At 41.9% G+C, this 142,102-nt stretch overlaps 12 protein-coding genes and 3 long non-coding RNA genes across 15 annotated transcripts in view; 8 read left to right on the top strand and 7 right to left on the bottom strand.

The window, feature by feature from the left end:
- The first annotated feature begins 7,328 nt into the window (after positions 1 to 7,328).
- On the top strand, positions 7,329 to 7,933 carry LOC136353831 (uncharacterized). Its single transcript, XR_010737268.1, has 2 exons — positions 7,329 to 7,478; positions 7,611 to 7,933. It is a non-coding gene; the product is annotated as an uncharacterized lncRNA (long non-coding RNA).
- A 4,957-nt stretch (positions 7,934 to 12,890) lies between these two features.
- LOC9271058 (uncharacterized) lies at positions 12,891 to 15,458 on the bottom strand. The gene is made up of 4 exons (XR_001541214.3): positions 15,176 to 15,458; positions 14,490 to 14,554; positions 13,963 to 14,036; positions 12,891 to 13,146 (listed from the first exon to the last, which is right to left on the bottom strand). It is a non-coding gene; the product is annotated as an uncharacterized lncRNA (long non-coding RNA).
- Positions 15,459 to 16,628: 1,170 nt separating this feature from the next.
- LOC136353839 (uncharacterized) lies at positions 16,629 to 17,394 on the top strand. The gene is made up of 2 exons (XR_010737295.1): positions 16,629 to 16,763; positions 16,810 to 17,394. It is a non-coding gene; the product is annotated as an uncharacterized lncRNA (long non-coding RNA).
- A 19,502-nt stretch (positions 17,395 to 36,896) lies between these two features.
- LOC4349966 (aldehyde dehydrogenase family 3 member H1) lies at positions 36,897 to 41,486 on the top strand. Its single transcript, XM_015761561.3, has 10 exons — positions 36,897 to 37,179; positions 38,415 to 38,483; positions 38,593 to 38,689; positions 39,376 to 39,582; positions 39,729 to 39,844; positions 39,942 to 40,046; positions 40,136 to 40,308; positions 40,401 to 40,491; positions 40,810 to 40,959; positions 41,056 to 41,486. The coding sequence occupies exons 1-10, from the start codon at positions 36,985 to 36,987 to the stop codon at positions 41,299 to 41,301; spliced, it is 1,449 nt and encodes a 482-aa protein (XP_015617047.1). The 5' UTR covers positions 36,897 to 36,984; the 3' UTR covers positions 41,302 to 41,486.
- An 803-nt stretch (positions 41,487 to 42,289) lies between these two features.
- On the top strand, positions 42,290 to 49,043 carry LOC4349967 (probable methyltransferase PMT26). Its single transcript, XM_015761559.3, has 6 exons — positions 42,290 to 42,415; positions 42,669 to 44,514; positions 44,601 to 44,775; positions 47,209 to 47,481; positions 47,610 to 47,804; positions 48,491 to 49,043. Exons 2-6 carry the CDS (start codon positions 42,768 to 42,770, stop codon positions 48,702 to 48,704), a joined length of 2,604 nt encoding a protein of 867 aa, XP_015617045.1. The 5' UTR covers positions 42,290 to 42,415; positions 42,669 to 42,767; the 3' UTR covers positions 48,705 to 49,043.
- Positions 49,035 to 59,334, bottom strand: LOC4349968 (DNA polymerase delta catalytic subunit-like). The gene is made up of 30 exons (NM_001423174.1): positions 58,978 to 59,334; positions 57,277 to 57,387; positions 57,078 to 57,184; positions 56,818 to 56,977; positions 56,380 to 56,575; positions 56,157 to 56,292; positions 55,913 to 56,050; positions 55,759 to 55,836; positions 55,583 to 55,674; positions 54,571 to 54,637; positions 54,404 to 54,475; positions 54,068 to 54,154; positions 53,236 to 53,355; positions 53,069 to 53,167; positions 52,587 to 52,694; positions 52,382 to 52,477; positions 52,239 to 52,304; positions 52,069 to 52,125; positions 51,883 to 51,970; positions 51,710 to 51,789; positions 51,402 to 51,515; positions 51,092 to 51,206; positions 50,847 to 51,019; positions 50,697 to 50,768; positions 50,534 to 50,608; positions 50,361 to 50,450; positions 50,128 to 50,288; positions 49,723 to 49,796; positions 49,555 to 49,642; positions 49,035 to 49,448 (listed from the first exon to the last, which is right to left on the bottom strand). The coding sequence occupies exons 1-30, from the start codon at positions 59,285 to 59,287 to the stop codon at positions 49,361 to 49,363; spliced, it is 3,318 nt and encodes a 1,105-aa protein (NP_001410103.1). The 5' UTR covers positions 59,288 to 59,334; the 3' UTR covers positions 49,035 to 49,360.
- A 3,642-nt stretch (positions 59,335 to 62,976) lies between these two features.
- LOC107275638 (probable indole-3-acetic acid-amido synthetase GH3.12) lies at positions 62,977 to 65,152 on the top strand. The gene is made up of 3 exons (XM_015762522.3): positions 62,977 to 63,322; positions 63,414 to 63,515; positions 63,614 to 65,152. Exons 1-3 carry the CDS (start codon positions 63,018 to 63,020, stop codon positions 65,046 to 65,048), a joined length of 1,842 nt encoding a protein of 613 aa, XP_015618008.2. The 5' UTR covers positions 62,977 to 63,017; the 3' UTR covers positions 65,049 to 65,152.
- A 9,745-nt stretch (positions 65,153 to 74,897) lies between these two features.
- Positions 74,898 to 77,525, top strand: PHT4;6 (probable anion transporter 6). The gene is made up of 2 exons (NM_001423175.1): positions 74,898 to 75,230; positions 75,766 to 77,525. The coding sequence occupies exon 2, from the start codon at positions 76,014 to 76,016 to the stop codon at positions 77,298 to 77,300; it is 1,287 nt and encodes a 428-aa protein (NP_001410104.1). The 5' UTR covers positions 74,898 to 75,230; positions 75,766 to 76,013; the 3' UTR covers positions 77,301 to 77,525.
- Positions 77,526 to 77,590: 65 nt separating this feature from the next.
- Positions 77,591 to 80,093, bottom strand: LOC4349970 (1-aminocyclopropane-1-carboxylate oxidase). The gene is made up of 4 exons (NM_001423176.1): positions 79,868 to 80,093; positions 79,526 to 79,764; positions 78,959 to 79,310; positions 77,591 to 78,246 (listed from the first exon to the last, which is right to left on the bottom strand). Exons 1-4 carry the CDS (start codon positions 79,967 to 79,969, stop codon positions 78,010 to 78,012), a joined length of 930 nt encoding a protein of 309 aa, NP_001410105.1. The 5' UTR covers positions 79,970 to 80,093; the 3' UTR covers positions 77,591 to 78,009.
- Positions 80,094 to 89,624: 9,531 nt separating this feature from the next.
- Positions 89,625 to 92,949, bottom strand: LOC9270524 (uncharacterized). Its single transcript, XM_026021387.2, has 6 exons — positions 91,263 to 92,949; positions 91,086 to 91,176; positions 90,830 to 90,987; positions 90,604 to 90,741; positions 90,437 to 90,530; positions 89,625 to 90,302 (listed from the first exon to the last, which is right to left on the bottom strand). The coding sequence occupies exons 1-6, from the start codon at positions 92,916 to 92,918 to the stop codon at positions 89,740 to 89,742; spliced, it is 2,700 nt and encodes an 899-aa protein (XP_025877172.2). The 5' UTR covers positions 92,919 to 92,949; the 3' UTR covers positions 89,625 to 89,739.
- A 1,484-nt stretch (positions 92,950 to 94,433) lies between these two features.
- On the bottom strand, positions 94,434 to 95,729 carry LOC136353972 (uncharacterized). Its single transcript, XM_066305420.1, has one exon. It carries the CDS (start codon positions 95,727 to 95,729, stop codon positions 94,434 to 94,436), a length of 1,296 nt encoding a protein of 431 aa, XP_066161517.1.
- A 9,092-nt stretch (positions 95,730 to 104,821) lies between these two features.
- LOC4349971 (heat shock cognate 70 kDa protein) lies at positions 104,822 to 107,905 on the top strand. Its single transcript, XM_015762463.2, has 3 exons — positions 104,822 to 105,106; positions 105,931 to 107,392; positions 107,662 to 107,905. Exons 1-3 carry the CDS (start codon positions 104,869 to 104,871, stop codon positions 107,693 to 107,695), a joined length of 1,734 nt encoding a protein of 577 aa, XP_015617949.1. The 5' UTR covers positions 104,822 to 104,868; the 3' UTR covers positions 107,696 to 107,905.
- Positions 107,906 to 110,371: 2,466 nt separating this feature from the next.
- On the top strand, positions 110,372 to 113,660 carry LOC107279546 (heat shock cognate 70 kDa protein-like). Its single transcript, XM_066305421.1, has 3 exons — positions 110,372 to 110,624; positions 111,815 to 113,312; positions 113,459 to 113,660. The coding sequence occupies exons 1-3, from the start codon at positions 110,372 to 110,374 to the stop codon at positions 113,490 to 113,492; spliced, it is 1,785 nt and encodes a 594-aa protein (XP_066161518.1). The 3' UTR covers positions 113,493 to 113,660.
- A 14,429-nt stretch (positions 113,661 to 128,089) lies between these two features.
- On the bottom strand, positions 128,090 to 131,014 carry LOC4349972 (heat shock cognate 70 kDa protein). Its single transcript, XM_026021101.2, has 2 exons — positions 130,725 to 131,014; positions 128,090 to 129,779 (listed from the first exon to the last, which is right to left on the bottom strand). The coding sequence occupies exons 1-2, from the start codon at positions 130,969 to 130,971 to the stop codon at positions 128,338 to 128,340; spliced, it is 1,689 nt and encodes a 562-aa protein (XP_025876886.2). The 5' UTR covers positions 130,972 to 131,014; the 3' UTR covers positions 128,090 to 128,337.
- Positions 131,015 to 138,041: 7,027 nt separating this feature from the next.
- LOC9271426 (heat shock cognate 70 kDa protein) overlaps positions 138,042 to 142,102 on the bottom strand; it is a 5,335-nt gene continuing 1,274 nt past the window's right edge. The window contains exons 2-3 of the mRNA XM_015760649.3: positions 138,435 to 139,935; positions 138,042 to 138,312 (exon numbers count right to left, since the gene is read on the bottom strand). Coding sequence (XP_015616135.2) covers positions 138,279 to 138,312; positions 138,435 to 139,935 — 1,535 coding nt within the window. The 3' untranslated portion in view covers positions 138,042 to 138,278. The remainder of the gene's footprint in view (positions 138,313 to 138,434; positions 139,936 to 142,102) is intronic.

The raw sequence follows: 142,102 nt of genomic DNA on the forward strand, positions 1-142,102 counted from the left end.
ACTCGTTGATACCCCATGTTTTGTTGCGGGATATATGGATGAATGCATGTTATACATTATAGAAATGATAGTGTATATACATTTAAATAATGTGGAGATAATGATCTGACATTTGCTTGCATATTGAGTTCTAAAAATATAACAAAACTATAAATGATATGTGCATGATATATAAATTAAAATACTCTAGATAATAATTGCTAGTGGATGATGATATGTCATATTTGTATGTTAAACTTTAGGAGTTAGGGGCATCAACTTTAGGGTAAGATAGGATTTGAGCACTTATCTATCCATCTATCTTCTATCTATCTATCTATTATCTATCTATCTATTATATACTAAAAGTCCATTAAACTTCCTACAAACACTCCTAAGCCGCCATATGGTGTTCCTACAAACGCTCTTAGATTGCCACGTGGCATTTTATAATCTCACCGTTGATTTTTATTTAAATTGGTGGACCCGTTATTTACACCGTTAGATTAGATCTATTTGCTCCTCTTAATATCATGGGTATACCAGTGAAATCGTTTATACCGGGAAATCCCAGTTAAGTACGTCCAATGGAAAAGGAAGGAAAATCTGACGTAAGTACTCACAGTTGCAAAAAAAAAAAAAAAAAAAAAAAAAAAAAAAAGAGGTACTGTTCATTTAAAAAACGTATCTACGATAGAAAACTATTAAAAGGCCCTGTTTACTTTAAAAAAAATACGGACGTATATATGCAAGTAAAAAGAAAAGCTATAATTAAGACTAAAAAAATATATGTACATGGGTAGAAAAAAATAGATGGTTTTTTAAAATAGTATTTTTTATTGTAGAAAAACAAAATTTATTAATCCACAAATATGGTAAAAAAATGTACAATAACATACATGATGTAAAAATATATGTTTTCAGCTGCGCTACAATAAAAAATATATGATGTAAAAATATATGTTTTCAGCTACGCGGGCATTCTTCTTATAGGTGAGGCTTTAAAAAGTCGATTGAACAATATATAGCACTTTCTATTTTATTTATGCATGCCAGTGAAATGGTACATGATGAAATAATATATAATCACTTTCTTTTTCATATATGTTTGAATAACATGCAAAGGATAGTAAATAGAACTTAGAAGAATATACATTTTACGAGTGAAGTAGAAAACATATGTCATAAATTCTAATTGTGATTTTTATCATAAATAACACAATGATCCAAATAGATAAAAGAAATGAACGTATGATTTAAAAGTTAAAAATTATGACGATAAAAAATATATTGTCACAAATAAATATACATAATTTAGAAGGATGTGGTTATTTAAAAATTATTGTTGTAAATATTTTCATAAAGAGAAAAAGGGAGAAAAAGTAATCAAGAGGATAAACTTCCTACAAACGCTTCTAATCCGCCACATAGTACCCTATAAACGCTTCTAAACCGCTATGTGGTGCTCTAATAAATCATAGAAATTGTAAGAAAAAACATCCGACCATCGGTTTTTATATGATCTGGTGGATCCTTTATTTTCAACCATTAGATCTATCTTAAAAATTACTCCCACATCGTAATGCCACTACCGGACAATATACATGCATTAGATACGTAGGTATTCCTCCTTAAGAAAAGTACATACCTATGTACACAGGTATTCCTGCTTAAGAAAAAATATGTACATATGTACGGTACATACACGCGCCAGGTCCCGCATGCTTATTTTTCCTTTTTTTTTCTTCTCATTTAGATTAGATGGAACCAAACTAATAACTAAAAAAAATATTAACTATGCTTTAAGTTAAAAATATATGCTATTTTGAATTGTATTCAAATTAGGCGCATGTCATCGAAACATCCATAAAAAATATAAATAAATTAAAAGTATAGATTATGTTATAATTAAATTAGACTTACAATTTCCAAAATAAAAACAACTTCAACTGTGTGTAGAATTTTCAAAAATTACTCACTCCCTATTGTAAAAAATACTGATATGGCAAAAGGATGTTACTAAATTTATCATAAATATATTTTCATGTATTATGTTTTTACTCTATTCATATATTATTAGAAAGCTGAAGATCAAATATATTCATTTGACACCATATCAACACCTAATCCAGGGCTTTGACTTCGTTCGATCTAGCTCATTGAATTAGTTTATCCAGGGCACGCAAAACGACATAAGTCATTAGCACAAGATTAATCGAGTATTTAATACTAAAAATTTGAAAATGGATTTATTTGTTTTTCAGAAAACTTATATAATAAAAATTATTTTTTAAAGTACACACCATTTAGCAATTCGGTAAGCGTGGTCACGACAAATAACGGAGTAGCCAATCCAATAAGCACTTTAGAACATAACCATAAATTTATTACTTATGTACTAAAAGTAAATATGTGGTACAAAATATACTTTTTGAATCAATAATATTATAACATATCAATCATATGTCCCCGCTAAATCCTACGTAATAAGTTCTATATACAAACCCGTGTCACTAATCATCAAGTTATATTGCTTATGATACATCAATGCACAATGCACCTAATAATTAGTTGACATCCAGTAAGCATGTGTGTCATCAAGCACCAAAGATAAATGATGATACTATGTGGGCAACCATTAATAAAAAATGATAGGTAAATAGAGGATGCCACAAAATCATAAGAAACGATAGTTGACTACAAGTAGATTGTGAGTATAAGTAATAGCGTTCCTATACTCCTACAAACACTTGTGAGATACCATGTGATGCTCTAATAAATAGGAGAAAATTTAAGAAAAAATATAAGGGAAAAAAACATCTAGCCATCGATTTGCACTTAAACCGGTGAATCCATTATTTTCAACCATTAAATTAGATATATTCACGTAAGCCCCCGCTCCTAAAAACCAGCTAATCCCTCTCTATGCATGCGCATACACCGGAGATATCAAAATCAAAAAAGAAGAGTGCATATATGGTCCACCCTGTCTGGTAGTTTTTTTTGTTTCTTTCTTTGTAGCCCTAAGGTTTTCCTCAAATTATGCATATATGTATCGACCGCTATTTGCAAGGTTGACGAATAAGTCACGCTGCCATGGCGCTGCTTCATGCCACCCTCACCAATTTTCTTGAAAATATTTTTTAACTAACAATTCAAAAGGCAATTATAGGCAGACATATAAACGTGTGCACACCCACCCTATGAATGCACATACGCACACCATACCTCATATGAGAGAAAAATATTTGTCAAAAAAACATAAAAAAGTACGTACATACAAGAGATTACCATTTGCAAAAAAAAAAAAACATACATACAATCGAAAATGTCATATGGAACCATATTTTATCTTTTTAATTATGTCGTTCTCATATAAATTGTGTTAACAATTAGTACAAATAATTTTGACAATATAGAGTATTCCTTTGTATATACCCATGAACATGTATAGGTGAATTAGATGTATAATAAAAGAAAAAAGATCAAAACTGATGTATAATAAAAGAAAAAAGATCAAAACTCATATTATGTTTGCAAAGGATGATGATAGGTAAGTTTACATATAACTGAAATAATATGATTTTTGTTTGAATATGATAGACATTATCATTTAGTATATCAAAATCTATGGCCTATTTCATGGTATAAATATTTCCTTCTTTTACGGTAAAGTTATGAGGTAATATGTGCTTCTTTATGATGATATATGACTTTTTTCGGTAGTTTTTATAAACAAAAAATAAATTGCCCGCGCATCTGCGCGGGCTTCCTTCCTAGTTACAATAATATTCATATCTAGTCTAGTGATTTGGTACCAAAAGTGTACCTATGAATAAAATGGTAGGAATTGATTAAGATATCATTCAGTTTCTGCTGGCTCTAGTCTATATAAGCAAAGCTTCCTTCCCTCATATCTATCCAAGGAGAAAATAACCCAGCCATTGGCAATAGTCTACATCTAATACAGAAGCTATAATATAGCCTATACGTGCGCACTCTCCATCAATCGATCGATTGATCATGGAGCTAAAGCACGCAGCGCACACAAGAAAGTCTTCAGTCTCAACCGCTCTGCCGCTGCTGCTGATGTTCCTCCTCCTCGCCACCGCAGCTGCGTCGGCGTCGGCATCGCCATCGGCGATCTCCCATCAGCCGAATGATCTTGAGGACTTCGCAACGTGCTTCAGAGCTAGCAGCTGCTATGACACGGGGTGCGCGATAAGGTGCCGTGACCTCGGCTTGAACCCTGCTGGCTCCCGCTGCAAGGTCTTGCCCGGTATAGGCCAGTGTTGCTGCTGCGGTCGACTACCTCCTCCTGCATCTTCGTCTTCTCCAGTTTTTCCATCCATTGTTGCTTGATCCATTATGTATGCTTGCGTAGTGATCGCGTGATGTCACTAATAAAGTGCTAAAATATGTATGTGTGCCTGTGAGGATAATGTATGAAAAATATATTATATATGGATGGCTCAAATTGATGAAACTCAACCGGTCTTGCATGTTGTGTGCTGCATACTATGTAGGATCCAACAGTAAGAACCAAGCCAACCAGACGGGGGTGAATAGTTCAAGTACCAAAAATACAAAAATTTTAACTGAATTAAAAGTTATGCTTGAATTGATGGCAATCGGTTTGACCGGAGTAGATGCGCCGGTCTGACCGCTCGATGACCTCCGGTCTAGCCGGTGTAGTTGCTCCGGTCTAACCGCTTGATGCGCTGTTGTCGCCTGTCACCGCCACTAGTCTGATTGTTGTATTCCCGCTGGACTGACTGTGCTGATACCGTTAGCCTGACCATCGTTTGGACCGTGAAACCCAACAAAACACAAATCGAAAATCTCTCAAAGTAAATTGAAACCTTATTACTTCTCTCTTTGATTAATGTGGTACTGTGATGCCTTATTTGGAGCTTTCTTAATATAGATAGATAGATAGATAGATAGATAGATAGATAGATAGATAGATAGATAGAACAAGACATTTGGGCCCTAAGAAGCAGGTGTTGACGCTTTTTCGTGGTCAACACAGAATCACCTAACGATTTGCGGTGTAAACAGTAGAATCGCCAAAATCATTAGATCAAAACTGGCTAGCAAAACCGATTTCAAAATTAATTCACTTCCACGAAATCAAGCGACTAATTTATGAGCAAATTAGCAAGGAACATAAATATCGTACTTACGTGATGATGAATGACTAGTTTCCAAGCAAACTAGCAAATGATAACCTTCTCACTTTCGTGGAGAAGCACGACCGTTTTTCAGAGAAAAACAGAAAAGATTAATTAAATTTTAGGGTTGCTAGAACTCAACCATGAAAAGAAAATAGAAAATAATAGGAACGTAACAAACAAGAATAGTACATTGATAATTGTTCGGGGGGGGTGTTTAACTGTACTCTAATACTATGATATTATATATATATATATATATATATATATATATATATATATATATATAGAACAAACCTAAACATTGGGATAGCAGCCTATGCATCAGGCACCCAATGGAAAGGGGAAAAAATCGGGTGCTGATGTCAGCATAACGCATGCGTGCAAAAACACTTCAAAACTATTTTTTTCTCTTACATTATTTATCCAAATCATGATCCGATTGCATTATTAAATTTATTGCAATTAAATCTTTAAAACAAGACCACACATGGATATATTCCGACGAAAATTTTTTTTAGCTTATTATTGAATTATTTTTAAATGTTACACGATTTTCCACCAAGTATATCAGAATTGTTTTGCTAAGTAGGTCGAAAATGTTTCAATCGTTTAAATCGGGCGTTGTTTCACTTTATATAAAAACAATGTTTCAGCAAATATGGAAAGAATGTTTCAATTCACTGGAACATTTAATCCATACATAGTGAAACATTATAAGTACACTAAGTGAAACATTTTTTGGTAGAACAAAAAAAATAAAACGAATTCTCTTAATAGAGGGTTTCCAAAATATATGGGTGATTTGTTATAAAAGAATGTTTCAATTCACTGTAACATTAGATCTATACTTAGTGAAACATTGTGAGTACACTAGGGAAAACATTTTTCGTGGAATAAAAAATGAAACGAATTCTCTTAATAGAGGGTTTCCAAAATATGTGGGTGATTTATTGCAAAAGAATGTTTTAATTCACTATAACATTAGATCTATACATATTGAAACATTGTGAGTTCGCTAGGGGAGCATGTGCGCACGTCGTGGGGGGGGGGAGCGCCCGATTTTCTCCCCCCTCCACCGGTCGCCCGAGCGGCAACATTATCGGATAGAAATCGACCTCTACGCTGATATCCGACGCAACTTCCTGGCCGAATATGACCCAATCAAAACAGATCAGCTACCAAAATTTATCTTCATCTTATACCATCATATGCGCTGACCTTCCATCCATCGTAGCCCAGATGAGTCCATACCTAGATGAAAAATATATTTGCAATGCTCAGCACTCGCATTCGCTTGCCTAAAGGTCTTATGGTACTCTTTCCATTTTATATTATAAGTCGTTTGAGTAAGTCCTTTGTTTTTTTTTAAGTCAATATTTCTAACTTTGGCCCAAGTTTATAGAAAAATATTGTAACATTTTCAATACAAAACAAACATTGAATTTCAGTGTTAAATTTAATGAAACTAATTTTGGTGGATAGATATTGTTTTTTTAATATAAATTTGGTTAAACCTAATAAATTTGGACTAAGAGAAAAGTCAAACTAAATGAAACGGAGAGAGTATCATTTATTTTCTATTGATGACTTGGTTTTAAATTCATTCCTAATGGTTTTAAATAGATCCTCAGATTTTCTTGTGATGATTTGGAGATTAAGGGGGTGGCCACAAGACTAATGTATTGGAATGGGGAGATTGAACTTGACGGTGGCTCAGCAAATGGCGGCGTGAACATGCTGTGCATGGCGATCAACAGCAAATACGAAGAACCAGAAACCACGAATCACGATTCGCCTTGGCCACTTGGTAGATCGATTGGCGCCTCGCAAAGATAAATTTAGTTCTTTTACCGGTCCAGAGGATATCTGGCACGTATATAGGCATTTAATTTGGTTTTAAATGCACTTCATCAGAAAAGATTTGGTTTTAAATTCATTAAATAAAACAGATTTAATTGGTTGGATCGATATGCTGTTGTTTCAGTATATCAAATGTAATAAATGAAATTTCTACAGGGTGCCTAATTAGTTCCATGTATTTAGATGATATCATTTAATGTTGGAGGAGGACAGAAAAACAACTATTTGATCCTCGAAGATTTTTTTTTTGTGTGTGTGTGTGCGCATTTATATAAATATCAGCAGAACAAGAGTCTGAAACAACACGGTGAAACAGAAGAACACACACAGAAATAGGGAATCATCCTCCATATATAATCCTAATGGCCGTCATCAAGAACAGTAGTACCATGCTGCTGAGTGTGATGGCTCTCATGGCCTTGTGTACCACTCTCCCATCCTGCCATGCAGTTAGAACACAAGGTATAGGCATGTTCATGATGAAAGCAATTTCTTTTTTTCTTTCTGTCTTTCTTTCTTTCCACTAGACAATTTTCCACTGATCAGAATTACATGTGTATAGAACAGAGTGCACTGATGAAAATTGTTCTGCAGATGGATGGAGCAAACAGATGTGTTTCAATTGGCAGGGCTGCACTTTGGATGTGTGTCGTCAGTACTGCTCGCACAGGGGCTTCGATTGGCAAGGAGCCTTCTGTAATGGTTCTTCTGACCAGTGTTGCTGCCAATACAATGGTCAGAGATGAACCAACCTTTGTACTCGTAAAAGAATTCATCCTGCAATTCTTGCCTGCAACAGATTATCCAGTAATAATGATAAACGTGATAGATTTTGATGTATATGATCCCATTAATCTTCCTGCAAGATTAATGGCCAACATATTCTTGCAAAATAAATAATTGACTCCTAGCCTGAATGTTTGTTGGCTTGTTGCTGCAACGAAGATACTATACTCCCTCCGTTTCTAAATATTTGACATCGTTGACGTTTTTAAATATGTTTGACCATTTGTCTTATTCAAAAAATTTAAGTAATTATTAATTTTTTTCCTATCATTTGATTCATTGTTAAATATACCACAAAAGTTTTTGAATAAGACGAACGGTTAAACATGTGCTAAAAAGTCAATAGTGTCAAATATTTAGAAACAGAGGGAGTGTAATGCCTGTGGTGACAATAGGGGCACCGTGATCGAGACTCATGGATTTTTACTCTATTAAAAGCTAGGAAAATAGTCCAATTCTTATAATCAAGGGTTTAGCATTGCTTGTGCCGCGCGTGCCGGCGAGCATGATGAGGGCGCGCGGGGGCGAGGCGAGCAACGACGCCGCCTTGTGGCCGACGCGCCCGGAGCAGCAACGGCGGAGACATGCTTGTACAACGACTGACGGCGATGGAGTCAGAGACGAAGTGGGGCGTGATTGGGGAGGCGGTGGCGTCGTTGTCGTGGCTCGTCGCAGCTCGCCGACCTTCCCCCTAGCACATCAGGAGGGGTGGATACTCGGCTCTGTTCGGTCTGGCTCGGTTCGGTCTGGCTCATTAGGATAACGAGCTAGTTATATTGATCAATCATAAAATAGAAATAAGAAAAGAATTTATATTTATTCCGATCAAACTTCTTCCCTATTAACTTGAAAGTTCTTCTGAAATACAACGAAATGGTTCAGTTCTAGAGCCAAAGATCGTAGTTCTCGAACAAGTACTCGAAAAGATTCTGGAGGATCCTCATGATTAGGTACTCGTTTTCCCCAGATCGTAGCGCTAAGTATTTCTTGGCGAGCTATAAGCAGCTCGGCTCGGCTCGATTGGAAGCTCGAGCCAGTTCATTTAGCTTGCGAGCTGGCACATCAACAAATGCATCTAAGACAGATTGCAACTTGAATCGAAGAACCAAATCAACCAAAAGTCCATAATCCATACATCCGAGCAAGCAATCACAGCAAATACATGACCCATCATCCATTCGTTCACCCGTACTGATGAACCAAAAGTCCATCATCAAAATTCCACACAAGAAAAATGTAGAAAAGCAACAACACTTCTGTCGACATTTAATGTCGCGATTCCGGTATTTGCATAGTATGGGATCATTGGTACTAGGGTATACGCGAGACTGAGGTAAAAGATACGGAGACGGGGATTTTTATACAAGTTCGGGCCCCTGAATTATTGGGTAATAACCCTACATCCTGTTGGCCGAAGCCGGTATTGCTCTTATTCATCTGGATCACACAAGTATAATATTTGGGGTAGCCTATCTAACTGTTGTCGACATGGCGGTCTGAAGGTCTGACTCGTAGTCGACAACAGGGTAGTCTTCCTCCTCGAATCCGTACCCGGCGAGATCAGAGATAACGCTTTCGTCTCTCCTGATAGTATCCAGAGACACCGTAGAGGACTAGCCATGCTTATCCCTGAAGTCGATATCCGGCGCCTTGTCTTGGCGTATGTTGGCTTGTATATTGTGGCTTCTGTTGTTCCGTGTATGTTGATTGTCTCTTCTATGGTGAGTGTGTGGATTATCCCCTCTCCTCCTAGGGGGCCTTGTATTTATACACATATGTGTTCCCTTGTCCAAGTAGAACTAGGGAAACCAATATGGATACAATTCGAGTAGTCCTTGTCGTTTCTATGTAGAACTCTGATTGTCTTTCTTTATCCGGAACTCCTCCTATATCCGCAGGTTATTTCCGTATAGGACATGGCATGTGGTAGGTCCTGCCAAGATTTAGTCAACTATTATTAGGTATGTGGTATCTATAACCCTGACAACTTCATTAGTGACTCAATGGTGAGACAGCGATTACTACTCCTCAAATCTTCGATTCAGAACTTCACGACGGCAGCGGTGTTTGTTCCATTTTCAAGCAGAGCGGCAACTGGATGAGGGGATGGCGAGGTAGAGGCGTCATGCGCGGAGTGGCGTGGCCGAATTGGCGACGACCGACGGGCTAGGGGTAACGGCGTAGCGCGGCCGGTGGTAGGCTGTGGTGGCGCTGCCCTGATGGCGTGAGAGAGAGACGATGAGACGAGGGAGGGAGACAAGGAATGGCCAAATGGGGATGACGGCATAGATAGGAAGAAGGGGAAAAAGGGATCGATTCATCTAGGGTTGTATTTGTCTTGTACGTACACACGTTCTTGGGCTTTTGGTTTGCTTCCTTCTTAGGGAAAATTGTAACCATGCCATTATAATTTTGTAAAATTTGAGATATGCCATCCTAACCCACATGTCATTGATTCATGTGGGTCCTACATGTCATTGAAATACTGATGGCATATCTTAAACTTTGAAAAATTATAATGGCATGGTTTCAAATTACCCTAGGCTTTGCACTTGGGCTTTTAAGATTAGTCTGTCAATTGTTGAGCCTGGCTCGTTTGGCTCGCGAGTTGGCTCGTTATAGCTAACGAGCTAAAACCGTGGCTCGGCTCGTTAACAAATCGAAACGAGCCAAGCCGAGCCGAGTCAGACACGAACCGAGCGAGCTAACGAGTCACGAGCTTTTCGTTCAGGCTTGAACTCGCCTCATCGTCCAGCAGCGGGTAGCAAGCCGTGCTGAGTCCCCGCCTAGATTTTGGAACTCTCGACACAAGCTGAGGGACCTTGGGTGAACGTTTTCCTTAGTCCTTTGCAACCCATTCAGCTCGCTAAGGCCCATTTGAGAAAACAGGGGTTTGCAACGGCCCATGTTTTCATTTTGTTGCAGTGTCGGTCCATAGAGTTTTAAAAGAGGCCCATTAGTAGCAAGTGCAGATCAACGGAGAGCCCACTGATAAGTGCAGTAACGGCCACTGTTAGGCATGCACTTAGGCCCATATAATCATTACGCATGTGGCATAATGCCATACTCGCAGAAATTACGAAGCGCAGTTACTATTGTTAGTATGTGTAGGAGTAAAATAAAAACAACGTAGGAGTATGATTTCAATAACTGTAAATTATAGAAGCCTCATTGACTTCAGTGTATGACCAATTGGTGTACTCAAACGTAAGTGCATCTGTTTGAATTTGTGATCAACCTCGTTGGATCGCAATTGCCCTGTTTAGTTCCAAAAAACTTTTTTTCCCAAAAACAACACATCGAATCTTTAGATATATGTATAGAGTATTAAATATAGATCTCTACTATTATAAAAATTAAAGATATTTTTGCCAGTGTTTTGGTACGTCATCCATATTAGAGTCGATTTTTTAATTTTATCTTTATCTTTTTATATGGCGGTCTCTTACGTGAAACTTGCCCCCTCACGTCAGGAAAATAAACATGCAACACAAGGTCCGATTCTGTTTCGTTTCTCCCCTGTATGCATGTGATCATATATTGTTTCCCGCGTATTCCCACGGAGGCTTCCAAATTTATGTTGCTTTGATTGACTCGGACACTGTTTCTTTGAAAAACAAATAACGCTATCACATCACACAAGTGTTGTTGAATCTCTATTTCTATCTCCATCTCTACTATTATAAAAATTAAAGATATTTTTGCCGGTACTTTGATACGTCGTCCGTGTATGAGTCGGTTTTTAAGTTCGTTCGCTTTTGGAAATACAAATATGTATTTGAGTCGGTTTTTAAGTTCATTCGCTTTTCACATACAAAAGGAGTCATATAAGAAAACTCGCATGCTAACTTTACGAACGGACTCCTAAGCTCATGATTTTCTAAAAATATATATATCCAAGTGAATTTTCACAATGAATTTGATTTTAACTAAACAATATAACAATAATATGATTAAAATAGTTTTCACCCGTTGCAAACGGGCTTTTTTCTAGTAAATTAAAAAAACTAATTGCACAGTTAGAGGGGAAATCGTGAGACGAATCTTTTGAGCCTAATTAGTCCATGATTAGCCATAAGTGCTACAATAACCAACTGTTAGGGTTACGGATAAGGTATACCCTCTACCCTTGGATGTATGTTGTATGCCGATACGGTATACCTGCGCGTATACTGGTAATTTCTGTATACGTTAAGGAAATCTATCACATGATAGAAACAGAATCCATACATGGGAGAAGTCCTACTCGGACAAGACTGGGTCGTTACCATATCGTGTGGGGTCCGATATCTTCGAGTCCTACTTGGAGATCAACTGACCCGCGGTATAAAAGGGACCCCAGGGCAGGACCTAAGGCATCGAATCTCACCGCCAACACATCCACCACAGCCTACGAAGTCGGAGCCTACAGGAGCCAAGTCGCCGGGTGATCTAGTCGAACCAACTCGACTACGGTCTCGTCGGTATCATCGAGTTCTGCTATTCCCTTTGTAATCTGTAGTTTCCATCATATAATCTCATACCAACTGGATTAGGGCTATTACCTATCAAGGGGCCTGAACCAGTATAATCTTTGTCTTCTGCTTGTTTGATGTCGTACTACGTAGATCCTCTTACCAACGTACCCCACACTACAAGAGAATGGATTTTTCGTGACTGGCCCTCACTCTCACGAAAAGTCAAAAGCCTGTCACAAAGATCTTTGGTGACCACATACTATCACAAAATGTCAGTCACGCTTGATTGGTCACGAAGTCTAATATTTGGTGAGGGGAAGCAGTCACAAGCTGTTCAGTGACTGTCAAGCAGTCACGAAAAAGCAATTCCCCCAATTTGCATGTTTTGACCATTTTTCTAACAGTTTTGCTTAACTGTTGGGAATACTTTTTCGTGAAGGTGGTAGCTGTCACAAAACATCAATTTCCTGACAGACTTTTGCCGTTAGGAAATACCTTTCGTGACTGGGTGGCTGTCACGAAACACGTCATGTGCACGTAATTAATATGAAAATTCATGTAAATCAACCTCATATGCTAGAAAGTGAGTTCAGATACAATACAACAAAATCACTTATTTTACCCGAGTCCAAATTCAAACTCACAAAAGCATATATTAGCAATGAACATCGTGAGTCCTTACATAATTCATAGAAAAACAGTATTTGATTATGCACTACAAATTTCTACACAAGTCTTGTATCAGTCTAATAATTCTTGAAGTGACAAGCCCAATATAATGCCATAGAATAGAGGGAAGCAGCCTTCGGTGGCCACTCATGAAGCAAGCTCCACTTGAAAAAAGGAAGTCTTCTGAGCTTTCCATAAAAGAACCATTCAACAATTATCTACAAATATGATACAATATATTAGGAAAGCTTCTGCAAAACAAATTAGTACATCAAAGTGAATCATCAAATTGAGTTGAACTGTATCACTGGACTTGAAATTGTTGCCTTAAATTTCAATGAATGTCACTTGAAGATTACAGCAAGCTACAATTTAGTTATTAGCTAATATAATTACTGAATAGCTCGAAATTCAAATGGAATCACTAGTCAACACTGTAAAAAAGCCTATAAAAAGCTTGAATCAGATTAATCGCATGAGGTAATCAAGTAGATGAATCATCGGTAAATTGCTCTTATCATGCATACCGATTAAAACACTGTACTGGAATGAAGTCATTAGAGCCATGCAAAATTACAATAGTTTTCTTGGACCTTTAGCAAATGCTCCAATATTTTTGCCATGTTTAGGTTCAATAATGAATCCAAGATAAAAAGAACACACGCTAGGCAGCTGTCAGATAACTGGATAAGCACATTTCTGTGCAGAGTTTCAGCATTTAAGATAAAACGAATATACATGTATACCATGTAGCTTCAGATATCTAGGAAAAATAATTTCTAGATCAAAGAACACAGGCATGCCATGTAGCTTCAGATAACAAGGGAGCACATTTGTATGTGTTAAGTTTCAGGACATCTTTAAGAAACAGAGATAATTTCCTTAAATCTTGCAAGCCATTAGGTACCTTCAGTATATTCTAGTTTCTTAAATACAAAGCTGGTCATTTTGGCATAAGATGACTAGTATCAAATCAATTATGACCAATTAATGGTAGCATATAAATGAGTATGATAAATATAAAAATGACTCACCAAAATTCTAGTTCTGATGCATCAAAAACAGCACTCTTCCTCTGTGTCCCATTCTTCAGATTGATTAGAGCAGTCTACATTAGATTTAAAAGCCATCTTTAGAAATGAAAGGAAAACATATTCAAGATATGGCACAACAAGTAATTAACCATAGTATTTTTGGAAAAGCGAAAACATATTACTTCCAAGGCATATTAAAGATGTCCTGTTCCACTATTTACTAGCAACAAATCATTAAAACCACATTATGCGTTGCACAGGCAGTAAACTATATAGAACTTAAGAATGGACTGCAGAAGTTCAGAAGCAATCTAATTCCCACAATGCATTACATCTAGTAGCTGTGTAGGCACAATGGTAACTGCATCTATTAGCTATCCAACTCCTCCTAAACATCTGCGTAGAGTTAGACAGTGACAACAACACTTGCATGATAGCAGGTAACAAGAAAAGAAAAGAAAATAATTCAGAAAACACTTGCTTGGTGACAGGTAAAATGAAAAGAACAAATGATTCTTCAGTTTTACCTTGTGGATGTCCAACAGATACTTCAGGTGATGTCATTGATCTGCAGTAAACTCGCTCTAGGATCCTATATAGTGTAAAATTAGAAGAATTTAGAATTCTAACAAACAATATACATTTTTAACTAAAAGTTAGCTGATTTTTTCAAAAGTACACAACACTGACAAGTGTACGAGAAAAATGAAGTATAATTTCAGTACACCTGCAAGTAGTAGAACAATATTTATGCATTATCTACATATACAGGAAAGGGAACACAAATGTTTATAATTGAGATGCACATTAAACAACTTGCCTTAATATTTTACTATGAATTAAGATCCAATTCAGAGGATGCAAACACATGAAAAATGTAGCTTGTAAAATATCTCACTGTTGTAAGGAACCAAAAAGCTAGTGTACAAAAACCAAGGTCAGTAAACTATCCATAATTGTTTATCATAAATTATCCTAATACCACTATCTAATGAAATCTGAGAATTTTTGCAACCATCTAATAAAAACATTGTGACAAATTACTGGTTTAAAAGCCTCAGACATAAATTTAACCAAAAATCGCTGCATTGGCATTTCATCGAACACCTATGGGTCACCCTATGGAAAAAACAGAGGGAACTATTTCTGGTGGAAGGATTAAGAGCACAGAGGAGAAGACAGGTCGCTGGAGTGCAGAGTAGCGATGGCACACCTCACGACGAGAAGAGCAATGGTGATGCGACCCATGGACAGGACACGGGGACGACGGCGAAGCCCACCGTGAGGAGAGCAGCGGCGGCACGCCCGTCAGAGAGGAGAGCAAGGGAGGCAAGACCAACGGTGAGGTGAGAATGTACGGGCTCCTTCGTCGGCATCACTACCAGCGACGAATAGACGTGCAGAGTTGCGGCGCCGAGGTGGAGGCGTGGAGCTCACTAGGGCCAAGAGCCATGGGGAACGAGAAGAACACTCTGTTTTTGGTGGTTCACAGTTTCAGACAGAGGCAGAGCAGCTTGGCCCATTTAAGTCCATCGCACAGTATGGTGAGGGCTTTATATTACTACACCGTCACCAACTCTATAACTCGGTGACTGGCTGCTCTTCCCAGTCACGAAACACCCAATTTCGTGATGGTGTTCTAATGCCTGTCACGATATGTCTTCTTGGTGACTGTGTTTACATCGCCATCATAAAATCTGTGGGGCAGTCACGAAAAAACGATTTTCCAGTAGTGCCAATACTCTCTATATCCGGTCTATGGGTATCCCCCGTCGACACCCACATGTGCTAATGATGGATTAATTAGGCTCAAAAAGATTCGTCTCGCGGTTTCCAGGCGAGTTATGAAATTAGTTTTTTCATTCATGTCCGAAAACCCCTTTCGACATCCGGTTAAACGTCCGATGTGACACCCATAAATTTTCTTTTCGCGAACTACACGGGTCTCGAGAGGTGTCTCTGTAACTTGCGAAACTATGAATTCGATCGAACAATTAATCATTTGATGAAACCGTACGTAATTAACCCTCGTAGTACTATCTCCTAATTATGCGATTAATGACTCCTTCAAACAATTCCTTTCCAAGTTTGAACTATGGAGATATGTAGCTAGACACAGTGCCAAGGTAGTGAACCGAAGGTGTGGTCTATCTTGCGAGTTGCACGGCCGGTGAGGGGCCGATCGATCGAGACGGAGCACCTACGCTGCACACACACACAGTCAATCGTCTTCTTCCATGGACCATGGCGACACACATGCAGGACACGTTACGGTGTCACCTTCACCAACCATGCACACGAGTACTTCGCCGGCGACAACTTCCATTGCTCAATTAGTGCTATACAGATTTTGGATTAGGCCGACCAAATGTTAATTACCCCCCTCTTAATTTCTCTCTCCGTCTCTAAAGTTAACATTTTGACTTCGATTTGTTTCGAAATATAACACTACTACATCATGACACATTATCCTCGACACCACCCCTTTTGTTTCCAAGCGGTTCGTAAGTGAAACCGCACAAAAAAAAAAAATAAGAGTACCGGCGTGGGACTATCGTGGTCCACTTAAATCAACCGCACGGGATAATCACGGAAAAATTGATTTTCCCGTGCGGGCTTTTAAAGTACTCATATTTTATTATCTCTCAACTACCCCCTCCCTCTCTCTCCCTAATCTCTTCCCCCTGTGGTTCCCTCCACACCTTCCACTCCTCCCCCTCCCCTCCTCCGCAGGCCAGCACGACGAGCTGGGCGCGGCGACAGCCGGGCAAGGCAGCTGATCGGCGTGGCGAGCGGGCGAGGCGGCGGCTGGTCGCGGCGGCGAGCCGGGCGCGGCGAGCGGGCGAGGCGGCGGCGAGCTGGGCGCGGCGACAGCCGGGCGAGGCGGCGGCTATTGGCGGAGGCGCGGCGGCCGCTCGCCCTCGCCGCTGCCTCGGGAGGCCCACCTTGACGATGACAACGACGGCCTTGACAACGACGACCTCGACGGCGGACCTCGGCGAGCTCGCGACAACGATGACGGGCTCGTGAGAGACGGATCCGTCGTCGGTGGGCGCGATAGAAGTGAATCCATCGCCGGCGAGCTCGGGGGAGGCGGGCGGGCTCGTCAGCTCGCGGTGGCAACGGCCGGATGCGGGCAGGTGGCGATTTTCGCTTTTTTTTATTTTTGGTTTTTTTTTCCGTGCGGGTGGCATTATTTGACCGCACGGGATAATCCATTTAACCCGACCGCACGGAAAAATGATTATCCCGTGTGGTCGGCCCGTCTGCACGCGAAAATAATGATTTTTACAGACGAGGAGCTGCAGGCGGGCCAGGCGACCGCACGGGATAATCATTCCAACCGCATGGAAAAATGGGTATTGTAGTAGTGTAATAACTTCTTCACCTGTATTTTTTTTCTCAATCAATTATAACCTTCTATATATACTATTCAAATTATCCACATACTACTTCTCCTCAACCAATCACAACTCTTCTCTATTTAAATCCACATATTTTCTTAGTACTCATATTCAACTGTAAAAATTCATATTTGGGACAGAAATATTATTAGAATTAGAAGGGTAGTTTATAGTTTGACAATCATCGACAAAAGGCTCGCGAAACAGCTAGCTTAACATTACGCGAGGAAAGAAAACACTATTACTCGCTCGTTTGAGCACGCCCAATGTAAAGGTAGGACCCACTTACATCTCACAGCAATTAGGTGAAAAGTTCAACAATCTGAGATGTAAGCTGCATAAAGTTCACACCGCGTTTGACGAGTGGGCTTGAGATACTCTCTCTCTCTCTCCTTTTCCCTTGTAACCCGATGTTTTTTTATTGATATAGAGAAGGGTAATATTTTATTTGGCTCTACATCCAATCAGATATATACATTATTTTAAATTGAAATTTTGATCGTTCATATGAAGATTTGAACTCAGAATCTTATGGTGCTACTCATGTCACTCTAATCGCCCTTTGCCTAATGCCGGTTTCTACTATATGATGCGGCTAGAAAAATCTTGCCATGTATGTGACCAACTTCATGTCTTCATCGTCTTATGCTCTTGGGACCTCTACTCCACCCCCCCCCCCTCATGGAAAACAGAGTAGTCCATTAGCACATGATTAATTGAGTATTAGTTTTTTTAAAAAAAATGGATCGATATGATTTTTTAAAGCAACTTTCATATAATTTTTTTAAAAAGGCGCACAATCTAGCAGTTTCAGAAACGTGTGCATGAAAAACGAGGGGAATGGATTGGGAACTAAAAATAAATGAATTCAGCCTTAAAATCCCACGCTAGATACCCGTGCTCTTAAGCCTGTGTTCTTTAGTCAGGTTCCCAACCCATATCCTCGTTTTCCGCGTGCACGCTTTTCAAACTGCTAAACATTGTGTTTTTTTTGCAAAAAGTTTCTATACAAAAGTTGCTTAACAATAATCATATTGATCCATTTTTAAAAAACAAAATAGCTACTTCCTCCATTTCATATTACACGACTTTCTAGAATTGTCCACATTCATATAAATGTATGTTAATGAATCTAAACACATATATATGTCTAGATTCATTAATATATATATATATATATATATGGACAATGCTAGAAAGTCTTATAATATAAATTAAAATGGATGAAGTAATACTTAATTAATCATGTGCTAATAGATTGTTATGTTTTCCGTGCGCGGGGCATTTGTTCCCAACTGGGGAAACGAACACAGCCTAAATGACATGACAATGCCTTCCTCCATCCATATCCTGATCTCCTCTCGGATTTCGCCAAGCAACTAGTATTACACTGATCGCGATTTCTGGTTAAAGCATTGCGTTCCTTCTGTAAAAACCATCATCACGAACGTCTTACTGTAGCTCGTCCGAAAACACAGCCTAGCTAGCCTGGAACCACCACTCTGCAAGATCAAGCCCCATTCGCCGACAGGTAGTTCAGTAGTTGGAAGGGAACAATATATTGATCCGCAATAATGTGCAAACATATATATGCTGACAGTTTAATCGTACATAGCCATATACGATGCATGCACCTATATTACTATATACGATGAATGTGGATAAGGCGCATAAAGCAGGAAATGATCCCTGGTTTGTATAAGTTAGCGTGACGTCGATATATATAATACCTCCTTTTTAAAATGTACGACGCCGTTGATTTTTCATACAATGTTTGACTATTCATCTTATTAAAAAATAGTATAAATATGTGAAAGTATAAGTTGAGATTTAATTTTGTTTGATGATAAAACAAGTCACAATAAAATAAATATTGTTTATATTTTTTTTGTGGTTAAATGTTATACAGAGAATGAGCAGTGTCGTATATTTTGAAATGAAAGAAGTATCATTCGTGTTCTTACACAGTAAAACGGACCAGATAAATAATCTGTGCTACTTCACTTGTTATTGAGCCCAGACAGCGAGAGCACACTGCAACAACAAGTTGCACAGGAAACACTATTACCACTGTCTTACTGTGATTGCAAATATCTAAAATCCAAATTAATTAATTAGAGATGATGGATTGATGGTGCAGATCGAGTACTGGCACAACACAAGGATCGTATCCGAGTCACCATTTTTTCCAAAAAGTTTTCAAGATAAGATTCTATAGATAATATTATTCAATAATGTATCTGAAGATCTGCTTAAACAGAGTGTGTGCCGTAAGGTCTACAAAGTCGTTTGCGTGGAAAGATGCACCACACATTCCGTTAGTCCTACAAGTATATACTACAGGTATACAGCTTGCACTGTTGCACAGCACTTTCATCAATCAATGATCTCAGTTATCCAAAAAAAAAATCAATGATCTGCAACGTGAGTTCAATTAGTTACAATTTGGTCAGCACTATATCAATTATATGAAATTTAGTACTACCTCCGGCATAGAAAGAGTGCAGTTATACATAGTTTATATCAAACGTTTGACCGTCCGTCTTATTTAAAAAATCTTTTATGATTAGTATTTTTATTGTTATTAGATGATAAAATATGAATAGTATTTTATGTGTGACTATCTTTTTATAAATTTTTCAAATAAGATAGACGGTCAAACGTTAGACACAAAACTCACAACTGTAGTTAAAATGGGACAAAGGTAGTACTCCCTCCGTTTCAGGTTATAAGACATTTTAACTTTGGTCAAAGCCAAACTTCTCTAAGTTTGATTAATTTTATAGAAATAGGTAGTAATATTTTTAACCCAAGATAAATATAGTATGAAAATGTATTCAATTATATATTTAATGAGACTATGTTGGTGTTATAAATATTACTACTTTTTTCTACAAAATTAGTCAAACTTAGAGCAGTTTGACTTTTACCAAAGTCAAAACATCTTATAACCTGAAATGAAGGGAGTAGTACATATTCCCTTCGTCTCGTAATATAGCAATTAATGTATGACATTCTCCGTCTCACAATACAAAAACATTGGACCCAATGAGACATTTCATAATACTATATTTAGAACCTGAGATATATGAGATTATCTTAAATTGTTGTACTATAAAATATTTTATCCGATTCTAAATTATTATATGATGGGACTGAGGAAGTACAATCAAGGACATCATAGCATTATAGAAAAAAGAAATGCACATATGTCGAGAAAAAAAATCAAGGGGCTCGACGAACGATACGATCTAAGATCACAGATGCACAGACATAACAAGGTGCGGGCTCCAACTTATATTATTTTCTCCATTCTAAAATATAAGATATTTTAATTAAATAAAATGTGTTGAGATTTATGCTATTAAGGTGTGTCTTATTGAATCAAAATGAAGTAAATGGATGAAGTAGAATAGAAGAAGTATGTACACTGTCACAGCATATGGACTTCTAGAGGAGGCACTAGTTTATGATTGGGCTCAGTTCCGCATGCACACAAATGGCAATTCACGTTACTGCACGTGATGCATGTCACATTAGTATTCTTACAGAAATACTTACATTAGTTACAAGTTGTGAATAGTCATAAAGAATACGGAGTATTACATATATAGAATCTCTCTGCGCATCTCCTGCATGTCCTTCCACCGCTCCCTCCTCATCTTCACCACTACGACTTCCCTGGTCTCCTCGTCTTTCTCAAGTCCAACTAGGTTTCCCACGGTTCCTCTCTCTTTTTCCTCGTCTCCTAACCTCTCTCGGGACGAGACGTTGACAATGCCACTGCTTCGTCGCACCTACTCATTCCGTTTCATAATATAAGTCATTCTAGCATTTCCCACATTCATATTGATATTAATTAATCTAGACATACATATCTATCTAGATTTATTAACACTAATATAAATATAAAAAATACTAGAATGACTTACATTATGAAACGGATGAAGTACCTTAGTCACGATGCGCGTCCTCGAGAAAATGCTGCCACCGGTGAGCTCTTTCGTGCACCACTGTAACTTTGCCTCTTCGCTTGATGGTTGGAGATTTAACATCACTCACCTGATCATTATAGAAAAGCTACAAAATAAAATATCATAATCTATGTCTCAATTCGGTTTGCATGATGTAAAATTCACAAAACATGGAATAAGTTGTGTGTTGAGAAACTTATTACAAACTAAAGTTTAACCACAATTCATTCCGAGAAAACTAATCCGCGCATACGCGCTGGCGGCGCGCACTTTCCGGCAAGCCACGCCCACGTGAGGCCCAGGCCCATGTCCAACGATCATCCGGCACGTGTGCTATCGTGTGAATGGATTAGGGTATATTTCTACTCGTATGTGTTAGTTTTTTCGTGTTTTTTCTTAATCAAGCACGGATGAATTTTTTCACGGTTTTTTAAGTAACAGGTTAAAAAATATATAAGTCAAGTCAAATTTTAAAAACTTTCACCCTAGATTTGAAAACTTTCAACGCATATTTAAAAACTTTCAACTCAAAATTTGAATTTTTGAAGTTAAATTTTGAAAACTTTCAATTTTTCATCTCAAATTTGAAAAACTTTCAACTCAAATTTAAAATTTTCAATCCAGATTTGAAAGATTTCAACTCAAATTTGAAAACTTTTAAGGTAAATTTAAAAACTTTCAACTCAAAATTTGAAAAATTTCAACACAAAATTTAAAAACTTTCAATTCAAGATTTGAAAACTTTCAAGTCAAAATTTAAAACTTTCAATTCTACATTTGTAAAGAAACGTGCGAAAGATTGAAAAAAAAATTGAGAAGAAAAAAAAAGAAAAATTCGTCAGAGGAACCAAAATCAAAAAAATGCAAAAAAAAAAAAGCGGCGTGAGGATAGGCGGTGGGCCTAGCTGACGCGCGTGCTAGCTAAATTGCTCGCGCGTACGCGCGCTAGAGCCCCCAATTCATTCACCTCTTTATGTGAGTTTCATGTGTCTCAACTCCCAAGCGCAACTTACATGGCATCATTGGCATGCGACGGCGGATATTGGGCATGAGGCATCGTACGTAGACGAAAGCACACGTAACAATTCTTCTAGATAATATGCAGCTTCTAGATAATACAGAAACGGTCGGTCAGCTCGAGCGGGCTGAATCTGTCTGTCATTCATGCTGATGGACAAATTGAACATTATGTCATACAGTACATGACAAAAAGTCATATTTCTAAATTCTGATTGACTAGGGCTCCCACCAAAATTGACAACTTATGTCTTATTGTGAATATTGAGCGCATGATTTAGGCCTTATTCTTAAGATGAATTTGGAAGAGAGGGTGTAGTTAGTACTCCAATACACAAGACAGAGAAGATAGCCACAACAAGACAGCAAACAAATTAACCCGTACGTAGAGTATTCCAGCAACCAATTCCACGGAGAAATCCACCCAAACACCCGCAAATAATCCCCCGCACGCCGAACGCGCGGGCGCGTATTGTAGGACGATAGCGTTTGTCACATCTCAGATCTGCTCGGCGTGGCTGTCTCGCGAGACGGCTGGGGCCCACCCTGAACAACCACACGGCCTGGCGGACCCACCACTCAGCCTCCCTCCCGCATCTAGTGATTATACTCCATGGATTAATTAGGCTTAAAAAATTCGTCTCGCGGATTAGCTCTCATTTATTAAATTATTTTTTTATTAGTCTATGTTTAATACTCTAAATTAACGTTAAACATTTTTAAACATCCGATGTGACAGGCACTAAAAAGTTCCCATCTAAACAGCCCAAAAACTTCTCGTTTTACGTGCTGAGAGTAGGTAGAATGATAGAAGTTAGTTTTTTTTATGAAAATTCAAACTCTAGAAGTTAAGTTAGAAAAGAATTTACGTAAAACAAGATAAGGTATTATAATTAATTAAATATTTATTATTTTAAATTTAAAAATAATAATATGGTTTTTAACAGATAATTTGATTTTTTATAGAAAGTTTTTTAAATAAAAACACACTTATTAATAGTTCAGGAAGAGAGTTTTTTTTTTTTCAATCCGCGGCTGCCATGGACTGCAGGATGCTCAACTGGGACTTCATTTACTGCAGCCGTACAGACAAGAAAACCTTGATATATCATAGCTAGGTTAAGTTGGAAGCTAAATGCCCTTCACTAATTATTTTACTGTTTAGTGTTCAGTTATTGTATTCTGAAGGATATCTACATATATAGAATGGCAATATATTTCTTTGGTGGCTTGGGATAAAGTATGTAAACCTAAGACAAAGGGTGGTCTTGGAGTTCTTAACCTCTCCATTCAAAATCAAGCTTTGATACTCAAATATTTGGATAAGGTCTATAATCACAAGGATCTGCCTTGGGTAAATCTTGTTTGGGGGACATATTATGCATAGGGTTCCACATCTGTGTAATTTGAAAGGCTCCTTTTGGTGGAAGGATGTTTGTAAGTTGATGGATGTTTTCAAAGGTTTTGCTAGATGCCAAATTGGGAATGGTCAATCTTGTTCCTTTTGGTTTGATGTTTGGAGTGATCAACCCCCCTGTCACATTCCATGCCAAGGCTGTTATCTTTTGCCCAAAGTCCAAATGTCTCAGCTCATGAATTTCTCTCTTCTGAGTCGGAAGAGCACTTTAATCTGCCACTTTCTGTTCAAGCTTTTCAGGAATTTCAAGAGCTCTCTTCCTTACTCTTAGATATTCAACTCACAGATGACAAAGATGTTTGGTCCTTTATTTGGGGAAATATGAAATAATCTTCTCAGAAATTCTATGCTTTGAACTTTAGAGCACTTAATTAAGCCTCCAGCTTACTTTCTCTGGCTCTGGAAATGTAAGGCAGTTTCCAAAGTAAAGTTTTTCGGCTGGTTACTATTGATGAATAGGCTGAACACCAAGTTCATGTTGGATCATAAAAATTGTGCCCCTCCAAATTGTGATCTTGCTTGCATGCTCTGTTCTTCATTCCCTATGGAGGATTTGTTGCATCTATTCTTTACATGTCCTTTTGCTTTGAGTTGCTAGAATCTCTTGGGTATAAATTGGGATGCTACTCTTACATGATAATTTCGGCTAAAAGGACTTATCAAGGGAATTGTTTTATGGAGAAGTTTCTTTATGGTGCTTGGAATATTTGGAGGCAAAGAAATAATTTCATCTTTGATCAGCAGCTTCCCTCTTTGACTTCCTGGAGAAAACTCTTGAAGGGTGATCACCTCCTTCTGGTGCATAGAATTAGTGCGAGAGATCACGATGTAATCATAAATTGGATTAGTGTTTTGTAGTTTGTTTTTTCTCTATTAATAAAGTTTTATTAACAGCGGGGTGCCTCCCCTGTTGTGTTCCTTTCAAAAAAAAAATAGATGTAATGTGGAAGAATGTCACTAGCCTCAATATGAATATGAAAAATGCCCGAATCGATTCAACCCCAAGATTTAGACTCATGAGAGCTAGCGAAGGGAATTTTGAGCTAGCCAAGGGAATCATTTTTACTTACGAATCTATTAGACAGCTGTACCTAGATTCATAGTAAAAAAAAAGACTAATATATTTTAGGACGAAGGTACTCCAAATAAGAGAGGACAATGGTTCGGTGAAATCAGTGAGAAAAAAAAATCAGCACACCCGTCATGAATAACGAGTCTTAACGCTACCCTGTACCTCGTCCAAAAAAAAAGCCCAGCTAGCATGCAACCATCACTCTGCGAGATCAAGCCCTGTTCGCCGACAGTAGTTGGAAGGGAACATTGACCGGCATTGTGCAAACTGATGCTGACAGTTTAATCGCATATGTGATATGCACCTATATATATATATGACGAAATGTGCATATATAAAGCTATAAAGCAATAACTGATCCCTGGTTTGTATAAGTAGCAGCAATTAAAACACTGTTACTACTGTTTTTTTGTGATCGCAAATATCTAAAAACCAAGTTAATTAATTAGAGAGATGGTGCACATCGAGTACTGGCACACCACAGGGATCGTATGAATCAACTTTTTTTTTCTTAATTTTCAAGATAAGATTATGTAGACGATATAGCTGCATTCAATATTCAATATGTATCATGAATATATGCTTAAACAGATAGATGCACCACACATTCCGCTGTAGTCCTACAAGCAGTATATCTATCTTGCATTGTTGCACAGCTCCTTCATCAATAATGAATGATCTGCAGTGTGTTAAGTTCAATTAGTTTACCTTGCTTGTTCAGCATTGAATGAACTCTATGCAAGTTAGTAGTACGTACGATCAAGGGATGTAGAGAGCATTGTCAAAAAAAATAAATAAATAAATAAATAAAAATCAAGAGGCTGGACCGCACGATGCGATCAAGCTAGGACCACTGACGCAGAGGCACGACGCACCAAGCCATATAGTACAATGTCACAACATGGGCTTCTAGAGGATGCACTAGTTTATGATTGAGCCCAGTTCCGCATGCACACAAATGACAAATCGATCTAACTTTATTGCATGTGATGAGCTTGGGGCATCAACATAAGTGGCCATTTGTTATTCCTATTTTTACCATGTATATATATAGCAATTGACATTAAGAGATGGGACCTACACTCTAAAAAAATTTGCATCCAAATGCTATAGTTCTCTCATGAAAGAAGCAAAAGGAGAGAGATATGTTATATTTTAATCTAGAATAAATTGCACTAGCGGTCCTTAAACTTGTAAGCAGGTTTCATCTAGGTCCACAAACTTGTAAAGTATGTATCGAGGTCCCTAAACTTGGTCTATTATATCATCCCGGTCTAAAATATCATTTGACTGTGGTCTTGCCTACGTGGCACGCCATTTAGACGCAATGTAGATGATGACATGGCACATTATTATTATTTTTTCTTTTTTTCTCCCTTCTTCTTCCTCTTTCATTTCTCTCTTCTTTGGCCTCTTCCTCGACAGCAGCGACGCTCGGCGACGGGGGAGCTCGAGGTGGCTCGGAGAGGAAGAAGATAAAAGAAAAGGGGGAAAAGGAAAAAAAATGCCATGTTATCGTCCATGTGGTGTGCATGTAGGCAAGACCACGGTCAAACAACGCTTTGGACCGGGACGATACAATAAACCAAGTTTAGGGACCTCGATGTGCGCTTTGCAAGTTCGTGGACCTAAGTGAAACCTCATGACAAGTTTAAGGACTGCTATGTGCATTTTACTCTTTAATCTATATGGGTGGTCCTTATAGCTATGGATTTCTAATGCCACCTCTCACAATGGTAAATGTACCCATATGAAGTTATAAGAACTGTTTTTTTTTTCACATTGTGGATGCCCTAATGTGGGTACGCCCATTATCATACAGGAGTAGTATATGGATTTTTTTATCTTTTGGTTCTTTTAAAAAAACTTATTTATAAATAGATCATAAAAAACTTATTCTAGAAATGATCATTTTTGCGGTACCAATATAACCGGCATCATGATCCAATATAATGGCGCCAATGACGTTAGTATTCTCCCCGGTGAAAGCTAAGTTACTAATGTGAAGAGGGACGGTGCCAATGTTATTGGCGCCAAGAACCTATTTGTAAAAAAAACCTATTTATAATAAAAATATTTACAAATAGGTCCTCAACGCTAATGATGCTAACTCTAAGGACCTATTTCTAAATATTTTTTATTACAAATAGGTATTTTAGTTACAAATAGATCCTTTTAAAACAAATTACAAATTAGTTGTCGACGCTAATGAAATTGGCACCATCGCCCTTCATATTAGTGATTTACCTTCCACCAATGGCTAGGGAGATGGCGCCAGCGTCATTAACACTGACCAATGATTTTGGCACCACGAAAAGGATTTTTCTAGAAGAAGTTTTATAAAAGAAACAAAATGAAAAATATGTTAAGAAATATTAGGATGGCTCCTATAGTAATACGATAAATTTTGAAACAGCTTGTATCCTTTCATGCTAAAATAATTTAATTTCTCACCAACTTATTTTTCCCAAAATAACCTTATCTTTTAACTTTGAAGTAATCATTGCATTAGATTCTACGAAAGTGGAGGACAAATGCATTAGGATGTAAAATTTCATGAGATATAACTCACCTAAAAATTAGCAAGGCTGATAAAATAAAGGGGCAATTGCTAATTTCATCATATTGCTAGTTTGCTTATTTAACCCTGTTTTTCAAAATCGGAGATGAAGGCTGACCCTATTCCGTTAAAACGAGTTAATGGTGTTAATTAAGAGACAAATAGTCCCTTCTGCCCTTACTTATTTGACCTTGCTATATTAAAACGTGCATACATTTTGACTTTCTCACATTTGTAACAAATTTGGTATACCTTTCACATTTGAGATAAGTTTGACATATTAGGCTTCAACTTTTAAATTTGAACATTTTGAATCAATTTAATCAATTTTACTTTAATTTGACAGATTTTTGACATAAGGCAAATAAAATTTGGTAAAAAATTTTACAAAATTTTGACAACATATTGTCTTATTTTGTGGATCCCAAATTGCATACATTCCAGCAGAAACACAAATTATATCAATCCAACCAAGATAATATCCACCAACAAATTGTCGGTGCCCCACGCATCGGCGCCAACGCCTCCCTCTTCACGCCGGCGCGTCGCCGCCCCCTCCCTCCACGCATCGGCGCCCCACCGCCTCCTTCTGCACGCCCCGTCCTCCCTCCACATGCCGGCGCCCCAACACTGTTCCTCCCTCCGTGAACCGATACCACAGCTGCTCCCTCCCTCCACGCGCCGGCACACCACTGTCCGCGCCGGCGCGCCGCCAACCCCTCCTCCCTCCACACGTCAGCTAGCTGCCCCCACCTCCCTCCGCGCGCCAGCCACATCGCTGCTCCTTGGGTTCCGCGCACCGGCGCCACCACCGCGCCCTCCCTTGACATGCCTCCACCGCTGCATTCGTCCACACGCCGACGCCACCACTGCGCCCTCTCTTTGCAAGCAGGCGTCGCTGCCGCCTCCCTTCACGCATCACCGTCTCCTCCCTCCCCGTGCTGCCGCCGCCGCTGGTTGCGCTGCAAGAGAGGCCAGAGAAGACGAGAAGGGAGGTCGGGAGATGAGTGAGAGGATAGTGTTGAAGATTTGAAGTGAAGTGTATTGAGGATCAGTTTGAATAGTAAATTGATTTTTTTTATCTTTTCTTTTTTGAAACCCTAACAATGTAGGCAAATAGGGTCGGATGGCATGTTTGATTTGAAAAGCGGAGTCAAATTAGCAAACTAGAAAAGGTAGTATCATATTAGTACTTAGGCTTTAAAATAGGGTCAATTATCCCTAAAATAAAATATCATAATCTATGTCAAATCGGTTTGGAGGATGTAAAAGTCACAAACCGTGGAATGAATGGTCTGTTGAAAAACTTACAAAAACTAAAGTTTTACCACATTTCGTTCTTCTCTTTCTGTGAGTTTCATGTGTCTCAAACAATTTACCTGGCAACGCGCCCACGAGAGTGTACACGTATGCATGCGTTTGCACGGCCGGATATTGGGCATGAGGCATCGAATGTAGACGAAAACACACGCAACAATGCTTCTAGATGATATAGACGATCAGCTTGAGTTTCTGTTGATGAACAAATTGAACATTGTGTCATACTATACATGACAAAAAGTCATATTTCTAAATTCTGACAATGACTCCCACCAAAATTGACAACTTGGGTATTGTCGTTAATATTGAGCGCGTGACTCCCTATTCATATCATTTGTACATCGGTGGATTACTGTTAAAGTTTGTTTGCTCTATGACTCTAAAATTATATTTTCTCAAAAAATACATTGCTTAGATAGGAGTATGCTTTAAACTATTTGTTAACTTTATTTATCATCAATATATTTAATTTATATTAATATATAATTGTATGTATAGTCCACTACAATAATCTGTTTTAGAATTCTAACTATGCCTTGGTGACTCTCTGCATGCTGAAGTTAATTTGCCGCACTTACGTTATACGATGTTACCACACACGCTATATATATATATATAGTACCGTAGCGTTTGGAGTTCTCCATGTAGAGTTATATAAATAAAAAAAATTTATCCATTTAACAATGGAGCATCTTTGGAGGGAAAGTATATGGAAAACTTAAAAATTATCGTTGGATTAAAAAATAGATGTACTATGAGATTTATCCACGTCACAGAAAGTACTAGATAGACAAATATTATGTGTCCATTTTTTAAATTTAATAGTAGTTTTCAAGAAAATAAATCTATTTTTTAAATTTATAATAGTTAATTTTAATTAATCATGTGCTGATGAGATTTCTCGTTTCGTGTGTGGTACAAAATTTTCTAAGTTGCAAGAATAGAAGGAAGCATAGTAGTAGCAGTAGTACGTACTCCCAGTACACACGCAAGGCAAGACAGCCTCAACAAAGGGCACAAGCCAACGACATAACTCGTCGAATTCGATGGAGAGGTGAGGTCCCAAACACCCGCAAAATAATCCCCGCACGCCGAACGCGCGATCGCGTAAGCTCACATCGTCCGCGCGTGGGCTCCTCGTCCTCTCGCTCTCCCGCCGCCGACCCCGCGCCCGAACGCAACCACAATCCGCTCGGCCGTCTCACCGTCTGCTCGATCGCTTCGTTGGCCTCTCGCCGATCCGATTCCCACACATGACTAAGACATGACTCACATGCTCCCTCCGTAAAAAAAAAGGCTAAAATGTGATCCCTCCTAGTATTACGAATCTGGACAAAGAGATGTTCCAATTCATTGTGATCCTTTCTAGGTTCTCACAGTCTCGAGCATCGTTTCCGCTGGCGCTCAGTGCTCGGGCTCTCTCCCGCACACCGATGCACTCACTCCGTGTTATAATATCTAGAAACACTCATCATTTGCTCAGACATAGGTACTACCTCCGTCCCAAATTAAGTGCAGCCGTGAATATCCGTGTCCAACGTTTGACCCTCCGCCTTATTTAAAAAAATTATGAAAAATGTGTAAAAAAACTAGTCAGACATAAAGTACTATTTATGTTTTATTATCTAATAACAATAAAAATACTAATCGTAAAAAAAATTTTAAATAAGATGAACAGTCAAACGTTAGATATAAATAGTGTAAAACTGTATTTATTTTAGAACGGATAGAATATATCTTAAGACGGATATAGTAATAAGAAAAGGTTTGAGAACATAGATAGATACATGTATATACGTGTCATTTCATAACATCTTAAAACTAAACTAAGCTCAAACATCAACAGATATATAGAGGATAAAATTCAACATATGAACATAACGGAACTTAAACCCGCATGAGTCCTTGACAAGTGGGACCTACCCCTCATAGATAGTACACTATTCATCCCAATTTTTTTTCTCAACGTACAAATTAAGTTTTCGAAGTTGATTTTTTTAGTGATAGATATTATTATACTTTATATTATTTATTTTAAGAATTTTTTCAAAATAAATTAAAAAGTTATACTCCATCCGTCCCCTAAAAATCAGCATAGTATCCTACTACTACGATTCGTTAAAAAATATCCTCTCAAGTAATTAGTACTCCCTCCTTCCAAAAATCTGAGACATATTTCATTCTTTGTTTTCTCCAAAAAAAAAATCTGAGTCCTATTTGTAGTCATCATGTGCTAAATTATATTATTGATCGAAAACCAAGAAGTCATTCTAGTACTTATTAGTTGCATGTTCATTGGTTTTGCCACATGGTGAGTTAGTTAATTACTTATTTGGTTTTGATGTAGAAAGAAATAGGTCTCGGATTTTTAAAATGAGGGAGTAGAATATAAGGGCATTCCCAACCCAATGACTAGGATGGTGTCCATAGCATTAAATAAGTTGCTACTTAGGACAAAAAATGATGTAGCAAGTAAATAAATGAGGAAAGAGAAGAAAACCATGTCTTGCATGAGACATGGTTTCTACACAACATCCAAGACATCATGTGAGATAAGTAGCATTAAATTGAAGTATGGAATAGTTGTGTTTACATTGAAAGAGTAGTGTCTAGTACTAGTTTCTTAATGATGTGGAGTTTATATAAAACATGTCTAGTGTTATGGGTTGGGACTGCCCTAATCCACTCTTCCAATTTACGGAGTACTGAGGATACACTATATTAAATGTGGAAAGCTGTTGGGCTCGCGTCGGCTACGTGGCGCGCCATGGACGGCATGAATCCCAACTGGGGGACTTCATTTATCGCCCTCGTTTGTAGCGGCCGGCACAGACAACAGACAAGAAAATTCTGTTTCCTTAATTTGGTTACGTACAGCCGTACAGGGGTGAGTAAATGTAAAAACCACTTCATTCAAATCGGCCTGGCTTTTCTAGAAACCATCCAGAATATGCTCAGATAACAAATTAAACCAACACACTTGCGTACGTACACCAGCTGGCTGGAACGCAACTAAAACGTGCCCTTCCGTTCGATCCATAACCGGTGTCCCAAACAGACGCACGAATTACAGAAGAATTCTACTAGTTAATACTCAGTTTTTAATTTTATTGAAAAAGCACTCACTACTACTCCATCCGTTCCATTTTAAGTACAGCCATGGTTTTTCCGCACCCAATTTTAATCGTCCGTCTTATTTAAAAAAATTTAAAAACATAAGTCACGAGTAAAGTACCATTCATGTTTTATCATCTCATAACAACAAAAATACTAATTATAACAAAATTAAAATAAGACCGGCAGATCAAAGTTGAGCGCGAAAACTTATGGTTGCACTTAAAATAGAACGGAGAGAGTAATGTATGTCTGACTAACTTCAGTACTGCTTCCATTTTTAATATATGATATCATTTAATTTTTGACAAATGTGTCGATGGGGGATACCCGTACACCGAATATAGAGGGTATTGGAGTCTGTTGGTACGAGGATCGACGTAGTAGCAACAGACTCCTCATCAGCGACAAAATCTGACGGATCGCTCCAGATGACAGTGTTTTTTTTCTTATTTATATTATTTTTATTTAAGTTTGTTTTTAATATATACTACTCCGTCATTGGCAGCTTCACTTTCACAGGGTGATTAGCGGGTCACGTTCGATTAGTTAACACGGCGCCTTAATTTATAGATGGCTTGTGTAAATTGTACGGAGTATATATATGCTCAGGTGGGTCACTGCAAATTAAAACGGTGACGTCGTCGTATGATTAGTTTGAAATAAGAGATATGTTAGTTTGGAAAGTGCGGTTTAAAATATTGAAATTAAGAATGATATGGGCATAGGGGTATAACCTGGTCTCATCAAATTATTTAGCAACACTAATGATTATTTTTAAGTCCAAGCTATATGTGCGTGCTCACCGTGCACTCGTGCTCATACGTGGTGCATTCCAGAACGTCTAACAGAGTTGTCGTAGAGGAATATAATGCAGTATGAATATGGTGGTGGCTGTTAAATCAAGGAGTCAAATCCAGCTTTGCCGATGCCACAGGAAATTGATGGAAAATTTTGGCACATGGTAGGCTTGACAATGTGCAATTTTCAGGTAATTAAAATTTTATAAATTCAGGAGCCTAAAATCTTGCAAATCTATTAAATATTCAATATTATAAATTAAAAATAGCTTAGAAAAAAGTTGGCTTAGTAATACTGACGTACAGAGTTCTTTTTTAAAAGAATCATGTACCTTTAAATACGTGACATGAATTTTTCAGGATTTAACGGCGTTGTGCTTTCAGTGGTAGGCGACGTACCCGTCGACAGCGAGGCGCCTATGGTGACTTCATCAATCTCTCCAGAATTTATCGGCCCAATCTTCGAAGATGCTCATAGAGATAGGGTTTGCGTGCGTGTGTTTATAGGGGTGAGTGCACGTGCATTGTGAGTGTCTGCGTTGTACTGCGTAAGTTTTTTTAAAAAAAGATGTGACATGAATAATCCATATCTTTACAATGATTTTGTTCGAGCTAATTATTGGCTGGGATTTTGAGTGGCTCATCAAACTAAATGAGCCATTAACGTATGATTAATTTATTAAGTACAAACTTAAAAATAGATTCATTTCATTTATTTAAGAAACTTCTATAGAAAAGTATTTGAAAAAAAAAGATACTCCCTCCATTCAAAAAACTCAATCTAGGGTGTGTTTACTTCACGTCAAAATTGAAAATTTGATTGAAATTGGAACGATGTGATGGAAAAGTTGGAAGTTTGCGTGTATAGGAAAGTTTTGATGTGATAGAAAAGTTAGAAGTTTAAAGAAAAAGTTAGGAACTAAACTCGGCCCTAAGAGGAGGTTGAGTTTTTTTTTGACAGAGGAAGTATCATTTAGTAGTTTAGGAATCGTGTTCATTATAAACGAGAAAATAGCCGATCCATATAGCACTATTTAGATTGCACTCTTAGGTTGAGTCTGAATCAACTACTCGATTCGGCTACTACATGTTTTGCTTTTTTTTTTCTTGGCGAAAACTTTCTATATATATAGAAGTTTTTCTATAGAAAATCAAATAAAACAGTTTTCCTATTTATAATAATTATAGTCAATCAATCATGAGCTAATGATTTTTCTCAGTTTTTACGTGCCGATGAAAATCCTTGCCTCTCTTGAGCTTTGAAAGAAGTCTTAGGTTTTGTTTGGAAATCTTAAGATTTTCAAGAAGCACATGATAAATCAGTACTATCTTAGAATCTGAAAAAAAAAAGGTTTTCCAGCTTTAGATTTCTAGTTTATTTTCTAAATTCTATAACTATATATCTCAAAAGAGTGTGAGAATCTTAGCTATTAATTTAGGAAGTTTAAGATTCTGATAAAGTCGTACTAAAAAAGTTTTCTCGAATAGAACCTTAGTCGGATGGGAATAGAGAAAAAGAGAAGAGATACACCGAGGAGAGCGAAAAGAAGATACGATATTTAGGGAATCTTTTTACAGTGGTGGTACAGTAAATCCCAATTATAAATGTTTAGTGCACAGATCTCAAAGTAAAACTACTACCTCGGTCCATTTTAAGTACAATCATAAGTTTTCGCTCTCAACTTTAATCGTTCGTCTTATTTAATTTTTTTTAAAAAAATTAGTGTTTTTATTATTATGAGATGATAAAATATGAATAGTACTTTATACGTAACTTATGGTTTTAATTTTTTTAAAAAAAATTTAAATAAAACGGACTATCAAGTTATCAAGTTATGTACGGAAAATCATAACTACACTTAGAATGGGACGGAGGGGTACTTCTTAATTAAACTCCCAAGTTGCACCCATAAACCCTCTTACACGCGTATTCATCACATGAATGCATCATAGTATGCGCCTATAAAAGATTGGAGGGCAAATTGATCTTAGAAGAATGTAATCATAAATCAATAAATCAATAGGAGTCAATATATATGTTTGTAACCAGACTTAATGTTTACATTATAAATATATCTAATCTAATATTTGTTTATCTACACAACTAGCTATTCCTTTCGGTCTAAAATTATGTTGTTTTATTAGACATATTTCCGGGGACACTTTGAAACTTTTGGCCATGCATCCATACTAGTATCTTTTAGGATATTTATGTTGCACTGTGAAAAACTATCATTTCCAAGAATGCTTTTATAATATTATGGTCTTATTATAGTAGGTTTATAAATATATTAAACAGCTAGAGAGTGGAACTTTCCCAACCTAGTCTGTGGACTAATTAACCGGCTGCAAAACTTTTACTACTGGTAGAGATGTGGAGCATCACTGCCTGTTCTCTTTTTAGGCGAGAAAATTCCTTCTAAGGCCTGGTTTAGGCCCCGTTTGGTAGGGCTCCAAACTCCAACTACTAACTCTAAACTCCAACTCCAGTGAGAGCTAGCTCCGATTAGAATTGAAAACTCGTTAAAAGTGTTTGGCTATACTTTCAGCTCTAGATCTGAAAAAAAAAATGAAAAAAAAAAGGAAACCAATCGGCCCCAGCCGCGCCGCCGGCCGCGCGCGCCGCCCGTCGTCGTCCCGGCCGCCGCGCCGCTCGTCGTACCGGCCGCCGCGCCACCCGTCTTCGTCCCGCCGCGCCGCCCGTCCTCGTCCCGCAGCCCCCCGCCGCCGACACTGCCGCAACCCGCCGTCGCCGACCTCCGCCCGCGCGTCGTCGTCACGCCCCGCCGCTGCTGCGGCCCCCCGCCGCTGACGCTGCCGCAGCCCGCCGCCGCCGGCCTCCGCCCGCTCGTCATCGTCACGCCGCGCCGCCTGTTGCCGCCGCCGTCGCCCGTCGCCCGGTCGGGATTGGGAGGGGAGGAGAGAGAACGGGAGGAAATAAGGATTGTAGGGGTAGTTGAGTGGCATTTTCATGTAAATACTCTAAAAAATTAGAGGGTAGTGGGTCTTTTGGGGTGGAGTGGAGCTGTGGAGCAGCAAAAACCCAGCTCCACCCCCGTAATTCATTTTCTAGGAGTAGCTCTGCCAACTCCACTCAAAAAAAGGTGGATCTAGACCGTTTGGCACAACTCCGGTTCCAGGTAAGTTGGAGTTGGGAGCTAGAGCTGTGCCAAACGGGGCCATAGTTCCTAACTTTTTCTTCAAACTTTCAACTTTTCCATTACATCAAAACTTTCCTACACACAAACTTCCAACTTTTCCCTCATATGATTCCAATTTCAATCAAACTTCTAATTTTAGTGTGAACTAAACACACCCTAACGTGAATCGGCCGTGCTTGGGAGTCCTTCTCGGCTCATGTTGAACCGTTAGTGAGCTAGGAACGAGACATGAAGTATTGTCCTTCCTACACTGATTAGTGGATGATGATATAGTATCTTTGTATGTTGAGCATTAGTATTCAGTGAGTTAAAACTTTATAGTTGTTAGTGGATGAGTTTGAGTTTTAGGATTTAGTGGGGTATTATAATTTCATGGTAAGATAGGATGAGTATATATAATTAGGGATTAAATTACAATATTTTAAGGATCATATCGATATTCAAAACAATATGTTTTTTTAAGATGGATGGAATCAATTTTCTGAGATATGTCCCGCTGGGGTGTCCACAATCTGCACGCCATATCTGACTACACATATACAACGCCCATCCTCTGTCGATCTCCTTGTGTAAACACAACCGTCCGTGACACGTACGTACATGGGGGATAGCTTGCCTCTCCGTTCAGTTGCGTGACAACTAATAAAATACTAACACAATGTCTTAATCCTCCAAAAAAAAACTCCTAAATAATTAATTAAAGATAAGGCAAGAAATTAATCCAAATAGTCCAAAACAATAGGATAAAGAGGAGAGCAAAACTCCAAATGGTCACACGTCTCTCGGTGTCATTTTCTCGTCGGCTTGCTTTGTTTGATTCCAGAGTTTCCCAAACTCTCTAGAGAGCAAGTCAAACAGATCTCATCGATCGCCCAAGAAGAAGACACATCCACAAATAATAATCTCATCTTATCGTACTAATTTATCTTAATACAGTGTAATAAACTATATCAGTTTGAGATATTTTTTTCCTGTCTAAATTATCTCCAAACCGTAGGAATTTTCGCACCCGACGATCTCTTTTCTTGATTTTTCAAACCAAACGGACCAATCTCTCTCGCGTGTATATATAGCGAGGTGGAGCTCGAGCTCCATGGCTGCTTCCTCCTGACTCCTCTCCTGCATTCTCTCGCTTCTGACGGCGGCAACTAAGCTTTTTGGGATTCGATTCGAGGAGGAGGTGATGGCGGAGGAGGAGGTGGCGGCGGTGGTGGGGGAGCTGAGGGGGAGCTTCAGGTCCGGGAGGACGAGGGCGGCGGAGTGGCGGGCGGCGCAGCTGCGGGGGATCGTGAGGATGGTGGAGGAGAGGGAGGGGGACATCTCCGACGCGCTCCACTCCGACCTCGCCAAGCCTCGCATGGAGTCCTACCTCCACGAGGTGAGCGCCGCCTTTGTTGTTCTTTCTCTCCATGGAGAATTCGATGATGAGATTGGGATAGGATAGGATAGGATTGAACTTTACTTTTTTCTGCTCTGTTTGAACTTTGTTTTTCGTGGCCAAGATTGTTGGGATTGGCAAGAACTGCAAACTTGGGGGTTGATTCTTTGATTCTGATTTCGTCTTGGCTGAAAGTAGAATCAGATATTTCATCTTGACTGGAAAGAAATTTAGTTCTGAAAGTAAAATTAGTTTTTGATGATTATATTCAGAGCCCAGATTGCTGCTGTGTAGATCGAGGTGATTTTGAGTTAAAATTAATTTTTCTTTGGCGTTTTGAGAGGTGATTGAAGTAAAATTAAATTTCTTTGGTGTTTTGAGGCGATGATTGGAGTAGAATTAAATTTCTTTTTTGGTGCTGGATAGATCGAGGTGATGTGTTGTTGAACACTCGCTGCTGCTGCTGCTGTTTTTTCTGGTGGTGTCCACTGCTTTTTGGGAAAGTAGCGATTCTCTCTAGTCGTATCTTTTCATGTGCGCTTGACGCATACAAATGTTGAAATCGTTGCGTGCTCCGCTAATTTAGTGGTGGTCAAACACTCCACACCGGCGTTGCTTCCACGAATTCCTCCCTCCGTTTGGTCCCAGATTGGTAGACGTTCTTGTCAGATTATTTTTATTATTATTGTCGTTCTTATCGGATTATTATTATTATTATTATTATTATTATTATTATTATTATTATTATTATTATTATTATTATTATTATTACTACTGTTTCTGCTATTGTTATTGGTTCGCCTGAAAATTGGTGTGTCTTTTTTTAATTTATTATTAAAAGGTGCAACTTTGTATGTATCGCTACATGCTGTGTTCTTCAATTCTGTTCCATTGTTTATCTGAGCTCTGTTTGTCCAATCCTGGAATTCCTTCATTGAGTGTTTCCTTGCGTTTTTGAGATGCATTCTTTAAGACGTCACTGTACAACTCAAGCTAGGAATATACTGATTTGAGTGTAATTAATCTGCCTCTCTATCAATAGAAGAGGAAAAAAATAATAATCTTTTGCTGCTATTTACTTCACAATTTATGCTCATATTTCTCAGAAAAAGGCAGTAGTAGTGGAATACAAGTTGAGATATTCTTCTCACCTGTCACTTCAAGATTGATTTTTTTTAACCTTCTAATTTAGCAGCTAGTAACGACTTCTTGCTTGACTGCCTTTTCATGACCAGATATCATTGGCAAAGGCAGCCTGCACATTTGCCTTGAAGGGGTTGAAGAATTGGATGAAACCTGAGAAGGTAGTACTACTATTTCTTTTGCATGTTCAGTCTCCAGTACTATCCATTAAAAGTTTATTCTTTTGTTGATCAGATGCTAATCATGCTAACCCTCATAAATGATGATCAGGTACCTGCCGCCCTCACTACATTCCCATCAACTGCACAAATTGTGTCAGAGCCTCTTGGTGTCGTCCTAGTCATCTCAGCATGGAACTACCCTTTCTGTAAGTTAAATGGTGCATTCATGTTTCATACTCGTAATTGCATAAACACCGTTATTCCATAGAGTAATGCTATTGAGTAGGGATTAATTGCAATTTTTGGTGAAGGTTGGAAGATATTGTTTCTATGGATTAGTTTGTTGCATGATGTCCAAAGTTTGTGTCATGCTTTTTATGTGCTTGAGGATTGGTTGCATTCATAGTTGGTATCTTTCCTTTTCATTGGTACTATTCTTTTTCAATATTACTCCTTTCCATTGCAATTAACTATATGAGTCCTTAAAAAAACCCCACTATCTGTAACAGTTCTCCAGTTCTTCAATATCTGAGCATTAGTTTCAGCACTACTTGAAAAATGGGGATCCTCTTATAAATATTCTCCTTTTTCTGTGCACCAAACACAAACTTGAGCTTTCTTTTTTGGTCCTTGAGAAAATGAGAAGGCACCTGCTTTTTTAAGTACTATTAATATGTGGTACTACCTATTGGCATCTCTACATTATGAAGGTTCTGTGCGGTACCGCAAATTAACACTAGAAAGGTATCTCCTGTCTTGGTGTAATGAATAACATTTTTGGCCTGCTTGCAGACCTTCGAAAATTTAAGACAAGTTCCCAACCCCCACACCACCACCAAAGGCGGTCCTCACTGGTTCGAATTTCTAATCACCTCACATTTTTCTTTTGTAGTGCTCTCCATCGACCCAGTCATAGGAGCAATTGCTGCTGGGAATGCCGTTGTGCTGAAGCCATCAGAAATTGCACCAGCCACCTCAGCATTGTTCGCCAAGCTGCTACCTGAATACGTTGATAGCTCTTGCATAAAAGTGGTGGAGGGAGGCGTTCCAGAAACAACCGCACTCTTAGAACAAAAGTGGGATAAGATCTTCTACACAGGTTAACTTCTTATCTTGCATAGTTTTCCAGTATGCTAATGATTTTTTTTTTTTTTTGCTTTAGCTGCTGGGTACTTCACTAAATTATTCATCCATTCTGTTTTGCTGTTAAGACGCTAAAGTGTAGATATTCCTTTGAAACTGCAGGTAGCGGAAATGTGGGCCGCATAGTGATGGCAGCAGCTGCAAAGCATCTTACCCCTGTGGCTCTAGAGCTTGGTGGAAAATGCCCTGCAATTGTTGATTCTAATACTGATCTTCATGTAAACATCTGCTCCTGAACTGTCAAGTCTTTAGATAGTTACATATAGAAACACTCTTGTTTCTCAAGATCTCCTAACATTTTTCTTCTCCATGTAGGTTACCATGAAGAGGCTAGCTGTTGGCAAGTGGGGATGTAACAACGGGCAGGCATGCATTGCTCCAGACTACGTTATAACAACAAAATCATTTGCTCCAGAGCTGGTAAAGAATACCATGCACATTAGACCTAAAGAAGTTATAGAGCTAATTAAAGTCCTATTTGCTTAGCCATGAAGCTTTCCTTTTTGTAGGTTGACTCTTTAAAAAGAGTTTTGAAAAGGTTCTATGGGGAGGATCCTTTGCAATCAGAAGACTTGTCCCGTATTGTGAATTCTAACCATTTCCGTAGATTGACAAATTTGATAGAGGATAAGAAAGTCGCCCAAAAGATTGTATATGGTGGCCAAACAGATGAGAAGCAACTGTAAGAATTTAATTTGAAATCTGACATTACTGTTGGGCTACTAGCAAAAGGAGTTTGATTGATCTTTAACACTTTGTTTCCATACATTGCAGAAAAATAGCTCCTACTGTGTTGTTAGATGTTCCTCTTGATACAACACTCATGGCAGAGGAAATTTTTGGTCCCTTACTTCCCATTGTAACAGTAAGTGGTTTTTCTCGGCCTTTGTCATGTTTCTCTTATAATTAATATCGCGTTACCTCTTAAAATTCTCTTAGAACCATATAAAACAGAAGGTTGAAACACATATACATGAACATAATTTCCCAAATTAAAGTGAGAAGTGGTACAATTCCATTAAAAAATGGTATTTTCCAGGTTGGTTCTAGTGGCAAAATTAGAGCTATACTTCTAAGATCTTTGTGTAGTTTCATCATGCCATAATTTTATCTCGCCAAGTCAACATATGTTGGCTTTGCTGGTACAATCTTAGTATCTGATTCTGTTTGGACTGGTTCCTAGGTTGACAAGATTGAAGATAGCATCCAGTTCATCAACTCAAGGACCAAGCCACTTGCAGCCTATCTTTTCACCAAGGACAAGAAACTGCAAGAGGAATTTGTGTCCAATGTCCCAGCAGGAGGAATGCTTGTAAATGATGTTGCCCTGCATGTAAGTAGTCCTCCTCCCTGAAACCCTGAACTGAAAGTAACAACATTTGCTCACAGCATGCTGATCTGATTGATTTTCATCTGCTTTCCACCACAGCTCGCCAATCCGCACCTGCCATTTGGCGGAGTCGGCGACAGCGGGATCGGCTCCTACCATGGCAAATTCAGCTTCGATTGTTTCACCCACAAGAAGGCCGTCCTGATCCGCGGCTTCGGAGGGGAGGCAACTGCTAGGTACCCACCTTACACGATTGAGAAGCAGAAGATCCTGAGAGGACTGATAAACGGCAGCTTCTTTGCACTGATTCTTGCCCTCCTGGGCTTCCCCAAAGAGAGGCGTTAGAAAACTTTCAGTAGTTTCAGTACAGTACTTGTGCATTTGAGTGAGTGCAGGCCATGCTGTCAATGGAAGCCATTTCCTGCATGTTGTTTTACACAGGTGTACATTATATTTGTCGGATTTTCTTGTGTAACTTATTGAAAATTCTACTACACAGGGTTACATAAATAAACATGATTTGTCAGTAATTCTGTGCCCAGAAGGGCAAGGATGCCTTGTATTGAGCATTCCTGAAGGAATGAATTTGTTCAATGCCATTGCACTTCACCCCTCTTCTCCCTCTGACTTGAATGCCATTCTTCTGAATGAATTTCCGCTTACCAAAAGGGATATGTGGACAACTTCTCCCTCAGAATCTTCTAGAATTTGCTCCATCTTTTGCTTTTCGGCTGATAAGCCGCAATCAAAATTTAAATTTTAAAACTTAACTTTATAGTTGATTTTTACTTTTTTATCGTAATTTATCTGTTACATTAGTCTTTAATAAGTCGTTTAAGAACACATGTATAAGTTTTACCCACAAATTATTATTTTTCGCTGATAAACGTTATGTCAATATTATAATCAGTTGTATACTTGTATTCCATCTCAACCCAATCCTCCGTATGATTTAAACGTCTCCACTCAAGTGTCAAAGTGCATTAATCTTCCATTTGAAAAAAAAACCCATTAATCTTAAACAAATATAGACTTTCAGTTCTCTTTTTTTTTACTTTTCTACACAAATTCTGAAATAGACTTGAAAAGAGACATGAAAGCATGAAGAAGACATTGAGAAAGTTCTCTCTCTTTTTTCCTTTCTTTCAACAATTCAACACAACACACTACCCTGTCTTTTTTTTTGTGCCTTTTCTTTCCCTCTGATTTGGCTGCATCTGCATGCTGCTGCAAGAGAAGCGGGGAGTGTCCTGTGTGCGGTCTCCTCCTCACTCCCCCGCTTAATCCTCTCTTCCTTCCATCCAAACTTGCCACCTATGGCGCCCTTAAAAAACACTCATCCAATTCACACCACACTTTCTTCTGAACAAACAAGATCAATCGATACCCAATGGAGATGGATGGCTGCTTGCTGTCACCAGAGGACACCCCTTGATTAACAACACTCCATCTCCCTCAGGTTTGCATCTTGGTCTCTGTTTAAATTTGATGCACATTTTGCAAAATGGATTGGCCACTGGAATTTGTATGGCTTCAGAACTTTTTATATTTATTTGGAATCGAGTGATTTTACAGTCCTTAAAGGATACCGGGAGTTACCATATTTTCTAGTGTACTAACAATTTTGGTGCACCATAAAATTTCTCTTTTTGGACTTAGTTTGAATGTAGTATTGATTTTTCCTTCTTTTTTTTTGTTATTTGAATCTGCAGAGAAGAAGAAATTCTGAATTTTGAACAAGCATATATATATATATATATTTGCAGAGAAAGAGAGAAGAGATAGCTGCATTGCATGAGCTGAAGGGAAGAATGGCGCTGTTTGATCGGAATCAGAAGCAGCGGTCGTCGCTGTGCTCGACGGCGACCGTCGTCGTGTTCGTGGCGCTCTGCCTCGTCGGCCTCTGGATGATCTCCTCGCCGGAGACCATCCCGGCGGCGGCGGCCAACGTCAGCAAGAAGCCCGACGTCGTCGCCGTCAAGGAGGAGGACAGCTCGCTCGACGCCACCAACAATGTCAAACAGAACAGCGCCAACGTCGTCGCCGAGACCGCCGCCGCCGACGAGGCCGCCGCCGCAGACGAGGACGACAACCCCGCGAAGCCGGCCGCCGGCGAGAAGGCGGCGGCGGCGGCGGCGTCGTCCAAGGACCAGACGTTCGACGACGAGAACGGCAGGACGGAGGGCGGCGCGCTCGTCAAGCCGGAGAGCGGCGGCGGCGACGAGGCGGCCTCCGACGTGAAGGAGATCGGCAGCCTCGAGCAGGCGGCGATCGACATGAAGGACACCACCGAGCACTCGGTGGGTGACACCACCAAGGAGCCAGGCGTCGTCCAGGACAAGAGCTCCGAGGAGATCACGATGGCGGCGAGCGACGCGAGGGAGAGCAGCGATGGCGGCGGCGGCGGCGGCGCGGCCAAGAACAAGCAGACGTTCGACGACGAGAACGGCAAGCTCGACGGCGTCAACCTGGTGAAGGACGTCGAGAACAAGACGATGTCGGAGGAGGGCGCCAAGCCATTGCCGGAGGAGACGACGACCGTGAGCAGCAAGAACTCGATCGTCGCGGCGGCCGCCATGTCCGACGAGAAGCTCACCGACAACAATGGCGAGCAAGCGCAGCCGGTGGAGGCGCTGCCGAACGGGCAGGCCGAGCTGCTGACGGAGCGCGCGGCGCAGAATGGGTCGTTCACGACGCAGGCGGCGGAGTCGATCAAGGAGAAGAAGAAGCGCGCCGAGAAGAAGAAAAAGAAGAAGAAGAAGGTGAAGGCGGCGTCGGTGGCGGCGGCGGCGGAGGAGGAGGGCGGCGGCGGCGGCGCGGCGTCGTTGGGCTGGAGGCTCTGCAACACGAGCGCCGGCGCCGACTACATCCCGTGCCTGGACAACGAGGCCGCCATCAAGAAGCTCAAGACGACCGCGCACTACGAGCACCGCGAGCGCCACTGCCCCGCCTCGCCGCCGACGTGCCTCGTCCCGTCGCCGGAGGGGTACCGGGACCCGATCCGGTGGCCGCGGAGCCGCGACAAGATCTGGTACCACAACGTGCCGCACTCGGAGCTCGCGGCGTACAAGGGGCACCAGAACTGGGTGAAGGTCTCCGGCGAGTACCTCACCTTCCCCGGCGGCGGCACGCAGTTCAAGCACGGCGCGCTCCACTACATCGAGCTGATCCAGTCGTCGTTCCCGGAGGTGGCGTGGGGGCGGCGCAGCCGCGTCGCGCTCGACGTGGGATGCGGCGTGGCGAGCTTCGGCGGTTACCTGTTCGACCACGACGTGCTGACCATGTCCCTGGCGCCCAAGGACGAGCACGAGGCGCAGGTGCAGTTCGCGCTGGAGCGCGGCATCCCGGCGATCTCCGCCGTCATGGGGACGCGGCGGCTGCCGTTCCCGAGCAACGTGTTCGACGCGGTGCACTGCGCGCGGTGCCGGGTGCCGTGGCACATCGAGGGCGGGATGCTGCTGCTGGAGCTCAACCGGCTGCTCCGGCCCGGCGGGTTCTTCGTCTGGTCGGCCACGCCGGTGTACCAGGAGCTGCCGGAGGACGTCGAGATCTGGGGAGGTGAGTTCGATCGATCGACGGTGTCGTGGTGGTGTTGTCGCGATGGATGGATAGAGGTCTGAGGAGGTGGAGGGATGATGGTGCAGAGATGGTGAAGCTGACGAAGGCGATGTGCTGGGAGATGGTGTCGAAGACGAGCGACACGGTGGACCAGGTGGGGCTCGTCACGTTCCGGAAGCCGGCGGACAACGCGTGCTATATGAAGCGCCGCCAGAAGGAGCCGCCGCTCTGCGAGCCCTCCGACGACCCCAATGCTGCTTGGTACCAACTCGCTCCGTTTCATAATATAAGAATATTATAAGTTGTTTTACTTTTTTTCCTAATCAAACTTCATTATTCCGTTTCATATTAGAAGTAGTTTCACTTTTTTTCCTAGTCAAATCTCGATAAGTTTGACTAAATTTATAGAAAAATTTAACAACATTTGAAATATCAAATTAGTTTCATTAAATCTAAAATTTAATATATTTTTTATAATATGTTTGCTCTATAAACTTGATTAAAGTTAAAGAAATTTGACTAAAAAAAGTCAAGCGATTTATAATATGAAATGGAGGGAGTAAGATATCATGGATGTTTGGTAGGGCTTGTTTTTGGGCGGGATAATGAACTATAAGTAGGAAACTGAGAAACCCAGTTTTTTCAGATTCTCGAAAGCTAGCTTTGTTCCTCATAATCTTAAGTTCTCTGAACCGGCCCTAAGATTCTAAGAAGTAACTTATTGGTAGCCAGCTTCTTAAAATCTAAAAAGCTAGGTTTATAGATTTTAGCTTCTACTTTATTTTGTGAATTCTACTGCTACAAATACTTAGAATCAGGATAAAAAGATGGATTGTTGGGGAGCTTTAGTTGTGAAAGAATCTGTATATGTCAGAAGCTCACAAAAACAGACCTGTAGTGATGTTGTTTGCTACTTTCTTCGACGACTTAAGCTTCTTTTTTAGCATACTCTCTAACATACCCCTTTCATCAGAAAATAAATAATAAATAATAAGTGATGTTTTATACTACCTCCATCGTAAATTAGTGGTCGTTTTGACTTTTTACTTGCAACGTTTGACCATTCGTCTTATTTGAAAATTCAGTTCAAATATATGAAAAAAAGGGAAAAGTCATACTTAAATATTTTAGATAACGAATCAAGTCACAAACAAAATAAATAATAATTCCATAATTCTTTCAATAAAACGAATGATCAAAAGTTATATATAAAAACTCAAAGTGACAAGTATTTTGGAACGGATATAGTATAATAACATGGTCACCAGTATATGTTTATTGATTATTGAGTATAAAACCTATTAAAAAGTCCCTTCAAACTATATTTTGAAGCTAAATTGACCATGTCACTTTCAAAAGTCAAATCGTGCATATAGTCAAATATAGTTTATTTGTGACTAGCAGGAGCATCATGCATGTAGTTAAATAGTATAGTTTTGAGAAAATCCATTGTATACCCCTACAATCTTAGTGCCTTTAAATTTTGCTTACTTCCTTACATGTCTCTAAAATTTGATTTTGATCACTTCCATATCCCTCCCATCAGTTGACCGTTAGTTGACCATCAAATTTCCATAAAAATGATCATTTTACTCTTTAGATGAACATAGTTATTTATGAATTATATTATTGAAAATGTAAAATTGTTGCAGGAAACTATTATAGTTATGTGTCTATTGTGCGATACATTATTTATGGCAAAATTATTTTTAGATAATAAAATAAAAATATGTATTTATTTCATTTTTATAGTCATAAAAAATGAGGAGTATTTATGCAAAGATAGGACTACCAATGCTCACGATATTTCTTTTTATAAATGCTCCCGGTAAAAAAAATCCACTATCCTATTAAAATTTCAAATAAAAAAATTAATTTATTACATTTGTTTTATTTTCAAAATTTATGTCAAAATTTTCTGCACTGATTATGTAGTCTCTTTAGTTTCATAAAATGCATGCACTCAAACAAATTTTCAATCGTTTTTCAACGTTATATTCAAACATAAATCATCAAGGGCATTAAAAGACATTTGCAACCAAAGTTAATAGCGGAATAAAGGAAAATGTAATGGCAGGGGCATGGAAGGAATCGAGTTGAAATTTCAAATGTATGAAAGGGATTGGGTGAGTTTTCAAGGGGATACAGGGAATTTACTCTTTAATGCTTAATGTGTTTTCATATATGTTGTCTTTCCACAAACAACTTTAAGTTTTATTTATTTACATTGTTTTCCTAAAATTAAGTACATTCGATGTGTCACCACTCACCATTAGTTTCGATGATTTGATGAGATCTTTCCACATTACCTTGGGCCACTTTGAATCGCAGGATTGAGAAAACAGATGAATAGGAAAAATGTAGGAATTGAATGCCACATTTATTGGATTCCTATGGGATTTTGAAACACAGAAAAGTCTTCAAACTGTCGTTTGATTAGTACACAGGAAAAACGCAGTAACCTTAGACACATGAAAAGGAAAACATGAGGTAAGACATCATGCTTATTTTCCTCCAAAATTGCTCTAATAAGGTTCATTCCATAAAATTTCAAAGGAATTGATAGGAAACAATCCTTTGTTTCAAAGGACTCTATAAGATTATTTTCCATAGAATAAAATCCTCTAGAATTCCTATGGTTTTTCTTTTGATTCAAATGGGGTCTAAAGCTTTTGGGTGTGCACGCTAACGCAGGAACATAACTTTGCGGGCGTGCATGCACTGGGTGCCTACGGACCCATCGGTGCGGGGGTCGTGGTGGCCGGAGCGGTGGCCGGAGAGGATGGAGAAGACGCCCTACTGGCTGAACAGCAGCCAGGTCGGGGTGTACGGCAAGCCGGCGCCGGAGGACTTCGTGGCGGACCAGGAGCACTGGCGGAAGGTGGTCCGGAACTCGTACCTCACCGGCATGGGCATCGACTGGAAGACGGTGAGGAACGTCATGGACATGAGAGCCGTCTACGGAGGGTAAGTAACATCATCTCGTCGCCGGCGATCATCGAGAGCTTGGTTTGATCGATCACTGGCGTGTCGTCGGCGGCAATGGCGATCTCGGTTAATTTTGATGTTGTGTCGTCGATTTCATCTCCGGCCAGGTTCGCGGCGGCGCTGCGGGACATGAGCGTGTGGGTGATGAACGTGGTGACGATCAACTCGCCGGACACGCTGCCGGTGATCTACGAGAGGGGGCTGTTCGGCATCTACCATGACTGGTGTGAGTCATTCAGCACCTACCCGAGATCCTACGACCTCCTCCATGCCGACCATCTCTTCTCCAAGCTCAAATCCAGGTAGGTACAACAAATTTCACAAACTCCATCTCACATCACTTCATTCTACTTCGCATTTCGTACAATAATGTCGACATTTTCTGTAATCAATTTTGTCAATTGCAGCAGGCTGAATATATATACATATTTCAATATGAGAAATTTTACCGAAATTTACACTATAAAATAAAATATGATAAAAATCGCTCTTTCGGTATTGGAGACTGGATTGATTTCCATTATCGAAGAACGTCAATTGCAGCCGAGGTAATAAATAGCGTTCGTAGCGCCCGCAATAGCAGCCACTATAGCACGTAACGGACTGAAGATAGCATGCTGTAACTTAGTGCCCGCTATAGCGCTTCTCTACCATTATAGCAACCCGTTATAGCGCTTCGCGATCGCTATAAAAACTTGTTATTGACTTTGTTGGACCATTACAACGCTTAAATGTTGTTCTTCACATATGGATTGTACAACTTGATGTTAATATTGAAACTTGATGTTAATATTGATATCAATCTAAGGTTACTTTCTCATATTTGCTATTGGGACTTAGCGGCCGCTATCCACAGTCCGCTACACAGACACTAATCCGCTAACAACCCACTGTACACTATTTATTACATTGATTGCAGCGTTGATATGAAAAGTTAAGGAATGACCTTTTTGTTACAACATTGAACGATTTTGGTGTTGAATTGAAGGTGCGAGGTGTTGCCGGTGATCGTGGAGGTGGACCGGATCCTCCGGCCGAACGGGAAGCTCATCGTGAGGGACGACAAGGAGACGGTGGACGAGATCAAGGGGGTGGTGAGGTCGCTGCAATGGGAGGTCAGGATGACCGTCTCCAAGAACAGGGAAGCGATGCTCTGCGCGAGGAAGACGACGTGGCGGCCCACGGAAGCCGAGGCAAGATGACCTCGCCGTCACCGGCCGGCGATCCATGTAGTAGAGTCTTTTGGTCGGTTGATCCGGTGGTAGCTGCAATACTTAGCACGTACAGGGTGATCTACACTACACTGGGTGCTGCAGCATTGCAATAACTGAGCTAGATATTACTGGAGCTTGTAGCTTTTTTTTTGGGGGGGTTTTGTTCTTCAGATTTTTTTTTATAGTTTTATACTGAAGAACCTGTGACTTGGGGGGGACTTGATAGTACATAGAGATTTGAATGACACAATAGCACACATCTGAGGAGATACATTATGTGAAAATAGCCTAGAAGTTAAAAAGATTCACATGGTGGGATTTCTTGAATGGGTGCTTCTCAGCCTCAATCACCTCATGAAGTTAAAAGATGATGAAAAAAAATTGTTTATCTACCTTACACATGGCTGCATCAATGCACCAAGGGAAGCAACTAGATTACCCTGTTAGCGGCTAGAGGTACAGATAACCTACCACCTAAAAATACAACAAACTGACCGTAGAACAAAGCTATTTCAGCCGATCCAACTAAACAAGCCAGAGCCATCATGCATGAAGATGCAATCACATGATCCCGCAATGGCGTGCCTCACAGTAATGGTTTCGCAATATTTGGGGAAAGTAGTACTCCGTCAGTATGAGAGGACTCAGAAGTCCCAACGTTGAAGCTGTACTCTAGCTTCAGCCATATCCTTCTGCGCCTTTCTTCGGCGGTAGAAAATAGGACAATCCCGGCTGCGATCATTGCACCAACATAAATTTAAAGCTTGTGGATCAAGAAGCTTATAGCTAACATGCAACTGAAATGTACAAATTGTTGAATGGGAGAAAAATGGCAAACCTTGTGCAGAGAACGTCCTGATGAAGGGAGCCTTGGCACTCCTGGCACTGCGTCCAGAGCCTCCCAAAGAGCATCTCCAGCTCAGAAACTGCAGACGTTAACATTAATTCAGCCAGTAATCAAACGCCAGGAGACCCAGTAAACCCTTATTGAGAGGATATATCGTACCGTTTCCTACAGTTTTGCAGTATAACTCTGCTTCTCTTCCCTTGCAATGAAAGCAAAGCGTTTGATTGGAACCACTGCAGGGTGACAATACAGTGATTAAAATATAAGGTTTTTACAAGAACGCAGTTGAAATAAGGTTTTACCACTTAGATAGGGGTACCCAAAATGAATGGTGCTCTTTACAGTAAGATGGTAATTTTAATTAAATCTTGTGATGAACAAGATCTAAAATCTAATATTGAAAATCTGTCAATAATTTATGGCGTTTTCCAGTAAAAAAACAACATGACGTTTTTTACACTAATCTTAGTGTAAAACGTCATATACTAACGACAGGAGGGAGCACAATAGGAAAAAAGAAAGGCATACTTCATAGTTTTTTGCATTTGCAAGTAGGAAATTCACCTTATAACTGCTTTGCATCCGAGGCATGTCAATTGTTTCTTTGCAAATTTCATTATTCCACTATTTGAAGGAGTTGAGATTGAAACAGCCCTGGTGTGACTTCCATGAAGCAGCTCTCTACTGGCATTCTTCAGAATCGGCTCAAAGATCCTCAAAAGTGGCTAGCAATTAAAAGTTTGTTAGAATTGGAGGAAGCGAATTTTCGAATATCAAGAAATGTGTTCTGGACATACTTTGCTGATTTGGTTCTCAAGGTAGTATTGGGGATCTATTGGTATGTTATTATCCAAAACATAAATAGGATCTTCTGACCTCTCATATGCCTACAAGAAGAAGGATTTCATCAAACTATCACCATCACAAGATAAATACATGACTCTGCAATTGAAAGTACATTCAAGTTTACCTTTGCCCCTTTTGCTGCTTTGATTATAACATAAGGAACCCGGTCACCAACAGTAGGAGCAGTAGCAGCGTCCCTCTAACCAAGGAAAAAACAGTCAGCAGCATCACTAAGTGTCTCCTATCTTGATCAGCAACATACAGAAAAAAGACACAATGGCTCATACCTTTCGCATTCTCTCAGCAAGCTCCACATGGGCAGCTTTGACAGCATAATCCTCTCCTGTTTTAGTCAAACCCTGTACAACAAACAGTTAAAGATTTACAACACAGACAACACAGAGGATTCAATCGTATTAAGTAGTGTGCGGATTCACCTTTGTTATAACTAGAAGAGATAAGTCTACACGGTTCATTAGTAGATCAGAAATGGTGTTCTTGACATATTGAACTGCACCAGGAACATCTCTGTCCACTAGTATTTTATGAAGGCACTCAGTAACCAGGTTCTTTACTAATAAACAGTTGTCCCTTCTCACTGTTTCAATACCTATAAGCAAAGTTAGAATCATGTTAAAGCAAGAAGGTAAGATGATATCTAAGACAAGACAAAAGAAAATACCTTTCGTGTCCATTTTGTCAAATTTCTCAGGATTTGTCCAGTACAAACCAGCATATCTCTTCTTGCTAATCAGTAGATAAGGGAAATAGATCTTCTCAAACTCAAGCTTGATGGGCTGCAGGAAAGGTATCAACATAAATATGAGTTGAACTCAAAGTAACAAAATTGGAAAAAAAATGGATACTGCAGATGCAAAATTAGAAAGGAAATGCAAAGGGCAAAATTATTACGACAAGTATCATTTCAGATGATTTTGAAACGGAGGGGCATTAATGTCAAATAACAGTTACCACAGTAGTTAATGAGTCACCTTAATAAATGTTCCACTAATGTAGTCTGCAGCTTCTCTTCCTAGCTTCATTGCGTCCTCAACAGTAGAAACACCGAACTGTACCATTACAGAATCAGTATCTCCATAGATGACCTGTAATGCAAAAAACAAAGCATGAAAAGATAGAACATAAGCGAGAGGGCAGGCTAACCAAACTCATATACCAATAACTAAAGAAACAAAAGATCATGCAGGCAGGGAAGAAAGTGATTATTGTGCTGATGTCTGGCCACCAACTGCACAGTTTTAGGTTTTGTCAAACAGGAATATGGCCACTCATCATTCACCTCTGCATTGTGCTCATAGCCTCCAAGTGTCGTGAATTTATCTTCAACAAGCTTTTTTGTATGTTCAATCATCTGTCGACCTGTTTGATAAATACATCAGTTTTATGCAATACAACATTTCTCTTGTTAGCTAACTGTACAATGAATTTATTGATTCCAGAATTGATGCTCACCATAGCTGGTCACACTTGAAGAAATTTCTAAACAAGGTAATTGACCAACAGTCGCTCCAGTAAAACCATAGACAGAGTTTGCGCTTATCTGAAACATAAACCATCCAACAATATCATGATTCAATGAGTGCACATTTGTGTATCACTGATTTGAGGGAATTGGAGATAAAAAAGCTATGTAAATACTTTTAGGGCAAGCTGACGACCATCAAGAACGGCCCTTTCAAATGGATCCTTTGCTTCCTGAACAAGTAATTGGTGAATTTAGCATAGGATGTAAATGTAGCCTAAAGTGCAGAGGATTTTTATGTGCAATTGGCTCACTACAACAGCAGGGGAGAAACAGAGAATGATACCTTCAAATCTGCTTTCGCCCTTTTCCGAGCAGCCAACAATTCTTCAAGGATTTCAGGAAGTATACCCTGATATTTGAGACGTCGTCTTGTTTAGGAAACAAGTGCTGTTAATAATACCTTTTACCATGTCTGGAAGAAATTACCTTTTGCACATCTGGTTTCACAAATGTTTCACCAGATGGGGTTTTGTTGACACTTTCTGGAGGCAGGTTGAGTTTGCGGGCATCCTCAGGGGGGACCTTCAAACAGTAAACATGAGCTTTGTGAATACCCAATAATATCAGAGAACAAATGTTTCTGCTGTATGTAGTAGGTATTATAATCAGAAATTAAGAAACTAATTTTTACCAAAGTACAGTAGCATAGGTTATATGCCATCATGATGGATGGATACAACGAAGCAAAGTCCAAAGTCGCAATGGGTTTCTCATAAAATCCAGCCCTTGCCTCCAAAACCTAAAAAAATGAAGGAAGGCATAAATTGATATAAGATAAATAATAACTGGACAACAGAAGGAATGTAGCTAGAATGCTCATTGCACGACCATTAGAAACATGACAAAGAAACAGAAAGTGAGCAGGTACGGAAATATATTTTTCTCAACAGAACCATCAAAGCATTCCTTTTTTGCCTTATTTTGGATAAAGAAAGCTTTATTGATCTCAGATCATTACACCAAGGTAATACAACTGATCTAAGACCACTCGCAGCCTAGTTTTTTTTTTTGCATGAATTCTGATTTCTTAGTAAATACAGTAGTTGTATCATTACATGCCAGCAAGCAACCAATGATGAACTAGAAACACACAAATCATGTCCATTGACTTACAGTTGCACCTTCAAAGGTATCCTGTCCAGACGCTTGACCCTTTATATTTGGTATAACAAGGTTTTTCTGTTTTGCTTTCCTGAGTAGCTGTGAGAGGACCTGAGGAACAGTTGTACTTATTAGAATGCAGTGCATTATTTTCATTAGCAGTTTGGTGTTACTGTCACCTTAATGCTCTGTCCCCTTGAAAGAAGAAATGAAATGGGAACTCCAGTGACTCTTGCCATTTCCACATAGTTGTAGATATACATCAACTTATCTAGCAGTCGTTGTGGAAGATAGGCATCCTGTGTTTACAGCAATTGTAAAAGTTAAGGAGGTAGTCATTTTTTAAAATAAAATAAAAAAACCAGAGCAGATCAGAGCTAGGCTTCCATTTGCCAGTAACCAACTGGCACATCAAAATCAACAAAGAATCAAATAGTCATTTGAATTACAAACAGCCATTTCAGTCACACTGGCAAATATCTAAGCCACTGGCAGTCTAGCAGACCTACCTGCAAATAGCAAATTAGAACACAATTGTTTCCACATGTTGAAGTATTATTAACAACCTTATGGTACTGCTTATTTGCTGTGACTAGCAAAATACTCATACATATTTATGGAATTAAAAAAATCACAATGGCACGTTGCTAAGAAGAAAACTATATATTTGGCTGCCAAATCGGTGATTCTTGCACAAGAAGCATCAGCACATGGTTAGCTTTTGTCTGTGCCTTTACCGTACATTTGATTTTAAGAGGGGATGGACAGTGGTCCCACATGTCAGAATTTTTGGGAGTTGGTGGTGGTGGCAGATTCACCACTCAACACCACCATTCCCTTCTTTTAAAGAATATAGAAAAATAACATCGTTATCTTGGAAAATAAAATATAACAATGTCGAGTAAAACTCGACAATTCAACCAACATACTTCATAGAAACTTCAGCTTAATATCAGATGACTTAAGGGAATTTGTTTTTTCAAACACAACTTAAGGGAGTTTTTAGCTGACCTTCAAACAATAAACCGCAAGCCGTCTTCGTGTCTCTGAATTCCCATTTTGAAGATCAGATATAATTGAGTGATGAACATCCTCTTTCTGCCCAAAAGAAGCCCAATAACAGAAAAATTAAAAAGAGAATATTTAATGCAACAAGGTAGTGCATTGCTAAAAAACTTAAGAGAATATAGACACCCATTATGCAGTTAGCTTTGCAACAGAAAATCAAGCCATAAAGTGACCAAACACAGAAGATTTGAGTGAAAAGCTGTGAACATGATTTAGAAGCACTTTGGGGTGTGCTGACAGCAATTTAGAGAACTTGAAATATCTTGAGTCTCGTCTTACTTGCTCCCCGAGGAAATGTGCAGATACAGAGTTTAATGAATAAGAACTAAGCTTGTAATCCCGTTGCATAGCCTGCATTATAAACAGAAAGTAAAGATTAGCAATAGATGAAACAATGTAATAATGTATAATAACTACCAATCTAACTATCATCAGTAGATCATAACCTGCAGAAGATCAAATTGTACTCTTCCTTCCACTGCTACATCTTTACTTTCACGCATACCATATTGCCTGGAAATGTACACAGAATAACAAATAGATCGTTAAGTTTATGTTACATAACGAACTGAGCCTAGCTCAGTTGGTCAAGGGCGTGGATGTATGTCCAGAGTCTAGACCACCCAAGTTAAACTCCGCGTTGAGACAAATTTGGATACCTATTTCTTCTTAATTAAAAAGCCACCTAGTTCCACCTAGGTTGGTCGAGTTATTTAAGTTCATGTTACATGGAGAGAAATACATTTTCTCTTCATTGCATTTCATCTTTGAGATTTTTAGACAGCAAGGTATTGCATCAATATCAATGTAGCTTGCAGGCCAGGAAATAATGTCATAGTAATACATGATTAATGCAGACTGAAAAATGGAAGGGATTGTGAAATACAATGCATGATATTGGCTCTCCAATTTTCTCCCATATGAATGAAAGGGATATGAACATTAAATATTTATCTTACTAAATGATGTGAATTGTGGAAATTCAAGCGATAACAAACAGTGTCCAAGTTCTGATGGATCAAATATCTAAACCAGGTTGTGCTAACAGGTAAAGAAATACAGTGTCTATCTAAGCAGGACAAAATTGCTTCCGCAAGAAAACATGTGGAGTGAAATGTCTTACAGTACCAAGGACACAACTCATTATTGGAAGTAATTTCTAAACAATAAGCAGCATCTTCTTTTTGACAAATGAGAAGGAATGGTGTTATCAGCTAAACCAGGCTATAAAAAAATGCATGCACAAATTCAATAGTATAACCAAATAAAATAGGAGAAATAACACGAAGAAAGCATGACCTGCACATGTAAGGGGGAAAAAGTACCAAACATAATTAGAAAGTATAACCATTTGACCATAAAGGCATTAGTGTAACGCATGGTGAATATTTAAATGGCTAAAATATACTATGGATGATAAATGAAAACTAATATAGACTAGAGTGACTAGGAAGTAACCTTGAAGAGAAAGTTGTGTCACGGACACGAACACGACTATTTCTGATTCGTCCAAGTATTGGAAACTCTACTATCTTAAGAACTTCAGCTCTCTGCAAATGTATGAAATCTAACTGTAACAAGATATCCCAAATTGCCAAATGTATTGCAGATATTGTATTTACAAAATCCTGTACCTCAATAAGATAGGGTAAGTCAAATTTGCAGATATTGTATCCAATAATAATATCAGGGTCCACTTCACGTATGAAATCCTGGAAAGAATCAGAATCAGCTTGGTTTTTAGTAAGTTCTGTGTACCTGTTGTAAACTCCAACCAGCATTACTTACCCTCCAAGCAAGTAGAACATCCCTCTCTGTGTCAAATGACATAACATCAACTCCAACAATGGGAGAACATGATTTAAGCGTCATAACATTGCGTACAAAAGGTTGTCCTTCTCCTTGAAGGGTGACCAAGTTAGCTATCTATTTTCATCCAGAGAAGCAAGTCAAGAAACTGTGTACATAGAGACATTTGGAATTGAAACTAAATGATATAAAGTATTAACTATATGTAGATAATGAAATCAACCTGAATAACGGGATCATGAGTTGGTTCTGGGAAGTGACCTTTGCGACCGGCACATTCAATATCAAAACTTAATATGCGAAATGGAGCCATCTTAGAATGTTCTCCTTCAGCAGCATGGCTTACCAAATCCGAATATCTGTTATTTGACTTAAGAATGCACATGAAAAGTAATATCATAGTTCAATAATAAATTTGAAGATATTCACTTAGTATAAAAGGATACAGGCAATCCAACTCTAGCTGACAATAGGACATGATACGAGCTGCCTTCATATACTTTCCGGCAGGAACTTCAATCCAATTACCACCAACAATATTGCAGTCAATCATGAAGCGAAGTGCAAAAAGAATGTTGCTTTCATATGTCAGAAAACTCTTCGAACCAAGGCCTTCAATTGTTATGCCCCTTTCCAGGATGCCTATAGGTGCAAAGTGCAAACCTATGTCAGTTGTGGTAAGCCAGCAAAAAAATGACAAAGTAACTTGTAGCAGCTTCTCAGTAGATCATAAAATATGGGCACAAAATAAAGATGATAAAATCACACAATAATATATTACTGCAGCTCAAAATGATATTTAAGCTATCCATTGCGTAAAAAGATTGTGACCTCAATATACAACAATGAATAGTAATCATCTTGTCTCTTAAACCAACACTGACCGCGACAACTAGCAACCATTGTTGGCAAAGCAACCACTATCTTGAGGAAAGGCTGAGATTGCTGTGGTTGGTAATGCATGATTGTCTGCTTCTGCACAAGTTCGATTCTCTTCACAAACCTTGGCACGTTGCTGTTCCTATTTGAATCCTTCATCCTCCCCTGTAATACAGTATGATAAAACATGTAAAGAAAACCCATACTGCCAATGTATCCCGTTTGTGAAAGTATCTTGGTTTAAGATACAATGGAGCACAGAAACCTCTAGTGTTTGGTGGAAGCGTGAAATATCATCAGGGCCCATCCCCATTGGACAACTGATGTAGAAATATGGCTCAAATCCATGCACTTGGCAGCATACACTGTGACCTAATGTTAACATGACAACATCATATATGAGCATTAGCCATATGATAAAAATAGGAAGAAAGATAGATAGGTTTTAAATAGACATATATAACCTTCTCTAGTTACGCCAAATATCCTGAGTATAGCTGCAGGACCAGATGAGTTGGGGAGCAGTACTTTGTGGCTCTCACCAATAACATAATCTATCTCCAGCTGCTGAAAAGCTAGAAATCCAACAATAGGAGCAGAGTGTCAAGAATAAGATAAAACCTGTAACTGAACCGTCAACATAGATCCTTGTTCAAAATAGACCTAACAAAAGAGCTAGCAAACTATCTATGCTATGACAAACAATCCTTACAAAACAAGACCATCACATGATTATTAGTCCCTCCAGTCATCAAACGATGATGTTTTGGGAATCTTCTCGCGTACCAAGATATAGTTAAGTAGTAGCATTTATTACATCCTACCATATTCACTCCTATGCATTGCAACACATCTAGCAACACAAACTTGAGTGCTGAAGTTGCAACCAAAAGCTTGTGACCGGCATTTGCTAGGTCAAGAACAGCACCTATTAAATTGAAATATATATACACATGCATGCTGATGTGTATTGATAGGGGTATAGGTGGCCAAACAAACACAAAACCATCCCATCCACATTCTTTGTTGGACTTGCCCATTAAGGTTAGAACATGTTTCTTTAACAACTGCACGGAGCAGCTTGTTCGTTGAAACATTCATACCATAGGGGGCCAAAGAAAGACAAAACCATCACATCATCATTCTTTGTTAGACTTGTCCATGAAGGTTAGAACTTGTTTATTTAACAATGCAGGGAGTAGCAAGATTGAAACATTCATACCAGAGGTGGCCAAACAAAGACAACACTATCCCATCATCATTCTTTGTTAGACTTGCCCGTGAAAGTTATAACTTGTTTCTTTAACAACTGCAGGGAGTATCTTGTTCATCGAAACATTCAGACAATAAACTACTATTCCATCTCTATACATCACGTGTAACTAGTGATGTTATAGAAATCTAGGCTGAACAGGACATGACCTCTGAGTTCACGAAGGTCAAACTAACTAGTCTATGTGCAAATGCAATCATTAATATTACACTTAAACATCAGTTTGTCAACAAAAAATTGGCAATGATTTCTAAAATAAAACAGCACAAAGTACAAGTATAAAGAAAATCAAGGTCTACCAATTTCAAAACCACCAATAGTTCAATTGAATATAACAGAATCAGCTTTCTCTTGATGACCAGAATGGATAATTTATGAAATTAAGGTTTAGATTCTCAGTAAAAAAAATTAAGGTTTACATTTGGTTACCCTCCATGCATGAATCAGGCACAATACCAATACCAAACATTGTCACAGTCTACGTCACACACTACATAGAAATTCATGTTCCAACCTAATGTACAAAACAAAAAAAAATTCACCAACCAATTGAGCGCATTAATTAATACCACAAAAGTCCATCATTCTGGCCCAAAACGGTAGGAATTAACCATGCTCTCAACTCTTATAGCTGAACCTGAAAAAACCCTGCTAGTTTGCACATAATTAGCTACAATACCCAAATCCTAGCACTGAATCTCACCATATCAATTCAATCGACCCTGCATTGTGGAGATGTGGACAACACAAAAAAATTATCCAGCGGCAGTCGCTCACCCCTGGATCCAACCCCAATTACGCCTCCCTCGGTAACCCAACTGCACATACCGGAGATAGCCAAGCACGCATAGGATGAGAGCGGGTGGGGGAGAAGGGAAGGAGAGGACCGTACCAACATTGCGCGAGCAGCCGGACGCTAGGTCGGCGGGGAGCGCGGGGCGCCTCCAGCGGGAGAGGCGTGAGGCGAGGGCCTCGTCCCGGTCGAGCAGCAGCAACGCCTCCTCGTCCTCCGCCAGGATGGTCTCGTCGAGGAAGACGTCCTCGTCCATCATGTCCTCCTCCTCCGCCACGGGCGCCGCCGCCGTCGCGGCGGGCGGAGGCGGCTGCGGGGTGCCACCGGGGTGGGCCCGCTTCGCCGCCGCCCCGGATGGCCCCGGGGGCGGCGCCCCTCGCCGCTTGCCGCCGCGTCCGCCTGAGCTCATCGCCGGAGAGGGGGGAGGGGGAGGGAGAGGGGAACGCGGGAAGAGAGGGGAGCGGAATTTGGGGTTCCCGCCATTGCTGCACGATGTAGGGTTTTATCGGAGAGGAGATACCGGAATACGCCAACGCTGTGTCGATTACGTAAAATTGATCGAAGTTTGTAGTCAAAGGGTTCAAGGCCCAGTCAAATATCGGCCCACGATTTTTATTTTTTTTAGATGACTCCCGGTCGGGCGCCCGATCCGGAGGGGGTAAAATCGGGCGCTGACGTTAGCATGACGTCAGCGCCCGATTTACATACAAAATTATTTTAAATTGATTTATCTCTTAAATTTATCCAAATCATGATCCGATTGAATTATTAAATTCGTTACAATTAAATCTTCAAAACAAGACCACACATGGATATATTTCGACGAAAAAAATTAGCTTATTATTGAATTATTTTTAAATGTTACATGATGTTCCACCAGGTATATCGAAATTGTTTCACTAAGTAGATCGAAAATATTTCACTCGTTTAAATCGGGTGTTGTTTCACCTTATATAAAAACAATGTTTCAGCAAATAGTGAAAGAATGTTTCAGTTCACTGCAACATTAGATCTATACATAGTGGAACATTGTGAGTACACTAGGTGAAATATTTTTCGGTGGAACAAAAAATAAACCAAATTCCCTTAATAGGGGTTTCAAAATATGTGGGTTTTTTTTGTTGCAATGGAATGTTTCGTTCAGTGCAACATTAGATCTATACATAGTGAAACATTGTGAATACACTATGTGAAACATTTTTGGTGGAACAAAAAATAAACCAAATTCCCTTAATAGAGAGTTTCCAAAATATGTGGGTTTTTTTATTGCAAAAGAGTATTTTAATTCACTACAACATTAGATCTATAAAATAGTGAAACATTCTAAATACACTAGGTGAAACATCTTTTGTAGAAAAAAGGAAGAGAGAAGTGGGTGGGTCCAAGTCCCCCCCCCCCCCCCCGCCCGCCCCGGTCGTTTTTTGTGTGAACATTTTTTTTCTAAAAAAAAAAGTCTACTTTCGTAAAACAGGTGTTGAGTGTCTCCCGAATCATGTCTCTCAACAGTATTAGAAGCAACTATGGGATGTGGCATCTTCTTTACTTAGATCTTTATTATCTCACGTGGAGCCTACGTGACACTAGAAACAAAATTAAAAAAAAAACACTAATGGAGCCCACACGTTGTGTGGATGTTTGCTAATAAAAATTAAAACAAATTATATGAACCCACATGTTAGTATGACCCACACTACTGCCTCTCTCCAAACTGTCTATCGTTGCCGTCGTTGATGGCCCAGCAGCCACAACAATCAGTCATTGGGTCGCGTGAGCTATTGAGTCATGAGTTTTTTATCCAGTCCTAACTCTAATCTATACTTCTATAAAGTTATATTATAAAGTTATAGCATACTAGATCTAAAACTCGTAACCATGCTATATCATCAACCATCAATAATTATTATATATTTAACCCATGCAAGTATATAACATCATCTACAATTTATTTAATTCTATAAATTAACATGTAAGCATATTCAATCATCATATCTCACATCATTTACACAATATTTTAATAAATATATATGTTATTTTTATAATATTTAATATATTCATATTAAAGCGTGAATATATCATTTGTTCATTTCATATAAGTACTGATAACCCAGACGTTTCATTATTTTTTTTCTTATTTATTGCTAGTTTGATTGTAAAAAATATATATTGATAATTAATTAGTAATTCCCGTATCAAAGCGCGGGAAATCATACATTGGAAAAGACTATACAATTGTATATTGTAGAGTGATATACCTGACGCAAGCGGTATCGCAAGTGTTAAAATATTGATTTAACAATTACTATCCAATAGACATTTCGATATAATCGATGACACACTTTGGTTGTGTTTAGTTCTTTGGTCAAAATTTTTTTAAAGTATACGGACAAATATTTGAAATATTAAACACAGGCTAATAGCACAACAAATTACATATTCCACCTGTAAACTGCGAGACGAATTTATTAAGCCTAATTAATCCGTCATTAGCAAATGTTTACTGTAGCATCACATTGTCGAGTCATGGCGTAATTAGGCTCAAAAGATTCATCTCGTAATTTTACATGTAAACTGTGCAATTGGTTTTTTCGTTCACATTTAATGCTTTATGTATATGTTTAAACATTTTTTGGAGATTTTTGGAGATTTGAAGGGAACTAAACACGGCCTTTTATAACGTGGTTTGATGTGAGCTCAACAGCAATTATTACAGGCCTTTTATAACGTGGTTTGATGTGAGCTCAACAGCAATTATTACAGTGAGTGGGGTTGCAAACTTGCAATAGAGGATATTGATGATTGATCGGTCAACAAGCAGATTGGCTTTAAGTTCTCAACGATTTCTCCTTCTTTCACTACCCTTTGTTAATTCCGTGCTCACTATATATAAAAGAACTGAATCAACCAGTATTAAATATTCTAATAACTTGAGCAAATGAAGAATCGCCATATAATTAGTCAGCTCAAATCAATGGTCAGACTAATTCGATAGAGAAAATCACTTGTATGTCTCTAAAATTTTAGCTAGTTTTTTTTATGTCTCTGTATTTTGTTTATTTCCTTGTATACTCCTAAAATTTTATTTTAACCCCTTCCATGTCCCTTCCATCAGTTGACCGTTAGTTAACCATCTAATTTATATAAAAATGACCATTTTACTCTTTGGATGAACATAGAAAATTATGAGTTATATTATTAAAAATATAAAAGTTTTTCACATAAGACTATTAATAATAATGACTATTAATAATAATGAGTTTGTTGTGCTATACATTATTTACGAAAAAATTATTTTAGATAATAAAATAAAATACTATGTATTTTTTAATGTTTTAAAAAGTTATAAAAACGAGGAGCACACATATAAAGATAGGACTACCAATGTTCACAACATTGTTCTTAAGAATGCTCCGGATAAATAAAATCTATTGCCATTTTAAATTTCAAATAGAAAATTTAATCTTACATTTGTTTTATTTTCAAAATTTATGTCAAAATTTATTTAGTCTCATTATTTACATAAAATGCACATACTGTGCACTCAAATAAAATTTTAAATCGTTTTTCAAGCTTATATTTAAACCTAAACCATCAAGAGTATTAAAGACATTTGCCACCAAAGTGTAATGAACGAAAATGTAACGGTATGGGCATGGAAGAAATCAATTTGAAATTTCAGTAGTATAGAAGGGATCGAATAAATTTTAAGGATATAAAAGGCATTGAGTTGTTATCAAGCGTGTACAGGAATTTACTCAATTCATTAACACTTCGTACAAGCAACCGACCATTGTATAACCTGCTTGATAAACCGTGCAAATCAACTAATTGTACTTTTTATTTAACGACCTGGTTAGGTAACCAAATGATCATGCTTGAGCTACTATTTGCTATATATCAACACCAATCACCTGCCATCATAGAGTGGCAAGCTGGCATTAGATAAACATTTTCATTGACTTGTCTCAAAACGTGCTTAATTATGTTAATTATAATTAACCATGTACATCACATGAACTATACTAAAATGTTTGATCCGATCTCTATCACACAATGCACAAATTATATTGATCCTCTTGCACATTGTTGCAGATATAAATGCACTCCATTTCGTCTTGTTGATTCTTGCAGATTGTCGCAAGATGTTGGAGAAGGAGGGCAAGCTGATCATGAGCCGCGAGGATGAGGAGATCATGGCCTGGTTCGAGCGGACGACGCGCGACGCGGCCGACGTGCAGCGGGAGACGCTGCGGCGCATCCTCGCCGAGAACGCCGGCGTCGAGTACCTCCGGGAGCTCGGCCTCGCCGGGCTCACCGACGCCGGCAGCTTCCGCGCCCGCGTCCCGGTCGTCACCCACGCCGACCTCGACCCCTACATCCAGCGCGTCGCCGACGGCGACGCCTCCCCCGTCCTCACCGCCAAGCCCGTCACCGCCATCTCCCTAAGGTAAAAGTCGTTGATCACGGCGTACGTCGGTCGAACAGCTTTTGGTCAAAGCTCAAGAACAAACGGCCATGGCGTTTTGCTTGCACTGCAGCTCCGGCACGACGCAGGGGAAGCGCAAGCGTCTCCTGTTCAATGACGACCTCCTCCGTTCGTCGATACGGTTCTTCCATGCCAGCTACGCGTTCACGAACAGGTAGGTATCGTATCGAACGCCCGTCTCGCCGTCGCCGGCGACGTGGACGCCGACGGCTAAATGATCGTCTCTCGTGTCTCCGGCCGCCGTGCGTGCAGGGCGTTCCCGGTGGAGGACGGCAGGGTGTTGCAGTTCATGTACGGCAGCCGGCATGAGACGACCAAGGGCGGGCTCACGGCGACGACGGTGATGACCAACCTGCTCCGCAGCGAGGAGTTCACGGCGTCCATGGCGGCCAGGTCGCGGCCGCGGCTGCCGAGCTGCAGCCCAAGCGAGGTGGTCTTCTCACCGGACTTCGACGAGTCGCTCTACTGCCACCTGCTCTGCGGCCTCCTCCTCGCTGGCGAGGTCAGGGCCGTGTCCGCCTCGTTCGCGCACAGCATCGTCGTCGCGCTCCAGGCGCTCGAGCGGGTGTGGCGGGAGCTGTGCGCGGACATCCGCCGCGGCGCCGCGTCGCCGGCGCGGGTCACCACGCCGGCCGTCCGGCGAGCCGTGGCGCCCATCCTCGCCGCCCCGAACCCCGCGCTCGCCGACGCGCTGGAGCGCCGGTGCGCCGCCCTGGGCGACTGGTCCGGGGTGATCCCGGCGCTGTGGCCGAACGCCAGGTACGTGCAGGCCACCATGACGGGGTCCATGGAGCACTACGTCAAGAAGCTGCGGCACTACGCCGGCGGCGTGCCGCTGGTCTCCGGCAACTATGCCTCGTCAGAGGGGGTCATCGGCATCAACGCGGAGCAGCACGCGCCGCCCGAGTCCGTCGTGTTCACCGTGCTGCCCGACGCCGCCTACTTCGAGTTCATCCCCCTCAAGCCGCCCTGCACCGACGCCGCCGCCGACGACGACAACCCGGCCGCCGCCGGCTCGTCGTGCTACGTCGACGCCGACGACGCCAACCCCGTCGGCCTGACGGACGTCGTCGTCGGCGAGCACTACGAGGTCGTCATGACCACGTTCACCGGCCTGTACCGCTACCGGCTGGGCGACGTGGTGAAGGTGGCCGGATTCCACCACGCGACGCCCAAGCTCAGGTTCGTGTGCCGGCGAAGCCTCATCCTGTCCATCAACGTCGACAAGAACAGCGAGCACGACCTCCAGCTCGCCGTCGACAGCGCCGCCAAGATCCTCGCCGGCGACGGCGAGAACCACAAGCAGCTCGAGATCGCCGACTACACCAGCCACGCCGACACGTCGTCGGACCCGGGCCACTACGTCGTCTTCTGGGAGCTGAACGGTGGCGGTGAGGAGGACGGCGGCGGCGTGCTGCAGCGGTGCTGCGACGAGATGGACCGGGCGTTCGGCGCCGACGCGGGGTACGCCCAGTCGAGGAAGACGTGCGCCATCGGGGCGCTCGAGCTGCGGGTGCTGCGGCGCGGGGCGTTCCAGGAGGTGCTCCGCCACTACGTCGCCGGCGGCAGCTCGGCGGGGCAGTTCAAGATGCCCCGGTGCGTCGCGCCGTCCAACGCCGGCGTGCTCCGGGTCCTTAAGGACAACACCATCAACATTTTCTTCAGCACTGCCTACGACTACGATTGATGTGCATTTCGTTCCCTGAAAGGGATGTCCTTCATTTGTTTTTTCATGTCACAAAATCTGTTCGCCGGTGTTTGAATGTGGTGTGTACGCACGCGCGTTTGCGGTGTAATTTGATATATATATATATATATATATATATATATATATATATATATATATATATATATATATATATATATATATATATATATATATATATATATATATATATATATATATATATATATATATATATATATATATATATATATATATATATATATATATATATATATATATGAGTAAATTGCATTGGTGGTACAAAACTTGTTATGTTAGTGCAATTTAGTACATGAACTTGCAAAATGCTCGTTTTGATATACGAACTTATCTAATCCGTGCGAACTAGGTCCAAAATAGCTTGACAAGGTTAATAGCTAGCTAGCTGATATTGATTAGGATATGGCGTGAATACGTATAGTGAGTATGCATAAAACATTCTATATTTATAAATATGTTCTCTACTTTATCTTGAATTTTGTATGTTTCTAACCCATGTATCATTGCTCGGTATTTTATATTTTTCTCTACAATCACTATATCTCATTCTATCTTTTTATTGAACAAGTGTATGTCTAACAGTATAAGTAGCAACATTTTCATATATATGTTTACGTAGTATCCTAATCAGCATCTAAATCAACAAAATTAGTCATGTAATATCCTTTTGGTCTTAGTTTGCACGTGCAAGATAAGTTCATGTACCAAAACGAGTATTTTTACAAGTTTATACACTAGATTGCACCCACCTGACAAGTTCGTGTACCGCCGATGCAATTTACTCTTTATATATATATACTCCCTCCGTTTTTTTAATAGATGACGCCGTTGACTTTTTCTCACATGTTTGACCTTTCGTCTTATCAAAAAATTTTATGCAAATGTATAAGATATAAATCACACTTAAAGTACTATGAGTGATAAAACAACTCATAACAAAATAAATTATAATTATGTAATTTTTTTAATAAGATAAATGGTCAAACATGTAAAAACATCAACGGTGTCATCTATTAAAAAACGGAGGTACTATGTTGCCAGGTTGTTGCCATCGGCAAAGTTTTTGCATTGGGTTCTAGCACGAACCATGTAGGCGGTATACTAGTATAAATATATCTATGCTAGTACATATCGAATAAACTCAATTGAAAGAGAAAAAAAAAAGGTGGATTAGATCAAATGCAGAGACAGAGCTTTAGTGGAAGCAAACCCTGTTGGGGAACCCATCTTTAATTTAGTCCTGGTTCACAACCCCTTTAATCCCGGTTATATAACCGGGATGTCTAATCCGGAACCGATTGAAATAACGGGACTGAAGATGGTAGCTTCACGTGGGGGTGGCGCTACATCTTTAGCGGGACTAAAGATAGTGGAGGACTTGACACGGCCTGGTGACGTTTTGAACCGGGATTAAAAATAATCGGGACTAAAGATTATAAAGTGTTGTGTCACTTTTAAACCAGAGCTGAAGATCTTCTTTAGTTCCGATTTCTATTAGAAATGGAACTAATGTGATTTTTGTAATCCCAACAAAATCACTTCTAGTAAAATGTGGGTCATGCATGAGTGTGACCTATATTTCAAACCGAAACTGCATCAATAATTGTCTGCTACGCGTACTTGCTTTAGTATTAGACTTTCCTACATCAACAAGTCTTCGAAGATGCTCATAGATATATGGTTTGTATACAGAGTGTGCGTGCGTTGTACTGTGTAATTAAACAAATATAATTTTCAACCTCCTAATTCTTTTGTATAAATCCAAATAGTTGCATAAGTATAATACTCCTTCTCCAGGTTTTAATGTTTAATGTCGTTGGCTTTTCAACATACGTTTGTCATTCATCTCATCAAAATTTATGCAACTAACTTATATTGTTGATTATTTGCATAAGTTAAATAAAAGAAATGATTAAACATATATAAAAATGTCAACAGTGCTTAAATATTGAAAAATGGAGGAAATATATTAAAAAGGCTTTCGCTATAAAAATTATAGCCATGCTCGAAACTTATATCTAAACAATATGATGATGTTGGCTATATAAATTCTTAAATCTTTACATCTATATCTACCTCATAGAAAACTAGAGTTGCTTCTTTGTGAAACTACACGCTTCGTCCGTAGTATTTTGCTAGTTTCGTTGTTTCCTGCCCAGTATGACATGTGTTGAAGCTACACGTACAACGGTAGAGGAGAGAGGGGAGGAGAACACATATTAACCCAATCTCGGCTTAAAGAATAATAAAGCAAAGCAAGTGAACAAGTGACACCTATCTCCGTTTTGTTCTAGTTCTATGTCGCGCCGGCACGGAGATCAGCTGCAGAGATCTCGCTTGCTCGTCGTTGCCACTAGCAAGGACTCTCTCCATTTCATATTATAAGTCATTATTTGACTTTTTTCTATTATAGGTTTACAGAAAAATATAGTAGTATTTTTAGCACAAAACAGACATATCTCTACTATTATGAAAATTAAAGATGTTTTGTAGGTACTTTGGTACGTTATCTGTGTTTGAATTGGTTTTTAAATTCACTCGCTTTTGAAAATACAAATCCGTGCTTGAGTCGGTTTTTAAGTTTGTTCTCTTTTAAAAATACAGAAAGAGTCGTATAAGAAATCTCTTTAAAAAAAACCCGCATGCTAACTTGAAACGATCAAACTCCTAATTGCAGCTCATGATTTTAATTTTATAAAAGAAATAAATCCAAGCGAATTCCCACGGTGAATTTTACCTTAACTAAACCGTATAATAATAAGATGATTAAAATAACCTTCCCATTGCAACGCACGGGTATTTTTTCTAGTTAAAAAATATATTCAAATAAAACTAATTTGATAGTTTATAGGTTACTAATTGTTTCTATAAATTTTATCAAACTTAATAAATTTTGAAAAAAAAGTTAATCGAGTTATAATATAAAATATAATATAAAATGGAGAGAGTAGGTTCTCGGACCCGGCGCCGGATCGTACTGTATGTAGCCGCTCTTATGCTCTTATCCAACCGCCGCCTGATCGATCGATGCCGTGGCAGCACGAGCTTAATCATTTGGCCGGCGAGGGTGTGCCTCCGCGCGTCGCGGTATAGCCGCGCACCTTCGTTCACCAACCACTCTTTTGCTTGCCGGCGCCGCGGATGATTTCGACCTCGACTTGGTGCATGCATGCCCGACTCCGTTTGCAGTGGTGCATGCCAAGGCGTACGTCGTCCTTGTCCGATTCTCACATCCTGATCGAATCGAGCATCATCCATATATCGATGGGTTAATCTCCCTGATCCGAGCCATATATAGCTAGCTCTAATTGAGTTGCACTTCTAATTAACCTAGCTAGCTAACGAACTCCTGGCATTGTTCACCGCTAGCTAGCTCGCCGTCGTCGTCGTAATGTCGCTCCAGGTCGCCGGCCCGCCACCTACGCCGCCACCGTCGTCGCCGCCGCCTATCCCATCGCACGTGCCGCCGTCGCTGACGCCAGAGTACATACCGGAGCTTCTGATCAGCGGCGAGTTCGTCGACGTGGAGCTGGGAGCTGGGGGATCGACCCAGCAGAACGACGGAGCAGCTGGGTTCTGCAGCAAATTGGGTCGGGCGATCATGCAGGTTCTTCTCAGTTGTGGTTGTGGCCTGTGATTGTGATATATACTCGTCTTTGTACGTCCTTGATCGGCATGATGATTTTTCTTCTCTCCTAATGTAAATAATCCTGGTATAAGCTCCACCAAGAAACCTGGCGGTGCTTGGCCTCGGTTGTTCCGGTGCTAGTTCGTGAGATGATTATATTATTATTATTATTATTATTATTATTATTATTATTATTATTATTATTATTATTATTATTATAGCCTATTAGGGCTGTAGTATTTTTGTCATGCTATATCTTAGTTTCAAAAATTGCTTACCACTACAGAGTATTAATGATTTTCTGTGTCTTTCATCATGTACCCTGTAAGTTATGTGTAGACCAAATTACATGTTAATTTTGGTGTTTTTGTGATTTCTTGTGTTGCATAATAGTATTCATATGCATTAAATTTAAGTTGGTTAAAGAAATTTTTATAATTAATTCATGTAGGAAAAAATCTTAAAAAATTCTTGAAATTAGTACGCATTTTAAATATCTCGCTGTATGTTCCTCTCAATTTTATCAATTGATTTGGTAACTGAGTTAAAACAGTCAATGTTTCTTAAATTTGGAATAAAACCATAATATTTACCCTACTTTGCAATTTCACCACAGAAAAACTACAATTCCTTAAAAAGACCTAACTTCACGAAGCCTTAGAATAGTTTCAGGTAGTCTTTGCCTCATCCTTGATCTTCTGTTTAGAATGTTCACCACATACCGCTCTACTCACGATAATTTTGTCATAATTTTCACCATAAAAATCATAAAAAAAGTTAAAATAAATAAAATTGACACATTGTTCATATTTAAGTTTATCCTTTTCTCTACTTGTATATGTCAATTTTGAATTTGCATATTTATAAAAGTAACATTTGACATATCTACCTTGTATATATTTAATTTTTATGATATTTTGAGCAACATGTATCAAATGAGTGGATGTCCCTCGAGGGACTAAAATCCATCACCGTAGCAATATATACTCGTTTTCCCCTAAAACTACATTTTTAGGCCAAACCCAAATCCTAGGCCACCAGGACCATGGCCCTGTGTGTCCATAACTCCCTATATTTCATATTATAAGTCATTTTAAGTTTTTTTTTCAAATTTTTTAAAGTTTAATCTAGTTTATAGAAAAATATAATAACATTTTTAATACAAAACAAACATATTATCAAAATATATTCAATGTTACATTTAATGAAATGCTTTAGATGTTGCTAGGATTTTCAATAAACTTATCAAATTTAATAAAGTTTGACTAGAAAAAAATCAAAGCGAAACAGATGTAATAGTTGATTGATGGGTCAAAATTACAATGGGCTGGTCCAGGACCTACCCAAATTTCCATTCCGCCCCTGTATGTATTCTCGGGGGACATAAGCAAGGTATTGCTTACAATAGAGTATAGTACTTGTTTTTACAAGTATGTTTCTTGATAGCGTTGTGCGGAAGACAATATTAAAACAGCACAAATTCCACACTTCGATTTTTTTATATGCAGTCGCGTCGTCGCATCATACGGTCTGGAGCCTCTCGTATCCACGCGGGCGACGAGACGGCATGACGGCACGGCAGCAGGAGCGGAGGCGGCCGGCGAGGGTGCGCCGCCGCAGCGCGTCGCGGTAGACGCGCACCTGGTCCACCAGCCACTCCTGCGCGGCGGCGTCCGAGCCGAAGGCGGCGAGGGCGCGGGCGAGCACGGCGAACGCGCGGCCCTCGTGGCCGAGCAGGAGCTCCAGCCTGGCGCACTTGGCGTGCACCGCGGGCTCGCCGGGGCACGCCGCCACGGCCGCCTCGGCCACGTCGCGCGCGCGGCGGGCGCCGCCGTGGCGCGCCTCGAACGCGATGTAGCGGCACCAGAAGCCGCCGTCCTCGTCCCCGCACAGCGCGCGCCAGTCGGCGAAGAGCGCCCTGGCGAAGTCGACGTTGCCGGCGTGGTCGGCCTCCATGGCGATCCAGCCCCGGTAGATGCTGCCGTAGTCGGCGTCGCGCTGCATCAGGCCGCCGCGGAGGAGGCCCCGCGCCTCCGCCATGTCGCCGTACTCCGCGTACAGGTTCAGCGCCATCTCGCAGCAGCGCACGGCGCGCCCCCGCGCGCGCGTCGGGTCGCCGTCGACCGTGTCGAGGAACTCGTACACCCGCCGCCGCGCGTCCACCTTCTCCATCAACACAAGATCGATCGATCGATCGAACCACGACGAAAGGCTCAGAGAAGAGATCGATGGAAGAGGTAGAGTTGATGCGGATGGATCGTTCGTTCATGGATGCGATTTATAGTTGCCTCGCATCTCTCGCACACGCGTATCCAACTCCGACTTCGACTTGACGTCGGACTCCGTTCGCTGTCGCATCCAAGATTTCGTTGTCCGATTCGGATTCTGAATCAGAGCGTCGATATGAATATATATGTTGGAGACGAAGCCATCTCCTGAATCCAAAGCCACAGCTGCAATAAGTAAGCAAGCTAGACCTCACCTGCTGGTTCATCATCGCTCGTTGCTGCGCACGCGCCACCGTCGTCGTCTCGGCTGCCGGTGATGTCGACCCAGGTCGTCGGGCCTCCACCAGTGCCGCCGCCGTCAGCGCCGCCTCTCCCACCAGAACGTCAGCTCAGCGGCGAGTTCGTCGACGTCGAGCTGGGAAACGTGAGCTCCACCGTTGTCGACGTCGATCGCTTGCGCCAGCTGGTCACGCCATCGGCGCCGCCTCTCCCTCCTGAGACGATGAACCCACCGCCAAGACGTCAGCTCACCGGCGAGTTCGTCGACGTCGAGCTGGGAAATGCGAGCTTGTACACCGTGCAGCGGCGGCAGCCGCAGACGACAGCGCAGACCGCCTACGACGACGAAGCTGGGTTGTGCTGCAGCGTGCTGTGCGCATTGGTGATCTTCCTCTCCATTGCGATTATGGTGCTGATCTTCATCGGCGTGATCGTCGTGTTGATTGATAAATATGTGTTCGGGATCTGAGTTTGGGACCTCACCTTCAGCGCACGCAAAATGGAACGACACATTTTCTTACGAAAAATTAAATATTTACGCAAATTAAGGGTTAATTGTATCCTGCCATTGCAAATTTAGCTATTCAGAAAAATGTCATCACAATTTGTCTATTCATAATTGTACCACTGAAATTTTACATAATTAGGACCGTGCCACTGCCGTCACGTTTTCCATCACTCTCCTTCATTTTCCGTCTTCTTTCTTTCTCCCATCTTCTTCCCCCCTTCGCCGCTGACCATGCCCTTCCTCACCGGCGGTTGCCGCCTCCCCTGTTGCCTGGACACAACGACAACGAGAGCTAGACCTAGTCTCGGCCCAACCATCCTTCTCGCCCACAGCAAATCGGGCGGAGAGGGCGTTCCGGCGTGGCGGATCCAGCCGTGTCCAGGCGACGGCGAGGGCGTTTCGGCACGGCGGATACTAACGCGTCCAAGCAAGGGGGCAAGGGGGTAGGCGACGCAGATTCGTCGCTGACGAAGGTCGTTCTTCTGGGTCAAGATTTTGGATTCTTGGAGAAGAGGAGAGCTCGGATGAAGAAACCGCTCCTGGGGAGCGAGGGGAGGATGATGATAGAGCTGAGGAGGAGCGACGGTTGAGGTTGGCTTTGTTCAGCGAACGCCGCTGCTGCTCGCGGTGGGGGAGGTCGCCGTCACCTCACGCGGTGGACAAGAGCGCCACCGACACTGCTGCTGGCGAGAAGAGAAGCAAGGAGAGAAGAAGAGAAAGAAGAAAGAAAACAAAAGAGAGATGTGGGTCCCACATCATTCTCTCACTTACATGTAGGCCCCATGTACTTATATTTCTTTTGCTGACTAGGATGCCATGTTAGCGAAACCACTCATATATACTGCCATAGGATCTTGAGTGTATGGTTTGTGTGAGTTTTAGGGTATACATTTCTATTTTGTGGTTAAGGGAGCTAAAAAAATCTTGCGGTTAAGTTGAGAGACCTCCTGTGAACTTGTTCCCTCCAAGTTTGTATTCATCACGCGCGTGCTTGAGCCTGCCTGGGCCAAAGCCCAGCAAGAGGAGCCCAACTTTGGTCCATGTGCTGTGCGTGCATGTGTACTAACGCAAATGAACTTTGGTATTTTTCGTGCTGGTTCATCTTGCGTGCTGCCGTGCTGGTCCATTCTAGCTGCCTACGAGAACCATGCTTGAGGGGGGCTAAAGCATAAACACAACCTTAGCATGCCATTGCTAGCACTCAGCAATATCGCCCGTGTTCGAAAGCTTTACCAACAAAATATTCTCACGAGCATGAAACCACAACTGTAATAAATAAACATGACCACAACTGTTCTCTCAATCAATAGTTACTGCAATGTAAGTTGATCATTGTGAGAACAATGGAATGCATCATGGACCGAGGTGTGTAGAAAGGAGTGGAACCACTGTGGCGACGATCTTCTCCACAATACTAAGATCAATTCGTGGCATTCTGTTCCATTTTATTGGATCCTTTTCATTTTAGGTTAATACTAGAAAAAATACAGGTGCGTTGCAACGGGTAAAGACATTTTTTCCAGTGATATAACAACTGTTGAGAGCTGAGTAATAAATTGAAACACCAATATCGCTATACATTATAATTGAAAAGGTGTTGTCTCCTACCTCCCTTCGCTCTGCCTGTCTCTCTTAACTTTCGGAAGACAATTCACAGCACAATGCCAAAGTAGATCAACCCCATCAAATCTAGTTGAATTTTTCTCAATCTCCCAAAATTGATTGATGGCTTTTGATCCATTTAATCTCTTCTTTTAATTTTTCCTAAAACTAGAGCAAATCTGCAAAACTCGGGATAAAAACGACTAGGGGAAGATCATCGGCCGGCCATCATCCACTACCGTTAAACAGAGATTAAATCTAGTGAATCAGAGCCAAATTGATTAGGGAAATCATGGGTGAAAGGATGAGGGAGGAGTGAAGAATCAATTTTTGCAATTAATTAGAGGAGAAAACGCATGGAGAGGTAGATCGATGTGGCGGCGGCGTTATGGTCTGGCCCGGGCGGCGGCTGGAGGCGCGCGGCAACATATTAGACATGTACGGACAATGTACGAAAGCAAATACACGGAATCCTTCCTTATTTTTTATTAGGTATAAAGATAGATTAGAGATAAAGATAAATATTAGAAAACCAACTCAAACATGGATGACGTAACAAAATTTTTGCGGAAACATCTTCAATTTTTATATTTTAGGTTAAGATCCAGGGTTATTCTTCATAATAATTTCTTTATTCATTTATTTGTATTAATCTACGTCAGCCCACAAATATATAATAACATATCCGTTTACAAGCCTAAAATTTTAAAATAATTAAACAACACACATGCTATAAATTGACACGCACACCGATCGACGTGCCTACTTTCTAGTACAATATAAAAACCGAAAAAAAACCGCCACGTGTCCCCTTCCCACGCCCTCCCATCGCGCGCCCTCTCCGTGCGCCACGTGGCTGCGCCACATGGGGGAGGGTGCGCAACCATCCACGCATTAGGTTTTTTTGGATCGAGGGGAAGGGAGCAGATGAGTATTGTATGTCAGTGCTGGCACTCCGGAGAAGAGGCAGGGAACAGATAAATCGATCCTTAGCAAGGGCAAACCATTCTAAGGCCTTGTTTAGTTCCTAAAACAAAAACTTTTCACCCATCACATCAAATGTTTGGACATATGTATGGAGTATTAAATATGGATGAAAAAAAATGAATTACACAGTTTGCGTGTAAATTGTGAGATGAGTTGACAATGTGGTGCTACAGTAAATATTTACTAATGATGGATTAATTATACTTAATAAATTCTTCTCGCAGTTTCCTAGTGGAATATGTAATTTGTTTTCTTATTAGATTACGTTTAATATTTTAAATGTGTATTGATATATCCGATGTGACAGCTAAATTTAAATTTTTTTCCTAACTAAATAAGGCCTAATTATTGCCTTAATTTTTCTCTTTGGTTTTCTCAATTGTCCTGTACCAACGGAAGACAGAGGTAAATTTGCAGTTTGCGTTTTTTTCAATGGCTATTTCGATTCTCCCCCTTCCTTTTCAGTGCAGTCCGTACTAATTTTTTTTCCCAAAGTCATTATTAATCCACGTGTCTCTCCATCGTACATGTTGACCACTGGCTTGTTGACTTCTCCTCCCTGGTTCGTCTAAACGGGTCCTTTTTAAGTTAAAATCCCCAAAATCCGACCCGGTAACAGGTCTAGCTCCATCCTCCTCCTCTCTCAGATCGATCCCACCACCGCCGGCTCGCCGCCGCCGCCGCCGCCGTTGGGGACGGCGATCGAGCAAGGGGCCGTTCAGTGCGGGCGCAGCAAGGAGTGCGCTCGCCCTGCTCGCGCTCACATACACCTCGAACTTCCGCGGGCTGCACCTCGTCGGGCCTCTCCCCGTCGGTCGCGCTCGCCGTCCCCAAGATCCGCTCGTCCTGTCCCGTCCCGGTGGCTCGCCGTCGTCGAGCCCCGCGCCTACTTCAACTCCATGAGCTTACCGGTACGGGTGCATTGGCCGATTCCCCTTTTGTTCTCGGTGAGAATACGGGTGGGCGAACGTGTTGTTTACGACCATCGTTTTAGGATCTTGAGGGTATTGCGCGAAATTGGTTCTGGGTTCTGTAAGATTCAGATTGTTTATCGACCGCGGTTGGGCGTTTTTATTTTCTTTTTCATAATTTGATTCGTTGAACCATTGAGGTGCGGTTCGTTGTTTGCGGTTCCAATTTGATTGGACTCATGTGCCTAACTAGCACTCAAATTTAGGAGTTGGCTTGAGATCGCAGGCTCGCTGCAATGTGGAAACTTCGTTAAAACACTTAAACTAGATAAAATTCATTCTGTATGTCATGTTAATTTTGCAAATCAGCTTAGGTTCCAGCACGCACTTTGAAGAGTTACTGAATTGTCATGTTATCTAGCAAATGCCAACAGTAAGGTAGCTAATAATATACAATTATTGTTTTATTCTAGAACAGGTTGAGAAATTGATATACTGTCGTTGTCGATACTTATATGTTGCATATTTTGATCAGGTCATGAACTGATAAGTGAGAGTTCTCTGTTCCTCGCTCGTACAATCAGGCGGATAGCAACGACATCATGCATAACTGAGAAGGCCCATGCCATTTGCAACTGGTGTTTGCGGATAAATGTACTGTTTCACATGCCTGTACACTAAGAGCTGGATGCAAGATACTCTGGGTTTTGGTGAATTTTGGTGAGCTCTTGTGGAACATCAGTAAGAATTTTGACCTGAAGATATCTGCCAGCAAGTATAACGATGAAGTTTCCAAAACGCTATGCCATAGTGTTACTGACATTTATGTGCACCAATGTGTGCTACATTGAGCGGGTGGGCTTCTCAATCGCTTACACTGTGGCAGCTGATGCTGTTGGCACAAACCAAGCAAACAAAGGCATGATACTATCTATGTTCTACTATGGGTATGTTCTATCACAGATTCCTGGTGGATGGGCAGCTCAGAGGCTGGGAGGTAGACTTGTCCTGCTACTGTCATTTGTGCTGTGGTCTTCGATCTGTGCTGTTGTTCCACTAGACCCAAACAGAGTAATTCTGCTTGTTCTTTCTCGCCTTCTGGTGGGTGTTGCACAAGGCTTAATATTCCCTTCCATTCACACTGTCCTGGCGCAATGGGTGCCACCCCAGGAGCGTTCTCGCTCGGTGTCCCTAACTACCTCAGGGATGTATCTTGGTGCAGCGTGTGGTATGCTTTTGCTTCCAAGTCTGGTGAAGAACATGGGACCCCAGTCAGTTTTCTCTGTTGAAGCAATGTTGGGTGTGGCATGGCTTTTAATATGGTTCAAATTTGCCAGTGACCCGCCTCGCACTGATCTTCCAAAGGTGGCCTCCAAAGATAAGATGAAGGTACAAACCGGTGGGATTATGGCTCCTCGCACTGTGAAGATTCCATGGGCAAGGATACTTTTTAGCTTGCCGATTTGGGCAATTGTTGTGAACAACTTCACCTTCCACTATGCACTGTATGTTCTGATGAACTGGCTGCCGACATACTTCAAATTAGGACTTCAACTAAGCCTCCAGGACATGGGGTTTTCAAAGATGCTTCCTTATTTGAATATGTTTTTATTCTCGAACATTGGTGGGGTCCTCGCTGATCACCTGATTACAAGAAAGATATTATCTGTTACCAAGACAAGGAAACTTCTGAACACAGTCGGGTTTGTCGTCTCAGCCATTGCACTCATGGCCCTTCCATTATTCAGAACACCTTCAGGGGCAATATTCTGCTCATCAGTATCTCTTGGTTTTCTGGCTCTAGGAAGGGCAGGATTTGCTGTAAACCACATGGATGTGGCTCCAAAATTTGCTGGGATTGTGATGGGGATCTCAAACACAGCTGGGACTTTGGCAGGAATAGTTGGTGTTGGTCTCACAGGAAGAATTCTGGAGGCAGCGAAGGCATCTAACATGGACCTGACAAGCTCGGAAAGTTGGAGGACAGTCTTCTTTGTTCCAGGATACCTTTGTATTTTCAGCTCCTTCATTTTCTTGATTTTCTCAACTGGGGAGAAGATCTTCGAATAGTCAGGTGATTATTTGTTGTTACTAACTTACGATGAGGGGAGGTGTCAATTCTTAGGTTTTTTCCAGAACTTTTGGACTACCTGCCAATAGATTTTAGGCAAAAAAGAAGGGGACAAATTTTGCCTGTCAGAACAGATAGCAGTGATGATGTTATAGGCACTAACTCATGTTACTTCATTTAAGCTGTACTCATTATCTATATAAATGAAATGTTATACTTGCATCATACTTGTTTGAAATTTAAACAGACTGTAGCTGTGTAATCCAAAGTGGAACTTGAAATTGTATATAGTCCAAAAATATATTTCATACACAGGACCTCCTCAAATATCTCAATAATTTACAAGTACACACCACCTGAGCAAACACACTGACATTCAAACAGAAACGAATAAAATTTAAAAAACCCCACGGATGCCATTAATTCTAGCTACAAACTACTCTGGCATCTGTTGACCACAGCACAAGACAACCTTACATGCCACCATACAAATTGGAATGATTACATGGTTGTGATAGCTGCAAAGACACTAGTAATTAACACATATGTATTGCAAAGCACATACTTAGACAACCTATCCATCTTACAAATCCGTATTGTAATCACACGCTTATTCGAACTGTATATGTAGCTTAAGGCTGAGAGAGCTTTGCAGCAGGTTCAGACTTCAGATTGCTGCAAAGCTCAATTTCATCCCATCAATTTGAATCACTTGTTCGCCAGGGCTGCGAACCTGGGCTCCTTGGCCTGGAACTTCTGCTTCACGTACACCTCCATGTAGTCGCCGAACTTGAAGCTCGGGTAGTCGGCGGCGGCGGCGGGGATCGCCGGAGCAATGTTGGCCATGCGCGCCGGGTTGTAGAAGGAGGCGATGCTCCGGCGATTGCCGTCCCGGGTGGCCAGGATTCTGTGCCATGCGCTCTTGAAGCGGCCATTGCTAAGCACCTGTTAAAATCATCATAGGAGCAAAGATTGATAGTATAATTTAGTTAAATTATTCAAGGTAACTTGCAAGACTAAAACAGCACAAAACAATCTCAGTTTTTTTTAAAGAGTAAATTTCACAAAACTACACGTTTTGTAGTCAAAGTTGCAGAAAACCACACACACTTTGACACTTGGCACTTGAGTACATATATTTTGGTTGTGTAGTTTCACAAAACTACATTATCGATGTATAGATTCACCCGCAAGATGATGTGGTTGTTTCACCTAGGACGAGGACATGACATCCTATTACCAGCCATCGCACGAAATTAATATGATGCCACGTCCTCATCCTAGATGGAACAACCACGTCATATCACGAGTGAATCCATTCATCGATAGTGTTGTTTTGTGAAACTAAACTACCAAAATATATTTACTTAAGTGCCAAGTATTAAAATGTATGTGGTTTTTAGCAATTTGAACCATAAAACATGTAGTTTTTGTGAAATTCAATTCGTATCAACTCTGCTGGTCACCGAATCTAGAGATGATTTTGTATACATAGCATCTCCTGATTAGAGCACTAAACACGCACTTAATCTGCTAAGCATCATAGTTTATATATACATAGGTTTGTGGTCTACTTGATTAAGTGTGATTTAATTAACTTTTTTTGCTGGACAAGTCCACCATTGTACATTACCAAAAGCTTATGGTTGACTCTCACCTCGATCTGGTCCCCGGTGTTGACGACGATGGCGTTCTCGACGGGCTGGACGTCGATCCACCGGCCGTCGCCGCCGCGGTTGGGGATCATCTGGAGGCCGCCGAAGCGGTCGTCCTGGAAGAGGAGGATGAGGCCGCCGGCGTCGGTGTGGGCGCGGAGGCCGTCGACGAGCTCCGGCCGCGGGCACGGCGGGTAGTGGCTCACCTTGGTGCCGTAGAAGGGCTCGAAGTCGCCGTCGTTGGTGAAGGCCTTCCTGATGTGCCCTTCCTCCAGACCAAGAAGCTCCTCCATCACTCCCAGCAGCTTCTCTGCCAGCTTCTTCAGCTCCCTCCTGTACTCCATCATCGTCTCCCTGCAATTGTCATCGATTAATCCGATGATGGTCGCGGAGATTTATACGAGTTTTTCCTTCCATCCTTGAAGAGGTACTATATTTTTCTACCTTTCGAGAAATTATTGGTGAATTTTTTCTTTCCATTATGATCTAATTACCGAAATGATATATGGTATATATTTCTCGGTACCTCGTAAAAAGATCGCGGAAAAAGGGTAGCTCGTCGTACTTACTTGAAGGATGGAGGGTTGGAGGGCCAGGGCAGGTCGTCCTGGAGGGTGAAGACGTCCTCCCAGTCCATGTCCTCGATTTTCTTCATTGCGAGGCCCTCGCCTTCCTGGTCTACCAGGCGGGCGAGAGCCTTCACTGCGGGGTTGGATTCTTTGAACCCATCCTCGCGCAGCTTGTAGATGTCACTGCACACCTTCTTCACCCTTTCCAGCAGATCATCAGGGATGCCAGTGTTCACCAGCTGCATCATAATTGATCCACATCATATATCTCTTCCTATCAGTGCTCTGATGGTGGAAGAAAATTTATGCATTGTTCAGCATGGTTTTCATGTGTTTGATTACCTGGAAGAACCCCCACTCCTCAAACCCCGCAGCGAGCTCCGCCAGGGTGGCCTCGCTCTCATCGCCGTCGAGCTTGGAGAAGTCGATGACCGGGATCGCCATTGCCGCAATTAAGAACCCTGGAATTACTTCTAGCTCCTTGGTGGATCAGCTATGAGAGCAATGGCTGGAAGTTGGGAGAAAGCTAGGAGAGAATGAAGAGGAGATGGCTTGAAGTTGTTGTTGCATAGGGGGCTGTGAGGCCTACCCCTTTTATAGTTGCACAAGTTAGGTGCTCAAATGGTTTTTTTAATTGATCAAATTCCCTGTGTGAAAGCTTGCTCCAATTTCAGGGAATGGCTTTTGGGGTTTGAAACTTTGAATTGGTTTACAAGGGAATGGCATCATTCTGGCCGGTGTTTACTTTGGTTCTTGTGATGCATTTTTCTATGTATGATTGATGGCTAGTTTTGGGTTATTTGGGATTAAAGAATGCGCGAAGGGTCAATGCAAGAGGGTGAGAAGAAATAGAAAATGCATTCAGAATTTCAGATTCAGCGTGTACAAGTGCTATTGTTCTTAATCTGCCTCAATTATAGGAAACTTGCTCGAGGTGTAGGACGGTTGGCTCGTGCATGCCAACTTCTATAAATTCTTTAGTCCAACATTTTCTATCAACAGCTAAATATATAGGTCTTTTAGAGGCTAATCATTAGGGAAAAAACATGGAAACCAGAAGAGAATATTGTGCCAAGAACTTAGACCAGTGTGGGAAAGCTGACGTGGAAGTGGAAGGCATATCAAAGAACAAACAACCGGGATAATTTCATATGCTTAATAATCATTAGTAGGAGGTACTCGTACAGTCGTACTCAGAGTTACCACCATTGTAGTGCAAACTTTAATTAGTATCTCTTGGTTTCTCACGTGTTGAGGTACCAAAAATTACAATAAAAAAAAGGTATTTCTGGAGGAATTATAGTTTGCTCTCCTTGAATAAAAGGCAGAGCTCTTGCTCTTGTGTAAAAAAATATAGTTTGCTCGTGTTTTGATTATGGAATGTATCACCAATGTTTACCGGTATTCAACTTAATTTGACCTTATACATGGCTATCTAAAGTGATTTGAGTTTTAGTACAAAGAAGTTTAATGGGTAATTGTAATTTAAAATAAAGTGGGTGGGATGACAGATTTACTACCACCATCACTATCTTATTTTAAAATAGTATAAATATTTAAGTAAGTTTTGTGCAATATCATGTAAGAGGATAAAGTCTAGATCAATTATATACTCTTCATTTGAGACTCCCAACATAGGTTGGAATTGTAAAACATATGGTCCTGTTTAATTACCAATAGGTTCTATAATTAGGTAAGCGCTGAGTCCATGTATATCAATCAGTTTATCCATAGACAAGGTAAACTCAAACTAGAATTATATATACCAATTCCACTCATACATCAACATAACAGCGATGAAGGATAATTTGGTAGCTGTATATAAGAGTTTTATGCTCTTCCTTCTTTCACTTTAGAAGGATAATTTGGTAGCTGCATATAAGATTTTTATATGGTTATTTTGGGTGAGGATTGCATAGGTACTACTCAAACAAGGGTGGTGTTCCGGTTGAACACTGATGATGTCCACCCCATGTGACGGCAGCTGCTAACTACCTTAAAACTGTAATCTTCTATCCCCTTATCTCTTGCCGCCCCCTAACCCCTCTTTAAGTTGACATTGCACTGCTGCAGACAGCTTTGGTTTCCAACTCCTTTGCCTCTGAGACCATTATTAAAGTTGTTGTCTTTTGGCTGTTCTAAGCTACACCCTCCACCCTATAAGAAAACTTTACTAAGCTACACCCTTAACCTTATAAGAAAACTTTAAATCAGAGGTAGTATTTTTTATGGGACAGAGAAAGTAATCTCTCCGTTCTAAAATATAAACACTTTTAAAAAAAATCACGAAATTTAAGGAGTGTGATGAGATTAAATGAGAAATAGTTATAATTGATTGAGATAATGATGTAGGTTAATTGTCTGCTAGAAGTTGCTGTATTTTGGGACTGATAGAGAGCTAGCTCCTATTAATGTGTTTCCACGCCAATTCTCCAATTATCCTGGACGCATTGACGCATGCAACGCAAGGTTAATTGTCTGCTGAGTCATGCTGGAGTAGTGGGGTTGATGCCTTGATGGAACAATCTACCGTATTTTTTAAATCTTTTTTCTAGCTTTGTTTCAACGACCATCCATATTTGAAGGAAAGCCAGTATCATTTTTAATATTTTTAGTAAGATAAACACTGAACCACGGTTAACTCTTAAGAGATATCGACTGAGTGCACAATATGATTAATTTGGATCGAGGACCTGTGGTTGATTAACTATTTTGTCTGGATTGAGCGTACAATTAACAAGAATAATGTCCTAGAAAATGACCACGGAGGTTTATAAAAGAAAACATTTATGTTTCGTTATTGGTAATAACTTCACATTTTAAGCCATAGCAACAAGATAGAAATTTACTAGAATTCATAGTGTACTACTCAACATCGTGGCAAATTATGTCCATACTATGATGTACTTCTAAAATTCAATTATAGCGAGACAAAATTTCGACGTTCTGTTTTATATATGATACTATTTTGAGATTAGTTTAGATATATTGCAATCGGTCTAAGGAACCGTGTACTGGATTACTCTTAATACAATTAGCAACAAACACACATATATTGTATAAACTCTCCATAATAACTAATGGACATTAAGAAATTTTATTGATTAGTCTATCATCAAAAACTGGCAGAGGCCCTGAAATTGATTAGCCATCGCTGGTTATCATTAACGTACGGATGATCAATCACGTACTCATGCTTGAACCTATTGTCCCCCCACTTGAACAAGTTGACTACCTCAATTTAGCATATTGTGCTTTACAGGCTGCTAATTATTTATTTTCCCTCCCATTTGTTAGAATGATTATTTTAATAAGTGGAACTGAAATATGAGGTTGAAAAAAATGATATGCCTAGCACTGTCTTTACTCTTCGATGCATGATTTGTGAAATTGGTATAAAGAATAAAATCCCATTATCTAATTAGGCCTGCCATAATTATTTTAATAAGGACATGGGATTCAACCCAACTTTGGGTAACAAACCAAGCCTGCCAACATATTGGAGTGTTGTATTATTTGCACAGAGCAGTGGGAAGAAACTAATGACATGTTGAATTTCACAATATGGTAATGTAAAATTTATGTTTGGAATTTTTTTTTTGAACGAATCGGCAAGCTGCCAATTTCATTGAATAGAGAAGGAGTAAACTTTACAAGTAAGAAAAACCAGGCCCAGGACCTTCGGTCCTACTGAGCTAAAAATAAAAAACAAGCCAGCTACCAAGATGCCTCGCCCCCGCCCGAGACCATGTTTTGGCCTCCTCTTTAATTTTGGCCAACAGACTTCCTGTAGAAAGCTCTTTGTGCTGGAAAATTCTACGATTTCTCTCGTTCCAGATTTCCCAGTTGACCAGAAGTGTTAACGTGCGGAGTGCTTTCTTTGGGACTTCCTTCAAGTTGGCGGTGGCCTCCCACCACTCTAACACCGATTGAGCTGGTTGCCATTGTCCGGGGTTCAGTTAACCACACCCAGTCCAATCAGATAACGCCGCCCAAATTTTCCTGGTGTATTTGCATTCTGCGAGGAGGTGGAGAGCAGTTTCTTGGGTGTGTCTGCATAAGGGGCAGAAAGAGTTGTTCTGCCAACCTCTGGTTGTCAGTCTGTCGGAGGTCCAAACTCTATTTTGGATGATCAACCAGGCAAAGGTCTTGCACTTGCGCGGTGCCCAAGGCTTCCATATTAGGATGTTGAAGTTGGTGGCAGTAGTACCTAGGAGCTGCGCTTTGTAGGCCGACGTCGCCGTATATTCACCGTGGCTAGTGAGCTTCCACACTATCTTGTCCTCCTCATTCTCTGTGAAATGTACGTTGTGCACCGCACTCCAGACATTGATTAGCTGGCTGACCAGCTCCATTGTCCAGCCTGAGGCTGGAGGAAGGTCCAGATCGAGCAGCCACTGGTCTGTGGCTGAGGCCTGTTGTAGCGTGCTGTTCTTTTTCTTGGAGGCCACGTAGATCAGGGGAGCTACATCCTTTAGTCTTCTCCCTTCCAGCCAAGCTGAATCCCAAAAGCTTGTTTTCGCTCCATCCCCTATAGTTATGGTTGTTGCTGCTGCAAAAAGTAACCTATCCGTGTCGTCACAGGGTGTTCCCGACCCCACCCATGCTTTTTCCGGTGATCTCCACTCGTTCCAAAGCCACCGCAGTCGTAAAGCTCTTGCAAATTCCTCCAGGTTCAGGATGCCCAATCCTCCTGAGGCTGTAGGGAGGCAGGTCCGTGTCCAATTTATTTTGCACTTGCCCCCCGTCAGAGCTTCACCGCCTGCCCATAGGAATTTCCTTCTCTGCTTGTCGATGACCTCTAGGGACTCATTTGAAGCTTTCAGGCCCGTCAGAAGAAAAACAGGTTGTGAAGTGAGCACCGATTTAACCAGCGTTGATCGCCCTGCCAGGCCAATATGTCTTCCTCGCCAGCTTGCTACTCTACTCATCGATTTGTCGTAGAGAGGTTGAAGGTCTACTTTGCGCAGATGGCCAGTGGACAGAGGCAACCCCAGATACTTCATCGGGAAGCTTGCCCTAGTTGCAGGCGTGTCATGCAGGATGTCGTCGAGGTCCAGATTATCACATCTGACCGGCGCCACTTGCGATTTTTGCAGGTTCGTGCATAATCCTGATACCTTCCCAAAACGATTTAGCAGATCGGCGAAGGCGCTCACGTCCTCTTTGGTCGGATTAATGAAGACGGCCGCATCATCCGCGTACATAGATGTGCGGAAGCGCACAGCTCTGCCTCGCAGCTTACTTAGAACTCCTATGTCGGTAGCCTTGTCTAACAGGCGCTGGAGGGGGTCTATAGCCAAGATGAAGAGGAGGGGGGATAGGGTGTCACCCTGCCGCAAACCCTTCCCGTGTCTGATTGTTTCGCCCGGGATTCCATTCAGGGTGATCTTTGAGGTGGAAGTGGACAGCAGCCCGGATATCCAGTCGCGCCATTTTTGCGGGAAAATGTTTGGAATTCTGCTCAGTAAAATATTATGACATTGGTTGTGTACATCCATGTAGGATATAAAGGCCGGAATTTTGTTCATATTGCTTAAACTGTTTAGTTTCACTGTCTTTGGCCCATCTTACCAATGTAGAATCACTAAGAGACATCTTATGATGCTTAAGGAAGTGCCAAACTTTATATTAGAAAATGTGGTATTTTTTTATGTCTATTTAAGAAAACTGTAAAATCACACTGTATCTTGTAATTGGTGGTATGTACGCACTGGATGATGTAGACGAGTACCAGAGAATTTTTGTTTACTCTGATCCTCTCATCCTTGCACAGATCATTGGAACTTTTCTATTCTCATTGTTGACTCCTGACCAAGTTCATCCAAACACGAGTACTCCCTCCGTCCCAAAAAAAGACAAACCCTGGATTTCCGTGTCCAACTTTGACCATCCGTCTTATATGAAATTTTTTTACAATTTGTATTTTCGTTGTTGTTAGATGATAAAACATGATTAATATTTTATGCGTGACTTGTCTTTTTAATTTTTTTCATATTTTTTTCAAATAAGACGGACGGTCAAACATCGAGCACGGAAATCAGTCTTTTTTTTTGGGACGGAGGGAGTAGCTGGCAACTGCCAGGCACGTCACGCCCATGATAGTGCCCAACAATCCTCTCCATGTCTGTCTCAAATTTTATAAACATTCATCCATGCATTTGTTTTTTTCATTCTCTGTAGGTTCTTATCTCATTTGATTTGTTGCCTTCATACCTCATCCTGTCATCCATGGGCCTTTCTCTATGGGAAATTCGCTGAACTACTTGTTTCCAGAGTTTAGAAAAGCAAACAAACTTAAAATAATTGTGAAAATAATTTTCAAGACAATATATACATACGATTTTCTTATATATAATATCTAGGTGTGTTTGAAAAGATTTGGCTGTGCATAGCCAGGTTTGAATCAATTTTATGAAAATATTTTATAAAGATAGCAATACTTGATATTTTTTAGAAAAGAACAAATATAATGTTCATAATGATAACTAGTCCATCCTTTCATATTATAAGTCGTACTAGTCAAATTTCTTCAAGTTTGACTAAGTCTATAAAAAAATATATTAGTATTTTAACACAAAGCAAACATATTATCAATATATATTCAATGTTAGATTTAATGAAGCTAATTTGATATTTTAGATGTTATTAAAATTTTTTATAACTTTGATCAAACTTAACAAAGTTGACTATAAAAAAATTAAATAACTTATAATATAAAACGGAGGGAGGAGTAGCATTTACGACTTGAATATTCCATTTTCACTGGGATAAACTAGGTGCCTTACCTGTTGGGGCACAACTGGTCGGCCATACTCCACGCTGGTATGTTCATAAAAAAAATGCCGGATTTTAACTTGACATGATGGCAAGCGTGTTGTTGCACTGTCACCTAAGCTTAATCTGAATCCATAATTCCATATATCATATTCCTTTCTGCTTTTCTAGTCACTCGGTAACTCTGAGACAAAGATACCTAATCTCGTGGTTTATGTCAAGGCCGGCAAAGATGCGTAACAACAAACCTCTCCATGATCGATCCAATGCCCATGTTACATGTTAGTAATCCCTACAATTTGTACACCTGATTTGTTTTATGATCCAAGAAAAGGATATGCTCTCTTTTTTTTCTCTCTCTTGAGAGAATAGCTAGTTAATCAACCTACATGATGGCTACCTTGAGGTAATTAATAATAGATGAGTAAGTGGACAAATGATCATTGTATTGGTAGCCTGAAATTGTGAAGGCCGGGATGGATTCCATTGCCAAAAAAAAAGGATGAAACTGGATATAGCATATTGAGTTATTTCAGCAGTTGATGTGTATATTCAGGAAATTATAAGCGTTCTGTTTTGAGTTCTTTCAGAAGTAAGCAGCTGAAGTACCCATATTGAGTTCTTTGAGCATTGATGTGTATATTCAGGAAATTATAAGCGCTCTGTGTTTGAGTTCTTTCGGCAGTAAGCAGCTGAAGTACCCATGGCAACTATATAATTGATTGATGACTACAAAAAATGCAAGAGTGTACAGTATCCCCTCAATTACTGTTTAATTATTTTGAGGCTATGTTCATATTGTTTGGACTCTCTTGTGTCAGGTTTTCTTTTTTCTGAAAGACCATGCTGTTATTTTATCAGTATGAACTAAAAGAGGACTATTGGGCTATGAATTCATATCATAGCTCTATTAGGAATACAAGTACATACAAAATTATGAATCATGCCATCAAGGTTAGGATTGTGGGACATGAGAATGGTCCTGGAGAAAGATGCTGTCTCCTAGACCAGAGTGTTCTATATTTTTTTCAGAGGTTGAGACTTTTGTGCCTAATCCTACCAAAATTCAGGAACCTGAACATTATAATATAGTCATTGAAAACCCAAGATATTGTTCTAGCTCTACATTGTTCTCCAACTTTCCTTTCATAACTTGACAAGCTTGACCATGGACTACTTAGAACTCCAAATATATGGAACCAATCATCCAACTACTGAATTTTCCATCTATTTCTCTTTGCAGATATAACGAATTAGTACTCATAACCATATATAGTGATACAGTCAGAGCCTGCACCAAATACAGAGATTACTCCGACTCTCCGATATGGTTAAATTATATACTGTATGCTCTTAAAGAAACATCCAAGCATGAACTGAACTTTCATTTTTGACTTCCGAATTAGACAAACATTATACAGGAAAACGACTATGTTCAATTAAAACGATGTGCATGCTCCATGCAGCCAAATAAAATTTCAGAAGATAAGAACAGTGTTATCTTAGGGGATTATTCAACCTTTCCAATTTTGTTGGCACAGAAACCAATTCGGTAGTCATGGTTGACTGCAAATTGAAAACTCAACAGATCATTTGATATATATGCTTGATCTGACAAGTGGTGCTAATCTGGTTCTGATATGCCGGTTGACAAGAAGGAAAGAATTCGATTGCAGGTTCAGATTTCAGATTGACATCATAAGCAAATAGTCAAAAGGGATTACCATCATATGGACAAGTTTAAATACATTTTTTGGGTTGACAACCATGCATCAAGTCATCAGCTTCAGAAGTATGCACTGCTCCTGACAAGATCTGTTCCCTGTCAAAATCTTAATGACCTTATTTAAGGTGTAGACTATTGTAACCATCTTCCTTATCTGAAAAAAAAATCACTAAGTCAACAACTGCCCCAGTTCAACCTTGTTTCTGTAACCATCATCTCCTCCAATATTTTCTGAATGTGACCATCATCATCTCCTCCTACATGCAAAGAATTCCTTCATTATAGTTTAAACAACGCATTTGGCAGTTCACAGTTCAGACTTCAGATCAGTAATCGGCTTGTAAAGTTAGCACTGGTTTTTCTTTCTTTTTTTTTAATTATTGTTTAGCGGGTACAAGTCGGATGCGCTCACGGACACACACCACACTCACGCCCACAAGATTGAGCATTGGATTTTCTTGAGCTATTTGGAGTGAAGTTGTTTAACAGAAAGATGGCAAGAAACTGATGACAAAGATGAAAAGTATGTGGCAGCCTACCAAAAGATACGAAAGTTCGATTTAAACATGGATTATTTTGAGAAATTGAATTATGGGCATAGTAGTTGAAGTGAAGCCAACAAGAGGAGAAAGGCAAGATGAGCCCATCTGAATCTCTGTGGTTGAAAGGACCCTCTTTAAGCACATTCAACAGCCCAAATTTGTTCAGCTGAGTATGCAAAGCCACCCTCATCAGCCCATGTATCACGAATTCAGCCCCGTCCAAAACTCCTACTGATCATCGATTATCATGGACACATTTCTCAAGCTCATGAACTATATGTAAGTATTGTTTTTTTTAAAAAAATACATATTATTAGTTTCTTAGAATATCTTTTAGATAAAATTTTCAACATTATAGTATTTTATTCGTTCGTTTGCTCTTAAATATTATCAGAAACTCATATAACATTCAGGACCTTTGAACTGGGCTCATGGATCATTCCTCAAATCCAGTTAGTCTCCTTTTCTTGTTTTAACTTCTTCGTCTTTGCCAAATGGCCCAAATCTTTTTTTAAAAAAGAACAGCCTTATTCTTGTACAAACACACACACACACACACACACACAATCTTATTCTTAAAAAGGTAGTACAAATCTAAACACCGTCTTGAACATAGAGAAAAAAAATCAGTGTTGAAAACTTTGCTCATAAACTGTGTGCCTTCTCATATTATAAACCGTTTGACTTTTTTCTAGTTAAATTTTTGTAAGTTTGGCAAAGTTTATAGAAAAGTATAGTAGTATTTGCAATACAAAAGAAACATATTATCAAAATATATTCAATTCTAGATTTAATGAAACTAATTTGATAAGTAATATGTTTCTTGTTTTAACTTAACAAAGTTTGCCTAGGAAAAAACTCAAACCACTTATAATATGAAACATGGGAGTACATACAAACATGTCCTACATTATATTCTTCATTTCTGCTTGTAGCAATCAACATGTACAATTTGCTCCTCCCAAATGGGGGGGAAAAAGGGAAACTCTTTCTACACCACCCAAAAAACCAAGAAAACATGAAAAATAACACAAGAAAAACGAACCCAGCCAAAAACAAAATCTAGAAGACTTTAATTTCTTTTGCTGCAAAATCTTTACATTTTACAACCAAACTCTTGAGAGTTGATTTCATCGCATGCAACAAAATATGAATATTTTGAAATCAATTTACGTTTTTCTGAACAAACTGAGGGGCATGCCGAAGTTTTGGTACACCCTGATCTCGCCGGCGAGGCTCGCCGTCACCACCACCATCCCCCACGCGTTGCCGCCCTCCGCGCCGCCGTGCCACCGCGACGACGGCTCCCTGGGCACGCCCAGCTGCTTCTCGCCGGAGTAGGTCATCGGCCCGGACTTGGGCCGGAGAGGCAAGCTGCCCAGTTGTCGCGCTGGGCTCCGCGACGCCGACGCGTCCCCACCGACGACGGCGCCGCGCACGCTCGACGAGGCGCGCTCGTCGTCGTCGCCGCCGCCGCCGCCGCCGCGCGTCGGTGGTAGGCACGGTGACAGCGGCCACGGCACGGCGGCCGACACGTCCTTGCAGAAGAAGCACTCGTAGGCGCGGCTGGTGCGCCACGTCTTGGCCTTGACGGCGACGCCGCCCCCCGCGGCGCCGCCCGGCGACGTGGCGCGCCGCCACACGTAGACGTTGGAGTCCTCGCTGGAGCACACGACGTAGCGGCCGTCGCCGGAGTACGACGCCGAGATCTGGCTGCTGGTGTTCTTGAACCCTGCAGGCAGGAAGAAACACAATTTCCCTTTGGGCGGTGAGGTTTGCGCGGTGTGCAACGGCGAGCTTTTGACACACGGCGACGCGACGCGACGCGACGCGGGCGCGGCGTGGCGCGTGCCGCCATTGCCGTACCTTTGAACTTCTGCAGCACGGTGATGCCGTTGAACACCCTGATCTGCGAGTCCGCCGTCGTCACCAGGATCTCCGACGGGTTCCCCGGCGCAAACTGCATACAACCACAATTTTTGCTCCATGAATTCTTCGATCGCGAGGAGAAAGCAGCAGAGCTAAGCGAGTACCTGGAATCCGGTGATCTTCTTCGCGTGCGACTTGCGTTTCTTGGATATGTTCATGTCGATCTGAGCCTCCTGGTTGAGCTTGCAATCTGCTGTCTTGTAGAATCGGCAGCTCCCCTTGTGTGACCCAACAATGGCGGCCTTTGCAACACGATCATCAAGCAAGCATCAATGGCGGACGGGGCTAATCGAATTTGACATGACATGAATACATGATCGGTGTTTGTACCTGGCCGTCCGGGGTGTAGCATGCGGCGGTGACCATGTCGTCGAGGTCGCTCCAGTCGACGACCTGCCGCTCGGCGACGCTCCAGATGCGCACCTTGCTGTCCAGCGAGCCGCTGATGAAGTAGCCGTCGTCCACCGGGTTGAACTGGACGCATGTCACTGCCACCACAGCGCACAGCACGATCAGATCAAGCTCATCATCATCATCGCCATTGCCGGCGCACGACGCGACGCGAGCACGGCGAGCGCTAGCTCACCGTAGTCGTTGTGCGGGAACAGCTTGAGGCACGCCTTCGCCTCCGTGTCCCAGAGCCGCACCGTCTTGTCCATCGACGACGACAGCAGCAGCTGCAGCTCGCGATGACATCGACAATGGCGGACACACGATTCAGTGGACAATAATGAAGAACGGAGTGCGGGGAGATTGTTACTACCTGGGAGTACATGGACCAGGCGAGGTCGAGCACGTCGTCGAGGTGGCCCTCGAGGGAGCACGCCGGCTCGTCGGCGAGCGCGAACGCGGTCTCCGGCACGACGACGTGCTCCGGGAGCACGTCCTTGCAGGTCTTCCACCGCCGCGCGCGGAGCTTCCTGGACAGCTGCGCCGCCAGCCCGCCGTCGCCGTGAGGCGCCAGAGGCGGGAGGCTCTGGGAGGACGAGAGCAGCTCCGGCGACATGGACGACGGCGGGGCGCCGTCGTCCACGACGTGCCACACGTGCACGACGCGGTCCTCGCCGCCGCTGGCGAGGAAGCGGCCGTCGGGGCTGAACTTGATGCTCCAGATCGACCCCTCGTGCGCGCGCACCTCCTGCCGGAAGTACATCCCCGTCAGCTCCCTCGCCGTCTTGCCGAAGCTGTGCACCTTGGGCCGCTCCAACGACGACGACGACGACGCCATGGTGGCGGCGTTGGTGGACGCCGACTTGGACATGGTCACCCCGGGCTGGTGCGCTTGCTCCGCCGATGACGACGACGACGACGACGACCTACCGCAGCCGCCTCCGCCGCAATTGCTTTCCTTGTACTTCTCTTGGATGAGGCCGGCGGCCGAGGCGACGAGCTTGATGTTCTTGAGCCACCGGGGTTTCTTCTTCCCCGGCTTCGCGTCGCCGTTCGCCGCCCCGGCTGCCACCGGCTGGCTCTGGCTGCGGCGCATCAGCTGCTTCACGAACGGCGTGTAGCCGATGAACCGCTCGAACTCGTCCAAGCTCAGCTGCACGCCGGTCTTGAGGTCGCTGAGCGCGCCGCGCGAGCCGCCCGCCGCCGGCTGGCCGCTCACCACGAACTCCTTGCCGTCGTCGAGTTTCCTGACGGTGTTTTCTCTCTCGTCCTTGGGGGCCGGCAATGGCAGCGGGCTGCGACTCCGAGCGGCCGCGCGGAGAGCCTTGTGCACCGGCGAGCCGTGCAGCGAGTGCGGCACCGAGTACACGCGCCGGAACGTCGGCGGCTTCCTCGCCGCGCCGCCGCCGCGGACGGCGAGGCGGCTGTCGGACCGGCACCGCGTCAGGACGGCGTTCCGCTGCCGTTTCACCGTCGCCGCCGTCGAGGTGCTCGGCGCGTCGTCGGCGGCGGCGGCGGGACACTGCGGCGGCGGCTGGCGCCTCGACGCGCAGCGCGGGATGTTGGGCGGAAGAATCGGCCTCATCCTCGCGCTGCGGCTGCGGAGGAGGTCCCGGCTGCTGGCGAGCCCCATCCCCTGGAGCAGCCGGCGGCGGCGCTCCTGGATGGACATCGGCTCGGCCTCCATCCACATGCCATAGTCGTACTCGTACCTCGACACGTCCTCCTCATCGTCGTCGTCAAGGTCCAGCTCGCCCTGCTCCTCGCGGAGGTGCTCGTCGCTGTCGCCGACGGCGGTGGCGAAGGAGACGCGCACGTCGTCGTCACCTCCCTCGTCGTCGTCGGAGGGGAACTCGGGCTCCTCGTCATCGCGATCGACGACGACATGCACCGCGTCGGAGAACTCCGACTTGTCGACGACGTTCCGGTCTCCGTCTTCCTCGGCGCCGGCATCACCATGGACGGCGGTGGCCACCTCCTCGCCGTCGCCGTCGTGCTCGCGGGTCATGGTTCTTGGGTGTTCTTGCATGGAGGTGGCAAAAATCGTCTGGCACGGCAGCGAGTTCCGGGGACAGAGACCCTTGCTCTCATGTTTGCTAATTTTAGTTGGATGTTTTGTAAGGTTGTAACGGTTTCTTCCCGTGTCCGTCGAGATCGATTCAAAAACATGCATATTTTCAAATCAAAAGGAAGACGAAAATTGTGAACGGTAATAAGTTTGGGTGTTTGATTATCTCCATCGAAAATGTTCAAAATTTCAAATGTGGTTCAGTTCATACCTGTCCTATAAATAGATTTTTTTTTTGCCTTTTTGAACTCGTAATCGAATCCAATGAAAATTTGATGTAATTATGGTGCACCGTTGCTTCTTCATTTTTTTTTCAATCTATAGAAGAAGCACAAGTAGACACACTTATACTACATGAGAGTGTGCCTCTAATACGTACTCAAAGACGGAAGAGGTGAAGAACGAGCAATAAATGGCTTTACCCTTAAAAAAGAGGGGGAAAACCCTCTTAAAACCGCATTATGAAGAGCGTCTAGCCGTCTATCGTACACCTTTCAAAATTGCCAAGATGTGTATAGGCGGATTTGTCCCTCCCTTTCCACGCCGCATGAATGCATATGAAGATACTAGTATTTTCGCGCCAAACACTTATTGTAGTTAGGTTTGCAAGGAATTCAAAATGTTTCAAAGATCTATCGGTAGATATGTGTACAAATAAACCCCATTTTTGTGACTACTGGTGACATTGTTCTTGTGAGAACATTTTCAGTTGCACAATGATTTCTCAATTCTAATGAAAACCCAATTTCGAATAAATCAATTAGTATTTTCAAAAAAATATATACTAATGTGGTCACCTTTTATTTGTTTTAAACAAGAGAGGTCAGTGAATTACATGAAAAAACTATGACTCTGCTTGGGGATTATAATTTCATTCCAGGGGCTAAAACGTTTTCAAAAAGAAACATATGCAAAGTCTATATGGCAAATGTAAAACAATTCTTGGCTAGACTTACCTTTCTACTTAATGATCCATTTCGGCTCAGAGGTAAGGTAACACCACTCCTCTGTGAAAAAGAAGAGTTAAAAGAAACAGAACGAACCGAATTCACTCATATTCCAAGAGGAAATTTGATAGATATATTGTTCCAGTATAACCAAACTTGTGGCAATCCAAACATTTTGTGGCCCAATAATTTAACTTGTATTACACTGCCACTCCACTTCTATATATATGATCCCTTCAATAATCTGTGAAGCTAATGAATAAATCAATTGAACAATCCAAGAACACACAAGAAAAGAATTCATCCATGAACTGACCTGATCACCTGATCACCTCTAAACTCTAAAGCTAAGTCCAGAAACCAAAAAAATATATCTGGTGGCCAGTGGCCTACACTTAAAATTATCGAGATATTGGCATCAATGCCATGCCATGGCTATGATCTAGATATATTCTACAAATATACACGGATGCATGCCGGAGTTCACCGGCGTTCGCCGCCGCCGCCGACGCCTCGATCGGCCGGCGAGCTAGTCGCGCCCCTTCTTCTCCCTGAGCTTCAACACCTTCCTGTGGCGGTTGGAGTGCTCGTCGCCGTTGAAGCTGGGGCTCGTCGACGGCCGGTACTCCGGCAGCAGCCTGTCCATCTTGCTCCTGATGCCGCACGCGTTGCAGAGCGTGCCGGGGCCGTCCGGGCCCATCCGCCATTGCGGCGTCTCCGAGGTGCCGCAGTGGCTGCACCTCCTGTCCTTCCTCACCTGCCGGTTGCGCTGGCGCCCCACCACGCGCCGGTGGTAGCTACCGCCGCCGCCGTCGTTGATGGAAGGGGTGCCGGCGTCGGTGGCGGCGGAGGCGGAGGCGTTGAGCTCGCTGATGCTCTTGCCGCGCGCGGCGTCGGCGGCGGCGGCGACTGGCACGAGGTGGAGCGGGCAGATCAACGACCAGTGCTGCCTGCGTAGGGTGCGCCGCCTCCTGGGCTTGGTCCGGGATGGGAACACCCGGGCGATCCTCGGGAACACGGATGACAAGGACGGCGGCGAGGAGAGGCTGGAGTCCGAGGGTGTCGTGGTCGCGCTGCTCGACGGCGCCGCCGCGTGATCCCACTCCAACCGGAAGGGTGTGGCCGGCGGCGCGGTGGGCGTGGCGGAACGGACACCCGGCAATGTCGGGAGTCCGTTCTTGGAGACTGAGTCAGGTATGGTCTTCCCGCGTTCGCCGCCGGGAGCCGCGCCTTCCGCGGTCAGCGCGTCAAAGCGGACATCCGGCAACGCGAGCAGACGGTTGTCCGGGGCAGCGCCCGGCGCGCTCGCGCCGGCGCCAACCGCGCACGGCCAGGGCACCAGCTGCTTGCTTTCGGGGAAAGCGCCGGGCGCGCCCACGCCGCCGGCGACGTGCGCGCCCATGGCGCCGCCGGCTCCAACCCCAACCACGGGCTTCACGTCGAGCGCCTCGGTTTCCATGTCCTCGCCGCGGCCGCCGCCGGCGCCACCAGGCACGCTCACCTCGCTACCCGCGCCGCCGCCGCCAACGCCGCCGAGCTCGCTCTCCACCGCGGCGCTGGAGCCAAACGCGACGCGCTCCACCGCGCCCTTGCTATCCTCCTCGCCGGCGCCGCGTGAGGGCCCACCACGCGGCAGGAACAACTCGACGTCGAGCGATTCGAAGAAGACATGGCCGAAATCGGAGGAGTCGAAGTTGAGGACCTGGTCGAGCGGGTCGTCGGGGCAGCACAGCCCCTCGAAGGGGCACGACGGGTCGTCGTCATCGCCGTCGACGCCGCCGGTGAAGTCGAGGAAGGAGGAGGAGGAGGGAGTCGGCTTCGGCATTCGCGCATATGGCCGGCCACCGTCGCCGTCGCCGCCGCCGCCGCCTTAATCAGCTAGGTTTAAGGTTAGGGTTTCCCTCAAGGGTAATAAGTATGAGAACGAAAAGGATTTGGGGGGGATTAACGGGTAGTCGTATTGGACGCTGACGTGCGTCAGCTTCAATCCTGACCGTTGAATCGCGGACGAACGGTTCGGATCTCTCGCTATCAGGCCACAAAAGGCCTCTTCCAGATGGTTCGTATCGTACCAAACCTGCGCCGTCGGCTGCCAGGGGCAAATCCGTAAAACAACTCACGCTGAGAACGCGAAGAAGGAATTCACACGGATTTTTTTATAAAAAGTTTTTTTTAGAAAATAAAGAATTTATCAGCTACTGAATTTATAATATATACTATGTTAGTTAATCAATTAATTCCACGGGAGCATAGCAGTACTGAGATAGAGCCAGAGAGTAGTTTTCACGAATTTGGTACACACTCTCTCTATATTTTTTAAAGATGGTTAGAAAAAAATGAACTAACCAGTATTATACATTTGGAAGAGGTAGTACACACCAGTACTCCATTCGTCTTGAAAAAAACTAATCTAAAACTGGATGTGACATATCCTAGTATAATGAATCTGAAAAAAGGTATGTCCGGATTCATAATACTATAGTATGTGTTACATTCAGTATTATGTTGGTTTTTATGGCATGGAGTGAGTACATCACAAAGCACAAATCAGAATTCAGCCTTCAGAAACCAAAAGAACTAGCCTGACAAGGAATAGAATATGGTTATCAGTGGCGTACCTATGTACTGCTTATCAGGGTCACAGGATACCGGGTAAATTTTCAATTGTAGCTAATCTATTCTATGCTAATTAATATATTAGTCAACAATATTAGGTAATTAGTATATATCGGAACCCCGGTAATTTTTGTTTTGGGTTTGCTACTGCGTGCAGCGGCCCACGCGCTACACCTCGATTGGATGCGATATGGCCTGTGGTACTAGAAGCACCTTCTTTTTAGGATTATTTTTAAAAATATATTATTTTTTGGTGATATCGTAGGAATACATTGGTTTCAAAAATGTACCTGATTGCTCGGTTAAAAGATGTGAGTGTTACCAATCCACCGGATGATACTTATAGTCTGAATGACATGTGGGTCCACATGTGTCTATGACATGTGGGTCCAGTGGCAAATAGTTAATTGCCACATCTAAAAGTGGCATATAGTTCAATGATACTTATAGTCTTGCCAAACGACTTATGATCCACGAACAAAGTCTGCAAGACAAACGGTGTCGTCAATCTTATAGGTGACTCAGTTTTAATTTTTCAAATATTTTCGAAACCGTTATATAATGGCATAGAAATAAGTATATTTTCAATTTTGATTTCATGCTCCCACAGCAGCTGGATGAGCTACTCCTCGAGATATTTTTGTGTATTATGACTTATTTTTCACTGTTAATTTTTACATCACAATATGTGCTTTAGTTTATTAGTTTGTATATAAATTGGATGGAAATGTCATGAGATATGTATTTGGTGAAACCAAAACTAGGAGCTCAGGTATATTGTGGCATCTCTTGATCGAAGTTTCATTTTGTGATGACCATGTTAAAAAGAAAATATGTTATCTATATAAAGAATTATGGATGATATATTACAATGATATATGCTTAGTAGTATGATGATCCTTTCAAGGGTCATAACCAAGTGCTTGTTTATCAAGTTACACCAATACTTTTTTTTTCACTCTTGGTCTTTTAGCCCAGCATGTTTGGAAAATAGGTTTGGAAACTATATAGAAAATATTAACCATTCATTCATCTATTGTCCAGACACCCCTTTTGTGTCTCTTCAACATGGGCCACTGGTGGTTCTAAGAAGGATCTCTAAAACACAAAATAAAGAGTGTCATTAAGAGATGATTGTGTTGTAGTCTTAATGCAAGGTTTGAATATATTCACTCTAATAGATTAATACATCCATTATCTTATTACAAGTGCAAGAACAAATAAGTGATTTCGACCAGCAGTCTAGATCATTACTACATGAATGAAAATCTTAGCCTCTTAGGTAATGCAAAGCCTGCTACAAAAAAGGTAATGAATACCTTGTTCTTTTCTCTTACAACTTGTAGATTATCACGTGTACGCTTCCGAAGCCCCTAAACCGTGCTTTTTTTTTGCAAAGTTTTTTACATATAAGTTTGTCTTGGACTAGTATTTTGAAACAACTTTTTAACTTTATGACAGTTAATTTATTTATTCATACCCTCAAAATATTATCGTAAAGATCAAATAATATGTCATATATCTCCGTACTTAGACAAAAAAAGAACTAGGCCTGCGAGACCTAGAGTTACCAAAATAATGATACTTGTTTTGAAACTATATCTGCAATTCTTGTATATATTTTTCACTCAGTCCTCTTGCATATTCAAGAAAAACACTATATCTGCAATTCCTTAGTTATGTTGTAATGTGGAGTAATTAATTAAGCAGTTTGGTAGAAATTGGTATTTTGAGAGAGGATCATCTATCTATCACATGATTTAGCTGTTCTCTGTCTAGAACTAGAATACCTTGGATATTTTTTAACGGAGTTGGTATTGTGGAAGGAAATTGAAGCTTTTATTGAAGTTTGTTCTCAAGGAGCCGCGTTTTAATTTCATATCAATCCACAGGTTTGTCCATTTACAGAAGAAACTAAATAAAGTGGAACTCTCTCTAACATAACTACATTTTATTTAAATTGTTTGAACTTCTTGAATATTGTCCTTCGGGAGATGGTGAATGTTTCTACAGAAGCTTCGTATTTCTTACTTGGAGAACATTCTTTTGCTACTCATCAAAGTTTGTTTTTCACGAAATAATTAATTTGGTTTCCGGAGGCTAGCTAATTTCTGCTGTTTTGCTTCCACTTCAACGTAGGAACCAGTACTTTTCCTGAGATGTAGAAGAAATACTCGAAAGGAATGGTACATTTGAAGAGGACCACATCCTTTGTGTGATGGAACACTGGTCTGCATATGAATGTTTTGAATGGAAATGTAACTTCTCTAAATACTATGAAGTTCTGATTCCGATAAAAAGATAGACTATGTATTTTCAATTGGTTTTGTGCAAGAACTAGCAATTCAGATATTTGCTGAAATGTTCTTTTGATGGTTCATTAATTTCTTAAATACTGGACCTTTTTTTGTCTTGCAGCCATTCAAAACACAGCTGGTAAACAAGTTGACAGACTGAAACTAGAGAATTAAGTAAGGTAGCATCATGAATTTTCATTGTATTTTTAGAAGTTTTGAACTAATCAGCAAATTTTGATTGTAGGAAAGATAATCTACTCAACTTTCTTTTTGGATATTACAAAGAGATCGGAAGATCGATAGTAAATATCTTCGTATACCCTATTATATATTTCCTCTAAATATTTCATCTGTACTTATACTCCCCCCGTTTTAATAGATGGCACTATCGACTTTTAGCTCGACGCTTGTCCATTTGTCTTATGACAAGTTTATGTAAATATTATTTATTTTGTTGTGACTTATTTTAAAATTTTAATTTTGACTTATAGTTTAACATATTTATACTAAATTGTTAAATAAAACGAATGATCAGATGCTATTTCAAAAGTCAATGATGTTATCTATTAAAAACATGTTTTTAATAGTATTCCTTTTCAGTATTCTCCTTTCTTAGGTTTTTTGCTGCTGCTTGGGTATGCACCCATGATGAAATCACTGCTTTCCACCCTACAGAAGATGGATTTGAAAATAGAAGTAATCGCCTGCTAAAAGCCTAAAAGTACATTTTGGATGCTGATAGCCGGCCTATATATTGATCTATTGTTGTAATGGCAATTTTGCAGGAAGGAAATCATTGCGAGGCACTCATATATTCGCAAATCATCTATATCAATCGCAGGGGATTGAGATCCTCTAACTTCTTCTAACTCATGTCACTTATATATGGACCCTCTACCCAGTGGGCCCACATGTCAGTGATTCAAAGTCAGAGAGAAGTAAGTCAGGGTCCTCTTCCAGTCGCAAGTTTTGACAGCAGCACTTGGTGTTCAGCTTAGAATATTCCCCGTCAGAGGCAAAATGAATCGAATAATCTGTTTGTTGCCAACTCTTTGTGAGGTCTCTGCACCAATTATAACCTTGTTGTATTCTCGGACACCACTATAAATTAGAAACAAATATTATTTTCTATACTTCTTTAAAAAAGAGAGTAGTGGTAGTAACGAGTGCATCTGTCACCAGTCCACCATCCTACCACCAATTCCCTAAAGTTCTGTCCATCCTCTCTCCAAATAGCTGCATATCGTTTGAACTCTGAATGATAGTAGCTACTAATTGAGTCCGCTTAAAAATTTTTAGGCAAAAAATATAAAAAGACAAAAAGAAACATCAAACTAATTCTGAAATTAAGCTATAATATTTGAAATATATTTTTTATGTGCAATATGATGATGTGATTATTTTATAAAATTCCGTAATAATGTTTGGGCATTCTGCTGGTAGAGTTTACAAAATATAGAAATGATTGTTGAGTTATATGCTGTAGATACAGAACCGATCTGTTGGTTTGACCGTTGTGGCTACGCTGTTTCAAGTCATGTATCTTAATTTTCAAACTGTTGAACGGTGTGTTTCATACATAATTTTTCTATGTAGGAAGTTCTAGAAAGACCATATTAATCTATTTTCAAGTCTAAAATATTAATGTTCAACTAATTATGTGCTAATGGCTTATCTCATTTTACTTGCCACTGAGAGTCTTGGCAAAACAATCAACCTGACATGCAACAGAACAAGATAAGCCTGTTTCTGTTTGGATCAGAGACTAAAAATTTAGTCCTGTCACATTGGATGTTTGGACACTAATTAGAAGTATTAAATGTAGACTAATAATAAAATCTATTCCATTACCCTAGACTAATTCGCGAGACGAAACTATTGAGTCTGATTAAACTATGATTAGCATCGCATAGGCTAATCATGGAATAATCAGACTCAATAGATTCGTAATTAGATTTCATACTACTTCTACAGTGAAAGATAGAATATTCTAAAAAAATACACCAAAATTGACATATTGGGTGGAAGTTCACTCTTTATTACCATCTCTGGTTTTTTTATGCCGTTGAACTTTTCATGTAGCATTGAACTATTTATTTTATTAAAAAATTAGTATAAATAAATATATAAAAGTATAAGTCAAGATTATAGTTTTTTTTATGTTGAAGCAAATCAGAACAAAATAAATAATATTTATATATTTTTTAATAAGATAAATGATCAAACATCACGTTAAAAGTCAAAGTCAAAGGTATCATAAAATACAACGTAGGGAGTAATTTGCTTCACACAAATTTATATTTTACAAAAGAAATGGACATGTTACATAGTGGAAGATACAACTGGCTGAGTTTTTTTCCCCCAACTTTTCCAACTCACTTCTCTTGTTTTTCACGCGCACACCATTTAAACTACTAAACCGAACGTTTTTCTTTTTGCAAAAATCATATTAATATATCTTTTTTAAATAAAATAGGAAATAATTAATTAATTAATTATAAGGAAATGTGTCTGCTCCATTTAGCGTGCGCGGGAGGTGAGTTACACATATTTATTAAGCAACATGACGATCGCGACCATGAAGATCAGCACGATCACCGCAGCGCACACCATGCTGCACAACCCATCTTCATCGTCGGCGCTCCGCGCCGTCGTCCGCTGCCGCCGCCGCCGCCGCACGGTGGACAAGCCCGCATTTCCCAGCTCGACGTCGACGAACTCGCCGGTGAGCTGACGTCTTGGCGGTGGGTTCATCGTCTCAGGAGGAACAGGCGGCGCCGATGGCGGCGGCACAGGTGGCGCGTGCGCGCGCAAGCGATCGACGTCGACGACGGTGGAGCTCACGTTTCCCAGCTCGACGTCGACGAACTCGCCGCTGAGCTGACGTTCTGGTGGGAGAGGCGGCGCCGTCGGCGGCGGCACTGGTGGAGGCCCGACGACCTGGCTCGACATCACCGGCAGCCGAGACGACGACGGTGGCGCGCGCGCAGCAACGACCGATGAACCAGCAGGTGAGGTCTAGCTTGCTTACTTATTGCAGCTGTGGCTTTGGATCAGGAGATGGCTTCGTCTCCAACATATAGGGTCTGTTTGGCACAGTTCCAGCTCCAGCTCCACCCCTCCTGGAGCTGGAGTTCAGCCAAACAGTTTCAGCTCCACCAAAACTGGGAGTGGAGCTGGGTGGAGTTCTATCACAAAATGAACTAGAGTTGTGGAGCTGGGTTTAGGCAGCTCCACAACTCCACTCCAGACCCAACTCCTGGAGCTAAATTTAGGAGTTAGAGCTGTACCAAACAGGCCCATATATTCAGATCGACGCTCTGATTCAGAATCCGAATCGGACAACGAGAAATCTTGGACGTGACAGCCAACGGAGTCCGACATCAAGTCGAAGTCGGAGTTGGATACGCGTGTGCGAGAGACGCGATGCAGCTACAAATCGCATCCATGAACGATCCATCCGCATCAACTCTCTCTTCCATCGATCTCTTCTCTGAGCCTTTCGTCGACGTTCGATCGATCCATCGATCGATCTTGTGTTGATGAAGAAGGTGGAGGCGCGGCGGCGGGTGTACGAGTTCCTCGACACGGTCGACGGCGACCCGACGCGCGCGCAGGGGCGCGCCGTGCGCTGCTGCGAGATGGCGCTGAACCTGTACGCGGAGTACGGCGACATGGCGGAGGCGCGGGGCCTCCTCCGCGGCGGCCTGATGCAGCGCGACGCCGACTACGGCAGCATCTACCGGGGCTGGATCGCCATGGAGGCCGACCACGCCGGCAACGTCGACTTCGCCAGGGCGCTCTTCGCCGAGTGGCGCGCGCTGTGCGGGGACAACAACGGCGGCTTCTGGTGCCGCTACATCGCGTTCGAGGCACGCCACGGCGGCGCCCGCCGCGCGCGCGACGTGGCCGAGGCGGCCGTGCAGGCGTGCCCCGGCGAGCCCGCGGTGCACGCCAAGTGCGCCAGGCTGGAGCTCCTGCTCGGCCACGAGGGCCGCGCGTTCGCCGTGCTCGCCCGCGGCCTCGCCGCCTTCGACTCGGACGCCGCCGCGCAGGAGTGGCTGGTGGACCAGGTGCGCGTCTACCGCGACGCGCTGCGGCGGCGCACCCTCGCCGGGCGCCTCCGCTCGTGCTGCCGTGCCGTCATGGCGTCTCGTCGTCCGCGTGGATACGAGAGGCTCCAGACCGTATGATGCGACGACGCGAGTGCGTGTGCGTGTACTCCCAGCATGCTAGTGAACGTATTTGATCTGTATTACTCCCTCCGTTTCGTTTTATCTGACACCGTTGACTTTTTAGCACATGTTTGACCGTTCGTTTTATTCAAAAACTTTTATAAAATATGTAAAACTATATGTATGCATAAAAATATATTTAACAATAAATCAAATGATAGGAAAAGAATTAATAATTATTTAAATTTTTTAAATAAGACGAACGGTTAAACATGTGCTAAAAAGTCAACGGTGTCAAATAAAACGAAACGGAGGGAGTAGTATTTTGCATGTTTGTTTCTTCCTGGAATTCTGATAAATTAGATTCTGCTTGGATGTAATTCTCTAAACTGTACTCCCTCTGTCCCAATAAAACAAGATTCCTAGCTTCCCAATGCATAATTAGCAGCAGCAACAAAGGTCAGAAATACCCTCAACAAGTACATCCATTAATAAAGTTTACTAGTTGAAAGAGGAGAGAGATTAAGCATTTCTAGTGTGAATGGGAGGCAAAAGTGGCAGCAACTTTCAATGTTTCTTGTTTTTTGCGCAGGAATCGATTTATACTGGGACAACTTCTCCTCTCCATAGATCGTCTTTTTTGGGGACGGAAGGAGTATCCTATTATCGAATGCTTGCTGCTCCCCCAGAGTTGTTCAAACAGAGAGAGTATGGACGCGGCTCCTCTAACTTATCACCGACATATGGGCCCACATGTCAGTGACAGTGTCCCTCTGTCTTAAAGTTAGAGGAGCTCCTTCCGAGAGAGTATGGGATATCGAAAAGGAGACGTGTGGTTCTCCATCTGGCAGGGTTGGGGGTGTTTGGATCCACGGACTAAATAATCCCTGTCACATTAGATATTTAGGCATTAATTTAAAGCATGAAACATAGACTACTTGCAAAACTCGAGACACATTTTTAAGTCTAATTATTTTATAATTAGCACAAGTTTACTGTAGCATCATATAGGGTAATCATGGATTAATTAGTCTCAATAGATTCGTGTCACGAATTAGTCCAGGGTTTATGGTATGTGTTTTGTTATTAGTTTACGTTTAATACTTCTAATCAGTTTCTAAACATCCGATGTGACAGGGACTAAAACTTTTTAGCCCATCCAAACAGGACCAGACTAATTGCGCCATGATTTGACAATGTGGTGCTATATTAAACATTTGCTAATGACAGATTAATTAGACTTAATAAATTCGTCTCGCAATTTCCTAGTGGAATCTATAATTTATTTTTTTATTAAACTATGTTTAATACTTTAAATGTGTGTCTGTATATCATATGTGTAGTTCCCAAAAACTTTTCGCAAAAACATCACATCGAATCTTTGTACACATGTATGGAGCATTAAATATAGATAAAAATAAAAACTAATTGCACAGTTTGCATGTAAATCGTAAGACGAATCTTTTGAGCCTAATAAATCTATGATTAGCCATAAGTGCTATAGTAACCCACATGTGCTAATGACGTCTTAATTAGGCTCAAAATATTCATCCCGTGGTTTCCAGACGAGTTATAAAACTAGTTTTTTTCATTCGTATCAAAAACAACTTTCAACATCCGATCAAACGTTCAATGTGACACCCAAAAATTTACATTTCACCATTTCACCGACTGCCTTCGTTGAGCCGTGAAAAGGGGACGCAGGCACGCACCTCCTCTGACAAGGGACGTGGAGCCTGACAGGTGGGGCCTACATCATGGGCTATGGCCCACGTCCCTCGGAAAGGAGCCTCATCCGTGAAGAGGACGGTTCGTTCCTCCTTCCATTTGACCTAAACCCCAAACGCCCTCTGATTGCGGTGCGGAGGGACATCAGATGGCGGCCTCCAACACCACCAAGAAGGGCGGCGGCGGCGGCGGCCCGGCGATCGGCATCGACCTCGGGACGACCTACTCGTGCGTGGCCGTGAGGCGGCGCTACCGCAGCGAGGCCATCACCAACGACCAGGGCAACCGCATCACCCCCTCCTGCGTCGCCTTCACCGCCGCCGACCGGTTCGTCGGCGACGCCGCCGAGAATCAGGCCGCGCTCAACCCCACCAACACCATCTTCGGTCAGAAAAACATTCACTCCTTTATACTGCTATGCTAGCTTCTTGTTATTTTTCTTCCATCTTCCAAGAACTAGCACGAACTAGTACTGCTATGTGCAGGGCCTCTGAATTTCTCTCGCTGCCTGTTCATGCTTCTGCGGTTTTTTTTTTACCTTTTGTTAATGGAATGCTCCGGCCAAGAAAAACCTTCCTTTTAAACTAAGGTTGTGTTTGGTTTGGTGGATGAGGTTGGATGTGAGATGCCCGTGCAGATTTTTCATATGTTCGATTAATTTGTGGGCTTGCAAAAGATATGGCGGCCGAAAAAGAATTACTACCTGAATATACCAGATGAATGGATCTGGCTGATTTTTTTTCCAAATTATTAGTATTGCTTATATTGTACACACATCTACTCGATCCACTTCAAAACCAGGCCTATTTTGATTTCGGTCATTTCGGTTCTTCCAAAATTCCTGAAATTTCGGTCTTTTCGGCACTTCTTTGGTCAGAAATTTTAAAAGAGGGTGTGTTTAGTTCACGCCGAAATTGGAAGTTTAGTTGAAATTGAAATGATACGATGGAAAAGTTGAAAGTTTGTGTGTGTACAAAAGTTTTGATGTGATGGAAAAATTGAAAGTTTGAAGAAAAAATTTGGATCTAAACTCGGCCAAAGTTTAACTGAATTTGACTAATTGACCAAAAATAGCTCCTATCTTTTCTATACTATAAACATTATAAATTACTGGAACTAGGCTATTTATGTTTCACTCAATTGCTTAACATGACTTAAATTATTGATTTATGTTTCACCCAAATTCTTAACATGACTTGAATTATTGCAGAAGTGAAGCGACTGATCGGCCGCCGGTTCAGCGATAAGTCTGTACAAGAGGACATCAAGCTTTGGCCTTTCAAAGTCATTGCTGGCCGTGACGACCGGCCAACGATCGTGGTCCGCCATGAGGGCAAGGAGAAGCAGTTCGTCCCCGAGGAGATCTCCGCCATGGTGCTCTCCAAGCTGAGGGACGCCGCCGTGGCCTACCTCGGCGAGCCGGTCACGGACGCCGTCATCACCGTCCCCGTCTACTTCAACAACGCCCAGCGCGAGGCCACCCTCGACGCCGCCACCATCGCTGGCCTCAACGTCATGCGCATCATCAACGAGCCCTCCGCCGCCGCCCTCGCCTATGGCCTCGACAAGATGCCGCCGGCCAGCGGCGGTGCAGGGAGGATGGTGCTCATCTTTGATCTTGGTGGCGGCACCCTGGATGTCTCCCTCCTTAACATTGGTCGTCCGGGCAACAACAACAGCAGCGACAGCGGCAGCTTCGAGTTCGAGGTGAAGGCCGTCGCCGGCGACACTCACCTCGGCGGCGCCGACTTCAACAACGCGATTGTGAAGCACTGCATCAACGAGTTCATCAGGAAGCACGGCGTGGCAGCAGAAGGCATCTGGAGCAACCAGAAGGCGATCAGGAGGCTGAGGACCGCGTGCGAGAGAGCCAAGAGGATGCTGTCTTTCACGACGCTTGCCAGCATCGAGGTCGACTCGCTTCACGACGGCATCGACTTCTGCGGCAAGATGAGCCGGTCCCGGTTCGAGGAGCTGAACAAGGAGCTCTTCGGCAAGTGCGTCAAGGCCGTGAAGAAGTGCCTCGAGGACGCCAAGATGGACAAGAACGCCGTGGACGACGTCGTGCTCGTGGGCGGCTCCAGCCGCATCCCCAAGCTGCAGAGCATGATCCACGACTTCTTCGACGAGAAAAAGCTCCGCAGGAACGTCAACCCCGACGAGGCCGTCGCGTACGGCGCCGCCATCCAGGCCTCCGTCCTCAACGGCGACGCCGACGAAGCCGACGACAAGAAGCAGGTGATGATCCTGCGCGACATCACGCCCCTCTCGCTGGGGATCGAGGTCGGTCTCGATCACACGATGAGCGTCGTGATCCCGAGGAACACCTTCATCCCGACCAAGAACGTGCGGCGTTACTCCACCATATTCGACAATCAGATCGCCGTGAGCATCAATGTGTTCGAAGGAGAGAGCGCGAGCATCCTCCGCAACAACCTGCTCGGCAAGTTTGTGCTGTCCGGCATCCTCCCGGCGCCCAGGGGAGTGCCCCAGATCGACGTCACGTTCGAGTTCGACGCCAATGGCGTCCTGCACGTGTCCGCGAAGGACATGGGCACTGGGAGCAAGAACAACATCGCCATTACCAACCACAGCGGCCGGCTGAAGAAGGAGGACGTCGAACGCATGGCGCGGGAGGCCAGGAGCTACAACAGGACCAGATCATCTCTAGCGTAAGTAAATCATACTCCCTCCGTTTCACAATGTAAGTCATTCTAACATTTTTTATATTCATATTGATGCTAATGAATCTAAACATATATATCTATCTAGATTCATTAATATTAATATGAATGTGGAAATTGCTAGAATGACTTATATTATGAAACGGAGGAAGTACATTATTATTGTTGTCTTGGTTTGGTTTTAATTTAAGCAAATCATACTAGTGCTGTCTGTGACTTTTTGGTTTGGCAAATCATCTCTATGTTTGTATCTGCAGGATAACTTCTGGGAACCTGGTGATCTTTCAATGATGTTCTGCTTCTGCACCTGCTTGCTGGATGTCTTACATCTGCCCATCGAACTGATTTCAATGACGGGGAAAAGTTTGTGCTACTAAATTTTTTTGCTAAAACTAATCTAGGTCTAGTGACTACTTATCTAAATGAGCTAATGCGGAAGATGATGGCATACTGACGTGTGTTTGATGGAGCCATAATTAATCTTAAGTCGCATTTGGCGTTTGTAGATTGTAGTCGTAGCAGAAATAGCCAGGAACTGGCATGCGCAAAATATATAGGCAGCTTCGCTGGTCGGGTAGGTGCAGGGCGCCGGTGATGCAGAACATCGGCAAGATTGAGGGCGCAGCAACTGAACACCGGCGATAAGATGATCAAACTCACCAACGCTATTAGTGTATTAGTGTTTTGAGGAGTGGAGGAAATATGTGTGTTTCTCAACCCACACGAGCCATGTTTTGTTTCTCCCGTTTTATAGTGCTAGGGAGTGATAGGCGGCGGCTCCATTATATTTCGTTGACAGTTTAGCCACATGTGATCTGATCACAAAGTAGGATCAAGTTTGAACTTTTATTCGTTTACTTAAATGATCTTTTATTCGTTTACTGAAATGAGTCAAATACAAGTCCACTGTTCATAGTCAAAGATAACAAAAGGTCGTAAATTAACTTACAGCACAACTTTGTGAGTAATGATATATATATATATATACCACGTCACAAGTCGAGCTAGCTCATTAACATTTTTTTGAGTCCAGCCGAGTCGAGTGAAGTTGGACAGTGTGGCGAGTCATTAACATTTTTATGAGTGGAGCCGAGTCGAGAGAGGTTGGACAGTGTGGCGAGGTCGTTCACTAGTGGTTGATTTCACACGAGCTGTTCCCTACTTAATTTTCCTCTCTCACTACAGATATATTCCTTGGTACTCCCTACGATCCAAAATGTAACAACTTTTGGCTATTAATATGGACACGTATGCCCAGATTCATAGTAAAAAATTGTTATATTTTGGAACGGATGTAGTATGTTCTTCCATCGTCTCTCGTGTGTCAATACAATCGAGGTAGCAATGATTGGTATGTTTCGACTTTCGACCGCCGCCATGGCCTCAATGCTACGCTGCCACTCACGGCCTCACTGCCTTGGTGCTCACCAAAACACCGCACCCCTCTAGAAGACGGCGCCGGTCAGCCCTGCTAGACTAGCCTCTCCATCCACTCCTCACTTCCCACTCCCGTCTGCACAAGCCTAGGATGTTGTGGCATTTCCCACCTCCCCTCATGTTCTCCATCTTCAGTAGCTCACTTCATTGGGTTTGTCGCTGCCGTCCGCACCTCCTAACCCGATGGTCTCATTTGCCCCCACCGCTGGCCCTACCCATCCCCGGTCTACATCCTCACAGCACCTACGGTGCCCCCCACTACCTTGCCACCCACCCATCGCTGCTGGGTTGACCGCCACCCACGGTCATCTCTCTAGTGCTAGGGACACCCTCCTCTTCCACCTCCAAAGCCCCTCTCCTATCCTGAAACCCTAAATTATAACCTCTTCATGTGATGCCAACGACGGAGAAGAGGACTTCACCGTTGCCAAAAAAAAGAGGACCTAGCCATTGCTGCAGCCACCGTCAGGAAGGTCACCGTCACCGGTGTGTTCATCCGCACTTTCTTCCTCCTTACCCAAAACTAGGATGGTAGGTTGAAGGTTCACCTGAAACCTAGCAAACATATAAGTCATGTTTAAAAATTCTGTAATTATAAAATAAGTTACAATGAAATAAATGGTAATTAGACAATATTTTAATAACATGAATGGTTAAACATAGGTTCAAAAGTCAATGGTGTCACATATGAAGAAACAAAAGAGAGCATTAGATCTTCACCATTGTAATTTGGTTCCATCATGATCTATCAATGAAAATATTTTTTTTTCTGCGATCAACATGGTGGAGTAATTTCAACTTGGCCTCTTTTCAATACACTTTTTTTAAAACATTGAACAAATGTAGATGCTCACAACACGCACAAGCTCACCCCGATAAACACGTGCACAGCCGCACACACTGCCCCTGTAAACACCTATGTAAGACATTTGCACTCGAATTCATTGTATTTATAAATTTTCTTAATTTCTACGTGAACTCACAGATTAACCACAACGGGTTTATACTTTTTTTATCCTATTAAATGAAATTTCAAAGACGGGAGAGTTCTCTATTAATAGACTGATGAAATATATACCCTCTCCATTTTATAATATAAGGGATTTTGCCTCTTATTATCCCACAATATATAGGATTTTGATGTACTACTTGTTATATCCATTAACTCCAATTCAAATTTCTACCTACTTTAACCTCGCAATTACCTACTCACCACAAGCAAATATCATTTAATAGAGGTATTATAGTATTTTGTTACTAACCTTAATCTCACCCAAAAGGGAATAATCCCTTATATTATGGGATGGAGGGAGTAATAAATAGAAAATTCAAGAGCAAAAGCCACCGAAATATATATTAATTGATAGATTTCTCAACTTCATTGAGCCGTGGAAAGGGGACGCAGCTCCTCTGACAAGGGACGTGGAGCCCTCACAGGTGGGGCCTACATCATGGACTATGGTCCTTGAAGAGGACGGTTCGTTCCTCGTCCCATTTGACCCAAACGCCTCTGATTGCGGAGATCAGACGATGGCGGCCTCCAACACCAGCAAGAAGGGCGGCGGCGGCGACGGCGGCGGTGGCGGAGGCCCGGCGATCGGCATCGACCTCGGGACGACCTACTCGTGCGCGGCGGTGAGGCGGCACAACCGCAGCGAGGTCATCACCAACGACCAGGGCAACCGCATCACCCCCTCCTGCGTCGCCTTCACCGCCGACGACAGGTTCGTCGGCGACGCCGCCGAGAATCAGGCCGCCCTCAACCCCACCAACACCATCTTCGGTCATAAAACACACTCACTCGTTTATACTGCTATGCTAGCTTCTTGTTATTTTTCTTCCATCTTCCAAGGACCAGCATGAACTTGTACTGCTATGTGCAAGGGCCTCTGAATTTCTCTCGCTGCCTGTTCATACTTCTTCGTGTGTGTTTTTTTCCTGTTAATGGTGTTCATATTTCCTGTTCATATATACTCCGGCCAAGAAAACCCTTCCCTATAAATTTAGGGGTTTATTTGGTTTGTTGGACTTGGATGTGAGATGTCCCTTCAGATTTTTGACATGTTCGATTAATTTGTGAACAAGCAAGGGATATGACGGCCAAATAAAAATATATATTACCTCAATACACTTGATGAGTGGATCTGGCTGATTTGGTTACCGCATTATTATTGCTTACTACTCCCTCTGTCCCAAAAAAAAGGCAAACCCTGGGTTTGCGTGTCCAACTTTGTCTTATAAGAAATTTTTTTATAATTCATATTTTTATTGTTGTTAGATGATAAAACATGATTAATATTTTATGCGTGACTTGTCTTTTTAATTTTTTTTTTAAAATTTTTTCAAATAAGACGTACGGTCAAACGTTGGGCACGGAAACCAGGGTTTGTCTTTTTTGGGACGGAGGGAGTACCTTGTAAGCACATCTGCTCCACTTCACATCTATAGGGCTGTGTTTAGTTGAGGGGGAAGTTTGGATTTTGGTTGAAATTGAAGATGATGTGACTAAAAAGTTGTGTGTATATGACAGGTTGATGTGATGGAAAATGACTGAAGTTTGGATCCAAATTTTGGATCTAAACACAGCCCTAGGGGATTTGTGTATACAAAGTCGTACTACATTTTCACATATGCAACTACATTTTGTACCATACAATAAATACTTCCTCCATATTTTAATGTATAACGCCGTTGACTTTTTAACAAACGTTTAACCTTTTATCTTATTTAAAAAAATTATTTGATTATCATTTATTTTATTGTGACTTGATTTATCATCAATGTTCTTTAAGCATGAAATAAGTATTTTTGTATTTGTATAAAAAATTTGAATAAGACGAATGGTCAAACGTTGGTTAAAAAGTCAACGGCGTCATACATTAAAATACGGAGGGAGTATTATACTTAAATTATTACTGGAACTAGGCTATTTTTGTTTCACCCAATTGCTTACATGACTTAAAATTATTGCAGAAGCGAAGCGACTGATTGGCCGCCGGTTCAGCAGCAAATCTGTACAAGAGGACATCAAGCTTTGGCCGTTCAAAGTCGTCGCTGGCCCTGACGACAGGCCGACGATCGTGGTGCAGCATGAGGGCAAGGAGATGCAGTTTGTGCCCGAGGAGATCTCCGCCATGGTGCTCTCCAAGTTGAGGGACGCCGCCGTGGCCTACCTCGGCGAGCCGGTCACGGACGCCGTCATCACCGTCCCCGTCTACTTCAACAACGCCCAGCGCGAGGCCACCCTCGACGCCGCCGCCATCGCCGGCCTCAATGTCATGCGCATCATCAACGAGCCCTCCGCCGCCGCCATCGCCTACGGCCTCGACAAGATGCCGCCACCGCCGGCCAGCGGCGGCGGTGCAGCTGTGAGGACGGTGCTCATCTTTGATCTCGGTGGCGGAACCCTCGACGTCTCCCTCCTTAACATTGGTCGTCCGGGCAACAACAGCAACAGCGGCGATAATGGCAGCAGCTTCGAGTTCGAGGTGAAGGCCGTCGCCGGCGACACTCACCTCGGCGGCGCCGACTTCGACAACGCGATGGTGAACCACTGCATCAACGAGTTCATCCGGAAGCACGACGTGGCGGAAGAAGGCATCAGGAGCAACCAGAAGGCGATCCGGAGGCTGAGGTCGGCGTGCGAGAGAGCCAAGAGGTTGCTGTCCTTCACGGCGCAGACCAGCATCGAGGTCGACTCGCTCCACGACGGCGTCGACTTCTGCGCCAAGATGAGCCGGTCCCGGTTCGAGGAGCTCAACAAGGAGCTCTTCGGCAGGTGCGTCAAGGCCGTGGAGAAGTGCCTCGAGGACGCCAAGATGGACAAGGGCGACGTGCACGACGTCGTGCTCGTGGGAGGCTCCAGCCGCATCCCCAAGCTGCAGAGCATGCTCCACGACTTCTTCCAGGAGAAGAAGCTCCGCCACAGCGTCAACCCCGACGAGGCCGTCGCGTACGGCGCCGCCATCCAGGCCTCCATCCTCAACGGCGACGCCGACGACGCCGACGACAAGAAGAAGGCGATGATCCTGCGCGACATCACGCCCTTCTCGCTAGGTGTCGAGATCTATGATGAAAATGATCATACAATGAGCGTCGTGATCCCGAGGAACACCTTCATTCCGGCCAAGAACACGCAGCGCTACACCACCCACCGCGACATGCAGACCAGCGTGAGCATCAAGGTGTTCGAGGGCGAGAGCGCGAGCACCAAGAACAACTACCTGCTCGGCGAGTTCGTTCTCTCCGGCATCACCCCGGCGCCCGCCGGCGTAGCCCGTATCGATGAAACCTTAGAGATTGATGCCAACGGCGTCCTGCACGTGTCCGCGGAGGACATGGGCACGGGGAGGAAGAACAGCATCACCATCACCAACCACAGTGGGCGGCTGAAGAAGGAGGACGTCGAGCGCATGTCGCGGGAGGCCAGGAGCTACAACCGGAAGCGCAAGCGCACCAGATCATCGCTCCAGTAAGTGTAGTAAAAAAATCATGTCATATGTACTACCGTCTTGGTTTAATTTTTGTTTGCAAAATGCATCCATCCATGCTTTGTGCTAATTCTGTCACGGTAACTTTTGGTTTGGCATGTATGTACGTATGCATGTATTTCTGCAGGATAAATTCTGGGAACCTGGTGATCTTGGAGTAATCTTCTGCACCCTGCTAGCTGGATGTCTTTGCATCTGGCAATCGAACTAATTAATTAATTCAAGTGTTGGGGAACAATTTGTGTTACTGTAGTAATTTTTTTTTGCTAAACTTAATCTTGTTCTATATACATGATTACCTAATTCAGCTTATGTGGAAGATGATGTTATACTGATGTGTGTTAATTTGATGGAGCCGTAAGAGCCGCTTTAGTTGCAATTGGCATTGTAGTTGTAGATGCTGCAGTTGCAGCAACAGCCTGCAACCGGCATGGAACTATTTTGGAGCCCGGCGGTGCTCGTGTTTGATCTCGGTGGCGGCACCTTCGATGTTTCCCTCCTTAACATCGATCCGGGGGTCAACACTGACATGGGCCGGCTCTTCGAGGTGAAGGCCACCGCCGGTGACACTCACCTCGGTGGAGCGGATTTCGACAACGATTTGGTGAATTACTCCCTGCGAGAGTTCAAGCGGAAACATGGGTCGATCGATGGACATTGAAAGCAACCAGAAGGCGTTAAGGAGATTGAGGACAGCCTGTGAGAGAGCGAAGAGGATGCTGTCAACAATCTGCTTGGCGAGTTCCGACTATTCGGCATCCCCCCGGCGCCTATGGGCGTACCCCATTTCGATGTCACCTTCGACATTGATGGCAATGGCGTCTTGAACGTTACTGCAGAGGACAAGGACACCGGGCGGAAGAACAACATCATCATCAGTAACCGCAGTGGCAGGCTGAACAAGGAGGAAATCGAGCGGATGGCTCTGGAGGCCGAGAGGTACAAGATGAAGCGGATCAAGCAACTGCAAATCGAAGCTGTCCAAGGGAACTAAACGTGGACTCTGCAACGTCCTAGCTGCCATGATCCAAGAATTATCATTGCCATTGCCATCCTAATGCAATGGGCGGCTACAGGGATTTGATTAATTATTGGGTATTTGCACTGGATGTGCTTTAATTAATGCTAGTATTGTTATGCAACTTCTGGGCTTCTGGCTTGGCACATGTACGGCCATAGCCTAGCTAATGCTTTTATTAATTGTTTCTGGAACACTGTTTTAATTCGTGATATTAGAGTAATCTTCTGTTCTATATCTGTTTTCTTGTATTGCATTTGCGGAACTTTGGGAGTAGTAGTTTCAGTTTAACTTCCACAGATGCAGTTGTCTGATGTCAAAATGGCTTAATTAAAGTGATTTTTAGTTCTTGTATCCCTAAAAGAAAGGATGCTGATTGCATGATAGAAAAACCCATATAGAAATTAACCAGAACTGGAACACGACTCAAACTAGAATTCATAGTGCAGACACATTACACGAATATGCCTTTTGTATCATGTGTAGAATTTTTTCTTTTTGAAATGACCCACAGAAGACAGTGCAAAGTTTCATATTGATATAGCAAGAATAAATGGGAAAATATGTAGTGCAAACCACATATGTAGTGGAAACTTGGAAACTACCGTTGGATCGAGAAATGGACGTCCGAGATTCGTCCATGTCACCATGAGTTAAAATTTAAGTCCCAGAAAAATTTTAACTCATGAGTGAATCTGCGAGTTAAATTTTAACTCATGTTGACGTGGACGAATCTCGGACGTCCATTTCTCGATCCAACGGTAGTTTCCAAGTTTCCACTACATATGTGGTTTGCACTACATATTTTCCCAGAATAAAATTACAAGATTACAATCTTGAAAGGCTGTAACTAGGAAAAAAACAAACACACCACACACCACCTCTGCATGGTAGGAGAGGCACTAGCACCAAGTTAACCACCGCTAAGCGTGAGTGCGTGAACAATCATTGCTAGACCTACTTGGGGTCGACGCAAACGCCCTGCCAAACACTGAAACCTCAAAGGAGATCAACAACAAGATCCTAATCATCCTCATATAGAAGGGTTAAGGTGGGAGAGGGCGCGAGAGAAGAAGATCTGGTCATCCCCCACATTAACATATGACAACCATAGAGAAACCGATGAGGACCAAACTAAGAGAAGGTGGCAAAGGCAGGAAGCAAAGACCTCATGTGAGAAGGTGGCAAAGGCAAGAAGAAAAGACCTCGTGGGCACTAAATCGATTGAGTCATCTGTTCCTTTACCCAAGAAAAAGTATTTCTATTTTCCATGTCCAATCACAGCTCCTGGAATTTCTATAATAAATTAGATAGGTAGCTAAGGTAATCTAGTTCCCTATACACAAATCTGTTGTCATTCTACTGCAACAGTTGTACTGGAATGATGAATACCTTGAGCAAGTAGAAATAGAAAAAAATAATTTTGCTAAGATGGAAAAAGGCTTTCTTTCTAAAGGAAAAATGATGCTAATATATCTATCTATCTATTAACTTATTAAAGTAATAGAAAAAGGAGCCTCCACGTTCGCTCTCATGGTTTAGAAATTACCACGTTAATCGAAGAAAATAAAAAAAATAAAAAAGACAAACGGAGAAGGATACGGTAATCAGATGAAAACAAAAATTAAAGAAAGCAAACGGACACGGCCGGATTCATGAAACTGTCAAACATTAATAAGAAACAGACTATGATCATAGTGTATTAGTGTGGAAACGGACAAGAGTTTAGAGTACATATAAAAAATGTTACAATTTAAAATATCTGAAATACAAAATTAAAAATTAAAAATTAAAAAAAGAGAGTCTAGATAGAAATACAATTTAGATTAATCTGAAGTTTTGATAAGAAAAATAAAAAGTGCTAATATTGAGACAAGAGTATAGAAAAACAATTTAGGAGAAAAAACTGAATTTTGAATTGAAATTAAAAATAGTTCATATTGAGAGAAGAGCTATGTAGAAATAAAATTTAGAAACATCTAAGATTTGGATTAAAGATAAATATTATGGAGAAAGAGTACAGTTTAGAAATACCTGAAACTCGGATTAAGAACAAACAGTATGAAGAGAAAAAGTTCAAGTAAAAATAAAATTTCAAATATCTTAAATTCAAGTTAAAAAATACTATTGAGAAAAGAGTTCACATACGACTACAATTAACAAAAAAAACTATGGTCTATTTATAAATAAATTATAAAATATCTATAATTAGGGAAAATAAATAAATTAGGGAAAATAAATAAAATTAGTAGAAATACATTTAAGAAAATTCTGAATTTAGGATTAAAAATTACAAAATAAATGATATTAGAGGTAGGAGTCCATGTAGAAATACAATTTAGAAACATCTAAAAATTCATATAGAAAATACATTATATGAAAAGAAAGAGTCCACATAGAAAAATCGGATTGAAGATAAATATTATAGAGAAGAGTTTGGGAGTAGTGCTGTTTAAAAATATTTTAAAATCGGATTAAAAATAAATAATATTGAGGGAAAGTGTCCCGGTACAAATACAATTTATAAATATCATAAATTCAGACTAAAATAAATATTATTGAGAAAACATTTTATCAAGAAGTCGATTTAGAACTATTTTAAATGTGGATTAAAATAAATAATATTGATAGAAGAGTCCACATTTTTACAATTGAAGGCTAGCTATTCTATTAGCCCCATATTAATACTACCAGATAAAAACTAGCTTAAAAAATCTCACGTTAATTGAAAATTTTTAGGATACACATGATAGCTAAAAATATAGAAAATAGCTTGATCATCCAATTTACATTAAAAAAACATAAAACTAGCAGATGAGATTGGATCTTAACCCAATACCAATGTGACGCACGAGTTTGTAAAGTTCAAACTGCGAGCAACATTAACAAAATAAAATATATAGAAACCCAGTTTCAGTAACGATAGACATTTTTTTTATTTAAAACAGGTTATGAACTTTTATGAATATACAATACAACATGCCATCTTTAGTAGGTGGAAAAATGTCATTTGAGGTAGTGGAAACAATATTTCTATATAAAAACAACTACCACCACTAAACTAAATAAAGATAAACAAGTACGCCATAGAATTTATATATCTTTGATTTATTGTATTATTACAAGAATACTAAAAAATTCATCGTGTTTTTTTTATGGACATGGGAATTACAATATTAATCGTTTGTTATTTTAAATATCTGTTCACAATAGAGTATGAAGTATATACGTTATTTTACGAGGATATTTTATAGCGATGCTAGCCGCGCAATCTGTGCGGGCCACTTTGCTAGTTATATTATTAAAGGAATAGAAAAAGGAGCCTCCACGTTCGCTCTCATGGCCTAGAAATTCTCACATTAATCGGAGAAAAAGAAAAATCAGGGTTCATAAAGAAATACAATTTAGAAATAGCTGAAATTCGGAATTAAAAAATAATGAATATTAGAAGAGGAGACTAGAGTCCATATAGAAATACAATTAGGAATAACTAAAATTTGGAATTAAAAATAAAGGAATATTATAAGTGGAGTATAGAGTCCATATAGAAATACAATTAGGAAATAGTTGAAATTTGGAATTAAAAAATAAGGATTATTAGAAGAGAAGACTAGAGTCCATATAGAAATACAATTTAAAAATAGTTGAAATTCGGAGTTAAAAAATAAGGAATATTAGAAGAGGAGACTAGAGTCCATATAGAAATATAATTAGGAAATAACTGAAATTAGAAATAAGGAATATTAGAAGTACAATATAGATTCCATATAGAAATACAATTAGGAAATAACTAAAATTCGGAATGAAAAATAAGGAATATTAGAAATAGAGTATAGAGTCCATATAGAAATACAATTAAAAAAAATAGAAATTCGGAATTAAAAAATAAGGAATATTAGAAGTAGAATATAGAGTCCATATAGAAATATAATTTAGAAATAGCTGAAATTCGGAATTAAAAAATAAGGAATATTAGAAGAGGAGACTAGAGTCCATATAGAAATACAATTTAGAAATAGCTGAAATTCGGAATTAAAAAATAAAGAATATTAGAATAGGAGACTAGAGTCCATATTGAAATCCAATCTAGAAATAGCTGAAATTCGAAATTAAAAATAAGGAATATTAGAAGTAGAGTATAGAATCCATATAGAAAAACAAATAGGAAATAACTGAAATTCGGAATTAAAAATAAGGAATATTAGAAGTAGGGTATAGATTCCATATAGAAATATAATTAGGAAATAACTGAAATTCGGAATTAAAAAATAAGGAATATTAGAAGAGGAGTATAGAGTCCATATAGAAATACAAATTAGAAATAGCTGAAATTCGGAATTAAATAATAAGGAATATTAGAAGAGGGGACTAGAGTCTATATAGAAATATAATTTAGAAATAGTTGAAATTCGAAATTAAAAAATATGAATTATTAGAAGAGGAGACTAGAGTCCATATAGAAATATAATTAGGAAATAATAGAAATTCGGAATTAAAAATAAGGAAGATTAGAAGTGGAGTATAGAGTCCATATAGAAATACAATTAAGAAAAAAAATAGAAATTCGGGATTAAAAAAAAGGAATATTAGAAGTAGAGTATAGAGTCCATATAGGAATTTTAAACTAACTAAAATTCGGAATAAACATAATAAAATTAAAAGTAGAGTTTAGAGTCCGTATAAAAATACAATTTACAAATAACTAAAATTTGAAATTAAGAAAAACATGGGAATAAGAGTTTAAAGTCAATATAGGAATACAATTTAAAAGTAACTTAAATTCGAAATTAAAAATTAAAGAATATTGAAAGATGAGTTTAGAGTCCACATAGAAATACAATTAGAAAAAATAAAAATTCAGAAGTAAAAATATATAATATTGGAAGAAGAGCCAAGAGTCTATATAGAAATACAATTTACAGAAAATTCGGAATTAAAAAAAGAGAAATATTAAAAGACGAGTCTAGAGTCCATATAGGAATATATATAATTTACAAATAACTAAAATTTGATATTAAAAATAATTAATAACTAACACGTATATAAAATACAATATGAATACTACACATTAGTAGTGTCGTAAAGTTATTGCAAAATTTAAAATTATGTTGTCATTTTAATATATTTAAATAATATAATGAGAAAACATATATGCTATTATATGAAAGAAAATATAATGATGCTAGCCGCGCAATATGCGCTGGCCACCATACTAGTTTTGATTAATATCAGGAGATAAAATAAGTTTATGCTGATCACTAATTGAATGATAAATGACTACAAGCGAAGGATATACGCAGTTCAAAAAAAAGGACCCAAAATTTCAAACATGTATCTAGAATCACAGGAAAACTACAAATAAAAGTAGAGAAAATTAGCTCGTTAGGAACACCTCCCGGAAGGTCGTGACACCATAGGTGCCACCGTTGGCCGTCCAATTGGACCGAGTTTTCACTCGGAAAGTCCTACCAAGAGAGGAAGGATATATATATAGCAGCTCGACAATGCCCTAGGGGATCACGGCGTCCAAAACGTCATCGTTTGTCGGCTCACGAAACCCCGAGTTAGGCTTCCGCCTGCAGCATCCTCGCCTTCACTTGTCGTCGTCATCCCCAAGCCCCGCCACCCCAAAATCCTTTGCCAGCATGCAGCTTCGCCATCGGTGCCCCCAACCGGTGAGTCCAAGCCCGCTTCTATCGGGTCTCCCGAGCCGCCCTCGACACCTCCCGCCAGATCCCGCATTAACGCTGCGTCATCAGAAAGTCCCCCTTCCGCAGCCGCAGCCACCACCGCTATATCGTATCGCTAGATGGAGCACCCCACGTGGAAGGGGAGGAGCTCCACAAAGAAGAAGCAGGTGCTAGCAAAGACATGCATGCTAACTCAGGAGTGGCAGCCAAGGCACAGACCATACCATTGAGGTAGACTCAGCTCACTAAATCAAGGCATCGATCTCCGTGTCAACGTACATCAATCGGTTCTGATTCAAGGACCTAAATAAGGATTTCTTCAGCAAGTGCATGGAGGCTATGGAGAATTATTGCCTCTGCGACGCCAAGGTACGTGGACAAGAACAGCATTCACGATGTCGTCCTTGTGGGCAATTCAACCCGCATACCCAAGGTGCAGAAGAAACTCAGTGAATCCTTCGATGGGAAGGAGCTCTGTCGGAGCCTCGATGATAAGCCGTCACGTATGGCGCCGCCATTTATGCCTCCATTATAAGCGGCTGAACCGACGATAGGCTATATTGGTGGATACTCCCTCCGTCTCACACATCCTAGGACAACAAATCTGGACAATATCTCAAAAAAACTCAACCTAGAAGGGGATATGATCCTAGGTTAAGATTTTCTTGAGACAGAGGGAGTATGCTTCTGCGCGACATCTATTGAGATTATAGACATATAATGATTTAATCTATTCTATAAATAAATCATGACATTACAGATGAAAACTAGCATGAACGCATCATTAGATCTACACATGTAAACTACACAGTATAACATGAACAGATCAAATATGCGCAACATATTGAACACGTACCGAGGTGACGGAAAGACCGGCTGCTTGGTCGAAACTTTTCGCAGGTGTCTACGAAGGCACGAAACACGCGAGCGAAGAGGAAGGCGAGCCGTCGCGAACGAACAGGGAGCAGTCGCGCGAAGCGCTTCCCAAAAACCTTATTGCCGCCTTCTCCCGGTGCAGGACGTCGAAGGCAGAGGTTCCGGAGACCTGCTCTCCCGATCGCCGGTGCACGCCGGCGAGCGGGATGGAGTAGTCTACGAGCGACGGCGCAGTACAGAGTAGGAGGCAAACCCTAGATTGATTTCGCGTATGTTGCGTGAAGACGGCAGGTCGGTTTATATAGAGAAGGGTCGCTTGATCAGGACGCCCGCACGATCTCTACTGCGCGTAACCGAACCGGATAAGTCGCGCGTAACTTATCCGGACTCCACGCCGTTTGCACGCACCGGATTTTTCGGAACTTTTCCAAAACAAAAACGAATCCGAATTTGCAGCAAAACAAAACTGCAAAAGGAGGCTGCATCTGCGCAAGGGTGAGGAGCCAATTTTTCGGACCATTCGACGCGTACGTCGTGCACGCGCGCCGCCTGCCGGCCCGGCCCGGCGAGGCGAGGCGAGCGAGCGCGCGCGTGTGTTTCCCCTCTTCTCTCCACCACACATGCTTCAAGTGACTAGGAGGGCATCCTCCCTTTTAAGGAGGTCCCCCTTCTCCTAGAATAAGCAAGGTGGTACTAAACTCCACATGCATGCCATCCCATGAGGTGGGCTTTTGTGATTTTCCAAAGAATTAATCTTCGAGTGGGCTAAGGCCCATTCATTAATTCCAACAATCCCCCACCAAATCTCAAAATCCCACTGAGATTTGCCTTTTCCAATGTACTGTTTATATACCAGCGGTTCGATGGAGACCAATTAAGGTTGAATATCCACCTAGAACTCCAAGCTACACTTACTCACAACTTGAACAATGGACTACGCCTTGAATTGCAAGTCTTGTGCAAGCAAGTTTCACTCAAAGTCTTATCTGGTACTAGACCGTCTGTAGACTACCCCTCGGGTGGAGCGTATAAGTCATACTCCTAGGTCTTTAGTAAGCTTCCTAGAAGATTCACCCAAAATCTTCATAGACTGCGACCAACAGTCAAGCTCACAAAGGTGAGTTCTTTCAAGAATGCTCTGCAGGACAACATCTTCGCTAATTAAAGCCAACATAACTCATTAAGGCATAGCCAACCTGCCTTGCAGCTCACGAGAGTATATGCATCTTCACTTGGAGAGGGTATATATATTGGTACTCTCCTCTAGTTTATTAATGGTTTGTTCTTCCCAGGATCTAATTCACGGGATCTCCGATCACATAGACTGGGTTACCACCATAGTATAACTCACATGGGTCTCAAACCCATCTCCTTCGATGCATTGTCTATCACATTTCGTGATAGTCCCTTCGTGAAGGGTTCTGCCAGATTTCTCGCTGTTTGGATGTAATCCAACGTTATAACTCCGGAGTTTCTTAATTTCCTGACAGACTTCAATCGTCTTTTCACATGTCTAGACGATTTCATATTATCCTTAGAACTATTCACTTTGACAATTACCGTTTGATTGTCACAGTTCATAAGGATAGCCGGCACCGGTTTTTCAACAACAGGCAGATCCATTAATAGATCACGCAGCCATTCTGCCTCAACAGTAGCAGTATCCAGTGCCGTTAGCTCTGCTTCCATGGTTGACCTCGTCAAAATGGTATGTTAGCAAGACCTCCATGAAACAGCACCACCACCCAGTGTGAAAACATATCCACTAGTGGCTTTGATCTCATCCACATCAGAGATCCAGTTAGAATCACTATAACCCTCCAGTACCGCAGGATACCCAGTATAGTGAAGCCCCAATTCCACAGTACCTTTCAGATAGCGCATTACTCGCTCAAGCGCACGCCAGTGATCATCTCCCGGATTAGAGATAAATCGGCTCAACTTGCTCACAGCAAAGGAGATATCAGGCCTAGTTGCACTAGCCAGGTACATCAACGAGCCAATGATTTGAGAGTATTCCAGTTGATTCCTAGCAATTCTCTTGTTCTTGCGAAGCAACAAGCTAGGATCATAAGGTGTTGGAGAAGGCTTACTATCAATGTAGCCAAAGCGATTCAAGATCTTCTCCACATAATGGGACTGCAAGAGTGTAATCCCATTCTCACCTCTAATTAGCTTAATGTTTAAGATAACATCAGCTACTCCCAAATCCTTCATATCAAAATTTTGAGACAAGAATGATTTAACCTCATTTATCACCTCAAGGTTTGTCCCAAATATCAGTATGTCGTCAACATACAAGCACAAAATAACTCCCTCACCCCCACCATGGCGATAGTACACACATTTATCTGCCTCATTGACTGCAAAGCCTGCAGATGTCAATGTTATGTCAAATTTCTCATGCCATTGCTTAGGAGCTTGTTTCAGACCATACAAAGACTTCAACAATTTGCACACTTTGCCTTCTTGACCTTCAACTACAAACCCATCAGGTTGATCCATATAGATCTCCTCATCCAGCTCTCCATTAAGAAAAGTTGTCTTAACGTCCATTTGATGAACGAGAAGACCATGTGAGGCTGCTAGGGAAAGTAGCACACGAATTGTGGTCAATCTAGCAACAGGTGAGTAAGTGTCAAAGAAATCTTCGCCTTCTTTCTGAGTATAGCCCTTAGCAACAAGCCGAGCCTTGTACTTTTCAATAGTACCGTCAGGCCTAAGCTTCTTCTTGAACACCCACTTGCACCCCACAGGTTTACACCCATAGGGTCGCTCTGTCACCTCCCAAGTCCCGTTAGCGATAATGGAATCCATTTCACTACGGACAGCCTCCTTCCAGTAGTCTGCATCAGGAGATGCATATGCTTCTGAAATTGACTTAGGAGTGTCATCCACGAGGTACACAGTGAAATCATCACCAAAAGACTTAGCCGTCCTTTGTCTCTTACTCCTTCGAGGAGCTTCACTGACATCCTCCTCAGAGACAAGTTCATGTGTATGTTCAGTTTGTTCTGGTGGTGTGATTGAACTGGGAATTATTTCAGAGGGTTGGTTCGAACCACTATGTGTATCCTTCATTGGGAAAAAGCTCTCAAAGAAGGTAGCATCACGAGACTCCATAATTGTACCAACATGCATGTCCGGTACCTCGGATTTAACTATTAAAAATCTATAGGCAATGCTATGATGAGCATATCCCAGAAAAACACAGTCCACAGTCAAATAAGAAAGTGATGGTTTTCTACCAATCCATATCTCATATGGTGTTTTGTCCTTATTTCTGTTAGGAACTCTGTTTAACACATGATTTGAGGTCAACAATGCCTCCCCCCACCATGCCTTAGGCAGTCCCGCGGTGTTCAACATGGCATTCACCAAGTCGAGGCGAGCGAGCGCGCGCGTGTGTTTCCCCTCTTCTCTCCACCACACATGCTTCAAGTGACTAGGAGGGCATCCTCCCTTTTAAGGAGGTCCCCCTTCTCCTAGAATAAGTAAGATGGTACTAAACTCCACATGCATGCCATCCCATGAGGTGGGCTTTTGTGATTTTCCAAAGAATTAATCTTCGAGTGGGCTAAGGCCCATTCATTAATTCCAACAACATCACCGTTGCAATGTGCGGACCAGACCTGAGAAGTCCTATCATCGATTGGCATCCTAATGCAATGTGCTGCTACAGGGATTTGATTATTGGATAGTTGCATCGATTTTGTAACATGAATAAAAAATTTTGATTTAGAAAAAAACCAACTGAATTTAAGAAAAAAGTTTCAGTTAATTAGCAAGCGCCTCACTGATAAAAAGAACCGTACGTGACGTGCAGGAAGTGTCCAATTGTCCACATAGCAAGGACAAACTTGATGAACAAATTAAGGCTAATTTTACTCGGGAGGAAAAACTTGGTACATTATCAGATATACTTCGAGTTACCAATAATATTTTAGAGTAAAGTTTTGGTACGATCGTACAATTTCTCACAATTAAAAGGCATTGACTATCTGTACGATAAAATTAGTCCAGCGTTAACTACTATACTTGTAGTTGTTGCATTGTTGCACAAGTTACATGTACATGCGTATTTTCTTGGAAACACATAGAAAATTGAACGAATTAACCGAGGTAGAATTAAGCGTTGTACGTTTTTAATTAATTTGTTTACGAATATTCAGAAAGTTAGCGGCAGGCAATCGAGTTATTAGGAAGTGGTCGAGTTGTTCTGTGAGAAATGTGAAAAATATTAATTTATTATCCATCGGCAGGCAATCATATTAATTTATTTTTTAAGAAAATAGCTAATATTTAAATAATTATGTGCTAATGAGTCGTTTCGTTTTGTGTGCGCGAGGGATGACTTCTCAACCGGGTCTAGATCAGCCGGAGTAGTTGAGTATTACTCTACCAGATGGAATTGGCCAAATCTATGCTATCCATAGTTTTCTACAGCTGAGATCATTCCTCATCAATTTCACCTAATAAATTAACTCAAATTAATGGTTATGGCTTCCGAGGAAACTTAATTTTTTTTTCATGCATTTCCTCTATAATAGCGATTTGATTAAGTTCTCACTAAAAAAAAAGTAACAGAACAGCGTTTTGTGTCGATCAACTCTAAAGCTGCAAGCCCAACATATATAGTACTTTCACATATATTCAAACAGTGAACCATATCAATATTAATGTATATGATTTTTATATAATATATGAAGCATGAAATTTATGTGCTAATTATACTGTAAAATGATCTCATGACAAGTTGTTGATGCTAGTTTATTTGTTGCATGGTCAATTGCTGGTTTTTAAGTACAAATTAATGTGGCTTAATCCCAGCCCTGGAAGCATACGGAATGGCACAGATTTATTATTTATTTTATGAATATTTAAATAATAAAATATTTAATAATAATAATAATAATAATTAAATGGAGATTATTTAATTTTGTACAAATTAAATGGAGGTTCTACCCATGTTACGGCTGACATCAATCTGGATCTGGACCCGTTCTCAACCTGAGGAACAAACTCAGCCTAAGCGACTACGTTGGCTGATCGATCTGGTGGTCGAGTTTTTTCAGTGTCGCGCACAAAAATGTGCATGAAGCCGTCTCCGTATGAGTCGGGGTTAGAGTTGAAGGTGGGCGGGTGCAGCGATATGGTCCGGCCAAAACTACGCGCCGCCAGCGCGCGATTCCGTAGATGAACGTAACTAACTCGATTAGTTTTGGATAATGATGATAATTAAGAAAATATTTTCCTTTTTTCCGGAATATTTTTTTACTAACAGATTAAAAAGAAATCTATACGTGAAAAAAACTTTCACGTAAAATTTAAAACTTTCAACTCAAAATTTGAAACTCTAAACTCAAATTTTTAATATTTTCAACTTAAAATTTGAACTTTCAAGTTAGATTTGAAACCTTTTGACTTAAGTTTTAAACTTTCAATTCAAATTTTGAAAACTTTAAACTCAGGTTTGAAAATTTTCAACTTGAGATTAGAAAACTTTGAACTCAGATTTGAAAATTCTCAACTCGAGATTTGAAAACTTTCAACTCTAGATTGAAAATTTTTAAGTCCATATTTGAAAACTTTCAAATTATAAAAAGGAAGAGAAAACACGTTGAGGGGAAGGAGGCCAAAAGAGGAGAAAAAAGTCGCGCGCAAAAAAAAGAGAAGGGAGGGCACGCGCGCCAATTAGCTGCCCCCATGCTGTCCATCTCGACGTCCTATTTGATGACATGCACCATAAGGTTTCAAATTAAACTTTGTACTTGAAAAAAAACGATGACTTGTATATCGAAAAAGTTTGTGCTATGCGATGCTGATATGTGGGCCCCATGAAGGGAGGAAAAAAGCACGAGAGAGAGGATGATACGTGGGTTCATTGCTATTTCTGAGAGTATGAGAGTCTTACATGTGGGTCCTGCCTATTTAATCTTTTTTTACTATAATGTTATTGAAGCATCACGTCATATAAAAGATCGTGTTAGAGTGTCATGTAGAATAAAGCCACCATCTAAACCGTCTAGTAAGATAAATTGATCCGATTTTAATAGTTGAAAGATACTACAAACCTGATTTTATACATTTGAAAGACACAAATCCAATAGTTGAGAGGCGAACATTTTTCTTTCTTTTTTCATTATTGTGACCTAGCCGCTGTGATGCTATATATATACAGCTGCTTCCAGGGTTTGCAATTTCGGAACTTGTGTTTTTGCCGGTGGGGACCGAAAGAACCGATATCACCGAAATTTCAGAATTTTTTGGCCGAATTGTTTTGAATTTTTTAACATATTTTGACTGAATTCGAACAAATTTTAACCAAATTTACAAATGTTTGATAAAACCGAAAATTTCAAGGCGATTTTGACCTTGCCGGTGGGTGCCGAAATTACCAAAATTTCAGAAATTTTGAACCAAAATTTCAAACCATAGCCTGCTTCTCGTTCAAAATGGAGGTTAACCACAGCACCCTCCTTACCGACGTCCACTGCTGTCAAAACCTCGCCGGCGCCACCCCAGCCGCCGCTCCTGGTAGGGCCCTGTTCTACTCTGTTTGGGCCGCTCCTGGCAGCTCACCTAGACACCGGAACTGGTCACCTCCAACGATATATTGACAAATTCGCCGCCTATTCCCGACTCCTTAATTATTCCAAATCATTCCATGCCAGTTTTGGCTAGGTATGAGTTAGAGACTCTTCCCCAGGTGTAATGTGATCATCTCTCTTTAATTTGCTTAAGCTTGAAAGTTGAAAAGGACCAGCGACCTCTGACTGTTTAGCGTAAACATTGGTCTGGTTCCCCAGGTCTAAATGTGATCATTGATCTCTCTTTGCTTAAGCTTGAAAGTTGAAACGGAGCAGCGACCTGACTGTTTAGCATAAACTTTGGTCTGGTGAGAAAATAACTATGTGCCAAACAGTATGGTATCAGTAGGACATCAATACGATTTCCTACTCATGATACAAAAGGCACATTCCTGCAAATATGTTTGCACTATGGTGACAGTTGCATATGTTCCAGTTCTGGTTTCTTGATGAGTCAAACAATCAGCATTTCCTTTCTTTTAGTGATACAAGAACTAACAATCACTTCAATTAGGCCATTTTGACATCAGACAACTGGGTGTATCGAAGGAAAACTGAAACTACTACTGCCAAAGATCAGCAAATGCAAGACACTAAACAGATACAGAAGATTACTCCAATATCAGCAATTAAAACATTGTCCCAGAAACAATTAATAAAAGCTTAAGCTAGGATTTGGCCATACATGTGCCAAGCCAGAAGTTGCATGACAATACTAGCGTTAAGCACCCAATAATCAAACCCCTGTAGCAGCTAGCCCATTGCATTAGGATGCCGATGATACTTCTTTGATCATGGTAGGTCGCAGAATCACTTTCAATGTTCAGTTCATTTAGACTACTTCGTTTTGCTTGATCCGCTTCATCTTGTGCCTCTCGGCCTCCAGAGCCATGCGATCGATTTCCTCCTTGTTCAGCCGTCCGCTGCGGTTAGTGATGGTGATGCTGTTCTTCTGTCCGGTGACCTTGTGCTCGGCAGAAACGTTCAAGACCCCGTTGGCATCAATGTCGAAAGTGACATCGATAGATGGCACTCTCTTGGGTGCCGGGGGGATGCCATATAGCGTGAACTCGCCGAGCAGGTTGTTGTCCTTGGTGTTTGCGCTCTCACCCTCGTACACCGGAAAGCTCACGTTGATCTGGTTGTCGTAGAGAGTAGTGAAGTTTTTCACCTTCTTGGTCGGGATTGCAGTGTTCCTTGGGATCACCACGCTCATTGTACAATTATCTTCAGTCTCAACACCTAGCGAGAGCGGCGTGACTTCGCGGAGAAGCATATCAACCAACCTCTTATCATCGGTTCCACCACATAAAATGGAGGCCTGGATGGCGGCGCCATACGCGACGGCTTCATCGGGGTTGATGCTGCGGCAGAGCTCCTTCCCGTCGAAGAACTCACTCAGCATCTTCTGCACCTTGGGTATGCGGGTGGAGCCACCCACGAGGACGACATCGTCAACACTCCACTTGTCCACCTTGGCGTCGCGGAGGCAATTCTCCATAGCCTCCATGCACTTGCTGAAGAGATCCTTGTTCAGCTCCTCAAATCGGGATCGGGTGAGGGTGACGCGGAAGTCGATGCCTTGATGGAGCGAGTCTACCTCAATGGTGGTCTGCATCGTGGATGACAGCATCCTCTTCGCTCTCTCGCAGGCGGTCCTCAATCTCCTTAACGCCTTCTGATTGCTTTCAATGTCCATCGACCCATGTTTCCGATTGAACTCTCGCAAGGAGTGCTTCACCAACTCGTTGTCGAAATCCGCTCCGCCAAGGTGAGTGTCACCGGCGGTGGCCTTCACCTCGAAGAGGCCCATATCGATGTTGACACCGGGATCGATGTTGAGAAGGGAGATGTCGAATGTGCCGCCACCGAGATCGAACACGAGCACCATCCTCCCCTTGTTGCTGACGGGCATCTTCTCGAGACCGTAGGCGAGGGCGGCGGCGGTGGGCTCGTTGATGATGCGCATCACGTTGAGGCCGGCGATGGCGCCGGCGTCCATGGTGGCCTGCCGCTGCGCGTTGTTGAAGTAGACCGGGACAGTGATGACGGCGTTCGTGACCGTCTTGCCGAGGTACACCTCGGCCGTCTCCCTCATCTTGGCGAGCACCATGGAGGAGATCTCCTCGGGCATGAACTGCCTTTCCTCGCCTTCATGCCGCACCACGATCATCGGCCTGTCCTCTTGACCTGCCACGACTTTGAAAGGCCAAAGCTTGATATCTTTTTGTACAGAATCATCGCTGAATCGGCGGCCAATCAGTCGCTTCACTTCTGCAGTAGTAATAATTAACTTTGAATCATACGGTAACAAGCAATCGGGTGAAATATAAATAGCCTAGCTAGTTGCGATAATTTTTTTATGAGACTCCTATACCATTTCTGTAAAAATATTGATCTTGCAGCTACGAATCTAATCCACCAGATTCTTTTCTTTTCCCTGAAATTTGAAGGCTACATTATCTTAATTTGCTCTAATTAATTGTCAAGTTTTGCTTTGGTGCTTGCAACAATTCAATGACTTGCGAAACATGCTTTGAAGAACGACAGGTTTATATGGCAGAAGTGTTTAATTACTAGAAGTGCATAGGGAAACTAAATAGTCGTATTGGGAACTAAAGAGTCTCGTATAATGAAAAGGTAGACCTATAGACGAGTAAAAACAAAGGTAAAAAAGAAAACCCCCAGAAATGTGAAAAGGCAGAAAGAGAAATTTTAAGAGGCTTGTATACCCTGCAACCGTACAAATATAATATATTATACTTGCTTGCTATACTCGTTCCTGCTAGTTCTTGGAATGGTTTCAATGGTATGATCGGTATTTTTTTTATGTGGTGTAGTAGACAAATCCACTTCACATCTAATAATCTAGTCTAAGAATATATCTATACACTCATAAGAGAGAAAAAAAATGTCTACATGAATACCTCAGAAAATCAGGATAAATTAATGACCAAATTTTGATTTGACTGACACACATACTATTCGTTGCCACTTTGATTATATTGAGACTATTGGTTGTTACTTGAATTGTATTGACACTCCTTGTGACGAAAGCAGAAGACACCAAAAGTGAGGAAGGAAACAAGCTGCTCCAACCGTTGAATAAAAAGTCAATCCAGTATTAGATGTGTAGTACCGTGTTATAATGTATCACATCATATTTTAGATTTGTTTTTTTTTGGATTGATTGAGTAGAAAACAGCTACTATTTCTCACCAAAGATGGTATTGGTTGGGTTGAGTGCGGACTGGTTGAAGGCAGCGTCGCCGACGAAGCTGTCGTCGTCGTCGGCGGTGAAGGCGACGCAGGAGGGCGTGAGGCGGTTGCCCTGGTCGTTGGCGATGACCTCGCCGCGGTCGTGCCGCCACACCGCCACGCACGAGTAGGTCGTTCCGAGGTCGATGCCCACCGCCGGCCCGCCGCCGCCGCCGCCCTGCTTGCCGTCGCCGGGGGCCGACGCCATCTCTCCACAATCTGAGGCGAGTATATCGGCCTCTCGGGAGAACGAACGCTAGCTTGCACGTCGTCCTTATATAAGGCAACCAACGAGAGCGTTTGGGCTGACGCTCTGAAATGGACCAAGGAATATTGAACGAGCCTCGAGGTCATGGCCCAACGGAATTGAGAAATGAGAAATCTTTTATGTAATTTGTCATTTATATATTTGGGATTTTGTTCATGAATTTATCATTCATATTTTCTCATATATATTATTTAATTTCTATTAATAATTTAACGATATATATATATATAAATATATATAATCCCTATGTTTTTCAATATATAACGTCATTGAGTCTTTAACAAACGTTTATCATTCGTCTTATTCAAAACTTCTATGTAATTATCATATAGTATTATGTTGTGACTTAATTTATCATTAAAGATTTTTTAAACATGACTTATATTTTGGTATGTTCGAAAACAAAATTTGAATAAGATAAATGATCAAAAGTTTGTTAAAATATCAAGGTGTCATATATTTAAAAAAATTAAAGATAATACATCCGTTTAGAAAATTGTAAAAATAATGTTCTCTAGCTCTTACCCACTTTACGATCGACCAGATTTATTTTGAGACCTCCGTGATCAGAATTTAATTAGCATGTAGGGGTAAATTTAAAGGTAATATATAGAGGCTTATAGTATTTGCCCTTATGGTTGTTCCTCTCTGATAGCGTGGCGTCGAGTGGCACATAGATAACAGACAAAAAGCTTGCCTCAAGCCCTCAGCCACCCACGACCGACCTCTCCGTGCTGCCCATTTCGACTTTACTCGACTCAACTTGACTTATGAAAACTTGTTAAGTTAATCAACTAGTTTATCCCGACTCGTTAACATAACAAGCTAAAAATGAAACTCGAGTTGACTCGTTAAGCTTGTTACAAATAATGCATGATGTAAAATCTGCATGTATATAGTGTCATTTTATGGGCCTGTGACCGAGGGCTATGGTTAACACGCTATGCATTATGACTCTTTAAGGTTTATACTAGCAAGTTTAATAGTATAATCCACTACCAGCTCCAAATCATCTATAGCCAATATAATAGCCAAATCATATAATAGTTGCTTGCTATATTATTAATACCTGGTCCCATCTGTCATACACATATTGCATCTTAGAGGCCGTGCTGCAGCTGGGTACAGATCTGTAGCCCGCTGCTCTCTCTATTCCTTTAGGGCACCCACAATGGTTATCTATAAGCTCTCTACAAGATATCCATGTCAGCATATTTTCCTACTTGGAAGAGATTAAATGAAGAGAGAGAGCAAAGCTATCTACTAACATGGAGATAGTCTATAGAGAAAAACGAGGCAATGGATTAGAGAGCTATAAATACCCATGTAGACATACCATTGAAGTGGTTTACTATTAATCTAATCTATTGCTGAGATGTACATGTTTTATAGATAGCATCTTATTTTACCATTGCGGGTGCTCTTATCTCTTTAAAATATGTTTATAGCTGGCTTATAGCCTGCTATTGTACCTGCTCTAAGGGGGTGTTTGGGAGAGAGGGACTCCTAAAATAGCCAGTTGTGAGTTTACGTCTTTTGTAGCTATTGATTATGCACAATGCACTTGTACTCTAATGCTTCATCAACTAAACAAGCTGTTGTGTTCGATACAATGGGTTAGGAACCCAACTCCTCCACATGGAAAACGGAGCGGTCCATTAGCACGTGATTAATTACTCCCTCCGGGCTAGGTTTATTAGTCGTTTCGGACAGGATTTCAAAAACCAAGAAGTCATTAAGTATGGTTCTTATTTCCTATTTTATCCCTATTAAAAACGGTTAGGTGTAGCATGCAAACAAGCAACAACTACTCTCTCAGTTGGTTTAGTGCATTCATATTGGTGTCTTGGGACCTGAGTTCGATTTCTGCTCTAGATACATACCTTTTTTTTTGTCTTGGCAATTTTGCATGGCACCATGCATGAGTGTAGCCCATGCAGCTTCAGTACAGATAGCGCGCGAGGGCATGCGAAAATTAAATGAGATGGAAACGAAGCGTTAAAAGGAGTAACAAGAAGGTTATCTGGGAACAATAACGCCATCAATGCACAAGGGCAATCTCGTCTCATGCGTGGGAAAAATGCTCCAACGACAAATTTTCTCATCCACAGCTAACCGAGCCAAAACGACTAATAAACCCATCCCTATTAGCTATTTTTTTCAAAAATGGATCAATATGGTTTCTGGTAAACAACTTTCGTATAGAAACTTTTTTTTAAAAAAAACACACTGTTTAGCAGTTTAAAAAACATGCACGCAGAATACGAGAGGGGTTGGGGAACCTCCCCATCCGAACTCAGCCTAAGTGAGTAACTTGCGAGCTGGCTCGAGCTCAAATATGAGCAAACCTATAGTTGAGTTAGCTCATGAGTTTCGAATTTTTCCCTACCTACTACTTGACACTTGTCCCTTGGTGTAATACTCCCCATGGTTTTCGCTTGTGTTTAAAACCTTTTTTGAATATAAAAAATATAATTTCAAAAGTTGGATCTTATTTGATTTTCAGTTAAATACGCCATAATGATCTCAATCTACTCAACCATGGGTTTGCCCTGGAAAAATAAAATCAAAAATCATCCTAAATCAAACAATCCCTGGAAATCGTGAGACCTCGCTCTGCCGCGCCGCACGAGGCAGCACGACCCCCTGTGGGCTGTGGCCGCCATCATCACCACCTCGTGCCTTTTCGCCGCCCCAAGTCCGCGCATTTACCCACGAATCCAGCCGGCCACGCCACACCACGCCGCGCCCCGTCGCATCCACCTGCTCTATCCCCCCCCGCCTACCCGCCAAACTGCCTCCCTCCCTGGCGCCATGTACGATTTGCTAGCAGAAAGAAACAAGCTTTGGAAACGGGAAGGGACTCGCGCGCGTAGATGTAGGCCTTGTTTACTTCCCAAAATAAAAACTATTCACCTATCACATTGAATGTTTCTACACATAACACATGCATGGAGTATTAAATGTGGAAACAAAAATCAATTATACAGTTTGTGTGTAAATTGTGAGACGAATCTTTTAAGCCTAATCGTGACATGATTTAATAATATGTTGCTACAGTAAATAATTACTAATAACGGATTAATTAGGTTTAATAAATTCGTCTCACAGTTTCTAGGCGGAATTCTGTAATTTGTTTGGTTATTAGACAACATTTAATACTTTAAATATGTTCCGTATATCCGATGTGGCAAAAAAAAATTCCATCTATACCAGCAGGCTGTGTTTATTGACGGGTCACATCAAACATACGGACACATATTTAAAATATTAAACATAGACTAATAACAAAATAAATTATATAATCTGCATGTATGAATTTATTAAGCATAATTAATCTGTTATTAGTAAATGTTTACTGTAGCACCGTATTGTCAGATCATGACACAATTAGGCTTAAAAGATTTGTTTCGCAATTTACACGCAAACTGTGTAATTGTTTATTTCAATATTTAATACTCCATACATATGTTAAAACATTCGATGTGACGAGGCAAAAAAATAATTGCCGGTGGATCTAAACACCCCCGTAGATGATGAGATGAGACATTGCATTTGCAACTCTTTGAAAATATAGGCTGTGTTTAGATCAGGGTGAAAATTTTTACCGTGTCACATAGGATATACGGACACACATTTGAAGTATTAAAAGTAGTATAATAACCAAACAAATTATATAATCCACCTGTAAACTGCCAGATGAATTTATTAAGCCTAATTAATTCATCATTAGCAAATGTTTACTGTAGCACTGCATTGTCAAATCATGGATCAATTAGATTCAAACGGTTCGTGTTGCAAATTAGTCATAATATATGCAAGTAGTTATTTTTTAGTCTACATTTAATATTTTATGTAGGTGTTTAAATGTTTGATGTGACATAATTTTTTTGTGTGGAACTAAACACACCCCATAGTTTTTATTTTTTATTGATTTTACATGAATATACACATTTAAAAGCGAACGAGAAGTGTACACATCTCGCGCATGAGGGACGCGACCTCGACCGCACGAAACTCGGCGCAGATTAATTAGCATCATTAGCAATTAATTAATTATTCTTATTTCTTGAATTAGGCTGTGTTTAGATTTAGTGGTGTAAAGTTTTAAAGAGTCACATCATATATACGGACACATATTTGAAGTATTAAAAATAGTCTAATAACAAAACAAATTACAGAATTCGCATGTAAACCGCGAGACGAATTTATTAAGCCTAATTAATTCGTTATTAGTAAATATTTATTGTAGCACCATATTATCAAATCACGACGCAATTAGGCTTAAAAGATTCGTCTCGCAATTAATTTACACACAATATGTGTAATTACTCATTTTTTTCGGTTTATATTTAATACTCCATGCATATGTCTGAACATTTGATTTGACAGGGTGTAAAATTTTACCAGTGAATCTAAACAAGCCCTTAGTATTATTAGTAATTAATTAATCACTGATCATGATGATTAATTGCGTCATTGGCGTCCATTCATGTTGCTTTGCCAACCAGAAAGACCGAAGCGACACAGAGCGTGTATAGCCAAATTCTAGGTCCAAATCATATATAGCTAATTTAATACTTCCTCCGTTTCACAATGTAAGTCATTCTAGCATTTTCCACATTTATATTGATGTTAATGAATGTAGATAAATATATATGTCTAGATTCATTAACATCAATATAAATGTGAGAAATGCTAGAATGACTTACATTGTGAAACGGAGGGAGTATCTTATTTATACAATAGTTAACTATAAAATTATACTACACCATTAATACCTGATTCCACCTCTCATACACATATAACGTCTTGAAATCCGTGTTACAGCTGAGTATAAATCTGCAACCTGCTTTCTTCTCTATTCTTTTTTCTTCTCGATACATAGTTATAGCTGGCTTAAAAGCCTGCTATTGTACCTGCTCTTATGATTCTCTTTCACAGTACCAAACCGCGATGATGGTGTTCAAATCTAGTACTCCCTCCGTTTTAAAATATAACAACTTCTTCACCAACGATCTCTTCCCAACCAATCACAATTCTCCACCATTCACTTTTCCTACCTACCTACACTACTCAACCAATCACAACCCTCCATCATTCACTTCTATCTACTTTCTTAGTAATCGTGTCCAACTCTAAAAATACTACCCTATAGTTTTATTTACAACGCTTCAGATCGGATGATAGCGGCGCATGCGGGGGTCACACAGCGGGGGTCAGATCGGATCCCCTGCACGCAGTCATCGGGTAGAAAATCGCACCCAGGGTCATCTGTCGGTTTCCTTCCTCTTTACCTCCGCACATCGCCGCACCACCATCCCTTCAACCGCACTACCATCGCGGAGGACGGGAGCCGCTTCAGCCGCTGATCGCCTCTGCCTGCGCATCCACCCCTCGCGCCCCTTCCCTCCCGCATCCATTCCTCCCGCTTCTCCCCCTCCCTCGTTCCCTCGCCGATGGCAGCACCTCCACACGCACCACCTTTGGATCGACGGGAGCCGTCGACCGTCTTCTTCCGCCAAACATGCACAGCGCCGCGCCCCCGCGATCTCCTCTCCCACCGCCCCTCCCCTCGGGCTATTTTGTGAATAGAGTAAAGTCCATCACTGGTCTCTAAACTTAGACTGCTGTATCATCCCGGTTCCTAAACTCGCAAATCGACCGTTCAGGTTCTCAAACTTGTTCGACTGTGTCATCCTACTTCCTAAACTTGCAGATCACTCGTTTAGGTCCTCCAACTTGTTCAGTTGTGTCACCCCTGTCCCTAAACAGGATGGTATAAAAACTTTATATCAAAAATAATTCATAACTTTTTCATGTGAACTCTAATGAAGACAAACTTTATATCAAAGTTGTAACCCTTGATGCGATCTACAACTTTGTAGTTGAATAGTTTTTGAATTAAAACTGTTTAGAGTCCCAAAATATTGTTGCATGTTTATAGATTTTGAAATTTTAATTTTTAAAATTACATTTTGGGACAAAAAATGACTTAAAATAAAAAAAATTCAATTACAAAGTTGTAGATCATGTCGAGGGTTACAAGTTTGATATAAAGTTTGTCTTCATTAGAATTTACATGAAAAAGTTATGAATTATTTTTAAATATAAAGTCTTACCATCCTATTTGACCCAGATGATATTCAAATCCAAGTTTAGAGACCGGGGTGATACAACTGAACAATTGGAGGACCTAAATTAATGATCTGCAAGTTTAGGGACCGGGATGACACAGTCGAACAAGTTTGAGAATCTGAACGGTCGATTTGCAAGTTTAGGGACCGGGATGACACAACGGTACAAATTTAGAGACTAGTGATGGACTTTACTCTTGTGAATACGTTCTCCGTATCATCTCGTGCCACAAGCATCAGTTTGGACCAGGCTGATAACAAGACTATATGTTAACATGTGTATCTCTATAAATATGTACTTTTGCGATCGGCAAATTTTAATATTTGTTCTACGTAGATCTTTAAATAAGAAGCTAACGAGATGACTAACAATTGTTATCTTGTTATACATAATGAAACTATTAATTTGACATCTGCTATTATCTTGCTATCTTGTTATACTTCTTATCAATCTATTATTTAGATTTATATTCACTGGCTCATGCTATGTACTCAAAGTGTAGCGGCCGGCGTGTATCTTGTGTGACGAATAGAAAAATCAAGATTTTAGAAGTTATTAAATACATATAATTGCACCGTAGCGTTTAGCACGAGCATATTATTGGTTTCTTAAAAAAAAACTTTTCATATTTTCCCTTGCTTGGCATGGTCCTCTTCACGATATAAGTCGCATCTCGGTGCTACGACGTGTTTGCGTTCATGAATCTCTTCGATGCAACTTATTTCGATGTCAAACGAAACAAACTCTACTTGTACTAAGGACTGCAAACCTCTAGGTTGATCAACGGCGACCTACGCCTCACCGATCAGCAATGTTCTTCACCGGCTTATTTTCCATGCCGGTCGTTCCTGGCAGTTGCTGCAACTACAACATCTATAAGACAAATTGCAACTAAAGCTGCTCTTACGGCTCCATCAAACACACATCAGTATATCATCATGCATCTTCCACAAAAGCTCGATTAATTAGGTACTGTACTAATCATGCATATAGAGCAAGATTAAGTTCAGTAACTAAATTTACTAACACAAACTGTTCCCCAACACTTAAATTAATTAATTAGTTCGATTGCCGGATGCAGAAACATCCAGCTAGCAGGGTGCAGAAGATTACTCCAAGATCACCAGGTTCCCAGAATTCATCCTGTAGACATACATGCCACACAAAAAGTTACCGTGACAGAATTAGCACAAAGCATGGATTGATGCATTGCAAAAAAAATTACACCAAGACGGTATATATATGACATGATTTACTATACTTACTGGAGCGATGATCTGGTGCGCTTGCGCTTCCGATTGTAGCTCCTGGCCTCCCGCGACATGCGCTCGACGTCCTCCTTCTTCAGCCGCCCACTGTGGTTGGTGATGGTGTTGTTGTTCTTGCTCCCCGTGCCCATGTCCTCCGCGAACACGTGCAGGACGCCATTGGTGTCGAAGTCGAACGTGACGTCGATCTGGGGAACACCCCTGGGCGCAGGGAGGACGCCGGACAGCACGAACTTGCCGAGCAGGTTGTTGTCGAGGGTGCTCGCGCTCTCGCCCTCGAACACCGGGAAGCTCACGCGGATCTGGTTGTCGTAGAGGGTGGTGTAGCGCCGCGTGTTCTTGGTCGGGATGAAGGTGTTCCTCGGGATCACGACGCTCATCGTGTGATCGAAATTGATCTCGACCCCTAGCGAGAGGGGCGTGATGTCGCGCAGGATCATCACCCGCTTCTTGTCGTCGGCGTCGGCGTCGGCGTTGTCGGAGTCGCCGTTGAGGATGGAGGCCTGGATGGCGGCGCCGTACGCGACGGCCTCGTCGGGGTTGACGCTGTGGCGGAGCTTCTTCTCCTGGAAGAAGTCGTGGAGCATGCTCTGAACCTTGGGGATGCGGCTGGAGCCGCCCACGAGCACGACGTCGTGCACGGCGCTCTTGTCCATCTTGGCGTCCTCGAGGCACTTCTCCACGGCCTTGACGCACTTGCCGAAGAGCTCCTTGTTCAGCTCCTCGAACCGGGACCGGCTCATCTTGGCGCAGAAGTCGACGCCGTCGTGGAGCGAGTCGACCTCGATGCTGGTCTGCGCCGTGAAGGACAGCAACCTCTTGGCTCTCTCGCACGCCGACCTCAGCCTCCGGATCGCCTTCTGGTTGCTCCAAACGCCATCTTCCGCCACGTCGTTCTTCCGGATGAACTCGTTGATGCAGTGCTTCACCATCGCGTTGTCGAAGTCGGCGCCGCCGAGGTGAGTGTCGCCGGCGACGGCCTTCACCTCGAACTCGAAGCTGCCATTGTCGCTGTTGCTGCTGCTGTTGTTCCCCGGACGAGCAATGTTAAGGAGGGAGACGTCCAGGGTTCCGCCACCAAGATCAAAGATGAGCACCGTCCTCCCAGCTGCATCGGCGCCGCTGGCCGGCGGCGGCATCTTGTCGAGGCCGTAGGCGATGGCGGCGGCGGAGGGCTCGTTGATGATGCGCATGACGTTGAGGCCGGCGATGGCGGCGGCGTCGAGGGTAGCCTCGCGCTGGGCGTTGTTGAAGTAGACGGGGACGGTGATGACGGCGTCCGTGACGGGCTCGCTGAGGTAGGCCACGGCGGCGTCCCTCAGCTTGGAGAGCACCATGGCGGAGACCTCCTCGGGCACAAACTGCATCTCCTTGCCCTCATGCTGCACCACGATCGTCGGCCGGTCGTCAGGTCCAGCAATGACTTTGAAAGGCCAAAGCTTGATGTCCTCTTGTACAGATTTATCGCTGAACCGGCGGCCTATCAGTCGCTTCGCTTCTGCAATAATTTAAGATATGTTAGGCAGTTGGGTGAAATAAATAGCCTAGTTCCAGCATGGACATGTTCAATGGTAGAGCTCAATGCGATCTCTCATATACTCAACGTAAGCAAAAGATGGTACACCTACAAGGATTGGGTGGTCTCTTAAGTGGATTGGGTGGTCTCTTAAGTTGACTCTGTATTAATGAATGCTAATTAAGTACTCATATTTGGCTGATGAATGAACCGGATCAAATGTACCCTTTTCGTATCTGCTTTGTGTTGCTTGTTTGAGAGAGAAAACTATACATATATACATGCTGCAAAGAAACATAGTATTGTCCAGCAACATATAGGCTGTGTTAAGATCTATAGTATTGTCCAGCAACATATAGGCTATGTTTAGATTCAAAGTTTAGATCCAAACTTCAGTCTTTTTCCATCACATCAACCTGTCATATACACACAACTTTTCAGTCACATCATCTTTAATTTCGACCAAAATTCAAACTTTGCGCTGAACTAAACACAGCCATAGTAGTTCAATTCTAGGAATAGAAATAAATAGCCATCTCGAAAAAATAAAAATATAAATAAATAGCCATCTAGGAATAAGCGTTGGATTCCTTCACTGAAAAAAAAAAAGGTAAGTTTGTTTCTCTCCGACAGATCGATAGTGCAACGCTGTCTTTCCTCTTGTCTCATCGTGCTTTTAGCGAACAGAGGCGATGTTGGTTCGATGTCATGCAAAACATCGATGTTTCTCCGCTTTCCTTTCTCTCCCAGCCATGTCAGTGAATTTTCCAATATAGCAACGAAGAGAGTCAGGTAATAGAGACCGTTGTACATGCCCTAATATTTATAGTATAGTACAAAATGTAATTGCGTGTACTTTATCAGTCTTATAAAAAATCAAGATACATTTATCCTCACATCCATCCTAATTCATTATTAATGGGACGGTGGGAGTACTTTGTATAGGCAAATCCCCAAGATATTGATGGGAAGTGGAGTAGATAGTATGTGTACAACGTAAGCAATATAATAGAGGGACCCAAAGTGAACTTATTCCAACCAGGAATGAGCCGTGCCCTCTTCACGGCCCAACTGAATTGGGAAATCAATGGAAAAAGTGCACCGGAGGTCCCTCAACTTGGCATCGAGTTACAAAATCGTCCCCCAACCGCAAAACCATATATATGTCGTCCCCCAACTTACAAAACCGTTCATTCTAGGTCCTTTGTTGGTTTTGACACCGGTTTTGTCCGATGTGGCGGCTGAGTCAGCGTGAGACCCACATGTCAGATGCTATGTTAGCACCCTCTCTCTCTCTTCCCCTCCTCTCTCTCACTCTTCTCTCAGCAGTATTGTGCCCGGTTTTGGATGACATGGCGCCTACGTGGCTCCCTTTGACTAGGTCCTCGTCCCACGTGGCATTGACGTGACGCTTACGTGGCAAATGGATCCTGAAAAATAATTAAAAAACGTGGGACCCACATGTCAGCTACACAAAAATAATAAGAAAAGGTGGGGCCCATGTGGTCCCACATGTCAGCCCCCTCTTCTCTCTAGCCCCCTCTCTCTCCCTTACAGAACGGCGAGCGGCGGCGCAGAGGGGGGCGATGGGCGGAGCAGCGCGCGACGGCCGGGCGAGGAGGGGTAGCTTGCGGCGGCGCAGAGGAGGGCATGAGGAGGGGCCGCTCGCGGCAGCCGGGCATGAGGAGGGGCCGCTCGCGGCGGCCGGGCGAGGAGGGAGGCGGCGCTTGGCGGTCGGGCGAGGAGGGAGACGGCGCGTGGCGGCCAGGCGAGAGGAGGGGCGGTGGGCCGCGGTCGGACAAGGAGGGAGGCGGCGCGCGGCGGCTGGGCGAGAGGAGGGGCCGCTCGCGGAGGTCGTCCGGGAAGCAGTGGCGGCGGCCTTGGATCCCGGCGGCGAGGTTGCTCAGAGCGAGGCGGCCTTGGATCCGGGGAAGCAGTGGCTGCGGGCCTCGGGCGAAGCAGGGCGCGGCGACTGATGGCAGAGGAGCGGTGCGTGGCGGCCAACGGGAGACGGGAGAGGAGGGAGCGGCACGCGGCGGCAGGCGGTAGATAGGAGAGGAGGGAGCGGCGGCCGGAGCTGCACGACCTCGGACCCACCGCCATCGACTCCTACTGCGCCGCCGACTCTTCCTTCGCGTGCCATCGTCTC

The sequence above is a fragment of the Oryza sativa genome, chromosome 11 (assembly GCF_034140825.1).
Source record: "Oryza sativa Japonica Group chromosome 11, ASM3414082v1".
NCBI lineage: Eukaryota > Viridiplantae > Streptophyta > Magnoliopsida > Poales > Poaceae > Oryza > Oryza sativa.

Excerpts from the sequence above, each read along its gene's own strand:
- LOC4349966 (XM_015761561.3), top strand. The coding sequence starts at position 36,985 with ATGGCGGAGGAGGAGGTGGCGGCGGTGGTGGGGGAGCTGAGGGGGAGC. Across the intron at positions 38,690-39,375 it reads AGCATGGAACTACCCTTTCT|TGCTCTCCATCGACCCAGTC; the intron begins GTAAGTTAAATG and ends TTTCTTTTGTAG. Across the intron at positions 40,309-40,400 it reads CAAACAGATGAGAAGCAACT|AAAAATAGCTCCTACTGTGT; the intron begins GTAAGAATTTAA and ends CATACATTGCAG.
- LOC4349968 (NM_001423174.1), bottom strand. The coding sequence starts at position 59,287 with ATGAGCTCAGGCGGACGCGGCGGCAAGCGGCGAGGGGCGCCGCCCCCG. Across the intron at positions 56,978-57,077 it reads GCTTCCACCAAACACTAGAG|GGGAGGATGAAGGATTCAAA; the intron begins GTTTCTGTGCTC and ends ACTGTATTACAG. Across the intron at positions 49,643-49,722 it reads CTGCAAAACTGTAGGAAACG|TTTCTGAGCTGGAGATGCTC; the intron begins GTACGATATATC and ends TAACGTCTGCAG.
- LOC4349971 (XM_015762463.2), top strand. The coding sequence starts at position 104,869 with ATGGCGGCCTCCAACACCACCAAGAAGGGCGGCGGCGGCGGCGGCCCG. Across the intron at positions 105,107-105,930 it reads CCCCACCAACACCATCTTCG|AAGTGAAGCGACTGATCGGC; the intron begins GTCAGAAAAACA and ends GAATTATTGCAG. Across the intron at positions 107,393-107,661 it reads AGGACCAGATCATCTCTAGC|GATAACTTCTGGGAACCTGG; the intron begins GTAAGTAAATCA and ends TTGTATCTGCAG.
- LOC9270524 (XM_026021387.2), bottom strand. The coding sequence starts at position 92,918 with ATGCAAGAACACCCAAGAACCATGACCCGCGAGCACGACGGCGACGGC. Across the intron at positions 90,988-91,085 it reads GTTCCCGCACAACGACTACG|TGACATGCGTCCAGTTCAAC; the intron begins GTGAGCTAGCGC and ends CTGTGGTGGCAG. Across the intron at positions 90,303-90,436 it reads CGTGCTGCAGAAGTTCAAAG|GGTTCAAGAACACCAGCAGC; the intron begins GTACGGCAATGG and ends TCCTGCCTGCAG.
- LOC4349972 (XM_026021101.2), bottom strand. The coding sequence starts at position 130,971 with ATGGCGTCGGCCCCCGGCGACGGCAAGCAGGGCGGCGGCGGCGGCGGG. Across the intron at positions 129,780-130,724 it reads CCCAACCAATACCATCTTTG|AAGTGAAGCGACTGATTGGC; the intron begins GTGAGAAATAGT and ends TTACTACTGCAG.
- LOC4349970 (NM_001423176.1), bottom strand. The coding sequence starts at position 79,969 with ATGGCGATCCCGGTCATCGACTTCTCCAAGCTCGACGGCGATGAGAGC. Across the intron at positions 79,765-79,867 it reads AGGAGTGGGGGTTCTTCCAG|CTGGTGAACACTGGCATCCC; the intron begins GTAATCAAACAC and ends ATTATGATGCAG. Across the intron at positions 79,311-79,525 it reads TCCAACCCTCCATCCTTCAA|GGAGACGATGATGGAGTACA; the intron begins GTAAGTACGACG and ends TGACAATTGCAG.
- LOC107275638 (XM_015762522.3), top strand. The coding sequence starts at position 63,018 with ATGTTGGAGAAGGAGGGCAAGCTGATCATGAGCCGCGAGGATGAGGAG. Across the intron at positions 63,323-63,413 it reads GTCACCGCCATCTCCCTAAG|CTCCGGCACGACGCAGGGGA; the intron begins GTAAAAGTCGTT and ends CTTGCACTGCAG. Across the intron at positions 63,516-63,613 it reads AGCTACGCGTTCACGAACAG|GGCGTTCCCGGTGGAGGACG; the intron begins GTAGGTATCGTA and ends CCGTGCGTGCAG.
- LOC4349967 (XM_015761559.3), top strand. The coding sequence starts at position 42,768 with ATGGCGCTGTTTGATCGGAATCAGAAGCAGCGGTCGTCGCTGTGCTCG. Across the intron at positions 47,482-47,609 it reads ATGAGAGCCGTCTACGGAGG|GTTCGCGGCGGCGCTGCGGG; the intron begins GTAAGTAACATC and ends ATCTCCGGCCAG. Across the intron at positions 47,805-48,490 it reads TTCTCCAAGCTCAAATCCAG|GTGCGAGGTGTTGCCGGTGA; the intron begins GTAGGTACAACA and ends GTTGAATTGAAG.
- LOC107279546 (XM_066305421.1), top strand. The coding sequence starts at position 110,372 with ATGGCGGCCTCCAACACCAGCAAGAAGGGCGGCGGCGGCGACGGCGGC. Across the intron at positions 110,625-111,814 it reads CCCCACCAACACCATCTTCG|AAGCGAAGCGACTGATTGGC; the intron begins GTCATAAAACAC and ends AAATTATTGCAG. Across the intron at positions 113,313-113,458 it reads CGCACCAGATCATCGCTCCA|GATAAATTCTGGGAACCTGG; the intron begins GTAAGTGTAGTA and ends GTATTTCTGCAG.
- LOC136353972 (XM_066305420.1), bottom strand. The coding sequence starts at position 95,729 with ATGCCGAAGCCGACTCCCTCCTCCTCCTCCTTCCTCGACTTCACCGGC.